This window comes from Nyctereutes procyonoides, unplaced genomic scaffold (genome assembly GCF_905146905.1).
Source record: "Nyctereutes procyonoides isolate TBG_1078 unplaced genomic scaffold, NYPRO_anot_genome, whole genome shotgun sequence".
In the NCBI taxonomy this organism is placed as follows: domain Eukaryota; kingdom Metazoa; phylum Chordata; class Mammalia; order Carnivora; family Canidae; genus Nyctereutes; species Nyctereutes procyonoides.
In genome coordinates this window covers 55,035,225-55,179,403 of record NW_026575126.1, presented here as the reverse complement: position 1 = coordinate 55,179,403, position 144,179 = coordinate 55,035,225, and the positions used below count along the sequence as shown (strand labels likewise).

Sequence of the window (144,179 nt, the reverse complement as noted above, 5' to 3'; positions counted from 1 at the left end):
AATACAAAGTTAGTTCCCCCCCCCCCCAAGCTAATTCAGTATGTGGAATATTGAGAACTTGCAGAAGGCAGACCACTGTGCTAGGCTCTGCAGGGAGGAACAGACAGGGGGATCAAGATACAGCACCTGCATTCTTTATGTATGTAATTTTTTTAACATGAATTATCCCATGAGATAAATATATATATTTTTAAAGATTTATTTATTTGTTTGTTTGAGGGGAGGAGGGGCAGATGGGAGAAAGAGACAGAGAGAGAGAGAGAGAGAGAGAGAGAATCTCAAGCAGACTCCATGCTAAGCTGAGATCATGACCTGAGCCAAAATCAAGTCTGGTATTAACTGACTGAGCCCCCCAGGCACCCCAAGATAAATATTTTTATAACAAATTCGTTTTTAACTTTTCATTGGAAATAATTTTCAGATTCACAGTAAAGTTGAAAAAATGGTATAGAGTTCCTATGGACCCGTCATACACCTTCCCTTAATATTGATACCTTAGGTAATCCTAGTCTAGTTTTCAAAACCAGGAAATGAACATTAGTGCAGTTCTGCTAAGCAAACTGCAGGTCTTACTCAAATTTCGCCAATATTCCCCCCTCCCCTGGTGCCTTTTCTCTGTTCCAGGATCCTGCATTGCATTTAGTAGTTATGTTTCTTTTTTTTTTTTTTAATGATTTTATTTATTTATTTATGAGGAACACACACAGAGAGAGGCAGAGACATAGGCAGAGGGAGAAGCTGGCTCCTTACAAGGATCTCGATGTGGGACTTGATCCCAGGACCCCGGGATCACGAACTGAGCCAAAGGCAGACATTCAATCATTGAGCCACCCAGACGTCCCAGTTGTTATGTTTCTTTTGTTTCTTGTCTTTCATAATCTTGACACTTTTGATGAGCACCTGTCATACGTTTTGTAGGATGTCTCTCAATCTGATTTTGTCTGATGTTGTCTCACGATTGAATTGAGGTTATGCATTTTTGGTGAGAATACCACAGAAGTGGTGTGTTCTTCTTAATGCATCCTACCCAGGGGGCTCATGATGTTACTGTCTCTTAGAATAACTTTCTTAAAAAAACAGGTAAGTTGACTAGCCTGATGTTCACAGACCAAGCAGAATCATGGACCATGTGAAAATGGTCTTGGAAGCAGGAGAGATTTATAGATGTTAGAAATGCAGGATTGAAATTAGGTAAGAGATCATGGTTGCTTTGGATTTAAGTTGTTATTTGAGTGAGGGTGTGACCTAAGCTAAGATCCTTCCAAGAGAAAATACAGAGCTTTAGGGTCACTGATTCAGTAGCAGAAGTAGCATTAGGAAGGCAGGGGGACACAGTGGGACTAAGGCTTCATCTGCAGGGGCAGCTGTACTCAACTGAGCTGGCTGTGGCTATAAAGGAATGTGAGCCTTGTGTGGCCTGATCTTGCAAGTTTTTTAGAACATTCGGTAATGTGGATTCCCATGTGAAATGGACTTTAAAAAATTATTTATTCATAAGAGAGAGAGACAGAGGCAGAGACACAGGCAGAGGGAGAAGCAGGCTCCATGCAGGGAGCCCAATGTGGGACTCGATCCCGGGACTCCAGGATCATGCCCTGGGCCGAACGCAGGCGCTAAACAGCTGAGCCACCCAGGGATCCCCTGGACTTATTTTTTAATTATTGTTTTCCCCCAGTTTTATTAAGATATAACTCACATGTAACATTGTGTAAGTTTAAAGTGTCAATGTAATGATTTTTTTTTGTGTGTGATGATTTTATATAGATATATATTGCAAAACAATTACCACGATAAGGTTAGTTAACATATCCATCATCTCCACATAATTATAATTGTGTATGTAGGGACGCCTGGGTGGCTCAGCAGTTGAGTGTCTGCCTTCGGCTCAGAGTGTGATCCTGGAGTCCCAGGATCGAGTCTCACATCGGGCTCTCTGCATGGAGCCTGCTTCTCCCTCTGCCTATGTCTCTGCCTCTCTCTCTGTGTCTCCCATGAATAAATACATAAAATCTTTTTAAAAATTGTGTATGTAGTGAGAACATTTAAGATCTACTCTCTCAGCAATTTTCAAGTATGTAATACTCCGTGGTTAACTAGTCACCAACCTGAATGAATATTAGCTCCCCAGAGCTTGTCCATCTAACTGGAAGTTTGTACTCTTTGACCAATAGCCCCCATTTCCCCCACCCCCAACTCCTAGCAACCACCTTTCTACTCCCTATTTCTATGACTTTGCTTTTATTTTAGATTCCACATAAAATGGAGATCATACTGTATTTGTTTTTCTGATTTATTTCACTAAACATAATGCCCTGAGGCTACATCCATGTTGTCACAAATGACAAGATTTCCTTCTTTTTTTGGCTGAATAATATTCCAGTGTATATGTGTGTGTGTATGTGTGTGTGTGTGAGAGAGAGAGAGAGAGAGAGAGAGAGAGAGAGAGAGAGAGAAAGAGAGTTGGAGAGAGAGGAAGAGAGTTTCTTTATCTGTTCATCTGTTGACAGACACTTAGGTCATTTCTGTATTTTGCTATTGTAAATAGTTCTGTGAGGAAACTGGGGGTGCAGATACCTCTTCGAAATAGTGATTTCATTTCCTTCGGATGCATACCCAGATATGGAGTTGCTGGATCATATGGTAGCTCTATTTTTAATTTTTTGAGGAACTTCCATTCTGTTTTCCACAGTGGCTTCCATCAATTTACATTCCCACCAACAACAGTCTGGAGTTCTGTTTTGTCAAACCTTGCCAGCATTTGTTATTTCTTGTCTTTTTAAAAAATTTTATTTATTTAATCTCTACACCCAAAGTGGGGCTCAAGAATGGCACGTTCCACTGACTGAGCCAGACAGGTGCCCCTCTCTCTTGTTGTTTTGATACCAGCCATTCTAACAGATGTGAGGTGATATCTCACTGTGTTTTTGACTTGTGTTTCCCTGATGATTAATGATGGTGAACATTTTTGCATGTGCCTATTGGCCATTTGTATGTCTTCTTTGGAAAAATGTCTATTCAGATCCTCTGCCCATTTTTCCTTTTCTTTTACTTTCTTTCTTTCTTTTTCTTTTTCTTTCTTTCTTTCTTTTTTTTTTTTTTGCTATTAAGTTGTATGTTCTTTACATATATTTTGGACATTAACCCTTATCTGATATATGGTTTGCAAATATTTTTTCTCATTGTGTAGGATGTTGCCTCTTTATTCTGTTGATTGTTTCTTTTGTTGTATAGAAATGTTTTCGTTTGATGTAAATGTTGCAGATGAATTAATTCAAAAACAGTAAGGGCAACCCTTTATGGGCCAAGCAAAACATGTCTTTTTGCTGGGTGTGGTTCACATACCACCTCTGGGCAAGAAGAGCAGAAAGCTGAGAGATTATTATATTTGAGGTAGAGGAGGAGAAAAGTCAGCCCCCCAAAGTTAGAAGTCTTGGCCTGATGGCTGATGTAGCAGGGAAGGGCAGCACCCCAGAGACTGATTGCAGGGTAAGGAAGTAGAATAAGGTAGGGATGTCAACACTACTGAAAACTGCTGAATGGCAAACTGTGTGGCAGAGACTGTCAGAAGCCTACTCCTTCTCCTTAGTAACAAAATTCAATTTTCTCTTGTAGATAATCTCTTGGCCATGTGATTAACTGAGTGACTACTGAGATGCAAGAGGAAATAGGTAGGGTTTCCAGAAAGTCTCCTTAAAAAGTAAGGGATGCATGCTTCTTTCCTCCTATCCTTCCTCTGGTTGCCTAGAATATGGATGTAATGGCTAAGCACAAGCAGCCATCCTGGACCATGAAGTGACTAAGGATAATGGAACATTAGGAGGCTGGGTCGCTGATAACCAAGGAGTTATCAGAGCAATCCGGGACTCCTCTTTTCAAGACCTCTTACTTTTGCAAGAGAAAGATAAATCTCCATTTTGCCCAAGTCACTGATATTTTGAGTCTTTTGTTGCATGCATCTTGAGCAAGGAATGAGGAAAGGTCATTTGGAGAAGATAGTAGTTTCCATCTAAGGTTAAATCAGTATTTCTCAAAATGGGCCATATGCCACCAGACATCAAGGCCACCCAGAGTGGCTATGCGTGTCCTAGGGGACCACCCCAGATCTTCTAAATCACCCTCTCTGGAGGTAGATCCCAGAAACTACATGGAAACTTGTCTCCTAGTGGTTTTATACATATTAGAATTTGTGACCTAGAAGAAAGTGTATATATAGGGAAGGAGGAAGGAAGTAGAGTATTAACCATTTGCCTAAATCCAGTTTTCCTGAAGTGGAAGGTTATTATATGCTGCCCTCCTTGTGGGAGAGTTATATATCCCTGCCCTGTTAAGCTCAAGCAAAACAATGAGATTTGCTTCTGTCAATCATATGTGAGCAGAAGTGACATGTGTCACTTCTAAGCAGAACCTATTAACATTAACACACGGTTTACCACATTTCAGTAATATTCCAGGTGAGGGCTGTATTATCAGCCTGGGTCCTAGGATGAACATGATATGGAGTGTAGCTGCACTCAATGTGTACTGGAAATATGGAGTGACTGAGAAATAACCTTCTCTATGTTAAGCCACTGAGAGTGGAGGGTTTTACTGCAGCAGAACCTAACCCATTCTGACCGGCAGCAGCAATTTATCTATTGACCATTCACCTAGCTGACTCTATATATCAATCTAAGGCCATTTTCTTCCATTGGCCTAAGGAAATTTTTTACTTAATTTTTTTATTTCTTTGAAACATTGTCTAAATTTGTACTGTTTCATTCATTTTTGTTAAGGATTATTTATTTATTCATGAGAGACACAGAGAAACAGAGAGGTAGAGACGCAGGCAGTGGGAGAAGGCTCCATGCAGGAAGCCCAACATGGGACTCGATCCCAGGTCTCCGGGATCACACTGAAGGGGGCTGAAGGGGGTTCTAAACCGCCGAGCCACGCAGGCTGCCCTGTTTCATTCTTTTGGATGTCTTTTCTCTCTTCTGTCTCCTGAATAACCTTTCTTTAATGTATGTTTCTCCCCCAAAATATTCTCAGACCTGCTGCATTTTGTATAGGATTTACCAAATTCATTCCTTTTGATTATTTTTGCCTCCTTCTTGAATTTTGTTTTGTTTTGTACCGTGCATGCCTGAGTATATTTTACAAGCTAAAACCAAATTAATATGTAGCTGGCATTCTCACCTGTTTAAGAAGGCATTGCCTTTTGACAGCAAGGATGAAGACATGAGATAGAGGGGTTCAGAATTGTATTGAATTCCACTCTATTTTATTTTTCAAGAGCCTTAATTCATAAAGGAATTCTGGGATTATGAGACACAATGATACATATAACATTACCTCCAAATGTATTTGTTACTAAATCATAAAATTTTACAGGAAAGGCTCCAGACAAGCTAGCAAAAAAAATCACTAATGAATTTGAACATTCATTCATTCAACAAATATTTATTGAGTGCCTCAAATCTACCAGGGGTACAGCAGGGATAAGATGGGTGGCTGTCTTCGTGGAAGGCAGAGAGGCAGGGTTTAGGGCCAGTAGCACGACTGAGCAATTTAATTCATCCTGCCTCCCTGGAGCCTCAGTTTTTCTATCTGTAAAATGAGGATGATCATAATTCACACAGTCATATAAGAAATGGATGAGCTCATGACACAGGGTTGGCAGAGAGCAAATGCTTAAGAATTGGTGGCTTTCTTGGCATTAGACAGATGGCTTAGAGGAAGCAGGGACCATGAACAGAGGTTGTTTTTCTAGAGGAAAGTGTGATGGTGGAGAAAGAAAGGTGGTAGGGGGCTGAGGGAAAGGCTCAGGACACGCAAGGATGTTTCCCAGCAGAGAGAGAATGGAAAAATACTGAAGACTCAAGAAAAGTGAGACAATAGGTAGAATCAAGCCTTGGAAAACCCAGGCTGGTGTGGAATTCAGGGCTTGGGGAGAAAAGTTAGATTGAACCCATGAGGTAGGATGCTCTGCAGAGGCAGTAGTGAGCCTCAGGACTAGAGTGTAAAGGTGCTCCTGAGGCAGGGAGGCAGAAGCTGAAGGGCTCATTGGTCTCTGTAAGGGAGAGGACACTGATGTGGCAGCTTGAAGCGGTTGGGAAGGTTGGCAAAGTAAGGGTAGCTCTGGCCTGATCCCTTCCCTCTGGTTCTTCCTGTGGGGTCAACAGGTACCGAGAGACCTATGGGATGATGCTGGCCAGAAACACTCTCTTCTTCCTTGGCTTTTTAAGAGATTGCCTTCCTCCCTAGCCCCCTAAAATTTCATTTTTAAAGAACTCACATGATTTCTAAACTGAGAAGCATGACTTATTTTTTTGTTTTGCCCCAGGCTTCCTAGGAACCTAAAAGCAGGCAGGCTGTCACTCTGTCCCCAGAGTGCCTGTGCAGGAGGAGAATCTGGTCAGCTCCCCATCACTCAGCCCTTTGATGATTTGCCATTTGCCCTTTGTTTGAGAAAGGCCAAATGAGTTAACCTGGCTTACAAGGCCCATGGTGACCTGGCCCCACTTCCTCACCTGCTATACCTCACCTCACTTCCTCTCCAGAAGTGCCTCAGATTTTCCTATGCAGAAGGCAAGGCTCCTGTCCCCAAGCTATAACAAGCTTTTACAGTGGCGTAAAACCTTACAACACTTTGCCTAAGATTGAGACCACTTCAGTTGTCCATCTCAAAGAACGGAGGTAGTGGGACCAAAATTAGAAGGCATGCATTCATTGGCTTCTCTCATTTTCTGCTCCAGCTATATAGGAAACCTAGCTGGGTTGCTCTAGTAACTAACTGATGAGAGAGATTTTGTGCCATACTGATGCTCACCCCTGGGCCTTTGTCCATGCCATTCCCTCTGCCTGGAACATATTTCTCCACCCTTCTTAGCCTGGGTAATTTCTGCTCATCCTTGGGATTGTAATTTGAATGGCCCTGGCTCCAGCAGCCTTTCTGGCTTCCCTCCCCTTTCAACTATGCGTCCATCCTCATTACAATTGCCTGCTTAACCGTCTGTCTCCTTCACTAGACTGTAGGAATGTTGTGTCCCTGGGCCTGCAGCCCAATTCTGTGCTCTTGGCACAGAGCATAAATCAATACACACTTGCAGAATGACTCACCCAATGAAGGAAGGAATGAATGAATTCAGTGGTTGCCCAAAAGAAACAGTGACCAACTCTACCTGCAGGTGGAGGTAGTTGAACAGGCAGATGGGAGTGGGAAGGGCATTTAGGAGCTGGAAGGTGGGAGGAGGAGACAGCCTGGGTTGCTGGGAGTGGTTTCTTACCCCTCATTGCCAAGGTACACCCCAAGGTCTTCCCCTTTGTGGCTGGTAAACCATGTTCTACTTAAGGGCTGCCTTTCGAGGTTGAAGTTGATTTATTTTGGAATGTGGGTGAGGTCCAGAGTTGACAGCCAAGAAAGAATTCTTGAGACATCTTTGGTGGTAAAAAGGTGGTTTTATTAAAGTGGGGGTACAGGACCCATGGGCAGAAAAAGCTGTTGCACTGGGGTTTTAAGGGGTGACTGACTATATACTTGGGAGTGTGTGTGTGGGGGGACCCAGGTAAAAGGAAGGTTTTCAAAAAACTTTTTTTTTAAGATTTTATTTATTCATGAGACACACACACACACATACAGAGAGAGAGAGAGAGAGAGAGAGAGAGAGAGAGAGGCACAGACACAGGCAGAGGGAGAAGCAGGCTCCACGCAGGGAGCCTGACATGGGGACTCAATCCCTGGACTCCAGAATCACGCCCTGGGCCCTGGGCCGAAGGCAGGCACTTAACTGCTGAGCCACCCAGGGATTCTCTCAAAAGAACTTTTGTATGCTAAAGAGGACATACAAGATATTAGAGACCTTGCCATTGTCAAGTTAAGGTTATATTTCCCTCTAGTAAAGCATTAACATTAAGACAGTTGGAAGTTTCCTTCTGGAAGTTAGGTTATTGATAAGAATGCTTTTTTTCTTGTAAATCACTAAGATGTTTTGTAAACTGAGCAAGATTCATGTCTTGCTGGACTGTGATCTCTATTAGTTAACCATTTGTTTTTCCTTCCCTTAGCTTTAGGGCAGCCAGGAGTGCCTGAGGAATGTCACACCTATCCCACCTGGGAGTGTGTGTGTGTGTGTGGGGGGGAATTGGGGGGTGTCAGCTTGGGTTTTGCCCTCAGCTTTCCTTCTGTGCCCTCATTAAAGTGATAGTCTTATTCAAAATATGGGTGCTGAGCAGTCACCCAGTGATGAAATCAAGACCATCCGCTTTGGAGTTGGACTTTCCAAGTTTCAATCCAGGCTTTGCAGCTTGCTGGTTGTGAGGTCTGGAGCAAGTCACTTAACTTCCTCTGAGCCTCGGGTTTTTCCTGACAAATGGGCATTATGATAATAGCACCCACGCCCTTTTGGAGATGCTAAAAGTGGCAGGGGAAGCGGAGCGCTCAGGGGTGCCACGCACGCAGCAGGGCGCAGGCACTTGGGGATGATCAGTCGAAGAGGTGGGAGTTAGTCGGGTTCGGGGGCGCATCAGGCTCCCCTCCAGCTCACCCAGCCGGGCGCACAGGCGCTAAGCTCCTGCAGCCTCTCCCGTAGGCGAATACGAGGAGGGGCAGCAGAGGTTCCGGGGTATCCAGCCCGACTGGGGGCTTGATGGGAGGCTTGTGGGCACGCGGCTTCTGCTGCTCCCCCCTCCTCCGGTGAAGGCAGCGCTGCGGCTCACAAAGTGGCCCTTTAAATGGTTTTTATAGCGGCATAAAAGTGCCAGCAGGCTGCCGGCTGGGTCCCTCCCGTGACCTCCGAGCTGGTGGTAAATTGCCTCTCCTGGCAGAGGCGGCTGTGGGCAGCGCTGGGATCAATAGCCGAGCCTGGCTTGCAGGGGCCGCTGGCCGGTGCAGCTCTGGACTGATTGCGGGCCCTGCAGCGGGGTGTGGGGTCAAGGAGGTGGACAGGCAGGGCTGCAGCCAGGCCACCGCGAGGCCCCATCCTGCCTGGGAGGCTGGGGTCCCTGGGTGCTAGGAATCCTGGGGTCAGAGGGAGTGTGTTGGGGGGTGGGGCGGGCAGAGAAGGCACTGGATCCTGGGTGTTAAGGGAGGCTGTATAGCCTGAGCCGGAAGCACCTGGCACTGTCCCCTTCCAGCGGGGGGGTGGGGGGGGGCGGGGGGGGGCATGCAGGCGCTGGTGTCAAATTAGGAGGCTGTCATAATAAGATAGTGATTGCAGACACCAGCCCTGGCAACAAGTTTGGGTGTGCGATTCCGCCTTTGTCTCTGTGACCTTGAGGAAGTGACTTCACTTCCAACCTCCCCTTCTTATCTGCAAAATGGAATTAGGAGGTAGCCCTCTGCAAGTTGATGTGCTCTCACAGGTTTGGCACATACAGTTCATGTCCAGCCTGCTGTGATCTGGATGCTTGTGCCCCCACCCCATTCATATATTGAAGGCGGCTACCCAAGGTGGTGGTATTAGGAAGTGGGGCCTTGGGGGTGGGGGGAGACCTCTCCATGGGATTAGGGTCCTCATGAAAGAGGCCCTAGAGTGCTCCCCCTCTCCTTCCAGCATGTGAAGACATAGTAAGAAAGGGGCTTGTCTGTGAAACAGGAGGAGAGCTCTCACCAGACACCAGATCTGACCGTGTCTTGATCTTAAACTTTCCAGCCTCCAGAGAGAAATAAACTTCTGTTGTTTATAAGCTCCCTCAGTTTATGGTATTTTTGTTATAGCAGCTGAAGGGACAAAGACACAGTCTTATGGCCCTGCAGATATGACTAATCGTTGGCTGCAGTCTTCACCTAAGCGTGGATAGCCTCAGCCTTTGCTCTAAGAACTGCCTAATCAGAGTTGGGCTCAGGATGAAAGCTAGGGCCCATCACCGACCTTGGGCCTTGGCAGACCAGGGGCCTCAAGCCACATCACAGTTACACCCTCTTACTCTCACCTAAGAATGAATAGCCCTGCACTTATTACCCATAAGCATGTGCCAGTTTTCACTACACTAGAGAAGTTTGTGTCAGCCAGTGTGTTTACACGTAAATGTAATATCTCTCAGACATAATTTAGAGGTAGATAAAGTACCTGAGGACATTTCATCTGCAGAATCTAATGAACTTCATCAGATACTTAAATGGAAACTTTGGTGTATCATTTGCCTGTTAGGACCTATCATGAAGTTGTAATAGCTCATCAGATTTTGGAAATTGGATGAGAAAATGTATGTAAAGTACTTGGCACAGTACCTCGAATGTGGCGTGTGCTCAGTAAAAGTTAGCTAGCACTAATATTAAGATATCAGGGACTGCAAGCCATGGGGTGTGAGCATATATCAGTGTTTAGTTAGGATTAGGTTCTGCTGCATAGGTAGAAACTACTCTGTTTGATGAGACCATGCCCATATCTGACCCACTTCCCTTCCAATTCCACCCTCCTAGCCACACGGGGTTTTCTTGAGAGCACAGCTAAGAAACTACTTTCATGTGAATCCCCTTGTTTTGAGGCCTGCTTGTGGGGAACCCATTCTAGGATAACTACTAACACTCACTGATATTGGGACCAGTCAGGTTCTAAGCCAGTTCAACTGATCAGAACTCAGTAGCAATCTTATCCCTGCTGGTCATGCTCACATCAATAGCAGCTAACATTTGTAACAGTTACTACAACAATTGCTTGACATATTTGGACTGATTCAATCTTCAGAGTAACTCTATGAAGTGGATAGATACTCTTATTATTCATATTTGCAAGTGAAGAATCTGAGAACCAGAGAGGCCAAGTGACTTGCCCACAGCTAGTAAGTGGTAGAGCCTGAGTTTAGATCTAGGCAATTTGGCTCTTAGAGTTTGGGTCTTAACAGTACACTCTAGTCAATCATTACAAGGGACTCAGGAGAACTCAGGCAAGGGATGTAAGATAGGGGACTGGAATGTTCAGGATGGCTTCTTTGTACACAAATAGGTACCTGGACTGAGAAGGCTGAAAAAGCTAGATGTTAGCTGGCACCCCTGCTCCCCTGCCCATCTCTTTTTGTCTCTCTGCCTCTCTCTCTTTTCACTCGAACTCTACTTCTGGCTAGCTTGGGTTTCTTCATAGCATGGAAGTTTCCAGGTAATCTGACTTCTTACATGGGCTTTGGCTTCCACCCAAGTGTGTAGCCAGAGGCTATTCACCCCCTTAAAGGCTAGACCAGGGGCACCTGGGTGGCTCAGTGGTTGAGTGTCTTGCCTTTGGCTCAGGTCGTGATCCCAGGGTCCTATACTGAGTCCCGCATTAGGCTCCTCACGGGGAACCTACTTCTCCCTCTGCCTATGTCTCTGCCTCTCTTTGTGTCTTTCATGAATAAATAAATAAAATCTTAAAAAAAAAAGAAGGCTAGACCTGTCACAGCATCATTTCTGCCAAATTCCACTGATCAAGTCAGTCACGGGCCAAACCAGCTTGAAGGGAAAAGGGAAAAGACACCATCTTTCAGCTGGAGGGGTGGCCAAGGATTTACTTTACCACAGGCTATGATGTAAGAAAGATATAAAGTTTTATTGTTAAGTTACTAGGATGTTGGGATTGTTTGTTACAGCAGTTGGCCTCTACCGACAAATACACCCTGTCATAACTTAAGTGTAGGGGCTCATTTACATCTTTTGTCCTATAGAAAGGAGTCCCTTTTACAAGGAGCATCTAGTAAATGAAGCAAAATTGAGAGAATTGAAGACACTGTACATGGAATAATTTCTAATTCTTATGAAGACCTCCTTTTTTTCTGATCTTCCAACTCCTTCACATGGAAGGAAAATAAGTTCAAGTGAGAGATATAGGGACTCATATTTGTTTTTTTTGTTTTTTTTTTTTTTAAATTTATTTTTTTTTTTATTTTTATTTATTTATGATAGTCACACACAGAGAGAGAGAGAGAGAGGCAGAGACACAGGCAGAGGGAGAAGCAGGCTCCATGCACTGGGAGCCCGATGTGGGATTCGATCCCGGGTCTCCAGGATCGCGCCCTGGGCCAAAGGCAGGCGCTAAACCGCTGTACCACCCAGGGATCCCGGGACTCATATTTGGTTCAAAGAAAGATTTTATTAAGGAAATCAAGCTGGTAGTCAAAATACCTATAACCAGACTGTCTTGGAAGTAATGAGCTTCCCATCACTGAGAGGTGTTTGAGCTGAGGCTGGTGTCACTGGATATTGGAGGAAGATCCCAGTCATCATTGCTCTCATCCCCAAGATGAGTTATATTCAAACCTTGTGAGATCCCAGTTTGGTGGGAAGCTTTCCTATCCTAGAAGACCTGGTTAGGAATCTAAGTTCTACAGCATAGTAAGCAGGTAACTAAGGAAAATGAGCCTTCATCTTTCTAGGAAGTTCCAAGGCCAGGTATTAAGAAACTGGTCCTTGGCATTTGATAGGAATAATGTATTTTGTGAAAGTCTTGTGTGGTCCACTGTGAATTTCTCTAGAAAAGGAACAATACCTTAAACATACTTTGTTCCATCCTTCCTATCCCTCATCCCCAACATCCAGTGCTTCAGCATGACCTCCCATCCCTAGCTCCAAAATACACCCTGCATGGGTCAATTTCTTGTCATCTCTCCTGCTTCCACCTTGGTCTAGGCCACCATCATTTCCTGCCTATAGTATTATACCAGTCACCAAACTGGCTTGGCCAGGTATGTGTTCATCTCTCCTCCTACAATCCATTCTGTACATTTGAGGCTGAGAGATCATTTTGACGTGAATCATGTACACTCCTGACTAAAACTCTCCAATGGTTTCTCATGGTGATTACAATAGAGTCACAATTCCTGCTATGACTAGAGGCTTTATAGGTTGGGATTTCTTATTTCATTGACTTTGTCTTGAAAACAACTTAAGCTCAGCCATACTGACTTTCTTCCAGTTATTCACACATCCAACACAATCCTACTTGCTTCTCCCCCTTCACAGAATGCTATTCTCTCTCATCATCTTATTGTCATACTTATCCTGCTCAAGGTCACCTCATTAAGGTACCTTTTCTGATCAGCCTGTGTAAGATAGAGACCCCTGGGGCGCCTGAATGGCTCAGTTTGTTGGGCATCTGACTTCTGATTTCGGCTTAAGTCATGATCTTGGTGTCTTGGGATCAAGCCCTATTGGGCTCTATACTCGGCATGGAGTCTGCCTGGGATTCTCTCTCTGTCCTTCCCCCTGCTCACGCTCTCTCTCTCTTTCTCTCTCTCTCTAAAATAAATAAATAAAATATTTAAAAAAAGATAGAGACCTGCATCATTTCCCACCACCCTACACTGCCTTAATTTTCTTTCTGTCATCAATTTATCTTCCTAGTTATTTTTTTATCTTATGTCTTCTTCCATAAAATGTTATTTCCACTAGATGCCTGGGTGATCTTGCCTTCGTGTTAGAGCCTAGAACAGTGGCTGGCACAAAGTGAGCACTCAAGAAGTATTAGTGAAATGCATGAGAAAATGAACAAATATTTGGTGCTCCCTCAGCCTTTAGCTCAGAGCAGGCAACCACTGACTTTGTTGAGGGACTGAATGGACTCCGAGATTGGCTGTGGCTTCAAGTTGTTGCTTATGTTATGAGCCTATATTTCAGTACATGCAGCATGGTGATTTTATTCTTCAGAGGGGTCTTCAAAATCCAAGAGAGAATGATGTAGGAAAGAAACTACGGGGTAGGGTCAGCCCTGGGGTTCCCTGGGGGGAGCTGCCCAACTCTATCCTGAGCTTCCAGAGATTTCTCCACCTGCCTCCTCCCTGGAGCACCTTGCACACTCTCTCATGAACATCTGATCCAGCAAAGAGATGGTGGGAAAGTCAGTATCTTCAAGGCTTGGTTAAAACACCATCCACACTCTGAGTGTGTTGGCATGGCCCTGAAAGGACAGATTGTCTGAGTGGATATAACATGTAGTCAAGAATTTCTTAAGTGCTGGTGTCCGGATAATATTGCGAGACATGAATTTGTATTTCCTCTCTTTTCCTTTCTCCCATGCAGGCAGGTGGCAGGCCTGGTGTTTGATTGTTTCGGGGGAGGAATGTGTCAGGGCTGAAGGCAGAAGTATCCCTCGAGATTTCTGTTGTTGTTGCTGAAAGCCTAAACATGTTGAGGATAGGTTTGTGGGAGGAGGTAGACTGGCTTGGGAGATTCAGAAAGGAGAGAGACGAAAAAACAGAGAGATATCCCCTGGGCTGGGGGAGGGGAGGAAGGCCAGTAAGGCCCCAGAACAGTGGGAAGGCAGAAAAACCCCAGGGAGAAATGGTTCTGTGATGTGTCCGTGGACATAGAATAGACCATAGGGGACCTGCCATGTATCCTGTGTCCCACTCCTGGGGTGGAAACAGCACAGAACGGAAGGCATCACACAGGGGTAACTGATGATTGATGATCTCGGGCCCCAGGCCTTGGTACTGCATAAAACCCCAGATCCTTGACAGTGTGGCCTGGGCTGAGCCGAGGGGGCCCCTGAGAAACCAGGATAGAGGTTCCCGAGAGCACCTGGAGCCTTGGAATGGGGAATTAGGCTGGTTATTGAAAAGAGAGAGATGTGACCGTTGGTATACCCCTGACTTTTGAGACAGGGATTTATATACACTCTGTATTTATTATTGATGGGCTGATTGCTGAGTGAGAGAGGAAATGACGGATGGGCACCGTGACCGCATTTCTAGTTGCCTGAGGGGGTGGCTGAGTCTGTACTTGGTTTCCAGCATGTCCTTGAGGAGTTCTAGAGCAGCTGCTTCCCCTGGGCTTCTGTATTCACAGTTAAGGAAGTAATCCATGCCTAATGATGCCATAAGCACCATCACACCTTCTTTGTGTAAATAATGTCTGATAAAATGAGGTGTGAGCCTGCTGTTGCAAAGAACACTTAGCTGTTAAATGCTTTCCTTTCCACTCCATTGGCTTTCCCTATTTATAGCTATTCCAGCAGAGCATTTGTGTCATATTTGTTTTCCTGCCAGCTGCTGGTTTCCTCATCTTCATTCTGAAGGGAAACCCACAGGTACCTCCCCAGGACCACCCAGTGCCCATAGCACTGGCTTCTGCTTGGGTCAGGTGTTAACAGACAAAATGCAAGGTGACTCTCTGGACTTGGGCCAGAAGCTTCTTTTCCAGCTGAGGCAGTAAGAGTTTTTTGATCTGGGTGTAGCTGCTGGTGTAGAACCCTGCAGAGTTGAGGGGCCTGTCCTGGGAGCACAATACTGAAGAGCCTGAACATGAGGAAGCTTTTTGTCTTGAAAAGAGGATGTATGGTGGGGAAGTACAGCTGATGTAAGGACTCCAGTGACTTCTAAGGAGGATGGTGAAAGACGAATACTGAAAGTAACATTAATACTATTAGTAATACTGGTCGTTAATCTTTATTGAGCTGTTTGCTATGTACTGAGCACTGTACTAAGAACTTAAATACATTCCCATTTAACCTCATCCCAGCCCCACGAGGTAGGTCTTGAGTAGGCAGTATTGATCAGAGGGGAATCCGCTTACAGGAGGAGATAAGATATTGCGGCTGGTGAGTAGAAGTAAAATGAATTATGTGGTACATTTGGGAGAAACCATAGAGGTCAACTACGTGTTGTCTGAAGAAAGACAAAGTGAGGAACTAAAAGCACAAGAAGCTGTGGAGTGCTTTTTGTGCTCTAACCCCAAAAGTGGATTTTAACCAAGTGGAATTTAGGTTTCAGGGAAGACTGAATCCACACTGGCCCTACTTCCGGTTGCCCCGATAATAGGACTCTCACTTTAGGATAATAACATTATAATGAGAAAACGCAGATGAAATAAGCAGTAATAAGAGAAAGAGCTGTGTGCGGCCCAGTGAGTGCCACCTTGGGGAAGATAGACCATAGATGAATGCAGGAGGGAAAACATTTGTGCCATATACAAAAGTTACCTGGAGAGAACTGGGCATGGCACAGATCTTTGGTTTATCCCATGGACTTTGGTGAAAAATGGAAGGGATAGTAAATCATGCAGTTACTTATCTACATTGGCTTCCTTTTCTGCCAGTGGCTTTCCCTACTTATACCTGCCCAGAGAAGTGTCTTCCTGGGAAATGGTGAAAGATTGTCTTCATGGCACTTGATCGCCATCGAGTCCATGGCTCTGTACTTGGCTTTGGACACTGGGGTCATGGCTGACCTGGGATCTCAGGGGACAGCACAGAGTTAGCCTTTGTATTTGCAGGCAGGTAGGCTCAGGGCCACCACCAGACAGTGGTTTTGACAATCTGCTGTTTAGATTTTTCTTCCTGTCCTTACTACCAGAGGGTTGGGCATGTACCAATGGAGTAATGGGAATTCACCAAGGGGTCAGAAGTTCTGGCTACTGATGTTACTGTATAAATGAGGAAACTGAGGCTCAGAAAGCCTGAGTAATTCAACATGTGCCAGAGCTGGGGTTAGAACCTACCTGTTTCTGACTCTAGTCTAAGCACATCATTCCCTTTGGCCTCTTAGGCCCCTTCTTAAACTTTAAGAGACCAAAGTGGGGCAAAGAGGATATAATGGTTTGATTATTTAAAAAAAAATGGTCATAGTCCTTTCCTTTTCTGAATCTTTTTGCCCTGCAAGGTGCCTATCAGGAGGCACTTCACTCTGGAGACTGGGCTGGACTTGTTACTCACTATGGAAGTGATGGTGTGTCAGCTCTGAGCCCAGGCCTCAGGGGGCTCTTGTAGGCTCCCACTCATCTATTGGAACCCAGTCATTGCCATGTGAAGTATCCCAGGCTGGCATGCTGGAGGACAGGAAGCCCCATGGGGCAGGGCTGAGGATCCCAGCTGACTGCACATGCAGATCAGCCAGCGATGGCCTCAGAGCAACAGAACAGCTCAGCCAACCCAGGGACTCGGGCAACAATAAATGCTTACTGTTTGATACCCCTGAAGTTCTATGATTATTTGTTACCCAGCCCTACTGGGGTGATAGATAACAAACACAGAAGGCTGTGGAGACTCCACCCTGGAAAGATGCCCAATAGAATATCAGACAACAGGATGGCGAAGTAGATTTGGTGAGTCACAAGGCCTCTAGGAATCTGAAACCCTATGAGGATTCTGCACTCAGAGATGGATAGAAAAAAATAGATATTATGCAATACCATCCTCAGGGATGCTGCCCTTGGAGAAAGAAAGGAAACCAACATTCTGCACCAAGTAGTCTGGATTCACTGTTCCATTTTGTCCTCACAGCTACCCCTAAGGATGTCATTTCACAGCCAGGGAGGGGAGGGGGCATGCTTAAGGTCACAGGGCAAAGAAGTGACAGAATGGGGATTCTCATGCAATCTGAAGGACCCCAAAGACCGCCCTCTTCTCCATCATTGTGTTTGCCACCTAGTCACAGAGCACATATTTATTATGTGGGCCGTGCGCTCAGCCCAGAATTTCCTGGTTGAAGGGAAGGTAGTCTCTGCCTTGAGAGAATTAGAAGTGCATGGGAAGTAAGGTGCTGTAGGTGCCATGAGTCCAGTCTATTCAGAGTGTGGTTCCTTCCCAATAGAGAAACGCTGGGTTAGAGGGTTGTGGATTCAGGTAATGACTAATGAATGCATGATGGTTTCCAGTAACTTAATGCCTTTGCCTCCCCACCTTACTTCTCATCCTGACATGGGCTTGGGATTTGGACCCTGGTTGTGGATTTAAGGCAAGACTGAATGCAGGACTACTATTTTACTAGGTTCTGGATTTGACAGGGTTCTAGAATGGGTTATGGAGAAGGCTCTAGGGTTCTACTTAGATTGGACTTTGGCTTATGTCCAAACTGCCCTGGGAATTGTAGCATCCTTGCTTACCTTTGATTTTGGCTAGGCTTGGAACTAAGTTTTGTGCTCCATTAAGTTCTGTACTTGGCTTTGGACACTGGGGTCTTGGTTAAATTGGAGTCTTAAATAGATAAGGCAGGGGAGTCTGGGACTGCCACTGGATAGTTCTTTCTTTCTTTTGCTCAAACAGCCCCTAACATCTCATCTCCCAGGAGTCTTCCTCATCCTCATTGGAAGAAGGCCATACTTTGTCCCTCACCCAGGAGTTGCCACATAAAAGCATGCTGTGCATGATTCTTCAACCTATTTGCTACTTCCCCAAACAACTATACCACTTCCCTGATACTTGCTATTGGTGAGTCCCATGTTAATCTGTGTCCCAGAATCCAGAGCAGGAGAACTCTAAGGATAGATTCTGACCATAAAATGCCAAGGCAGTCTTTCTAAGAGCCTGCAGTCAATGGATCACCTTCTGAATGGGCTGGGCTGCCAGGCTGAGAGTTGAGCCAACCTGAGGACCTGGGATACTTTCTGGGCTGGGTTTTTTTTGGGGGGGTGAGGTGGGGCAAGGGCATCCAAACAGAAATGAGTGCCTTATTTCTGCCGGGTCCAGGCCAGTGGGTGGCTGTGTACCTCTGCTCAGTAAAAAGCCACAGGACCAGAAACAAGTTTACAGAAGTAAATTTTAAGATTCTAGGCAGGAGAAGACAAGCACTGACAAAGATGGGGCCACAGCTGGAAGCCACATTGAGAGAAGAGAGGGGAGCCAGGAGATGGGAAATTTAATAATCACATTAAAAAATTAAACACCAGGCCCCAGTAGTTGTCGCTTTCCATCCGCTGAGATTCACAACACTTGACATCCAATTATAATTGTGGGTTCCTATAAAACAGCCCATTAACTGCAACTATAAATTATTATTGCTTATATGGAGTAGGCTGCTGGCTTAGTAGCTGATAGTGAAGATTATGGAAATTATTAACAAGCAACCATGTCTGTTTGAGTCCTCTTGCTCTGCGCAAGATGTATGAACCTGGAGGAACAAAGACAGCTGCCTGGGAGTTTGGAACTGCGTGTTCCGCCACAACATACCGCTGCCTTTGTATCTGATGGAAGGAGGGCTTCTTTCTCTGTGCTCCTCAAATTTCCATCTGGTCACCTTCCACAGCAAGGAGCCTACATGGTTGTGCCTGAGGATCTGAAATACAAATACGTGCATGCATGTACACCCCCACGCCCCCACTCACATGCACATGTGCATGTGTGTGCACGCACACACACACACACACACACACTCACTGGGTAACTCCTGCCAACCACTGTATCTCTGAAGGAGGAAGCAAGGAGACACTTGCAAAAATTCTTTAAGGGTATATCCCATTCTTTTCTCAAGCCCTGAGTGAGCAATTCTGTTTTCCTCATTTCTCTTATCCAGGCCAGTGGGCAAGGATTCTTTCCATTCCCAGCAAAGCTGGAGTGATCAGCCCTGTTGGGAATTTTCTGTCCTTCTGTCTGGTCCTTTTACACTTTCCAGGAATTCTCCAGAGCTTCTGAATTTATTGGTAGTAGCTTTCTCTCTTTCTCAGGGTTACCAAGATTTTTGCTTTGTAATATTTCAGTGGTATTTGAGGAGAGAATAGAGGTAAACACGTAGGCTAAATTCATTCTCTAGAAACCAGAACTTGTCCATTGGATTTTAAAATTGGGTAGGTTGGGACGCCTGGGGGGGGTCAGTGGTTGAGTGTCTGCCTTTGGCCCAGGGCATGATCCTGGAGTCCTGGGATCGAGTCCCACATCAGGCTGCCTGCATGGGGCCTGTTTCTCCCTCTGCCTGTGTCTCTGCCTCCCTCTCTGTGTGTCTCTCATGAAGAAATAAGCTTCTAAAAATCTTTAAAAAAATAAAATTGGGTAGTTTTTTTTAACAGCATGAAGAATAATATTAGTGACTGCTTTGCCAAACATTGGATGTGTATCATTACATTAATCTTGAGAATTCTGTGAGATAGGGACTATCATTACCAGCCCTATTTACAGATGAAGAAACTGAGACACAAAGAGGTCAAGCTCACACAGCTGATAAATGGCAGAGCCAAAATTCGAACTGGGGTTGTCTAAATCCAAAGCCTGTCCTTTGAACCTAGCCCAAGCTTTCTTTTGGCTAAAAATAGTATTTCTTAATTACTGTCTTTTTATAAAATGTAGTATCTTGTCAAATCTCAAGAAAAGATGAAATAGGAATAATCATAAAAAGCTTTCTCATTTTTCCTGGCTTAGGTCTAACACAGTCTTTACTTAAATTCCTGAATCTTCTATTGGTGGCGCCCCCCCTCAGCCTCACAGCCCCCTGCCCCCTGTCATTTTTTCTCCTTGGGCATCTTTACAGAAGGAGAGCTTCCTGTCCAATTCTGGGTTTAAAAAAATAGATCTGTCAGAGAGCCTGTGGGTCCTTATTCGATCTTTTTGTATCAGACAAAAGGGAGATGGGGAAGCTTGTATTTTTGTAGTTATCTTTTGCTAGATTGGGGTTTTGGTTGCCTGCAACGAGTAGGAAGTGAGTTTCCGGGGGAGTCAGCACTGTAGGAGGGAAGTTTCCTGCCGGGCAAAGCAGTTTCCTTTCTGAGTTTATTTTGGCAGCAGAAGTTAGTAGGGCACCGTCCTTCCCTCTAAGTGCTCTCATTAGGAGCTCGCTGCAGAAATGCTTCCATGTGGCTTGGCATGCTGTCTGGGGGAATCGCCAGGACCAGCAGCTCCATGGGCCCATGTCCTACGCCCCGTGTCCTGCTCCATCCCTGTCACTCTGCACTGGGAATTCTTTGTGGAAAACAAACATTAGGCTTGCTGCCTGGCAAGCCTCCCTGTTTGCCAATGTTGATGAAAGTCTCCCTACCCCATACCACCTACCCTTTTTATTTATTTTTCTGTGGCCATTTCAACTGAGATTTGTGAAGGAGAGGAATTAAGAACACACGCTTACATAATTATAATAAAAATGCAAATTTAGAATTTCCTTTTTAACAAGAAAAGGGACTGAATGGATAAATACCCAAAGGTATATCTGGCTAGTGGAATTATGGGTGATTTTTATCCTTTTCTTTGCAGTCTTCTTATCTCAGTTGGGTATCTATTGCTTTTACTTAATACTTTTTTTTGTCTTTTAATTTCAAAATTTCAAACATACAGGGAATAATATAACAGACATCCAGGTACCTACCACAGGCGTTTAACAAATGTTACATTTGCCCTCTTGGTTGCAAATCCTCTTTTTTTTTTTTTTTTTTTTTTTTTTAGAGCCTCTATTCTTTTTATAATCAAAGGCTTCCATACTCAAAGTTAGTTCAGGGACCCTGTAAAGTCCTCCTGGAAATAATGAGTTTCTTGACAGTGAAACAGGAAGCTAACACTGTTAATGGGAGGCCAGGTAGGTAACCTGGCTGCCCAGGGCCCCAAACCAGACTTGAGGGCACTCGTCTTATTGCCACAGCCCTCGAGAGGGAAGATGGGTGGGTATGCACAGCCTGGGAGCCTGGGAGCCAATTCCAGACTCTAGTGTCATCCATTCCCTGCCTTCCAGACCTCTGAGAGCCTTGCTACTCAAAGTGGAGTCCACAGATTGGTAGTATCCCTTGGCAGCTTTTTAATCTTTTCTGAGAGGGGAGGAGAAAATCCTTTAGTACTGTCTCTTTAAAGCAGCTTTATTAAAGTGTAATTGTATACAAAAAGCCCCACAAGCCCCATGCATGTTTAATGTATACAGTTTGATGAGTTTGAACGTATGCATATACCCCCGATATAAGCACCACAAGCAAGATCCCAGACAGCCAACACCTCCCAGAGTTTTCTTGTGTCCCTTTGTGATTTTAAAAAATATACTATTTAACATGAGACCTACACTTTTAACAATATTTTAAATCCACAATATGATATTGTTAACCATAGGCACTATGCTGTATAGCGCAGATCTCCAGAACTTACTCATTTTGCATAACTGCAGTTTTATACTCACTGAATAACAACTCCCCATTTCTCCATCACCACCCCCTCACCTCCACCCCCACCCCCACCCCCAGGCAGCTTTTTAGAAACACAGAAATGCACCATGCTTCTCACACATTAACATGCATATGAATCACCTGGGGATCTTGATAAAATGTACATTCTGATCCTGCAGATCTGGATTGGGGGCCTGAGAGGCTGCATTTCTGACATGCTCCCAAAAGGCTGATGATGCAGGTCTGCAGCCACACTCTGGGTAGCAAGGTCTCAGAGGACTTTGCATTGCCCCAAGCTGAAGGAGGACACCCTTAGTTATATGTGGCTGGAATCTGTTCTCATTGTCCCAGCCAATCTTGTACTGGCTTTTAAATCTTTTGAACATCACCCTGCTCCTGTAGAGAACATTTGACCACTAGAATGCTTTATTTAGACTTTGCTCTCAGTTTTGAGTGCCCCAATTATTACAATTATCACTAACTCTTTGAATAGAGTCCATCAGGATAAACCCAAAGTATAATCTATTCTGGCTAGAAAAAAGGGATACATTTCTATAACTTCCCAATCATTGTCCATTTTTGGTGTATCCCAAAGTGAGAGGAATGTTTTATTGGTGCATGAGAGGATTTTAGGTAGTATATTGATCATTTCTTTAGAATGTTAGTATTTGTTGGGATTGGGGGAAGTAATAAGTTTTGGGGATCCAACCCTATCCTTTCCATCTGAATTCTGAATCAACTAGGAAAAAAGACAACAGCACAAGGTGGGTGGGAGATTACAGTGGCATCCTTATGAGAAAGGCTAGACTGAAGCCTCACAAATACCCTCTCACGTCGCCCCCTCGCTGACACCTGGGGCAGCACACCTGAGGGAAAGAATAAGGAACAGACCCAATAATGTTGGCAGATTATTGCCTTACTCCAGTCCAGCTGTACAGGGAAGGAGGAGACAAAAACTAGGATTTTTTTTTATATTAGCCCTACCAGTCAGGACATTTGGACCGATGACTATGCCCACCAACCAGGTAAATTCTTGCCACATTTGGCTGGTCAGAGAAGAAATGTTCGACAAGATTCTAGGGCTGTTTCATGAAAAATCTTTTCTTTGAAACTAGAGGAATGGGGACAAAGACATCCTCTCATAATGATAGTATGCTTTTGTATTTTAATTAATTCGGGCTAGTGGGACTGATGTGATCCGTGAATGATAGAAATGTGAAGTTTCCTTTTAGAATAAACATAATAAGTAAATAAAAAGGAGATGAGTAAAGGAAAAAGATTAAGGTAATGATAGCACAGGTACTATGTGGGTATGACAAACATTGTAAAGATGGTGCTCAGATGTCTAAAGTTTGGGAAATGCTGGTCAAAATAATATTCCTTGAAATCTCAATGTCATATTTCGTCTTTACAAACTGCAGATCAGGGTCACTTGTTCTAATGTGCTCTGTGAGGGACAAGCAGCTTTAGTTCACTTGTTTGACCATTGATCATGGTTTGATTCTGTTTCACTCAATAGAGAACGTTTAGAACGAATAAACTAAGTCCCTTGATATATTATTGGCTTTGATTTCATGTATATAAATCATTTATGGTTCAAGTCATATGATCTTAATAGTATTGATCCAAAGCTTTTAATTCCCTCTCTCTGTTTCTCTCTCATTTTTCTAAATTCACTGAGAGAATCAGAGTGGTGGGTAGGATAGCAAATTCTGTTTTTTTTTTTTTTTAAATGGCATAAAATGAGACTGTCCTTCAACAATTTGACACAGTTTCTAAGTGAACTAGAAACATTTCCTGGCAAACAGGGAGACCAGTATCCTTTTATCCATTGGATGGCAAGGTTATATTCACAGGTGCCAGGAGACAACATGAGATAGTCAAACTGGTTGTCTAAATGGTGCCAGGTAGAGTTAGCTAAATGTGAATTATTCCAAAAAGAAAACCTTCATTTGGAAAAAAAATCTTGGCATCCAAGTGGGAAACATTAAATTACCTACTCAAAAAGTTCATTCACTTAGTTACCTGGGGGCCATTTTGCTGCCGAATTTTCCAGAAAGGTTAATTGCTAACACTTGTGCTCAAAATTGAAAGTAGTCTCCCAAATATACTTATGTAAGGGATGACAGCTTCCCTCTGCTAAAAAATTCCCTCAGAAAAGATAGAGTCATCTTATATTTGAGTCCTTAGAAAGTCTCCTTAGTAAAGGATTTTCTTTAAATTATTTAATTTTGAACTATGAAATATTGTTTGTACATTCTGAGGCGGATTCAGTGCTAATTTGTGATGTTTATGTAGGTCGCTGGATGGACTTGGTACCAGAGAAGGCATAAAAATTTAATAGAGATCTAGTCATTCTTTGTGATATGAAATTAAGGGCAAGTGTCAGATGTAATCAAGCCATTGGAAGGTTGTACAAAGTGAGATATTAGATGATTATGTTGATGGAATCATGATACCATCACCCCTTCCCAACCAATGACGGAAAAGTTAACGGTCCTAATATCCTGAGAATGGGTGTATGGGGTAGGGAGAAAATCCCCCTGGTGCCAAACAGTGGGACTCGATAGACAAGTGTGGCAGACAACTGTTTGATTAACTCAAGGCCCTGATTGCAAAGATTAATGAGTAGAATTTGAATAATGTAATTTCATGAGCTATAAGACTGGGGAAAGCAGTCTTTTAAGTCCGTGTATTTTTCCAGGTGATTCCATTTTATTTTTTATTTTTTATTTTTTGCTGATGCCATTTTAAATACATCTGAATAACTAAAGTAAATGAGACATTACAGGTAGCTAGCTAGCTATTGCCTCTAAATTTCTAAAAATTTTATATTAGTTTGAACCGAATGAAATTGCCATTTTTGCAGGTCAAAATTGCAGTTTCACATGGTTCAACTTCATAAACTCAAGTTGACAAAACACTTTACAAAACTATCATTGGAAAATGGTGGGTCACTTAATATGCAAGCATCTATGCCAGTGAGACCTTGGGACTTTCTAACTACAGAGTTCAAGGTTAGGGCCATGATGATATTTCAGAGACTCAATAGGTCATTTGTTGAATTTTGTAATTAATGGATGACCATTTAGGGACACAAACTCTTGGCTCTGTTAGCTGTTCCACCAGTAATCCTCCTTTTAGAATAATCAAGCTTTTAGTTGTCATTATTATAAATTATACTTTTTGTTCACTATTTGCCCAGTTTCTTTAGTAGAAGTTCTTTCACATGACATTGTAGAATACTTGTCTTTTGTGTGCACACTAGGGACATCAGTGGTGAATCCTTTGCCTACAGCTAATGCCAAAACCAAATGGTTAACGTTCTAGGAGAGATATGGTAATAATTATTCCCTCAGAATTCTCCAGACTTTATCCCTGTATCAATTCAGACCAGTCATTATTTGCAAATCTGCATGATACCACCTTTGTCTCCCATAGAATCCCTTTAGTAGACCCATAAATCCGTTTTCTTACTATTTCTCTTTACCATTATTTTATGTAAGGAAGACAGGTGGTTATCCCTGGAATTCCTGTAAAAGTAATTATCAAGGATACATTATGTTGACAAGCAGCTCCTATGTCAAGATCTCTCCCAGGAAACTGATTTTTTCTGCTTTGAGGTCACATCATTAGATCACATGAAGCACATTACCCATCAATTTCATCTTTGGCTTGACTCATATGAAACTCAGAGCGACGTTTGAACTCAACACAGAACCTTTATCATATACTTAGACGTGATGTCATATATACAAGTACATTGTGTATCACACACATTTCTAGATAGGATGCTCTTTTCTTCTTGGTGGTCTACTGTTTGATCTGGATTTTTTTTAAAGATTTTATTTATTTATTCCTGAGAGACACAGATAGAGAGGCAGAGACATAGGCAGAGGATGAAACTGGCTCCCTGTGGGGACCCCTGATGCAGAACTTGATCCCAGGACCCCAGGATCACGCCCTGAGCTGAAGGCAGAGGCTCAACCACTGAGCCACCCAGGTGCCCCTTGATCTGGAATTTTATGTTGATTCCTGCTGCTACTCTGCTCTCTGGATGTCGGTTTTGTTCCCAAGGGTAGGCTTGGATCAAACCCACACCCCTCTCTTGCCCTTTTTTGCCCCAAACCAAAACCAGGATTTATGCCCAGTTTCTTCCTATTATCTCCATTTCTCAGGTATTAATATACTTCAACCATGCTAGCTAAAAGTTGACACATAGCTGTTCCTCATTCCCAGACCTGACCATTTTTGTTGATGTCAGGTGTTTTCCAAAAGACAACTTACATTTCAGTGCTGCAGTGCAAGTCTCTTCTTCATAAACTCAAGGAATCTGGAGCTAGAAGTTACAGATTTGAGTCCTGTCTGTGTGACCTTAGACAAATTGCTTTAAAAAATTCTCTGGGGGGCAGCCTGGGTGACTCAGCGGTTTAACGCCACCTTCAGTCCAGTGTGATCCTGGAGTCTCGGGATCAAGTCGCACGTCGGGCTCCCTGCATGGACCCTGTTTCTCCCTCTGCCTGTGTCTCTGCCTCTCTGTGTCTCTCTGAGTCTCTCATGATTAAATAATAAAAATAAAATCTTAAAAAAAAAATCTCTGGGCCTTAATTTTGTCCTTTTGCAAAATGGCAATAAAAATCTTAGTTCTTTCTTTTTAAAAATATTTTATTTAAATTCAGTTTGCTAACATATAGCTTAACACCCCCCCCCCCTTTTTTAAATCTTGGTTGTTTCAAAGAGAAAATGCCATTAAGTATGTGAAACCAGTTTATAGATCATGTCATCATTATTCAAAGGCAGGAGAAAGGCTAAAGTCCTGCTTAATACCTTTGTTTCCTGGATACTTGGCCTCTGCTTTTTTATCTTTGTGTCTCTGTGTTACTCTGGATCCTCTTTGCTCTGTCCCTACCCAAGGGCTCTGAACAGCTGCAGCCTCTGGAGAGATGCTTGTAAATCCACCAGGAGGGCCCAGCACTGAACTCCATCAGGACCAGGTTTATCTGGATCATGTGGGCTGCAGGGCCCATGCTACGCAGTGATACAAATGCCCCAGCGTGGAAGGAGGGCCAGGTCAGGGGTTGAGGAGCAGGTGCAGCCAAGCTATAAATGCATCCTTTTCTCCAGGCCTTAGAGAGGAACAGAGACCTTCCTAGGAACCTGAGGGCAGGACCCAAGGCCTACCAGCCTCTGGCAAGCCAGCCCCACTGCTGCATTGAGCATCTGTCAATCAGACGGATTCCTGCAGACAGGCTCCCAGCTGGGGTGTGCTGGGTGGGCCGTGCCCACAAAGCAGGTGTCAGTCAGCCAGGATCCAGTGAGTCATGTAAAGTCAATTGCGTGCCAATCGGATGTGGGTCAGCCAGACAAGTCAGGCACACAGGCTTTTCTCCGGTCCTTTAAGGTCCACGGAAGTAAAATAAATGTCCACCACACACATGCCTGTTGTGTGCATTTCCCCCAAACACCCTGCCGAGCGAGGAAGGGGCACAAACCATGTGCCCCCAGCAACAAGCAAGAGGAAGGATGATGTGGGAATAAAGAAGCCCTTCTGTCCTCCCCTGCTTTTCTCTTGCAGTTTCCATTCATGTTCTGATCCTTTCCTCAGCAGTCTGAGTGTGTATCTGGGAGATGGAGATGCCTAGTGGTGGGGGGGCACGTGAAGACACTGCCTCTTACTCAGACATGGGGTTCTGAAGTCTCAAGGCAAAGTCACCTTGAGAAATGCCCTCAATCCAGCACTGCCACTTTGCCCTCCCATCACTGCTGTGGATTTTTGTTCATTTACCCAGTGGGGCATCTGAGGAAGTAGTTGGCTTTCATTAGGGGCCAGGGAGGATGAAAACCATAAGCAATCGTTGACATTAGAATCACAATCACTGAAGCAAAATGCTTGCGCTGTGACAGGGATGCAGGACTGGAGGGGTAAGAGGGTCCCTGGCAACTTCTCGTGGTCACCGAAGTACATGTTCATGGAGCAAAGAACTGCTCACGCTATTTGAACTACCCCTCTCCTCTCACTGACAGAATAAAATTGAATTTAGGTGAATTGAGGGTTGGTATGACGTGACTCCTTTGCTCAGATGAAATGCAATCTGACTCGTTGTGGAGGTGTTGGAAATCTGCTCGGCCCAGTGCCCGGAGCTCAGGGTCCATCCAGGCACACAAGTGCATAACAAGTCCAGGGTCTGTGTGACTCATTCTCTCAGGTGTTTTCTGGCGAGGGAGGCAGGGAGATGAGAGATGATCCACTGGTGTGCCAGAGCTGGCTGGAACTGACTCCTGGGTACAGAGAGTGCAGCCTCTGGAGAGAGAAGACTTCACATCCGTAGCTTGAAATTGCCTGAGGTTGGCTGCCTTTGCACCAGGGAAATTGGTAAATGATGCAAATCAGACGTCTCCTCCCTCCACTCCCTCAGCCAGTTTACTAGCTGAGGATGAGGGCAGGGAGAATGAGATGAGGGATGAGTCCTGGAGGCATGCGCCCTGAGAAGTCAAATGGAGGCGATGGGAAGACGAATACAGGATCTCATATTGGGAGATACTAGAAGATGCTTGTTTTGGAGATGGTTGGAAAATATTGGGAAGCTAAGAGACAGCTTTTTCTAACAGTTGGGAGTTTTACTGTAACTGATTATGAATTGCACCCACTCTCTTCCTTAGTCTCAAAATCTTGGGTTGTCAAGGAGAGGATGTGTTCTGCTGAGAGACTGTATTTTCTGGCTTCCCTTTCAGCTAAAGGTGGTCAATGAGATAGAATTTACTGGTAGAATTTTTGGGCAATCTCAAATAAGGTTGACTTGGCTAGGAGGAGTATTTTTCCGACTTCTTTCTTTTCCTCTTCCTTCTAACTGGAACATTGAGGTGGGAGCTGGTGCACCAGCATCGATCTTGGGCCATGATGATGAAAATGATGGACTAAGGATCATGTGGCAGAGCGGAGGAGCCTAAGTCCTTGATAACAAAGTGGAGCTGCTGTCCTAGCCCTAGCCTGACCAGCTCCAGATTTCTTTAAATGACCTCTTTGAGAGAATAAATCCCTAATTTGTTGAAGCAGCTGTTATTGGTCAAAAGCAGTTAGGGATATAATTTTTTTAAAGATTTTTTTTTTATTAGAGAGAGAGAGAGAGAGAGAGAGGCAGAGACATAGGCAGAGAGAGAAGCAGGCTCCATGCAGGGAGCCTGATCTAGGACTCAATCTGGGACTCCAGGATCATGCCCTGGACCTAAGACAGGCACTAAACCGCTGAGCCACCCAGGTGTCCCAATTTCTAAATGACACATTCTTACTTCCATTTCACATTAGAAAGTGAAATAAAGTTTGTTCTAAGTTTGTTTTGGGAGCTGAGGTAAATAAGCTTTTTAATTTTTTTTTAAAGTGATAAAAGCAATATATCTTCTTATTTATCAGGAAGCCAAGTTTATCAAGAGCCCAGTTCATTGTCAAAGTGGGAGGAGCCCCATTGGGGCACCTATTTATCCATCTGATTTTATTCTTCAGATTTCCAGTGCTGGGCTCTGGGAAGTAGGGGGAGAAGACAAAGAGATTACAGATGTTCCCCATGGAAAGACTCTAAGTTGACTACTGGTCCATCATATCTGGAAAAAGAGTGGATCTGGATTTCTACTCTTCATATCTGGTAGGCAGGTGTGAAGTTCACTCTGAATTGGTTGAAAAAGCTGACAGTAGCCTTGGAACTAGGGTGTGACAGAGATGGGTTCAATCCAGTGACCAGAATGTAGCCCATGGCTTTTATTCCTTGGTCACAGTTGACCCCACCTAGAAAAACTTGCCCCGGGGGCATTTCACACCGATGTAGAACACTCTTCTCCAAAAGATGAATTCCTCGTCATCCTTTTAGGCTTGGCTCTATTACCACCTCCACCAGGAAAGTCCCTGCTCTTTTCCCCTAGTCATGCAGTTTCAGATGATTACATTATGCAGTAATTATTTGTTTACGTAACTCTCATCCTCATTTGTCTGGGAACTCCACAGGGGGTCAGAGAGGAAGGTTAAGACAACTATGCATCCTCTGCGCCTGGCTAAGTCTGCGTAAGGTGTTCACTAAATTAGGCGGAATGAATGAAATCCCATCAATTCATTTTTGTATACTTCATCTGGTAGGGTTGCCATCAAATTTGAGGAATGGTCCACATTATTCCGTTCTTGTTCCTGGGAGATATAACATGATTATACCCATGGTATCTAATGAAAAAGTTGAACTTTATCCAAGAGGCCATGAGACTTGTTATAAGGGGAGAAGGAGCAGGAGGGATCTCCATGCTCTCCTTCATAGAGTCTGCTGATTCCACCTTCAGTTCCTGCATTGGCTTCGATTATTGTACTTGTCTTACTCTCTTAGGCATCTCTTGTGTGTATTGCTCCAGGATGGCATCCAGACAATAGCAATCAAGCCTGTGGCACCCTCATAGTCTAGGGAGTGGGAAACAGAAGCATAAGGAGCATAAAATAGCTTTCCTGAAGTCCCAGAGTCAGAGAGTAGTGAACTACAGATAAAACTAGGATTTCTGGGGATCCCTGGGTGGCGCAGCGGTTTGGCGCCTGCCTTTGGCCCAGGGCGCGATCCTGGAGACCCAGGATCGAATCCCACATTGGGCTCCCAGTGCATGGAGCCTGCTTCTCCCTCTGCCTGTGTCTCTGCCTCTCTCTCTCTCTGTGACTAAAATAAATAAATAAATAAATAAATAAATAAATAATTAAAAAAACTAGGGTTCCTTTTTTTTTTTTTTTTTAAGTTTTTAACTTAATCTCTATAGCCAACATGGGACTTGAACCCACGACTGGAGATCAAGAATCACATGCTCTTCTGACTGAGTAAGCCAGGCGCCCCAGGCAGCCTGTCCTCTTAACCACCATACTGAAATCTTGCATTTACTACGCTTTGAAATAGTACTTGTTTCATAGGGTTAAAATATGTAAAACACAACAGCTGCCACACCAAAAGCATTCAGTAAATGTTGGCTGTCCTTACTCCTGACCCTTCTTTTGCAAACACTCGGTAAATACTTGAATAGTTTTGAGTGTTAATAAGTGTGAATGAGCACATAGGAAAGAGACAGACACACACATGACCATGCATCCACAGAGACACATGCATGCACATACCAGAGAGAGCAAATGTGATGTGTGGGCTACCACTCAGCACCAGGACACTAGGAGGGACAGAGGAGCTCCTCGAAGACAGGGCAGGCAGGCAACAGAATCAAAAGTATGTTGGATGTCTCGGTGCTAATTCCAGCAGCATTCAGGGCCCAGGGATCCCAATGAATGGGAGGAATAGTGGTTAGGGCTGCCATGCATGGTTGTGCCATCTGTGCCCTACACAAAAATGACAGTTGGGGTTGGGGAGAGTAGGGGCTGAGAGCTGTGTGCATCCCAAAGGGGCACGCTTTTCACATTTATCTGCCAAGGGGAATAACTTTTCCAAACCCCACAACAGCGCTGTATAAGCTAATAATGACAATAAAGATCCCAAAGACCAAAGAGATCCCAGGAAGAAGATAGCCCTTAGGGACAGAATTGATTCTCGGGGTTGAGCAATAGTCAAAAAAGCTGATGTTTAGGGAACAGAGCCCCATTGACTCTAATTATGAAGTACCTATGGTATGTTGGGCGCTCTGCTGAAGGAGATGGATACGGACTGCACTTTCATGGAGCTTAAAGACCCAAGAGGGAGGCAGATGTCAGACAAGGAAACTAATATGTGGGATCCCTGGGTGGCGCAGCGGTTTGGCGCCTGCCTTTGGCCCAGGGCGCGATCCTGGAGACCCGGGATCGAATCCCACATCAGGCTCCCGGTGCATGGAGCCTGCTTCTCCCTCTGCCTGTGTCTCTGCCTCTCTCTCTCTCTCTCTCTCTTATCATAAAATAAATATAAATTAAAAAAAAAGAAACTAATATGTAATGTCAGCCAGTGGTTAGGGCTATAATGGAAGGAAAACAGAATGAAAGATTGACAGTGACAGAGGAGAGGGAGAGCAATTCTGGGTAGGTGTTTGAGTGGAGAACGGGATGATGGGAAGGGGCCTGCCATGATATCTTGAAGATCAGCCCTAGTATTGGGGTCCAGGGTAAGATCTAAACAATAGATAGCAAATGGTTGGAATGGAAGAAAGGCTACCTAAGGAGAAGTGACTTCTACCCAAAGGGATGTGAGAAAGTAGTCCTGCTACCCTTGCACAACCCCAGGGGGCACCATTTGTACAATGAAGAAGAATGTTATGGCCTCAGACAGAGGTGACTTGTTCTGCCTATGTCCCCTTCCCTCCCAGGAGACCGAATGTTCAAATGGATAACAGCCAGGCTAAATATGACAACGGAACTCTGACCGACAATTTCTGGAGCAGAATGATCAGGACTTGGTGAGTGGCTGCCAGTGCTCCTATTTTTACGTCCTTGCTTCCAACTCAGGACCAATCAGAGAAAAATCACTTATTTCTGCAAACCAACTATGTAGGAGGCCCTACTTCTAGTTCACCTGTCTCCGGCTTCCCCTGGCCACAGCTTCCCATCAGGGCGCCCCTGAAGCCTCCCCAAAGCAAGACCCTTTGCTATGGCAAGCTCTGTGTCAGAAGGCTCTGTTCTCTTTCTCGGGTCTTCATGGATTTCTAGGCTCCCTTTCTGCTGAGTAGGGATGCAGATATGGGGTGAATCGTGAGCACTAGAATGCAAGGAGCCTGGCGGACTGTGGACTTGCCATTCACCCTGGACTGTTAGAAACACACACACACACACACACACACACACACACACACAGGCACCCCTCCCCCCAGAGGAGGCTTTTTGGTCTCAGATTGAACAAACTTCATCTATTTAAACTGTACTAATTTGGAACTTGTGCAAGTGTGCCCTGGAGCATCCTGGATACATTTGCACTGGATTAAAAACCAGAGTTTGCTGAGCAGATTCATGTACACCAGATTTTACTCATTTAAACTGGGATTTTTGAGTTACTTTAGCCTCTTTCATTTGCATACAATGATTGATATGCTAATTATAATAGACTCTGACCTGTGCATTAGTACTTAGAGCACAGTTAAGACTAACCGTCCCAGGGAGGCCTGGGAATGCTTGTAATGGGGAGGAATAAAGTTGTACTGGGACACACAAAATTCTGAATTCTTGTCAACTTTGACTGGATTCCCCCAGTCGGGAGAAACAAGCAAATCTTACTCTTTCTTGGGTGTTTTGTGTCCCCAATGTAAGTCTGTCTCTCTTTGGATACAGCTTTGGCCACCATGTGGCCCAGGATCACAGGACACCACTTTTGGATGGGGGATGTATCAGGATGATTCATTAATGTCCACATACATCCAACCCACCCTTCTTCTGCTCCCTGGATATTCAGGGCCCCGACTTCTCCATGGTGACAGCTCCCACTGGCCTCCATGTCACTTCTCTAAGGGGAAGCACAGAGGGAGTGGACTTCCAGAACTGGCTTCTCAGTACCATGGTCTCAGTCACCTGATGATCTGTAAGATGCTTGGGACAGGAAGATAGGCCACGACACAGAACTAATGTCTTAGGCTTTTTCATCCTCCAGTCTTCTAAGTCAGACTCTCATTTTCAGGAACTTTGCACCACACCTGACAGAGCAGACAAAGACCAAGTGGCCCCTGGAGTTTCGGCGATCCTTTTCAACTTAGCTGTGAATACCATAGAGCTTTCTGGGAATCTTGACCTAGAAGTGCAGTTCTTTGGAACATTCCTGTCCATGCTCCCAGGCATCCAACATCCATCCACCCACTCACACATTGACCTGTCAAACATTTGCTGTGCCTATTGTATGTTAGCAAGATACAATCTTGATCTTCAAGGAGCCATGGTCTACAGTGAAATGGACATACAAATAATGCTAATCCAGCATGAGAAAAACTGTAATTGAGCTGTGTGCAAACTACTGGGTGAATGAAGAAGAGTGAGCAGATAACTCAGCTTGACTGGGGATGGCTTCACAAGTATCAAGCAGGTGACGCTTGAGTGAAGTCATATGGAGGCTTCCATTAGCTGGAGACATGGGGTGGGGATAGAGGGTAGGGAGGGGAAGCATTCCAGGCAAAGGCAGTAGGAACTTAAAACAGTTAAGAAAAGGCACATAGTTCTGTGAGGCTGGAACAGAGGATGAGGGAAGGGAAGATCCCAGAAACTGTAGTAGAGGTTGTCTTGCTGGAGGATTTGGTCTTTATTCTGAGGTTAGAGTACATGCACCCAAAGCAGCGTCGTGAACTCACATGCCAACAGGGGCCAGGCAGATGATGTCAATCAGTGAGGTGGGCCAGGTGGGGACTGGAAGACCCAGGAGCACAGGCTTCATCCAAAGGTGGCAACTGATTATTGCCATGCTAGAATGCAGGCTCAGGGTAGCCAAGTTCCCATTAATAAATGGAAATCCATATTTTTATATGAACACTCCCAAGTTTTAAATGTTGGGAATTACTTCAAAACATCATGCTGGCCAAGCATAAACATCTGACGTCCTATCAGTCCCTAGGCTTTTAGTTTGCCACTTCAGATATAGCTTAAGCAGAGAGCTGTCACAGTCAGACTTCTGTTTCAGTGTCCCCACAGATCTCTAAATGTTTCTGCAGCAGCCTCTGCCAGCAAGAACCTCTTTTCCCCATCTTCACCTCCTTGCTTGCCTATGTGGTTTTTGCATCCTTCACTGCCCTCCTAAGACTACACCTATCCCTGACTGCCCTCCGGGACCACACTTATGTCTCACTGCCCTCCCAAGACCACGCCCACCCCTCACTGCCCTCCCAGACCATCTTCAGCACTAACCCCCATCTTGCATAGGAGGAGCTGGATGAATGAGCCATGCTCCAGGCCCAGCTTATAGAGAAGAGCCCAGCATTAAGGACACGAGAGAGCCATATTTATTTCACATGGACAAGCATGATTCCTTTGCATGCTGAACATGAAAGCTCGCGTGAGGAAAGTACCCGTAACAGCAGAATTAATGTGCTTTTGTCCATAGGGAGCAGGGAGGGTCACAAAGTGGTTTTCAAAGACAGTTACCCTTCAAGCAGAGTTGAGACCCCAGGCTTTGAAATCTCTGGTTTATTTCATCATCAAAGGGTCTGTCTCCCAGGCGCTGCCAGGGGTGCTTCTGGCTCTGCAATGTCTCGATGAGCTGCTAAGGTCAGGAGGAAGAAGATGGTCTCCTATCCTACCACCCAGGGTGGCTAGGGAGGGTGAAGCTCAGAGGGGAGGTACATGCCACTAGGAATTAGCAAGTCCACTCCTGGGTGGACAGTGACAGGGACAGACTGCTGTGTTCACAGCAACAGAACCATCACCACTTATAATATCTAGCATAATCAGAAGATCCGCTCTTCTTAAAGCAATTTCCCAAGGCCTCTTATAGGCTGAAAGGAAATAATTCAGAATTGACTGGACGTGCCAGAAGCAAGTCAACTTAGCCTAGACAGACTGGGGAGAGCTAGTGGCAGGGACCCCCCCTGGTCTCATGGCCTTAGCTGGGCTTCCTAGTGCCAGGATGATGGAACCCGAGATGGGAAAGGGGGCTGGAGCCTAGGTTTGGTTTGCTGGGGCAAGAGGATCACAGGTTCTAGGGGCAAACCTCATGGAAGAGACAAGCAGAAGAGCCCTTGCATCTCGGTAGCTCACTCCCACCTGAAGTCCTGTCCAACAGTTTCATAAAATTTAATATTATAAGGTCTATAAAATTCCCGGAGCTGGTCTATCACTTCAGGATCGATCTGTACATGAGTTCTGCCTTTCGATTTGCCCAGGCACCGAGGCAGGAGGCTCGATTCTGTTTTTCTCAAGCAAGGGAATCCTTTGGTCTTGTTGAAATAGAAGTGCTTGTCTGTGATGAACCTCTTGATGCCCAGAAAGTCCTGGACCCGGCCCATCTCGCCTGCCGGGTCGGTGATGAGCCGCTCACCGCTGACAAAGTGGATCTGAGCCAGAGGGAAGTACTGCAGCCAGCTCTCCAGGTGCAGAGCGTACATGCCGATGCGGATGGCGTTCCACGACACGTCCACCTGGCCCAGCGTGCGGTTGCGGAAGGAGAGGCCCTCGAAGGTGGGGATGTCCGGCTTCTTGGAGAGCGTCTGTGTGTAATCCGAGATGGCTCGGGTCACAGGGTTCCGCACGACCACAATCAGCTTGGTGTCTCGGGACATGTTGAAGATGCGTCGAGGGGCCTCCTGAGTGACGAAATAGCTGGGTGTCTTCTCCAGGGTGATCTGGCTCTCAAGCGTCCGTGGCATCAGACTCCTGTAGGATAGAAGCAGCACATCATCAGACAGGGTCCGGGGATGGGGGGTGGGCCAGGGAGACCATTTCCCTATACCCAGCTCCCTAGCGGAGCCCCCTCTCTCCTCGGTGACATCTGAGCTCCACCTGCATTCACCGGGTGAGGAACCTACTTTGGGAACTAGGCTTCCGACAAGCTTGACTTTTTATAGTATCGTATTGTCGACATAATCACTACCCTGCATTAGATCTCCAGTGAGGAACCCACTTCAACTCGTGGTAGTTGTTTAAAAAAAATCTTTAACGAGTTTAAGAGGCAAACAACCTAAATGTTCATCAGTAAGGGTTAAATAAACGGTGGAATAGCCAATGAATAGAAACTGGTCTATCTGTGTGTACACAAAGGGAATGATTTCGAAGATACAGCATTAAATGAGAAAAGACAAGATACAGCATATTCACCTCAGGAAGGATAGGCAAGAGACCAATGAAAATGGTTGCTTTTGGGGAGGTGTTGTGAGGTGGGTCACAGTTGAGGTCAGGGATAAATGAGAATTTCTTTTATTGTATAACTTTTTATGCTGCTTAAAATTTTTAATGTGTTTACTACATATTCAAAAAAATACAAAAGGAAGCCACGGAACATTCTTCTGGCAAAAGAGATTTCTCCCAACATATTAAGAAAGTCTTTTTTGGGGAGGGGGAAGGCTTGTTTTGTAGGAATAGCAAGTGATTTTATTTATTTATTCATTCATTCATCCATTTATTTATTTATTTGCAAGTGTCTTAGAAAGGAGTTCTGATGTCGTTTTCTGCTGGAACACATCTGAGATACATCCTCAGTATAAGCCTGAAATAGCGCAGAACTCCAGGCTGGAAACCAGGTAATGCAACCTCTTGCTCCCTTACTTTTTAATTTCCTGGTTCTGCTTGAGACTTTCAGGGATGATGGTGGGGAAGCTCTGAAGTCTCCTTCCCCGATGTGTCTCCTTCAGGCTTTGATGGAGGGGAAGAGTCCTTGGCTCCCAGTTGCTACTTCTCTCTGAAGGTTGTTATGCACTTTAGACCACCCAAGGTATTTTAAAAAAAAATGCAGACGTCTGGGGCCCATCCTAGACCAACTGATTAGAAATATATGGGGTGGGTACTTTTTAAAAAAATCTCCTCAGGTGGTTCCAATGTGGAGGCAGCATTGAGAACCCCTACTAGGTTATTGTTTCCCCACTGTGACTCCCCTCTCCCCAAAGCATTCTCTTCACCTTCCTCTAGAGCATACATTCCCATTTTTTTCCACATTCCCATCATCCACTGCATCTAACAGCCCCGCTTCATGGCTCTTTACCCCAAATCTCCACTTTCTCTTTCCTTTCTCTTTCCTTTAGTGTGATGATCATGTGCTCTCCTCCTCATGGCCATACTTTGGGTCTTGTCCTTGGAATTACCCTAATTCTGAAACAGCTCGCTCTGAAATTCCACTCTAGGACTGTGGAGTGGGTCGAATGGTGACCTTTCTGAAAAATATGTCCACTCAGCACCTGTGAATATGACCTTACTTGGGAAAAGGGTCTTTGCAGATGTAAGTTAGTTGAGGACCTCTAGATGAAATCCGGGTGGGCCCTAATCCAACGAGCAGCAGCCTTACAGGGGACAAACAGGGGAGAAGAGACAGAGAGACAATGTGAAGATGAAGGCAGAGCGTGGGGTGTTAGATGTACAAACCGAGAAATGCCAAGGACTGCTGGCAACCACCAGAAGAAGCAGTGGCTCTAAGCCACCCAGTTTGTGGTCACTTGTTTATGGCAGCCCCAGGAAACGAATACAGACTATAACCTTCTTTCTTTCCACCTCGATTTAACAGTCTCAAGTCCCTTATATGCTTGATCTTCAAATTCATCTATGAATCTCTTGATTTCACGTTCCTCCATGCCTGCTCTTGACCTATGAATAACCACTGCAGTGGCGCCATGGTCATGGTCATGAGCATCCTCCTCCTCATCCATTTCCTTGCAGTATGTGTTCTCTCCTTCTCTAGCAATGCGTCCTTCCAACCTTCCATCCTCTCCCATTCTCTCCTGGACTGACAAACAGCAGCAGAGAGAACCACAGACACCGACAGCTAGATCCTTGATATTAGTTTCAGTGGAACTCTCAAACACTGCTCAGTAATTATTTGTATTTGTCTCTCTAGGCCCCCCACATGGCTCTTCCTAATAAGTGCTCCACATTCTCACCAGGAGCCCCCATCTCTACTCCCCCCCCCCCCATGTATCAGTTCTTCTACTCTCCTCTCTCACCTTTAGTCTGTTACCTGCACCCATTCTGGGTCCCTCCCACTGGTCTCGGAGGACACAGTGGGCTCACCTGTCCCCCTGTGCTCTCAGATCCCTTCCCCTGGTGCCTCTCCTGAAAACCTGCACATTATCCCTTGGAACCTGCAAATTCACGGTGTACCTGACAGGCTGACACAACTGGTATCTTGCTTCTTCCAGGCTCAAGGTCTATCACAGACCCTTGCAAGTTGAAAGTTTAGTTTGTTTTTTTAAGATTTTGTTATTTGAGAAAGAGTGAGTGAGCACATGCAGGGGGAGAAGGGCAGAGGGAGAGGGAGAAGTAGACTCCCTGCTGAGCAGGGAGCCCAGCTTGGGGGCTTGATCCCAGAACCCTGGGATCATGACCCGAGCTGAAGGTAGATGCTTAACTGACTGAGCCACCCATGTGCCCCTGAAAGTTTAATATTTATTAATACTGAGTAGGCCCATTCTTTTTTAAAAATAGGATATCATTATTAGCAATCACAAGTACACATGAATAGAATTCTTTGGCTGGATTTTCTTAGAAATGTGCCTATATTATATTATGACTCTGGCACACACTGTAATTAGGTGTTACCCTTAAGGACAGGAGCAGATGACTTTGTATAGATGTGACAGTGCCTTGAAAGTTAAGGATTTTCAAACTCTATGGGGGTGACTGATATAAAGGTTTTCCCTAACACAAAAAGTTGACTTGACAAGCTACTAAGCAGATTTTCTGCACTACCCTTTAACACATTAAAGAATACCCAAGAGAGAAAGTTGTGGGTAAGGTATTCCCAAGCTTATCTGAGTAAGGGTAGATACTTTTGCCAGAAGCACCAAGGAACATCTCTCTGTTACCAGTTTGGAAAATTTTGACCAGTTCCAATGATTTCCAGGGTAGCACATCATTCCCCCCGCTGTGCATGAAAGGGAAGTCCCATTCTTCCAATTCCTAACTGGCATATTAGCTGCAAAACCAAGTTACACATACTAAGACACTCACACCAGACTGGAAACCTCGCACAAACGTCAGCATGCCAGGAGTCAAATGGCTCCTGCGCACTGCACATTTTCCCCGTCCCTTACGTATGTGTTCCCCATCAGATCATCAGGATAGAGTTCTGGAGGCCTGTGTGATGATCATGTGCAAGGAGACTCCATATACACCTTGTTGCTCTGCACACAGGCAGGTGTTGGGAGCATTGGATTTTCCCTTGAGATTCATTTTCCCTCTTCATGTCATCGTTGAAATTTTGCTTACCTGCTTCCAGCTGCTAATGGCTGAACTCTTCACTCTTGGCTTTGGCCTCCTTTCTTTACCATGTAGCTCTGAAAAAATTCCTGGAAGAATGGTCTGACATCCCCGGTCCGGACTCACTCACCTCCCATCTGTTATGGTAAACCTGCTCGGCAGCAATTTTCCCTACATCTGGCCACAGCCCCCAGATTTCTCTTTGAGGAACTACCGCTCCCGCTTTGGATAAAATCTTGGCAGGCCAAGGGGTGGCTGAGTGGCTGACGTGAAGACAGTGCCAACTGTGTCGTAAAGACTGGAAACTGCTGGACTGGGGCCCCCAGCCAGGCTGCCTCCTGAAGAGCCTCCTTACTATGCTCTCCTACCAATCCCTTTGGCTGTCTTCATTCTCAGCCTTTCTTTTTTTTTAGATGTATTTATTTGAGAGAGAGAGAGAGCACGGGCGCATGCAAGTGCATGCATGTGCAAGTGGGGGGAGGGGCAGAGGGAGAAAGAGAAAATTTTTTTTAATTAAAAATTTATTTTTTATTGGTGTTCAATTTGCCAACATATAGAATAACACCCAGTGCTCATCCCATCAAGTGCCCCCCTCAGTGCCCATTACCCCCACCCCCCGCCCTCTCCCCTTCTACCACCCCTAGTTCATTTCCCAGAGTTAGGAGTCTCTTATGTTCTGTTTCCCTCCCTGATATTTCCCACTCATTTGGAGAAAGAGAATCTTTTTTTTTTTTAATATTTTACTTATTCATTCATGAGAGACACACACACAGAGAGAGAGGCAGAGGCAGAGGCAGAGGGAGAAGCAGGCTCCATGCAGGGAGCCCAACGTGGGACTCGATCCCGGGTCTCCAGGGTCACGCCCTGGGCTGAAGGCAGCGCTAAACCACTGAGCCACCAGGGCTGCCCGGAGAAAGAGAATCTTAAGCAGAGTCCCTGCTGAGCGTGGAGCCCACCACGGGGCTAGATCCCACGACCCTGAGGATCACAACCCGAGCCAAATTCAAGAGTTGGGTGTTTAACCGACTGAGCCCTGGTGTCTTCATTCTTGTCCTTCCTGACACCTGGTTCTTCCACCTTCCTCTGTGTTCTCTGAGTCCCCACATGTCCTTCCAATGAAGTATTACCAGTTTAAGTTGGTGAGCATTGGTTTCTGTTGTTTGCATCCCGAGAATTCAAATTTTATCTCTTGCAACCTGGCTTCCTCTATGTGGAAGCCCTGCTCACCCCACTGGATTACAAACTCCATGAGGGCAGGGCAGGGAACCATTCTGGGTCTTCCCATTTCCCCTATTCCACATGATCTCCCTGGGTGACCTCACTCCTCCCCCAGCCTTTAACTGCCCCCAAGGAGCTGCTGACTGACCAGTCTAACTGCAGATCCAACGAGCCCATGCTCTAGACTGGAATGCCCAACTGTCTGTGGGCTGGACACTGTACCTCAACAACCGACCTCCCATTTTCCTTTCCCAAACTCCCTTCTCTCTTTTGCCTGTTCTTGCAGATGATATCACCACGAATCCACTCACAAAGCAGAAACCCTCATTCTTGACTCCTTCTCATACCTAACATCTTTCATTCCAGTAAGTTCTCAAGCAGCCCCCTCCTCTCCCAGCCGGCTCGCATAGCCTCGAACTCTTACCATCTATTTCTCTCTTATTTCCATGCTTCTACTCTCTCCTCCCTTTGTCTGTTCTGCATCCTGTGTCTGCCAGGGAAATCTTTCTAAAGCAAATTCAATCTTGTCAACCATCAACTATTCTTTTGAATAGAGCCCATATTCCCTGACTCGGTACTCAAGGCCACTGCCTTACCTTTCCAGAATTAATCTCTTGCCACTTCCTGGCAACTCGATGCTCATGTCATGCTGAATATAAAATCCACTCCTCAAACACATCCTGCTCTGTCATGTGTTTTGCAACTTGCTGAGTTTTTTGTTTTTGTTAAGACTCTGGGTCATCTTTCTTGTCTCTCTCACCCTGGAGAACGTTGACTCATTTTTCCAAGTCCAAGCCAAAAGTCACACCGTCTGTGAACCCTTTTTTGTAACTGCATGGCATCTGGTCCATTCAATTACCAGCACCCTCATCCCATCATGCAGAACTTATGAGATATGCATTCACTTATATCAACATACTGTCAGCCACTTGAGCAGGTTTCTTGTGCATTTTTGCCTTCCTAGCACAATACCCAGTATACCACAGGTGCTCAATAAATGGGTCAAAGATCCTGTGTCAAAGGCAAGTGCCTACTGAGAGGTTATCTTAAGTCCTCAAAAGTTACCAATGTTTGTTCAGGAAGCCCAGCCTTTTCTCGGCATTCTGGCCTGGGGCAGAAGAAGATTTCAGCAGACAGTCCTGGGGAGTTGGGAACATGGTGCCATTTTTAAGATTTTTATCACGGCTACAGGTACTTAGGCTCAGGCGATGGGACGCCCAAGCTCTGCTTCAACCAAACCTCCACATAAAAGAAAGCAAAATGAGACATAAGAAGGAACATATTTTGTGCCCTGTTTTGCTGCCTACATGCTGTCCTTCACCCAAGGCTCCTGAGGTGTTGAGGGGGGACTGGGCTGTGATCACTTTGCAGTGTGAATGGGGGTGGGGAGGGGAGTTGGGGTGAGCAAAGTCATGCTGCCCACTGGGGCCATCTGCAGGGCTTTGGGGGATAGTTCAATGGCCGGGCCCTACACCAGACACTATTTAAATTAGTCTGAAAGTGGGGCCAGGACTCCTACAATTTTAAAGCTCCTCAGTTGATCCCAGTGGGTCCCCAGGGCCAGGAACCTGTTGCAGACGGCATGTTCCTTCAGCCACTTAACTTTTAACACAATTGTTCATGGGTATCAGCTGGGGTGCCCACCAGAGAAATGGAATCCCAGGCCCCTCCCCTGTACATTCAGATCAAGTGGTCTGGAGGGCAGGCACCTATATTTTTAACAAGCTCCCCCATGATTCTTACCATCAGAAAAGCTTGGGAGGAGCTGCCTTAATAAAATGTACTCTCATAAGTAATGTGATCATGCTCATTACTGTCTAATACTGATTGATTTGTCTGTTCATGTCTCTGACCGTCCCCAGCCCCAACCACAGACTCCAAGTTCCAAGACAACAGGGTTAGTGTCTGTCTTGTTCACTGGTCTCAGACTAGCACTTAGTAGTGTTGAAGGGAAAAACAAAGTCAGGGATTTACTCTGGGAAGAGTGAGGAAGAAGCTATTTGTGTGCCTCTTCCGCGCGACAGAAGTCTCTACTCTTCTCTTCTTCCTGAGGGAAAAATCACGGACTTCCTGAGGACCCTCCCCAAAAAAGAAAAAAAGAAAATCTAAGTATGCTCTTGCCAGCTTGAGGCTCTCTGAAAAATATATTTTTTTACCTACCTGGTGGGGCAGTGGCCACTCCCTGGGCCCCCACTGTCCCCACAAAGGACATCTTAGGTGCACCAGCATATGGGAGCCTAGCTGAGCAGAGCCTCCCTGGGGACTTACAGAGCCAGCACACCTCTGATTATTACCAATAAATAAGGTTCTCTGGAAGATTTCATTTTCTACTAAATCTATACACTCCATGTATGTGTTCTGAAAGGCCTGGCTGCCAGGGGACTTTGGTGATTTATTAGCTCCTAACTGGGCAACTAGGCTCCTTGAAAATCATTGGCAGTCTCCGGAGGGATAATTAAGAGCAAAATAGAGGGGAAAAAGGCTTTATTGCAAGAAACTGGTTCTTAAAATGAAACTGCTAACCCCCTGCATGCTGAGCCAAGTGCAGGCGCAGCACCTGTGGCCGTTTATCCTCACCTGGTGGAGAGGAGAAAGGAGGACCACTTCCTTCCAGGTCCACAGCCCTGAATCCTTACACTTATGTGACCCTGCAGCTAAACATGAAGTCCCAGCTTGAACTCCATCAACAATTTCTCATTGCTCACAGGATAAAGCCACCCCGGGCTCTGGCCAGACTGGATGATTCAGGGTTCTCTCCACAAGACTGTATTTCATGCTAAGGGATCTTTCACATGTGTGCCCTTTAGGTGAAGTGCTCTGTAGCCTGTCAAGGCAAAACTTCAGCTCTTAGCTCATCATCACCTCTACCAGGGAGCCTTCCCTGCTCCCCTTCTTTCCTCCTTCCTGGAGGACTTAGGCATTTGTTACCCTTGTGATTCCATGGTGCCCCATAGTGTACGGTAGGGATCATGACTGTTACATCTCTACATCAACAATGCTTATCCTATGTCTGGTAGGCACGCATGTATTCATTCATTAAACCAGCATTCATGAAGCACCTACTGTGTGCCAGGGATACAAAGATAAGCAGAGTGTAGCCTCTGTCCTCAAGGAGTTAACAGCCTTGTGGAAACAGGAGTGGGGGGGGGGTGTCCTCATTTCCCAGTGTGAGGGTCAGGACCTGAGCCTGGCTTCCTACAAGGGCTGGGGGTTTCTTCCATCTGACGAGAGGGGCAATGCCTAAATGCAGTTTCCCCCATAGGTCATCAAGGTGCTGGACAGCTGGCTTTCTCAAATAACACTTGTAAATAGCTGGCAGCCCAGCCCAGCCTGCCTGGTGTCCCAGTGGTGTGGTTGTCCCCCAACTGGCAGGGCTGCACTCATCCCTGCCCCATAAGAGAAGAAGCTGATGGAGATGTAGGGGCAGAGTCCCTCCCCTGGAGCATAAGCCAGTGTGTCCAGGCTCTGGCATGTCCCTGGGGGCAATGTCAGAAAACAGTAACCCCACGCCTGCCTCTTCTACTGAGACCCATGGTGTGCAAGTTTACCCAGTACAGCCTGACTATTCTCTCTTCCAAACCTTGTGCATTATGGAATTTGTCCTGGGCCCTGCTGTGTGACAGAGACCAGAAAGGGACCCTCCTTGGGTGAGATATCCATACAGAGATGTTTGGGGGCAGTGGACTACTCTAGTGGTTGGTGGGGAGTACGGGATTTGAATCAAAGAGACCCCTGCTAACCACAGAAATGGGCACATAGTTTATTTCACTGAGCATAACGTGTCCCAGGTTCATCGGTGCTATCACTGGTGGCAGGGTTTCCTTTTTTTTTTTTAATGGCTGAGAGAAATAAGCCAGACACAGAAAGACAAATACTATACGATTTCACTTAAACGTGGAATCCCTATGTTGAACTTACAGAACTGGGGAGTAGGGTAGTGGTTGCTAGGGGAGGGTGGGAGAGGGCAATAGGGAGATGTTAGTGAAAGGGTACAAGCTTCCAGTTCTAAGATGAATAAGTCCCAGGGATCTAATTGTAGCATGGTGACTCTAGTTAACAATACTCCATTGTATACTTGAAATTTGCTAAGAGAGTAGATCTTAAGTCTCATTGCTCATGCACATGGTAACTATATAAGGTGATGGGTATGTTAATTAACTTGACTGTGGTAATCATTTCACAATGTATGCGTGTATGAAATCATCACATTCTCTATCTTTTTTTGAAAAGAAAGCAACAAATGTGCAGCATGCATCGGCCGTAGCCGTGGTCTGCTGAGAGCTGAATGTTTATATCCTCCCTCAAATTCATACTTTGAAGCCCGACCTGCACCACCGCCCACCCCCGCACTCCATGTGACCGACCATCTTTGGAGAGGGGGCTGTGGGAGGTGATGAGGTCTTGAGAGTGAAGTCCTCACAAATGGGCTTAGTGCTATTATAAGGATAAAAGCAAGAGAGTTGATCTCCCCCACCACAGCAAGATCCAGCAAGAAGCTGTCTGCAAACCAGGAAGAGAGCTCTCACCAGGAACCAACCTGACCGGCAATCTGATTTTGGACTTCCAGCCTCTGGAGCCGAGAGAAGTAAATGCCTGTTGTTGAAGCTCCGCCACCCCACCATGGTAGTGTTGTGATAGTAGCCGGGGCTGACAGAGATGTGGGTCACCGATGCCCTGGACATAAGCTAGTGCCTGTGGCACAGTGGCCAGTGGGGGGGGGGGGGTGGGGGGGGTGGTGGTGGTGCTGCTGCGAGGTTCTCAGTTCTATGGGAGAACTGCCTCCCTCAGTCTCCACGTGAACTCCAGGAGGCCACCAGCCTCACTATTCCTGCTTGCAGGCAGAGGAAATTGGGGCACTGAAAACACACGTCATCGCCAAAGCAACAGCAAGATGCAGAATCTGGACTCAAGTGTGACTCTAACACTAGAAGAAAACGTGAGAATGTAAAATTAATCTTGGCATGAGGACAGCCTTTCTAAGCATGAGACAAAAATCATGAAGTAAGAAACTGAAAAGTTAGGCTATGTGAAAAATGGAAGTCTCCGGGATGGAAAAAAAACCCACCATAAATAGAATATAGGGAAAATGACCCCTTGGAAACCTATCTGCAGCATGTGAGACTGAGAAACGAAAGGATGACTTCACATATGTTGCTTCGAAGTTCTTGAAAATTAGTAAGAAAAAGAGAACAAGCCAGTAGAATAAAGGCACACAGGCCCCGAGAAGAGTTAATAGTAAAGGAGCTTGGATTAAAAGAAATACATGAAAAGATACTCCATCTCTCGCAAAGTTATAGAAATGCAAATTAAAACCACGATGAGATAGTATCCACCTTAAACGCTGAAAAAATACATTTAAAAAATGATAACAGTTATTGCTGGCAATGGTGTGTTGAACTAGTAAGCACTCTCCCATATCAGGAGGAGTGTCAATGGGTGCAGCAGGAGGGCAATTAGGATCTCCCCAAATGTAAAATGCACCCTTTATTTATTTATATTTAAAGATTTTATTTATTTATTCATGACACACACACACACACACACACACAGAGGCAGAGACACAGGCAGAGGGAGAAGCCAGCTCCATGCAGGGAGCCCGATGTGGGACTCGATCCCGGGACCCCAGGATCATGCCCTGGGCCGAAGGCAGGTGCTTAACCACTGAGCCACCCAGGGATCCCTTAAAATGCACCCTTTAATCCAGCAATTCCACTTCTGGAAATTTATTTGTCCAGGCAGGTCACATGACCTGTGTGCAGGGGTGTTCGTTGCAGCCTCTGGGGCAGAGATGGGGAGGCCTGACCAGACTCCTGCTCTCACCTCCAGAGTAGAGCTGTTGGTAGAGGGCAGCCACCCAGCCAACGACCACACTTCCAGCACCCACCACATCCACGCGGGGTGCTGTGCCTGGTTCTTGCCACATCAGTGAGTAGAAGCGCAGTGTTAACCTGCAGCCAAGGTGCTTACGTAGCACTGTCACGTCCGTCCACCGGCTGAATGCAGAGGACTCTGGAGGCCCCAGGAGAGGGATGGACAGTAGTGTAGAGTGGGACTTTATTCCCACCTTTCCCTTTCTGCACCCAGTGGCTTTTTCTTTGCCCTTAACTATGTATTCCTCGTAGTTATAAAAAGCCAGCTAATAATAATAATGAAAAAAAAACCGATGTTAAGAAGTCTCCATTGATAACAGTTTGGGAAGAAGATGGCCTGTATGGAAGCAGTTTCCTGGAGTGAGGGGGAGGAAGTGTGTTTGGAGGAGCCGAGGTGTGGGTGGGAAGCAAGGCAATGTTCAGCTCCCCTCTCAAGAAGCTTGGCTCTTGAGAAAGGGGGGAGGGTGACCGTGGGTGTGGGATGAATGGTTTTTGCTGCTGCGTGTACAGCTTGGCAAGTTTCCAGGCAACTGGACCTCCATTTCTCAGGCCCCACCTGTGGCCTGCGTGGCCTGACCATGGGGACACTACAGGGCGACTTCTGGGGCCAGCTGCGGATTCCCACCCTCTTTCTCAGACTGGGCTTGGCTCCTTCCCCACACTTTAGCCTACCCTCCCCCTCTCCCCTGGGAGTTGGCCCCTTAAATCAGTGCTTTTCACACATTCCTGCGCATCTGAACCTCCTGGGGGTGGGGTGTCTGGCTGGAACGCAGATTCCGATTGGTTCAGTCTAGGGAGGGGGCCTGAGACTCTGCAGTGTGACCAGCTCTGCAGGGAGGCTGACCTGCGGGTGCAGGACCGCGGTGTGAGCAGCAAGGTCTCACAGGAGTCCTGGTGATACTGGCACAAAGGAAACACTCAGTGAATGCTCACTGAATTCAGGGGAATTAGCTAATTCTGCTTATTTAGTTAGTTTTTATTGAGATGTTTGTTAACTGACACACATTAGTTTCAAGTGTGCAACGTGACTGGCTGTCCCCATATATTACAGGACGATCACCACGGTAAGACTAGTTAGTATCCATCACTACACAGTGACACATTTTTTTTTCTCCTGATGAGAATTTCTAAGATCTAGTCTCTTAGCAACTTTCAAATATACCATATTATTAACTGTAGTCACCATGCTGTGAATAGTTCAAGTCTTTTTGATTTTTAAAAAGCGAATCCTCCGTCCCTTCACCCTCTCCTGCCACAGTCCTAGAGCTCTTCTTTTCTCCCCGAAGTTCTTGAAATAAAGCTTGGTGGCTCCTCACATTCATCCTCCACTTGTCCCATGTGCCACCCCCCCTCACCCTGTGAGGTGTCGCTCTGTGACTACACCCCCAAATGGCAGTCCCAGTTCCATCCTGGTCTTGTCACACTTCCCCGTGGCATCAGAGGCGCCCACTCCCTACTTCGTGAGAAATGTGTTTTTTCTTGGCTTTGGGAACATCTTTTGGTCTTCTTCTCCATGCATATTTATTTTCCCTCAACTTGCCATCTATCTCCTCGTGTCTCACTTAATGACCCCACTACCCGCCAGCTGCCCCAGCAACCTGGCAACTAATCCAACTGGTAACCCCACACCGGGTCTCATCTGACACTGGCCCCAGCCAGCCCAGGAGCGTGCAGCTTCCCCTTCCGGGGTCAGGGCTGCAGGGAGCAGCTCCGCGCTTCTCTCCAGCTCGGCCCTGGCTTCTAGTACCATCCTGAGCCTGCTCGCTCTTGTGTGACCCTCCCCAGTGATGCCAGCATCCAGGAAGCAAGACAGTACCTGGCGGCCACCAAGTGGTAGTAAGGCTACCAGTGATGGTGCCAAGTGGTGGCTTAGGGGATCTTCACCCCCCTCCCAGTCTCCCAAAGACAATTTTTGTGAAAAGAGGTGGAGGAAGGAAGGGTGGGCTGGGGAAGGCAAGAACACCCCTGAAGGGCATCTGACACTGGCAGACTGGCTCCGTTACAAATGCCCAACTGCCAGCAGACAAAGAGGGCCTCGGCACAGGTAGCAATTCCAGCACATTCGTCTGGCCAAGCCACACTCCCGTTCCACACGACTATTTCAAACCTTTCCCACTCTCTGCCAATGATCAAAGCCTGCCCTTTCCCACCCCTCTCTGCTGCCGAGCTCACCTCCTACTCCACAGAAAACTAAAGAAGCCCTTAGGATGGAATGTTCTCACTATCCCGCTGCCAAATACAGAAGGTCTGCGCCATGACCAGCCACAGGCTGAGGCTGGAGGCGGTCGGCCCGGTGGCCTTCTGATGCCCCTGTGTCCCCATCTCCACCTCCCAGTGTCTCCTGCCTACAGGAGTCTCCACCCTCCACCTGTGCCCTCCTGTGCTGGGATCCACTCCAAGGACCTGTCACTCCCTCCCAGTTCTGAATGCTCCCCAGGCATCTGTGGACTCCCCAGCCAATGATCGGATGAGTCCGAGAGTTTTTGTTATTTTTTAACACCAAGCTTTACAATCTCACACTCCAGAGTCCCTGGGGCTACTAAGTTTTGCAGGGAGGAGTTGCAAGGCTGCCCCACTTGCTACAGCGTAACAGTGTCCCCTAGTGGGAGGTGATCCAACTGCAGCTGTTGGGAGTGAACACCCACTGCCTGCCCCTCGCAATTCTCCCCTTGCAGGCGCGGAGAAATTAGGCACAGACAGGAGTCTTTACCACCTTGTCTCCAGCACATGCAAGTGTATCAGAATACATTAAGCTCCAAGGTTGCAAAGAGTTAGCTGGGGCTGGCTTTCCGATCGTGCAGGGAGTAAGGAAAGCAGGGGACAGTGGTGCTGGGAAGTCAGCTGCTGGAGTATCATCCAGGCCTCTGATGCGCCCAACCCCACATGTAGGATTACTGAGTCAACAACACTTCTGCAGGGTCCAAGGCCTGCCCAAACTGTACAAACCTGGATTCTTGTCCAGGCTATGGTGTAGACAGTCCAGCTCTGTACTTCAGATCTGGAAAGCATTCAGGATGCCCCTGTACATTAAGCTAGCAGATGCTCTTGAATCCCCTAATCCTACCTTTTCCGGTCTCCAGGCCTTTGCTCTTCTTCCTGCCTGGGCCACTTTCCCTGCTCTTCCCATGGCTTAGTCCTTCTCTCCTCTGGTCTCTGTTTACCTGTCACCCACCACTCCCACTCTCGGATATCTAAACCCCATGGTTTATTTCCTGCAAAGCTCTAAGCAGGATCTGCAATCATCTTGCTTATCTGGTTGTAGATCTAATGCCTTTCTCCCCAGTTGGTTTGCAAACCCCATCAGGGAAGGACAGTGTCATCCCTGCTGACTGCGCTATCTTTGGTCCTTCTCACTGTGCCGTCCTGTTAGAAGCCAAAAGACAATGACTCACACTGGCTTGAATGTAGAACATGGGAAGGAATCAATGGTTGGATTGAGAAGACCTGAGCTCCTTGAGGAGATCCAGCAGGCCAAGCTCTTCTATAGAAAGGGCTTCCCAAAGTACAGTCACGTCTCATCTGTTGTGTGCAAGCGATTCATGGACGGAGCTTACGTGTGTTTATTTTAATGTATTTTAGAAAACTGGAACTAGGACATCTCCTTTATTTCACAGATTTCATTGCTGAGGCGGAGGCTTAAATATGTAGTGAAGGCAGAAAATGTGAACTGATCTAAAGATGAATGTTAAGTAAGTAATAGTACAAATGGCACATGAATATGGAAAAAAGATCCTTTAATGACTGGTCTGGGAAACTCTGGCTCAAAGCAATGTTGGTAGGGGCCAAAGGGAATCCAAGGCGGAGTAATGTGAACCTACACTCATTCAACAAACAATTATTAAGCACCCACTGTTTGCTAGCCACTGTGCTAAGTGCTGAGGTATGGCTCTAAATAAATCAGATATACTATGGGGGCACCTGGGTGGCTCAGTGGTTGAGTGTCTGCCTTTGGCTCAGGTTGTGACCCTGGTGTCTTGGGATCAAGTCCTGCATCAGGCTCCCCACAGGGAGCCCACTTCTCTCTCTACCTATGTCTCGGCCTCTTTCTCTGTCTCTCATGAATAAATAAATACAATATTTTTTAAAAAAACCAGATGCAGTATGAAGCCTCTGGTCTGGTGGAATTGATGATGGACAAATAAGTAAGTATAGAATTACAATGTGGGGTGAAGGAAAAGAAGAGCAAGCTTAACAAGGGAATTGTGTGGCCAGAGAAACCCAGGGTGGGGGTGGGGGACATCTGAGCAGAAGGTCAAGAGATGAGTATAGGTTTGGACAAAAAGACCAAGAAAGACAGGAGAAGGCAAGAGGATAAGAAACAATGGGCATGGATGAGGTAAGCTGGTACTGCAGAGAAGCTAAAAATGCATTAGCAAATGACACTGGTAGCAGGGAAGAGCAGAGCTAGTGGCACAGAAAATTAAAATCAGAACACGGCTGAGCCTGATCTTGAGCTTCTCAAGGAATAGTCCACAAGACTGAACTGATGAGGGAGGAGGTGACATGGAAGACAGAACTGTCATAGGCAATTCACAGTCTGCAATGTTATTGAAGAGGAAATCTAAAACAAACTGGGCAGAGCAATAGGCCAGATTTCACCAAGGAGGTATTTCACCAAGGAGATAAAGGATGGCTATGTGGGCAGATCAAAGGCCAACTGAGTCCTAACAAAAGAAAACCCACATCCAGGTATGCATCTATCTATCCATCCATCCATCCGCCCACCCTTCCATCATCCATCCATTCATCCATCTACCCATCCACCCATCCATCATCCATCATCCATCCATCCATCCATCCACCCACCCACCCAGCCATCATCTATCTATACACACACAGATCAGAACAAACATTTTACTACAAAAAAGTTGCAAAAGTTATTTAAGTATTATAAGTACCCAAAATGGATAAAGCAAACAAAAATGAATTTTCTACAAAATCAAGCCAGGCGAGTACTTTGCAGCAGCATCAAATGCTAGAAAAGCACAGATTATCATTCACAGAGTTTTGAAAAAAAATTGTGATTCTCAGTACTTAGCCAATTTGCTTGTGAAGGCAAAAGAAAAGCATTACAAGATGTGCAACAGCTTTAAAAGCATTCCACCTTGCTCTCCAGAAAGTTCCTTGAAAATGAAAGCAATGATCTACGTGATGGTGAGAAAGAATTCGAGAATGGGGAAGTTGTGCATAAACGGGCAATGACTGGGAACAAGGGGGAGGTCCAGACAGCGAACAAATTCAGCTTGTAATATCACAATTTTCCTTTAAAAATATAAAAAAATCATTCATACTTCCATCAAGTTAAAAATTAGTTATTTGATAAATCAAACCCAACATCCCAGATTAAATTAACAAAGAAGCTGGTGACAGAGGAAGAAGGGGAGAGGGGCAGAGTGAAAGTGTATGAGGCTCTCTCCCAAAGGGCACTGCCTACCCGTTTGCTCTATTAGAGCAGAGTAAAATGAAAATTACAAACAGAACAAGTATCTTCCCAAACACTGGAAAATAAAAAGAGCAAAGAAAATGCAGCTCATATAACAAAGGAGATGGGAAAGGAAAGCCAGGAAAAAAAATAGCCAAAATTGTAGAGCAAGATGACAGAAATGTACAAGTAGGAATGATTGCGGTAATATTAAAAATTACTGAAAATAGGCTAAACACTATAATTTTTAAAAAGATAACAATAAAGATTTCTCATTCAAAAATGAAACCTAGTCATTTTTGTGTTTATAGGACCACCCCAGGACCCAAAGACAGAAACATTTTATATGAAAATGGAGAGGTTCAGATACATCAGGAAGATGCCAGTCTAAAGAAAGCCAGACTTTCTTTGGTATTAATACCAGAAAAAGTAGGATCCAAGGCAGAGACATTAAATGAGACAAAGTGGATAATTTAATATCAATAAAGGGCCCAAGTCACAGCAGAATTTCTATATAACATGGTGGATCAAACACAGTGTTTATCTCCACTCTCTCTTGGGTCACCTCTAAATTCATTATTAATGGATACAAAAAATATAAAGTCAACATATTAAGAGACAGGGTGAGGAGTTGGTGGCAGACAGCAAATAGAGACATGGTTTTGGAAGAAGGGAGGCTGACGTGTGAGGGGTCCTGGAAGAGAGAGCCAAAACATCAGTGGCTGCGGGATGGGGAGGTCGCTAATGGGAAGAAAGGGATTCTCGCTACAGAATTTTCTGGAATTGGAGCAGAGAGCCGGGTGGGGTGAGAGGCACAGGCAAATGTATAGTCAGTGTCAGAGATCTCTAGAAGCTGCAGCTACATTGCAGAGCTTGCCCCCAACCCTAGAGCCAGGCCATGGCCCTGCTCCTATTAGGGAAAGGGGGGGTTATGTTTTGGAGCTGCTGAGCCAGGTGGCCCCCAGACTCTGGCCCAGTGGAGTGGGCCTGCCTGCTGGCAGGCCCATCTACCCCAGGCTGAAAAGGGGAAGCTCCCTGCCCAGTCAAGGTTTCAGTAGTATCTACCAAAGCATAATTTATTAAAAGAAAAGCTGTCACGTCCCATTGAGATCCATTATCATCACATCTAATACGAAATCATAATTCAGTGCAGAAATAGGTCAGAAGAAAAAAACGATCATCTCAACAGATTCCAGAAAGGCACTTAGTAAATTCAACATCCATTGCTAATCAAGAAAAAAATAATCTTAAGAAACCAGGAAGGCTGCCTCTAACATGAAAAAAGAACAACCATCTCAAACCCATAGGCACTAGCAGATTGAAGGATGAAATAATACCAACAGCTAGCATTTATTGAGTGCCACGGGGCAGGTATGGCTCAAAGTGCTTTCACATGTATTATCTCATTTAAACTTCATCCCAGCATCACCAGGTAGGTATTTGTATTAGTCTTATTATTCACATAAAGAACTTTAGCATAGAGAAGTAACCTGCCCAAAGGCCCAAGGTACTGACTGGTGAAGCCAGGATATACCCCAAGCATTTCGACTCTAGTGACTCCATGCTGGTAACCTACAGGCTACAAGTCTCATTAAAGTTAGGCAAGGCAAAGATGCCTCCTAACACAATTAATATTTAATACTGTTCTATAATTTATAGACAGTTCAATTAAAACTTTAATAAATGGAGAGATGGGAAGTCATAACATTAGAAAGACATCCATTCTTCTCAAATTAATCTATAAATCAAATGTAATAGCAATCTAAATCCCAAGAGGATTTTAAAAATTGAATTTGACATTACAATTACAGAGTTTCTTTTGGATGAATAAATTAAAGATAAGAGCTAATGCATCGTGCTGGAAGGAAGAAGAATCATGGGCGGGAAACTACAATGTCACAAAATATATATTATGAAGCTGTAGTAATTAAAACAGTGTGGTTCTAGCTTGGGAATAGGCAAGTGGATGAACAGAATCAGAAATCAGAAATAAGCACACCTACATAAAAAGCACATAGTAAAAGTGGCATTTTAAGTCAGCTGGGAAATCATGGCTCATTGGGACTTTGTTGGGGGCAATTAGAAAATTGTGGAAAAAATGGAATCAAGTTTCCTCATTATTATACCTACACCAATGTGAATTCAAAACACATGAAGTAATTCAAAGTGAAAAAACAGTGGAGTAAAGTTTTAAAGTATCACTAAATATGTATATATTCTTGAGAATCGGGAAAGCTTTAGACTCATAATACCAAAGGAAGAAAGCAAAGAAAAAGACTTTAATATAACTGCATAAAATTTTAAAGTTTTGGGAGACCCCCCCAAAAAATCACCATAAGGGGAAATAAAATGCAAAAGAACAAACTTTGTTTTCTATATAATAAATATTTTATATCTGTAATAAATAGAGTTTTATAAATCAGTAAATACCCCACCAACAAACTGAGGAGAAGACACAATTACTGAAAGAAAATATAAAATTGGAAAAATATTAAAAAAATTCATCAGGTATCAAAGAAACACAAATTAAATCCAAAGAAGACAGCATTCTGACCTATCACAAAATTGAGAATTATTTAGTGTTATCCATGGTGTACAGAAACCTGGTAGGTTTTGCAAATAAGTTTTATTTTTGTAGAAGGCACTCTTTAGAATTTGTTGTGTTGGAATGTTAAGATATCTGCAGGCAGATATATATTTTAAAGACATGCAACATAGAATTATCCATTTAATGTGGTAAAATATAATATTAGAAACAACATAAATATACACAATACTGCACTAATTAAGTGATGGTACATGCATTTAATGAAATGCTTTGCTATGATTATATATAATGTTTCAGAAAATAAGACATGGGGAAAATGATGGTTCTAAACTGGTTTAAAAAAAAAGTCAGAAAACACTACATACACACGATAGCTGGTCTCTGTGTGTGTGCAAGTACGTATACCTGGATATCCAAAGGAAGGACATAGTTACCCCCATGATATTCTGATATCTTCTACTTCTCCTAACTACATGTAAAAGTATAGGACCTGCTGTTCATGATGACTTTTCCTGAAAGATGTGTAGAACAGCCTGTTCTTTGTTTGACAGTCATACAAGATCCTTTCCCACTTTGCTCCTGAAGCATTTACAAATTTTAAATAGGAAATGCAGTATGGACAGAGAGTCCATCTCAGCCAAATAACTTATAACAGCAACCTAAAAAGGAAAGAAGGTGCACATGCATAGAATATACTGGATGATACAGAAGAATAGGAGGGTAGGCCTCTAGGAAGGAAAACTGGAGGGCTAGGGGCTGGGAGGAAACTCGTTTTCCATGACATATCCTTTTTGCATCCTTTGACCTTTTTTTTTTTTTGTCAAATGCATTTTTTTCTTTTCTTTCTCTCTCTTTCTTTCTTTCTCCTTCCTCCCTCCTTCCCTCCCTCCTTTCTCTTTCTCTTTCTTTCTTTCTTTCTTTCTTTCTTTCTTTCTTTCTTTCTTTCTTTCTTTCTTTCTCTCTTTCTCTTTCTTTCTCTTTCTCTCTCTCTTTCTTTCTTTCTTGACTGTGTGCAAGTAGAAGGGGCAGAGTAGGAGAGAGAATCCTAGGCCGGCTCCACTCCCAGCACGACCCCGGGATCATGACCTGAGCCAAAATCAAGAGTCAGATGCTTAACCAGCTGAGCTACCCAGGTGCCCCTCGAATTCATTTTTTTTTTTCAAATGAAGAGTACAGAAGAGGAAACATATAGGCTTTGGAGCCAGGCACATCTAAGTTCGAATCTCTGTCTTGCCACTCACTCATGTGTGGCCTTGGGCAAGTCACTAACCTCTCTCTGAGTCTCAGTTTCCCCACTAAAGGGGGAAAAAAGAAAAGTCTTGCAGGACTGTGTGAAGGACTGATGACATATGGAAATTTCCCAGTGTGCTCGCTGGCACCTAGTAGGCGCTTGTTAGTTGTAGTTATTATGATTAATCTTGTACCTGCCGGAGACTGTAGGGAGAGCCGGACAGATTCTCAGCAGAATCTAATTATCCATGCTGGAACAAAGCCAGGATACCTGAGTCTTGCAAAAACATGCTGTTGAATGTTCAATCAAGATATGTAAGTACACACAGCCGCAGAACATACCCAGTGCTTTCCCCCAGGGCTGGGGAAGTAAAATGCATTTTACCATGGCACATCTGCTCGTTTTTTAAAATTCCACAACTAATTAACCAGAATCCTCATCAGCAATCTCCTTGTGGATTAACTAAACATGTCAGCAAACCCTGGCCCTTTTCTGTTAAACACAGGCGATTTCTTCTACCCACTAGTGCCTCCAGCAAGATGCTGAATGCTTGGGGAGTTGAACAGAAAACAAAATCCAACTTTCACTTAACCCACTGAAAGGCATTCCTCATGCTGCAGGTCAGTATGCTGGGTCTTTAAAATGAGGAAGGCATGCTAACTTAGCAGTAACCCCACAGACTCTGGGGTCTGATGTGACTTATTGACCACCCCTTACCGGAGAAGTTGCTGGTAAGTTACTTGACCCTCTCTAAGCCTCAAATTTTTTCTCATCTGTGAAATGGGGCCAATTATGGTGCTTACCTCATAGGATTACTCTATTAGTTAAGGGTAAAGATGGCTTAGAATTAAATGTATACAATTAAATTGGTGGTGCTTGGCAAGGCCTCAAAAAAAAAAAAAGTTAACAGGCAAATGTGCTTTTGCATTAGAAGACCCAAAGGGAGGATGATGTCCTCATGAGTGCAATGGAAAGAAAAATGTATGATGTACACATAATCTTTGTGTAGAAAGATGTATGGATGTATGTAGCTCCACTCTCTTTAAGGAACCAGAAAAAATTGTTGCAAAGAACAACACATTGTCCTCGGTGTTAAGTTTATAAATTATTTGCTTATTAAGTATCTCCAAGACAAAAAGTGAGGAAAACTGTTTAAAGGTGTGATTCTGTTATAATCAAAGCCATATCCCAAAACTAATGTAATACTGTGTGTCCACTATATTTCAACAAAAAACAAAAACACATTTTCCATGGTTTCAAGGGAAAAAAAATACAGCAATGCTCCTTTAAGAAGAAAATCCCTTTAGAAAACCCTAAAGTCTGGTGATTATTGTGATTATCTAATGGGATCTCTAATATATCAACATTATTCAAGGGATGTGCTATCATATAAATGTGATTGTTATTTAACTCTACATACTTTTTAGAAAAGTAATTTTCTGATTAGTAAGGAGGTCAAAGGAGAGATGTCAGAAGCTTTTTTTTCCCCTTTCTGATTGTACAACATGGTCTTGAGGAAGATATGGTTGTTTTTTCTTTTTAATAGTGGAAGAAAGTAGCCACTATTTAACTGCTATGCCTTCAAATCAAACTTAGAAATAGTCACTGCTACAAAGGCAGTTCTTTAGTCTGTTTTATTTTTAAAGAAATATTTTTTCTTAAAGATTTTATTTATTTATTCGTAAGAGAGAAAGAGAGCGGCAGTGACATAGGCTGAGGGAGAAGCAGGCTTCCTGCAAAGGGCCTAATGTGGGACTCGATCCCCAGCTCCAGGACCATGCTCTGAACCAAAGGCAGACGCTCAACTGCCGAGCCACTCAGGCGTCCCAAGAAATATTTTTGTCAAAAATCCATTATTCCCCAACTGAGAGCCTTTTGCCTAAGATCAAGAAAAAGACAAGTATGTTCACTCTTACCAGTTCTATTCAACATAGTACTGAAAGTCCTAGCCACAGCAATCAGACAATAGAAAGAAATAAAAAGCATCCAAATTGGTAAGGGAGAAGTAAAATTTTTACTATTTGCAGATGACATGATACTATATATAGAAAACCCAAAAGACTCCACCAAAAAACTGCTAGAACTGATAAATGAATTCAGGAAAGTCACAGGATACAAAATCAGTCTACAGAAATCTGTTGCATTTCTATACACCAATACTGAAGCAGGAGGAGGAGAAATGAACAATCCCATTTACAACTGTGTTAAAAATAATAATTACTTATGAATAAACACAGCCCAAGAGGTGGAAGACCTGTACTCTGAAAGCTATAAAACACTGATGAAAGAAATTAAAGAGGACACAAAGAAATAGAAAGCATTCCCCATGCTCGTGGATTGGAAGAACAAATATTGTTAAAATGCCTATACTACCCATAGCAATCTACATAGTTAATGCAATCCCTATCAAAATACCAAAGGCATTTTTCACAGAGCTAGAGCAAATAATCCTAAAATTTGTATGGAACCACAAAAGACCCTCAAATAGCCAAAGTAATCTTGAAAAAGCAAAGCAAAGCAGGAGGCATCACAATTCCAGGCTTCAAATTATATATTACGAATGTACAGTAACCAAAACAGTGTGGTACTGGCACAAAAACAGACACATAGATCAACAGAACAGAAAACCCAGAAATAGACCCACAATTATATAGTCAATTAATCTTCAACAAGGCAGGAAAGAATATCCAACGGAAAAAAGATAGTTTCTTCAACAAATGGATGTTGGGAAAACTGGACAGCCACATGTAAAACAATGAAACTGACCACTCTCTTACACTATACACAAAAATAAATTCAAAATGGACTGAAAGCATAACTATCTTAGAAGCGAGCACAGGCAGTAGTTTCTCTGACACTGGCTGCAGCAACATTCTTCTAGATATGTCTCCTGAGGCAAAGGGAAATAAAAGCAAAAATAAACTACTGGGACTACATCGAAATAAAAAGTTTCTGTACAGCAAAGGTAACAATCGACCAAACTAAAAACCTACTGAATGGGAGAAGATATTTGCAAATGACATATCCAATAAAGGGTTAGTATCCAAAATCCATAAAGAAATGATTCAAGGGCACCAGGGTGGCTCAGTTGGCTAAGCACCTGACTCTTGACTTCAGCTCAGGTCATGATCTCAGGGTTGTGGGTTGTGAGATGGAGCCCCACACTGGGCTCCATACTGGGTGTGGAGCCTGTTTAAAATTCTTCCTCTCAATGCTCTGCATCACTTGCCATCAGGGAAATACAAATCAAAACCACAATGAGATACCACCTCACACCAGTGAGAATGGGGAAAATTAACAAGGCAGGAAACCACAAATGTTGGAGAGGATGTGGAGAAAGGGGAACCCTGTTGCACTGTTGGTGGGAATGTGAAATGGTGCGGCCACTCTGGAAAACTGTGTGGAGGTTCCTCAAAGAGTTAAAAATAGACCTGCCCTACGACCCAGCAATTGCACTGTTGGGAATTTACCCCAAAGATACAGATGCAGTGAAACACCAGGACACCTGCACCCCGATGTTTATAGCAGCAATGTCCACAATAGCCAGACTGTGGAAGGAGCCTCGGTGTCCATCGGAAGATGAATGAATAAAGAAGATGTGGTCTGTGTATACAATGGAATATTACTCAGCCATTAGAAGCGAAAAATACCCACCATTTGCTTCGACGTGGATGGACCTGGAGGGTATTTTTTTTTTTTGGACCTGGAGGGTATTATGCTGAGTGAAATGAGTCAATTGGAGAAGGACAAACATTATATGGTCTCATTCATTTGGGGAATATAAAAAAATAGTGAAAGGGAATAAAGGGGAAAGGAGAAAAAATGAGTGGGAAATATCAGAAAGGGAGACAGAACATGAAAGACTCTCATGCACTGTTGGTGGAAATGCGAACTGGTGTAGTCACTCTGGACAACAGTATGCAGGTGCCTCAAAAAGTTAAAAATAGAACTACCCTCTTATCCAGCAATTGTGCTACTGGTTATCTACCCCCCCAAAAGACAAAAACACGAATTCAAAAGGACACATGCACCCATATGTTTATAGCAGCATTGGTCAATAGCTATATTATGGAGGCAGCCCAAGTGTTAATCAACAGATGGATAAAGAAGATGTGTTACATATATGTATATGTATATACACACACACACACACACACACACGGGAATACTGGTCAGCCATAAAAAGAATAAAACCTTGGCATCTGCAACAACACGGATAGAACTAGAGAGTATTATGCTAAATGAAATCAGTCAGAGAAAGACAAATACCATATGATCTCACTCATACGTGGAATTTAAGAAACAAAACAAATGAGCAAAGGAAAGAGAGAGTGAGACAAATCAAGAAACAAACTCTTAACTACAGAGAACAAACTGATGGTGACCAGAGGGGAGGTGGGAAGGGAGTGATGAGTGAAACTGGTGATGGGGATTAAAGAGGGCACTTGCTGTGATGAGCACTGGATGATGTATGAAGTGTTGAATCACTATACTGTACCCTTGAAAATAACATAACATAACATAACATTCCAGTTAAGTACACTGGAATTAAAACAAAAACTTAATATTTAAAAAGTCCGTATTTCCTAGGAAAAGGGTAGAGGCAATTCCCCAATCCCAGGTTTTACCCTCACTTTCTGAGTTGTGGTAAACAAAACCAACAAAACATAAACGGGTTGAATGTAAAGCATGACCCCAAGGAAAAGTGTTTCAGTGCAGTAAATGCTCAGGCCTGAGTGGCAGTCCGGTGTCTCCCACTTTGAAGTTGAGGCACATGGAGCAAGTCACGACAGCTCTGAGACTCAGTTTCCACACATACGAAATGGAGAAAGTCATGTTGAAATGCATAATTTTATGCGTCAGTTTGACTGGGGTGTGGGAGGCCCAACTAGCTGGTTAAACATTATTTCTGGGGGTGTCTGTGAGCGTGCTTTTGGAGGAGATTAGCATTTGAATAGAGTAAATCCTGAGTAAAGAGATCTGCTTCATCCCATCTGGAATAAAAAGGCAAAGGAAGGGTCAATTCACTTTCTGTTCTTGAGCTGGGAGGTCCGGTTTTTCCTGCCTTCCGACCTTGGGGCTCCAGGTTCTCGGGCCTTCAGACTCGACTGAATTTATCACCAGCTTCCCTGGTTCTCCATTTTGCAGACAGCAGATTGTGGGACTTCTCAGCCTCCATCACCGCGTGAGCCAATTCCTATAATAAATCTCTTCTTATATATAATCTATATATATCCTATTGGTTCTGTTTCTCTGGAGAACCCTGACAAATACAATTTCTTGCAGGGCTTCTGTGAGGATTAAATAAAATGTATATAAAATGTTAGTGCAGTGCCCTGCATGCAAACAATATAATAATGTTCTGCTCAGCCTCCCTTTCTATTTGTTATCATTGCCACTATGTTTGATTTTGGCTGTAAATCTATCACCCAGATTTTTAAGTCAGCTTGTTCTCTGAGCTTCCTCCTTTGTCTGTTTTTAGAAATGTGTGTGTGTGTGTGTGTGTGTGTGTATCTCCAGATTTTTGTATTCGTGTTGTTATTTGTATTTTGTGACTGTTGTGTATTTGTATATTGTCTTTGTATTGTTTTTCAGGTAGACGTATCTATGTGTGTCTAGAGTGTAAAGAAAAATGGGTTGATCTTGATTTTCATGATGCAACAGTTATTTAAGTTTTTTTAAAAATATATTTTATTTATCTGAGAGAAAGAGATCATGAGCAGAGGGGTGGAGAAGAGGGAGAGGCAGACTCCCCACTGAGCAAGAAGCCCAATGCAGGGCTCAATCCCAGGACCCTGGGATCATGACTTGAGCTTTCAAGCAATTTCAACTCCTTCCTTCAATAGTCATTGAGAAGCTCATTTGCCGGTGCCAGGCGCTGTCCTTGGTGCTGAGAGCAAATTTTTTGCCTGAATTAAGGGGCTCATGATCTAGTGGGGGAGACAAATAGCTACAGGATGAGACATGCTGAAGGTGAACACACACTCAATGTGCAATGAGAGCAAGTGAGGAGGTGACACTTTACTCCAGAGAGTGCAAGAGTGAGAAGACTTCTCCTAGAGAAGATGTTGAACTTGAAGAGTAAGTAAGAATGTGCCCAGTGTGCTTGGGTGGCTCAGTTGCTAAGCATCTGCCTTCAGTACAGGTCAGGATCTCTCTGGGATCAAGTCCTGCATCAGGCTCCTTGCTCAGGGGGAGTCTGCTTCTCCCTCTTCCTCTGCCCCTCCTCTCTGCTCATGCACATGCTCTCTTTCTCAAATAAATAAAATCTTTAAAAAAAAAGTGCCCAATGGGCAAGGGAAGGGAAAGCATCAAATGCAAGCAGAGTATGTGAGCAGCATATAGCATTCTAGGGCAAGAACGAAAGGTGAGTATGATGCAGTGGGTGGAAGTAAGGTGGAAAATTCAGGTAGGGGCCAAACACAGGAGTGCCTTTCACGGCATCCTTTGGAGTCTGATCTTTCTGTGGTAGTTGATGGGTAGCCACTGTAGGAGTGACAGCACAACTGTACCACAATCAGATTCATACTTTAAAATGGGGCCCAAAAATGCCTACAGGGGCCAAACAGATGACATATTAAGAAACCCTTTGGGTTGGTTCTTGGGGAACTAGAGAGCCTATGTCCCACCTTAATGAGGCAGCTACTCCTTGTTTGCAGGAATTGCTGCCATGTAGACTTGAGTATGGAAATGTGAATTTCATATGAAAAATAGCTCAATATTCAGATGCTGGTATCCAATGACTTTGAAAAAACCACCAAATAGACCAAGAAAATCATATGTAGAGTGTGATGATGGCTCAAGACATCCAAAATGCAACCCCTGATGGCAGTGTGGAAGGGGCAGACAAGGAGGGAAAGAGACATGTTTGTAAGCTCTCTTAATGCAGTAGGAATGATGAAGGCTTGAAGTTACCATATGGTTGGAGAGGGAGCATTAGGCATGTGTGTGGAAAGTCTAGTCTACAGTGACTCTCCAGCTTCTGACTCAAATGGCTAAGGGAGGAAAACTGGCACTTTCCAAGTTAGGGAATGTGAGAGGATAAATAGGGTAAGGAGCAGCAGGAGGAGATGATCAGTTCAGGTTTTTAATGACTGGGTTTGAGATACTGAGGAGATCAATTTACAGTAGGTTCTGGGAAAGTCAAGCCAACAGAGCAGAAGAGATCTGGAAGGTTGGATCTGAAAGGTGCAGCCTGGAGGAGGCGTCTGAAGGGGTAGGTGTCGAGGGGCGCCTCCAGAAACAGACTGTGAGTGATGAGAGAACCATGGTAAGCAAAGAAGCTAAATAGGCTGCCTCGAGAAGTCCTCTGGCAGAGGACTTTGAAGAACAGGATGAGAAAAGAAGAGAACCAGAAACATGCGACTGCTGGTTGCCTCCTAAAGCCTATTACCTCCTTTCCCCATGGTATTTAGAGCCTCTCATTTCAGCTGCAAACGTGCCCACCAAGGTAAAGACTACACTTCACAGCCTTCCTGTGGCTGAGTGTGGCCAATGTATCTAAACCAATCAGTGTGAGCAGATGTGATGTGTGTAGCATCTACATGTGCCCACACCACACCCCTGCACCTGTGCCTCGCTTCCCAGGGAGCCACCTTGGACTGGGGGGGTAAGAACAACACTGCAGGGACAGTGGAGCAACGAGGCTGAAGGGGTGTGAGTCCCTGGCTGACGTGGAAGAGATAGATGATCATGCCGGCCTTACGCTGTCTCCCCACACTGGTAAGTAAGAGAGGCATAAACTTCTACCTTGATCCAGCCAGTATTAATTTGGCTATGCCTATATTTTAACTAACTCTCTGGGGGAGTGGAAGCCAAGGGAAAATAGAGTTTCCAGAAGGAGCAAGATGGTCAGTGGTGTCTAATGCTGTAAATGAGCCAAAGAAGTCCTTGAAAAGTAGCCTTGTGTTTATGAGATCATGGGTGGTCTCAGCAAGAAAGGAGTGTAAGCACATGGGGCAGCTGGTCAGCTCTGAATAAGAAAGGAGATGAGCCATGGCTTTAGGTGGCGTCTAGGTCCGATTTCTGCACCCCGCCCCCAGAAAGTGTCACGGAGACAAGGACTTGAGTGCAAGAAAAGCAATATTGAATGTAATAAGGGGATATATCCTGGAAGGTGGGATGAGGAGACACTGGAGACCAGGAGAAGGAGGTGAGGACAGAAAGTGCTATCAAGCCAGCCAGGCTGCGCAACTGCAGCACGATCCTGCTAGGAACTCTGGGAGATGGTACAGGATACAGCCCAGAGCTGTCCCAATGGAAGAACAAGAGAGCCGGAGTATCTATCCACCGAGTCTCCGTCTGTTATCGATTGAGTGCTGTCTCCGGGGCTGAGAACTCGCCAGCACTTTGATTGCCCTTCCGAGGCCACGCACGCTCCTGCTGAAGCACAGCCTGCAGCGCGTGAGGGTGATGACCAAGCCGTCTGCTCCCGGCGCACACGGAAACAGGTGGGTGGGTGTGAGGGAGCAGGGTCACCTGCTAAGCCACGGCACCAGACTTCCAGCAGACTTTAGATTCTGAAATGACCGCGGGGGGATGGTTGTGGGAGGCCACAAGGCGTGTGTGCACATGTGGGTGTGCACATACACACACACACACACTCAGAAATGCTAGGGACTCTGATGAAATCTGTGACTCAGAATTCAAAAGTGGAATCAATGATCTCACATGAATAGCTTTAAAATGTTAGGTTATAAACCAGCACAAAATACTGGGGGCAAAGGTCTCCTTGGTTTCTTGAATTTGGATTTTTGTCGTTGTTTTTTAAATCTAGGAAAGCAGAAGCCACTTTCAGGGCCAACTACTTCATGCTGTGAGAGAGCTTTCCCGCCCGAGGGTGCCCAGCCAGGGGGGATGCTGGGGGGACATCCAGTCACCACGCTGTGATGCACCACATGTGTCTGGGCTCAGCAGGGCTAGTGCCGCTGTCTCTTCTGCAGGAGGCTGGTGCTGGCCCCGTGCTACATACAAGGGACCTGCATCCACCCAGGTCAGGGCCAAACGTGGATCTCCAAGGGTGGGTCATCCAGGCCCTGTGCCCAGTGGAGTGATATGAACACCCCCTTACCTTATAGCTCCCCCTCCCCAAGTTACACCTGCTAAGAAAGGTGTTCGGCCTATTAGTATTGGAGAGAGAAAAGGAAAGCTATATTTCACTTTATTTATTGCTCGAAAGCATCTGTTACTTTGCTGTGATTTGCAGGGAAACTTGGCATCTCATATTCATAAACAGGCCGCTTTGGGTTTAATTGTGCAGCTAACTTGGAACTATCAAGTAGGCTGTGTGGTGGCCTGGAAAGGTTTTTGAAGGAGAAGCCTCAAGGGCTCCCTTTCTTAGAAGATAGTGTATGTGCTAAGTGCACCTCTGGAAAGGATGTGCAGTCAGCTGTCAGTCTTGGGGTGCAAGGGAGCCTGGGCCCCCCCACAAGTCACAAGAAGGTGGCTGATCCCTCATGACCTGACCCTCACAGAGAGCTCAGCTAAGGTCAGGGACAGTCTGCTGAAGTCTCTGACTCCCTGCCTTTTGGCATCCAATGTCCAGCGACCGTGTGCCTGGCCTTCTGTGTCGCACCCAAGACCTGGTCTGTTCCTGACACACCACAGTGAGGTGGATGCTGTTCCTCCAGGGAAAGGTCCCTACCTTATCCCCAGGAGAGGAGCATCTCTGGTAAAAATCCAGGACAAAATGGGATCCGCAGGGACGTACAGTGAGGCCACTCTAGTAGGATGTAAGGGCAAGGGCCCCAAGTTCAAACGATCTGTTCTTCCTGGGGTTTTCTTTGCTTCTGTGATTTCTGCCTCTGGGGCCTGTGGGTTCGTTGGCCTTGTGTGTGGGGGGGGCTTCTTCCAAATTGGAGGCTTCAGGAAACAAGGTGAGAAGACTTTCTTCTTCCAACCCACTGCTCACAAAACCTTAAGTGACAGGCGCAGCAATAGGGGGTTGGGTGGTGGCGGTGTATTGTGGAAGAGCCAGAAGCACAGCAGCTTGGAGCTGAAGAGGTCTCCGGCAACAAGGAATGACGGTCAGGGTGGGATCGATGCTGCTTGGCCTTTCCCAGGGGACAGCACTGACAGCAGATCTTTTTTCCTCTGTTCTACAGATGGAAGAACTGAGGCTGGAGGAATTACCCGAGGGCATCCAGCTTGGAGGTGGCGGAGGTTTGAGCCATCCCCGTCTGATCCAGAGCCTGCCCTGGAGGGCAACTTCGTGGGGCCTGTCTTAGGGTCCAGGGAGAAGATCTGGGTGTGAGTCTCCTTCTGTGGTGGAGTCCTGTGCCCAGAGCCACAGAGACTCCTGCCAAAACTGGCATCCTCTTGGAAAAGCACAGTGAATGAAGCCTCCGCTTTTCCTTCCATCTTGGCAGGAGCTCCAGTTTGGAGTCAGATGGACCTGCACTGGAAGCTCAGCTCACACACTTACTAGTGTGGCCTCAGGCACATGACTGAACTTCTCTGTTCCTTGGTTTCTTATCTATAAAATCGATGATAATAGTAATACTTCATAGGGTTGCTGCAGGATTAAGTGAGATAATACAGTGAGATAAATCAGATCATGTGAAGTCCCTAGAATGATCCCTGACACATAATAAGCACTCTGTAAGTGTCTGATGTCCCAAGTAACATTTAGATGGTGACATTTGGGTTCAGTACGGCTCAACTTCTTTCTTGACCCTGTTTCCCCTTCTTTCTCTGTGACTTGCCTAGAATTGGAGTCCTGTCCCACCTGCACCAGAACCCACCTCTTCTGGTTTCTAGAGGCCAGTCTGCAACCCTCTGGCTTTTCTCTACTAGACCCAGAAGAGAATGAGGCAGGTCCGGGTCCTCTCGGTGACTGGCTAGGTGATGCCTTGATTTCTCCTGTAGGCTGGCCCCAAATTCAGAACTAAGGAGTGATGTGTAGTTGTAGAATGCCTAATTTTGACCTTGGGTTCAAGATGCATTCTGCAATCTAGCTTGAGCAGAACACAAATAGAACTTACATTTTCAAAAAAAAATTACATTTTATTCCACTAAATTTAGTTTCGAACCAGGAAATGAGGGAGGGCGGTGTGATTAACTGCTAACCTCAAATCTCAACAGAAGGGAAAGTTCAACTAGCATCTATGATTTTATCTTTAAACCAAAAACAACAACAAAAACCCAGTTGTTACTCCAGCCACTCCAGGGACTTTCTAAAAGAGCTCACTTCCTTTTTTTTTTTTTTTTTGCTAATGCACCTATGATTCCTTCAATTTCCCATCCCATCCATCTTCCACAACATGGCGAGCCTTCCAGCAAACAGGTCTTCCATGTAATATACTTCTATCACAGAACTCTTGTTTGAGCAAAATTGCTCCTATTTCTTCAACTCTTGCCCATTGGACCAGTTGTTTCATTGTGTGTGTGTGTGTGTGTGTGTGTGTCCCCGTCCTCTGGCCTCTCCAATTTATCTGCCTCACCCTTAAGGGTATGAAATCCTGTGAGCTGCTAGGCTAATGCTCAGGGCAGCAATTTCCTGATACTGTGAAGCTGAGAAATGGTCTCTGGCTTTTTTTTTTTTTTTTAAGGTTTCATTTACTTATTTTAAAAATAGGGAGAGCATGTAAGCGGGGAGAGGAGCAGAGGGAGAGGAACTAGCACAGAGCCCAACGAGGGACTTGATTCCATGACCCTGAGATCACAACATAAACCGAAACCAAGAGTTAAATGCTTAACCAACTGAGCCCCCCAGGAGCCCCTTGGAGCTTCTTTACTATCATTTCCTTTCGTCCCATGACTCTCAGAGAAGGAAGCACAAATGGTCAATGTGTCCGGGAGGTGGCATCTGTTTACAGTTTATAATATTCTGCAAGCACCATATAGTGATTCAAATTCACCCCAAATGGAGCATATGGTTAGCAGGGATGTTGCTATGGTCTGGGAATCTGAACACAGCTAAGTTCACCTGCCTCCCTGATCCCCAAGACTCTCTTTGGAAATCCCACATATGCTGTGTTTTTCTTGAAAGTGAAGTCAGAAATAGAGATGTTCATGTGGAATTTCTCAATTATAAAATTTTGGCAAGTGTTCTTAAACAACATCAGTAGCCACAGAAAAACACGATGAGGATTAAGTCAGATGGGTCCCCTGATGCTGGAGTGTCCTGGCTGCCAGCTTACCACCTGTGTGCCCAGGCGACTGGCACTTTCTTTTTCTTCCTTTTCCTTGTCTTTTTTTTTTTTTTTTTTAGTTTTTTAGAGAATGAGCAAGCACAAACATGAGTGGGGGTGAATGGCAGAGGGAGAGGGAGACTCTCAAGCAGACTCCCTGCTGAGTGGGGACCCTGAGATCATGACCTAAGGCAAAATCAACGGTTGGACGCTCAAGTGACTGAGCCACCCAGGCGCCCCAACACTTTCCTCTTGTCTTACCAGCTGTCTGCTAAGGACCCCTGAAATGCCAGTAACTTGAGAAGATGCTGGGAGCAGAGAAGCACACAAAGGACCTGCAGTTCTTGCCACTGTGATCTGCAAAGAACTAGATTAGGCTAAGAACCTAGGGCGTAAGTCTCTGAGATGCTATAAAGTGTCTTCTCCAGCTTCCCAAGGTCACTGGAAACTTGTCTGTCCCCATTTTGCTGAGAAGTTAGGATTGTGCCGTAGAAGTCACCTAACCCTATGTAAACCTTCGTTCCCACTCCAGTCAAAAAAAGCTCTACTTCCTCTCAACTCAATTCCTTTGCTTCTCACACTCTCCTATGGCTGGACATGCATTGTGGAATGTTCTTTAGGGCACAGAGGGGGCTGGTGACCAAGGGGGAGATGGGGAGACAGAGAAAGGGGGTAAAGAGAGCACAAGAGGCAGGACCTGAGAGCAGCCTTCAGAGCTTACAACGTTCATGAAGGTTCCACACCTCCTCCCGACAGCACCGTCTGCACTTCCTACGGAGAGGCAGAGATGGTCCCGGGTTCAGGCCTCAGCTGCCTGGGGCTCGCGGGGCTGCACACGGTCCCGGCTCCCCCTCGCCCCCTGGCTCACCTGGGCCCTGGCTGCCGGGCACGGTTTCCCTCCCGGGCCGCCAGCCCCAAGCCCCATCGGTGGGGCCTGGCTCCGGGGGAGCCCCACGGTTTGGTGGCCGAAGAGGACAGTGACCGCTCACCCCCCTGGGGCGCCCAGGAGAGACGGGACGAAGAATGCGGCGGCGGCGCTGCTCCCCCCAGATTAACTTCCCAACTGCCTCATGAAGCCGGGGCCAGCTCGCCAGGCCCGCGCCTTGACGGCAGACCCCGGGGGGCATCGACAGGCAGAGGGTGCCCCCCCACCTGCCTGCGTCCCCCCAAGGGCCCGGCGCTGACACGCAGGACACCCGGCAAGACCGTATTCAGCGAGGGGAGTGCAATCGCCTCCCGCCCAGGGGCTCAGTGGCATCTGCAAGGCTGGGCGGGGGGGCCGGGCCCCGAGGCTCCTGGAGGGGTCCACAAGGCACTGAAGGCCCGCAGTCTGCTGGAATCCACAGATCGTCACGCTGGCTTTTGCTCAGAAAGCAGGGGCAGAGTTCGGGGCTGTCTAGACACGAACCCTGGGTCGGTAATGACACAGTACTAATGTTGCGGGTGTAGACAGAGCCCAGACAATCTGTGGAGAGATGGTCTTGACACTGGCTGGTGAAGGCAGGTGCTCCGCATGTGAAGACGGAGTACAAAGTGGCTGACTGAATTTTTCACTCCCCCGCCCCCCAAGGTGGTTGGAGGGATACACGGATGGGGCTTTGGGCAAATGCCAGGAGACTGCACCCTCCCCCTTACTTCTGTGAATTTGTCTCCACTTGTTTGCCCTCTCTCTCTCCCTTCATTCCAGCCTCATGGGCTATCTTGCAGTGGAACACACCAGGCACACGTCTACCCCAGGGCCTTTGCACTTGATGATCTCTGTGCGTGGAAAGTTCTTTCCTCGGATCTCCAAGCCGACCACCTTATCTAGAAATGTAACACTCCTCCCGCTGCGCTCCTTATCCTCATTTCTTGTTTTACTTTTCTTCGCATCACTTGCCACTTTCTAGTGACTCCACAGTTTCCTTGTGTCTATTGTTTGAGTCACGTTGCGCTGCTGCTTACTATCCTTCATCTCTTCCCCGTGGCTTAAGGGCCTCTCCACGGTGGGATAATTTCCGGGGGGGGGGGGGCATCAATTAACACAGAGTCACAGACCAGAAAGGCGATTCCCTTTCCAACCTTTCCTGCTTAGCCAAGGACGAAGTCACAGTTTGGTGTTAGTGTGTCTCTAATACCTGTCATTCTGCATTTTTAATGAAGAGAGAGCGCGTCTCAGGCCCCGAGCCTGCAGCAGGCAGCACCATCTAACCAGACGTGAACAACATCATTTTGGTTTTGTTATATTTATTTTTTCGACAAAAGATCCCAGTTTCCCTTCAGCACAGCAATAAAGAGCTTACTTGCTAAATAATTTAAGTAGAAAGCCCAAATGCCTGACAGAGAAAAATGAACAAGGGGTTCCATGCACGACAGAAGTTGAAGAGATGGTCCTGCCTAGGAGCAATTCTAAGTATCCTCATGCGGCGCCCCCTGCCCTTCGAGAGCTGGTATTTGCTTCTGTCCCGCAGGTTCTCTCCTTCACAAACCTTAGACTCCGGAAATTGAGGAGGATTTAACGTCCCCCCTCCCCGTGTGGTTCCCACACCCCTGCCCAGAAGGGGCGTTCCCAGCATTGCTCTCTGAGCGACCCCCTGCTCCTGCCTCAGAGCTCAGCGTCAGCCTCACCTCCTCCGAGAAGCCCCTTGCTAACCCTCTGTGCACATGACACAGGCGTCCTTCCGCTCTCTGCCTCCCATGCACCTTGCTTACCCCACACTGTTGCACCGATTACACCACTTACACCACGCTGACTCGTGTAGACAGCAGTTCCTCGAGGGCAGAGGCGTCCTATTCCTCTTCCTGCCCAGCGTGCCCAGCACAGGGCCTGGCACGTACCAGATCCTGCGTGAACATCGAGGGAGACACCGTCTCCCAGATACTCTGCAGGTCAAGCCAACAGCCTGGTGCTCCGGGGTTAGGGACAGATCAGAAGTGCAATCCAAGCTGACACTGGCCCACACTGTCTTCAGGGTAAGTCATGACCGTGGGACACCCTTGGGGCTTCAGATCCCCTCCCCGTGCAAGTGAGACTCCCAGGCCGTCACAAAGGGACAAGCATCCTCCCCATACGTGTCGCCTGGCCAACCGGAAGTGTTAGAGGGGACCTCCGCTTCCCTGCCGTTCTAGCCGGGTGGAAAGGCCTCAGCATGACTAACCCCTGTCACTCTCCACGGTGACTTTAACCGGCCGGCAAGTTTGGGAGAAGGAGCCAAGGACATGGTGGTCAGCAACCCACCCTGAGCCCAGCCGGAACCGGCTACCCCACCTAGGATGCAGCTGGCCCTGCTCTGGGGCTGCCGGCCGGGGACACCTGCAGTCACGCCACGATGCTGGTGAGAAGCCAGGTAAGTCTAGCAGGACAGCAGCGGCTCTCCTGACCACCCTCTCCGGCCACCTCCACCAGCGACGGGGCCCACATTTCCATGTCCTGTACTCTGATGCTTGACTCCACTGGTTCATAACTTGGTCTTACATACCCCCCCCCCCAATCCCAACAGGTATAAAGTCTTGGAAATCCACAGAGGCCAGAGGTCACAGGTGCAGGCAAAGTACCCTACCCGGGCCTGAGTTGTCTCCCAGGGGAACTGGCGATCAGCACCCAACTGGAGGTGCTGTCGGAAGACCTAGTACCCAATGCCAAAGCTCCAGAGTCCCAACCCCTCCGAGGAGTGTGAGTTGTGGGAGAACCACACCACGGCATGAACCCACCCTTCCTGGGATCACTCATTCCCCCTTCCTGCTTTCATCTTTCCCAGCTGGCCCGCCAACCTATTGTGGCGATCTCGGTCACCCAAGCCTGGCGTCCCAGTGCGGGGATCAAGGGTGCCTGAGTCAGATAAGACAAGCTAGGGCTTGATCCTCCTCCCCTCCGCTTACTGCTGGCTGACCGCCACAAGTGACTTCCTCTCCTGGTGCCTCAGTTCCCCTTTCTTTAAAGCGGCACCACCAATAATACCAACTCCCAGGGCATGTGCTCGGCACGGTGCCTGGTGCACAACAAACGCCACCCATGGTGGCTGCTTTTGTGACTCGCCCATCTGGGCCTGTTTCTGCAGCCCTGGCCTCCAACGCCCTGTGCTGTTTGTGATTTGGGACTGACACTCCTACTCCGGCTGCACTGTATCACCCAGCCCTGGGGGCGGGGGGCACACACAGGATACAGCCCACACCGCCTCCCTGTAGGGCCGAAGCATAGGCAGGTCCCAGGCTGTCCAGATACTGGCAGAGTTCTCAGGGGGAGAAACCCTGGGGAGTCTCTTCTGGGGATCTTGGGGACTCAGGACACGGCTCCCTTGGGGGCTGGCTGAGGGGGAGTAGAAGGCAGAGATCGGAGGAGAAGCGCGAGATCCGGCACTGGGCTAGCCTCTTGGGCCACCAGGGACAATGGGTCCTGGTGCTTGTCCTGACTGGCCTGGGTTCTGGCCCCAACAGCTGCCGCTGCTAGTTCTCAACAAGGACGTTTGCAGTAAATAACGCCTTTTCCCAGACAGCATATGGCCTTGGCAGAGTTAGGCATGCGGGGGGCCCAGACTCACAGCCGTGCAGGCTCACTGCCTAAGCTGCTCTAAGTCAGGCCACGCTGGCAGCGCGGCCTGGGCCCCTGGAACAGGTGTCTCTGTGCACCAGGCTTGAGCGGAGCATGGGCCCTGCTGGGAGGCTGGCGGAGATGGGGCTCTGGGGAAGAGTGCTCACCTTTAGGATTTCTACTTAACAGAAGCTGAGGGGGTCATTATCCAGCTTCACTTATGGTCAAGGTGGGGTCAACTGTCTACACAACTGGCTATGATGAACTCCTCTTCCTGCATCAACGTCCTCTGGGAGAACCCTCTCACGGGCCCCTGAACTTGGCCACCTGACCTCCTCTTGCCACAGGACAGTAGCAAATATGACACCTGCAGACACTTCAAAAGCTCTAGTGCATCAGGGCTTGTCTTCTTGAGGCTCCCGGAACCCCACGGCCACCAGGGAGTGCGCCCAGGCCAACCAGTGGGAGGGTGGGAGACCACATGGAGATGGGCCCCCATCATCTCAGGGGTCCTGGGCCAAGCCCCACACACCAGCCAGCCCCAGTCACCCTACCAGCTGGCCATGGATGCCTGAGCGAGCCCAGCCAAACGCAGGTGAGCTTGGCCCAGGCCAGAAGAACGCCCAGGTAAGCTCCGGCCCAAATGCCAACCTGCAGAGCCACCCAACTTAATCAACTGCCATTGTTTTAAGCCACTAATTCTGGAATTGTACAATAAAGCGTGTGGATATGACGTCAGAGATTGCCAGAGGAGAGCCACACACAGACACATATCTGTTCGGAACATCTCTGAATGGTCATTTATAAAATCTAAACAACAAAGGGAGTGATTAGGTATTCAAAACTCTCTGTACCGGGGATGAAAGGCCCTGTCCCACTGCTGTCTCTTTTCCAGTCTAAGTTCTCTGTCACCCAAAAGTTTTAGTTGGCTATAAGGAGAAGTCAAGGGCAAAGGATCCCAGAAGCTTAAAAATGAAATAAGTCTTAACAAACATCTAAGTGTCTGCTCTGGGCCAGGCTCTGAATGTAGTGTTTTAACCTTTCCTTTCTCAGTTTTTTCCCCTCTACCACCACCCCAACCCCGACCTCAACCCCCCATTAATAACCCATGGCATGGAGCCTGCTTCTGTGGGTTCGAAACCTAGGCCCGGAGCTCTAGCACTGCTGTCCCTTGGGGTCGAGGAGCCAGGGTTTGAAATCTGCTCTGCTAACTCACAGTTCAGTGTGTTCACAACTACAGGATTTCTGTTCCGGCGAGTTCCTGTCCACCACTACTCACATGCCCAGTCCTTTTCTGAGCACTTTACATGAATAAAATAACCCTTAACTCTAACCCCAGTGCGTGGAACTACTGTGGTCACCACCTGACAGATGAGGGAACAAAGGCACAGAGAGGGTAAGAAATCTGTGTGTGGTCACCAACGGTGAGGCATGCTCGAGCCAGGGCTTGCCACAGGGGCCTTCTGCCTCGAGAGCCCATTGTAGCCAGACTGTTCAATGTTAGGGACTGGAAGTCATTGTAGAAATAGCTCCTTTTCATCTGCCTCTTGGAAGCTAACACTAAGGTCCCAGGTCCCAGGCTAACACTAAGGTCCCATGCAAAGTCCATGCTTTGGATTCTTTGAGATGAATTTGGGAGAATCCTGTGTTCTGGGATCCAGAGCTATCCCTTCTTGTGCCCTCAAGGGAGCAGCCCAACACCTGGTGGTGGGCGCCGGAGTGGCCAGTTCAGACGCCCACAAGAGCCGCACAGGTAACAGGTGAGCGGGCTGGGCCAGGTGGGGTGGCGGCTGCACGCCTCGCCTGAAGAGGAAATCCTTTCTCCCTATTTTTGTCAGAAAGCAAAAATACGGGTTCACCGTTGCCCTATTTCCCCATTTTCCAAGACAAGCCAGAACTTTAATATTTCCATGTGCTAATTTTAAGTTGGCACCCAGTAGAAAAAAAAATCTTTTTTTCCCTCAAAATACCCTGTGAGCCAAACAAAATTTCTCTGGGCCAAATATTGCCCAAGAGCGGCATTTGCTACATTTGGTATAGGAGATAAAACTCAGGGTAAATGACAATAAAAATCAGAATGAGTTTAAGGGGGAACTTATCTTCTGGAAAATAAGTCTGGAATAATCATCTTTAGGGTCGATATGAGAAGTGAAGGGTGGATTATTAAATAGTCTTTCACTCGGGTTTATCTCCAGGGCCTGCCACTTGACATCCTAATACTCAGCTGACAAATCACACGGCTGTCCCCCTTCTGTGTAGAGAGCAGATTTACAAGCCAAGTTCTGAAATTTTCATCTTGGAGTGTCTGCTGTGCTGCCGGTCTCTGGGTATCTCCGGTACACAGATCTCGTTTCCGTCAACAATAAACAGACCGTCTGGAGAAGCACAAGGCACCATCTGTAATCATTCCAATGGCACCCAAAGAAATGTCTGCAGCCCTGCTCCATTCCCCACAGGGCCATTCCGGGCCCAACTGCACCTCCCAGGTGAGCCTCCCCTGGCCCTGGAATGGGGTTCTGGTCCCCTGCCAACATCAGAGTCAGACACCCGGGTTTCTAGCCCACGAGGTGCCACCAACAGTGGCTGCTCTCAGCACAGGAGCCTGGCTAGCTTTCCCGGGACTTTGCTTCCAAAGGATCCTGGACCAGGTTCCTTGCTTCATCAAATATTTATTGAGCATCTACATGTGCGAGGCACTGTTCCAGAATCCAGAAGCACCCCTGAACAAAAGAGACACAAATCCTTTGCCTTTATGGGCATTGTATTGTTGTGGGAAGATGAGCAGCACACAGGGCGAATTCACAAAATTTATGGCATGGGAGATGCCAAGGAGAAAAAATAAAGCAGGAACAGGGAAGGTGAAGGGTCAGGGAGGTTAAAATTTACCAAGGGGGTTCAAGGAAGGCTTTCCTCAGAGAGGGTGTTTGGGGGGAGACCTGAAGGAAGTGAGGGAGGGGGGACGAGGCTCTTGGAGGAGCAAGCGTTCCAGGCGGGGCCGGAGCCCCCGATGATGATGGGGTGCAGGCCAGGCACAGGGTGCCCAGAACGGGAACAGAAATGGGCAGGAGAGATAGGAGAGACCAAGTGGAAGAGGTCATCGAAGGACTTGGATGTTTACTCTGAAGGGAACCAGAAGCAGAGGAGTCATCTGATGGGACTTGTGTCATAACAGATCTCACAAGGCTGCGGCGCTGGGGACAGAGGGGAGGAAGGGGCAGAGGCAAGAACCGGGAGGCTGCTGACAGCCATTCACCAAAGGGACGACGGTGGCGTGTCGAGAGTGGGCGAGTAGCAATCCGACGGTGGGACAACCAAATCCCCAAAGCCTCAGCTCTCCCACCTACCGCAGCTTACTGAGGATTCCTGGTGGGATCTGGAGGGCGGGGGATGGATTCTGTTTTGTGGTTGGTATATACCCGGGAGGGGGTCAGCCTAGGCGGCACACCCCAGGGGCTGGAAACTGCAGATGGCGCAGTGCAAATTCCATGGAAGCCACTTACCCCCTAGCGCCCTGGGCCCCCCTCTCCCTGAGCCTGAGCATCCTTACCTGCAAACACAGGGGTGTTAGTAACCGTACCCTCCTTTAATTGTGAGAATTTAAGACTATGTTCGCAAAAGACTTCATAGTGAGTATTCAATATATGGTAGCTATTTTTTATCCAATTTTCTGAAGGCACCGGTGACCCAAATAAGGTGGAGACTTCAAGGCTTCACACCTTCAACCTAAGCTGCACCATGGGTGATGACAAATGGTTCCTTCTGCTCCCCGGGCCCAAATGAAAAGCAGGTTGGGGGGCGCCTGGGTGGCTCAGTTGGTTAAGCGTCCAACTCTGGGTTTCGGCTCAGGTCACGATCTCAGGGTCCTGAGATCGAGCCCCATGTTGGCCTCTGTGCTCAGCGGGGAGTCCGCTTGAGATTCTCTCCCTTCCCAACCCCCTCCCCCCGCTCATGCTTGTTCTCTAAGAGAAATCAATCTTTAAAAAAATAATAAATAAAAGCAGGTTGAAGATCTGGGGATGGGGTGCAGGCCTACTCTATAGTTGTCAATCAGGAAAGCGAGTGTTGGGTGGGCGAAGCAGATTGCAATAACCTACCCAAGCTTATGGAGCTAGAAAGTGACAGAGCTGGGCTTGAACCCGTGGCTGTGTGGTGCTAAAGCCACGTCTTTACCACGCTGCCCCCTCAATGGGATGGAAGACTCCAGCTCAAAGATTCGTGCAGTGGGGCTGGTGAGGAGCCCTTCGAGCCAGCCCTGCCTCGAAGGGCTCATTTTACAGAGACCTCCTTCTCTGGCTCCACCAGGCTTCCTTCTGTTCTTTGAACCGCACAAATCCTATAGCTGCACGTCACCCTGTTAAACACCTGTCAGGAAAATGCTAATTTCATTGCAGGTCCCATGGCTGTTCAGACGATCACAAACAGGTCCATCAAAAATCCTCAAGGGACAGCACTTAGGAGAGACTCCCCCTGTAGGCTCGACTGCTGCAGCCTCTTACAACTGCTGCTTCATTAATGGGCCATCTCCATACTTGTTAATGTCTAATTACTGACACTAACGGGCCCATGTATTTTAAAAATGAAATTATGGGTTTTATTCATTTAGGAATTGCTGAGTAAATCTGGCAAGGGACATCAAGCACCGGTGGTTAAACAGACACCCCCAGCTCAGGAGACCCCAGGATGCTGTGGCAGCAAAATTCACTCCAGAAAGAAACAAATCAATGCCCGGACTTGTAAGCCGGAGCACGGCCGTGGATGAATTCATCTGTAGATGAACAGCAGTCCTGGGCAGGGCCCGGGCTCAGCAATGGATCTGAGACTTAACTGCTAGTGACTTTAAAATATTTCCTGACTTGGCATTCTCTGGCTGATTTACATGGAAATAATGCATCGGATAAGCAGAAAGGGGGAAAAATGAAGATCCTGTGTAATCCCACCAAGCAGAGATAAACACTATTAACAGTGTGGTGTACATTCCTCCAGACTTTTCATGTTTCTCTTTGGGTGATTTTGTGCATGCAGAGTATTTTCAAAATGCAAACAGAATCACACTAAATGAATGTGGCGTTCCCATGACTTTTTAAAACTTGGTAACACACACTGGATAATATTCCTTTATTAAAGTTTGCATTCAGGGACCTCATCCCCAGAAACAGTTGCGTAGTATTCTCTAACAATCTCCTAGCCTGGATATTTAATATTCAAACAAAACTTACAAAACAACTTTGAGGTGAAATACGTATCTACTCTTTCTTCCCTTGACGCTATCTTCGAAAAGCAGAACTTCTGGGTGTCACTGAGTCTAAGGCTTTTCAACAAACGGCCAAATTCCCTTCTAGAACAGTTACACTAAGTGACACTAAACCAGCCCTGCAAGAAATATTAAAAGGGACACTTTGAGTGGAAAGGAGAGACCAAAAGTGACAGTATGAAGGTAGGAAATAAAAAAAAAGCAGTAAAAATGAATATCTCTGTTAAAAGAAATCAAGGATTTCACAAAATAATATTCAAAAAGGCACTGCAAGAGGACAGTTCTCATGTTTCCCAACCGCACAGGTGAAAAAAAATGTTATTATTTCACTTCATTCTTCTCAGGACTATGGAGTGGAGCGTTTTCCTTTCACTTGTAAATTGTCCATCTGGTTTTCAGCTTTTACGCATTGTATGTTGTGAACACCATTATCCATGTTACCTTCCACTTTACCTTTATGATTTCTTTTTTAGTGTACAAATGTCTTTATATCTCTACATAGCCCAATTTCTTGGCCTTTTCCTTTACATTTTCTGTCGAGTGTCACGCTTTGAAATTTTCCACCATTCCATAACTATAAAGCGGTTTTATTTTTAAATCTAAATCTGTAATCACCTTGAGACATTTTGATTCACGTGAAGGAAGATTTGTTTTCCAAATGGCTAGCCAGTTGTTCCAGCACCGGTTGTTGAATAAATCTTTCCCACTGACTCAAATGCCACCATATCATATGTTAAATTCAAAATTTTTAATGGATTATCTCTTCTATTCCACTGATCTTTCTTTTATAGCAGTACTATTCTTTTCATTATTACAAACTTCTATTTTATTTATTGTTGTTGTTTTTCTAAGTAGATTCCATGCCCAATATGGGGCTTAAGCTCATGACCCTGAGATCAAGAGCTGCATGCTCTACAGATTGAGCTAGCCAGGTGCTCCAAGAAACTTGTATTTTAATAAATACATGGGAATCTTATTCCCCATGTTAACAATTTTCTTTCTTTCTTTTTTTTTAAAGATCTTATTTATTCATGAGAGACACACAGAGAGAGGCAGAGACATAGGCAGAGGGAGAAGTGATATAGGACTCAATCCCAGGGCCCCGGGATCACGACCTGAGTCGAAGGCAGACGCTCAACCACTGAGCCACCAAGGCATCCCAACAATTTTCTGCCGTATTCTCATTGATCTCCAGATGAGCCTTAAAAGTCAGTTTTTTTTTTCTTAAAGTTTTTCATTGGGGTTTCCATTTCACTGAATAAAAGGAATACATTAAGGGGAAATGACACATCCAGGTACATTCCGCACTGTCCACTTATATAGGCTTTCTGTTTACGTCATCCAGTAAAGTTCTTTTGCAGATTCTTCCTGCATATTTAAGTATTTAACATTTTTGTTTCTGTTGTAAACAACCCTGCCCACATACACAGTGCACATCATATTACTGAACTGGTTATTCTGTGTGTGTGTGTGTCCCCTTTGCCAAACTTGCTAAGCTTTCTTATTCATTCTAGTAGACTGCCAGTTGGTTCTCTTTGGTTTTGTGGGCACACAATACTATCATCCTCTAATTCATGAAAAAAAAATGTGACTTCTTTTTAGGATTTGCATCTATTTTCTCTTTTTTCTTTTCTTATTGCATTGGTGATTCCTTCCAGAACAACACTAAGTTACCACAGTCATTCCAGTGTTGTTCTGGGCTTTAAACATCATGTAGGGAGCAAATCAGATAAATAAAAAAGGGTATCTTCCAGTCCTAATCTAGTATTTTGGTTTTAGAAATGACCACTGACTTCCAGCAATGCCTAACTTAAAAGTCATCCAATTCTGCATTTTTTTCTTCCTTTGATTCACCGAAGTGCCTTGGTTGTATTAGCAGGCATCCCAATGACAAGCCATCCTTAGCATTCTTGGAAGAAATATTACTTGGCTACAACACAGTCTCTCTAAATTCTCTAGATACATATTTCTTTCTATTTGCGCCTGTGTCATTTGGGTTTTCTGCATCTGTATTCAGAGTCTGGTATCAGGGCAATCCAGTTCACTTGCTAGTAAAATAAACAGGGAAGTATGTTTTTCATACATATGTCTGGAACAGCATAAATAATCTGGTTCCCTGAAGATCTCACTGAATTCATACATCAGATATTTTTGGTCTAGCAGCTTTTTGGGGACATTATTTTCAAATATATCCATGGTTATCAGTATATTTTCAGTTTTTCTATATCTTCTTGAGTCAATTTTATAAGCAGACCTTTTTCTTAAATGACATTTTACCTAATAAGTGCAATATATATATTTAAAATCTGTTTTGTCTAACATCGTGTATTTGAGGGTTTTTTTTCCTTCCTTGATTTACCTATCAAGAGATCCATCCTGCCTTTAAAAAAAAAAGCACACTTAAAAAAAAAAGCACACTTGAAGGGTGCCTGGTGGTACAGTCAATTGGGTGTACAGCTCTTGGTTTTGGCTCAGGTTGTGAGATTGAGCCCCACGTCTGGTTCAGTGCTAAGCATGGAGTCTGCTTGAGTTTCTCTCTCTCTCTGCACCTCTTGCTTTTGTGTGCTCTCGTTCTCTAAAATAAATAAATTAATTAAAAAAAAAGGCAGCCTGGGGTTATTTATTAACTATAGTATCTTGGGGCCATGGTCCTGGAAAAAGTAGTAAATGTGTGATTTATATGTACCCAGTCACTACAATATATACATCCCAGGTTGACATTTCCCCTTCTATGAGAAGCCCCTTCACCCCCAAGACTGGCCCCCTGTGGCCACGTTTGGACTGAATAGCCTGTCCACCCTCATCTGGACTGGACCAGCTGCAGACATTTGGTTCAGGCTACGGCATTTGAACAAACCATCTCTCTGAGGAACTTGGAACTGAGAATCAGAGATGCTAACTCATGCTTGCAATTTGCTCCAACAGGTAACTGCTGGTTTGGTTTCTGGCTACAGTCCCTCATCAGGTCCTGCCCTCATCAGGTCCTACCATATTTCCTATACTACATTCCAGGAAATATCCCTACAATTTTATAATAAATCCCCTTTTCTGCTTTACCTGATTTGAATAAGGGCCTTCTCCTGTACACCTCTTAGAAAGATCCTCACGAGAGCTTAGCAAAACTCTGCTCTTCTTGGTTTGAATGGACCAAACTGGCCTTAGCCCAGACGCCTAGATTCCTCTGCACACAACCTCAATAATGGCACATGCCCCAGGCTCTGCCTCTCTCTGCGGGGCCCCTTGCCTTCATCTCCCCATGTGACCCCTCAAGATGTGTCATGTACTCCCTCTAGGACCTGTGAGTCATTAACTTCTCTATTTCAATTTCTCTTGTGGTCTTTTGTTGAACCTCCTCACCATCTGGCACCCTGTGCTCCACTTAACAAATGTTAATTTAGCAAAGTCTTAACACGTGGTCACATGAGCTCCATGATTAGGGGCTTTCAGATGGAGTGAGGAGCTCTGCCAAACTCAGCTCAGGAAAGAATAGTGGAGCCTGGTCATGGGTGCTGGGAGTTATGGAGGGTGAGAGGAGGGGATGGGAAGGGTATATGCCACTGAGCTTCTTGCATGGCCTGGAAAACTATGGGTTGTGCTAAAAATGAAATACAAACTAACACCAAAAGGGCTTTAAATGGGGAGAGAATTTTTGCCACCAAAGGGGAAGATGCAGACTCCGCCCGACCCGGGGGCTTAGATGATGTCCTCAGAGCTTGGACTCTCTGTTTTGTCTGTGTGGCAGGACCAGACATCCTATCGGCCCACCGGCCCCACTGGAAGAATGCAGGCATCCTAATGACTCTGGCAGGAAAAGTCCTGCAGCAGACACCACAGTTTATTTATTTTTCTAAAGAGTTTATTTATTTGAGAAAGAAAGAGAGAGTGAGAGAGCACAAGCTGCAGTGGGGAGGAGCAGAGGGAGAAGCAGAATCCCCGATGAGCACGGAGCCTGATGCAAGGGCTCAATCCCAGGACCCTGAGATCGCGACCTGAGCCAAAGGCAGACACTTAACCAATCAAGCCTCCCAGGTGTCCAGACGCTACGGTTTAGCTTGTATCGAGAACCAACTGCCACAACTGGGGGACGGACGTTCTTGGATGTGTGAGATAAGGAAGCGGGTGTGACGGCAGAGGTGCAGAGAGCACACCTGTGCCTAACAAAAAACTGGGGGGGGGGTACAGGGATCTTGGGATGCCTGTGAGAGGGAGGGGCCATTACCACATTATACACAGTTCACAGTCACGTCTGCCTTCATCTCGAGGCTCCAAAGGTTTTGTTGTTGTTGTTTTTACCCCAAGTGGAAGTATTACCTGTCAAGTTCAAGTTCACGGGAGCAGGAAGCTCCTGCCTGGGAATCCCGAGGGTAGGCTGACAGGGAGGTGGAACTTTTTTACTGGGCCACCCACACTGGCACTGCTGCCCACTGCATCCTGAAGGTGCCACGGGACAGCAAGCTCCCCGCTTTTACCAGGCTCAGGAGGAGAGCACGGAGACCTAACTAAACAGGTCTTCCTTGGCGTCTACCCATCTCTGAGCTGTGCTGGGTGCAAGGGATGCGGCGGGGAACGACGCTGTCCGGGCTCCCGCTCACCCGGGATGTCCCGGGAGCAATAAGCAGCAGCCAGGCCCCCCCAACCCCAGCTCCGGCGGCCTCCTGAGCTCCGACTCTGATCTGGCAGGACAGCGGCGGGGCCCCAGGTGTCCGAGTGACCCAGATCTACACCACATGGCCTGACAGCCCGAGGTCACCGGCCGGCTCAAACACTGCAGCAGCCAGGCAGGCCCGGGGACGCGGCAGGTGGGGGAGGTGGGAGGCTGTGGATGCGACCGCCGGGACTGCCAGAGTGACAGGTGCCTGCTTAGTTTGCCCTGAAAACCCTGTGGGGGGCAGCCCGGGGGGCTCAGCCGTTTAGTGCCTGCCTTCAGCCCAGGGTGTGATGCTGGGGTCCCGGGATCGAGTCCCACATCAGGCTCCCTGCATGGAGCCTGCTTCTCCCTCTGCCTGGGTCTCTGCTTCTCTCTCTCTCTCTCTCTCTCTCTCTCTCTCTCTCTGTGTGTCTATCTCTCATGAATAAATAAATTTTTAAAAAATCTTAAAAAAACCACCCTGTGGGAGGCCAAAGCACTTCAACAAATCCACAGGCTCCAGCCAGCTCCACGATCTCTCTTCGAAGAAATGACGAGAAGGCTGCCCCGTGCATGAGGCACCCACACTGGTCGCCTTTAGATCCCGAGACAAGAACACCCGACGGGCCCGCTACTCTGTTCATTCAGGCGTTTATTCTACAAATGCTCACTGAGCACCCCCAGGGCGGGCTGCCGTGCTGGGCATGAGGGCCATGGTGGCAGGGGAACCCCACTGCCTCTGAGCACCCGATTTGGAGGTGCGGCGGCCAAGCAGTGGAAACCGAACAAGTGGGAGCAACGTGCTACGAAGAAGAGAAACAGGAGCGGGGAGCCTACTGCGGACAGGAGAGACCTCTTTGATGGGTACCCTAGGCCCAGCTTTGAAGATGATGGGGGAGCGGAGCACTCTAGAAGCAGGGGTGAAGGCGCTGAGGCAGGAACACAGGTCAGCGGTTTCAAGAAACACAGGGATTCCAGGGGGCCGAGGGGTGGGCCGGCGGGGTGCGGGAGGCCAGGCTGCAGACCAAGATCTGAGAGGCCGACACGTGAGGTCTGGACTTCATTAGTCCCACTGTCTCCCAGGAGGAGGCTTCCCGCCCAGCTCGGGATTAAAACTTAATCAGGGATCAGATGATGGTGCAGGTGCCCGCCTAGGAGAGACGACCCAGGCCGGTTCTGGGGCTGCAGGTCCTCTGGCAACCCTGTCACCTCACCGGCCACCCCCAGACGTTCTGGGGCACAGCCCAGCCTCTGGGCATCTCGGAAACAAGAACCCCCTGCCCAGCAGGTACAGCGTCCACGCTGTTTGCACCAGCAGCCAATGGGGTTGGGTCACCTGTTCCACCGCCGCAGGCCACGAGCACAGACAAGGTGGTGACCGGTGTCCGACGAGGCCAAACAAGGAGCCCCTACGTCCAAACCCTGAGACGAGACTGGCCGTCTCATCCGTTCCCTCGGCCAGTGACTGGGAACCTGCGATAAGCCAGGAATGGCTGTACGAGGCAGGGATGACAGCAGTGACCAAGGAGAGCCCACGCCTGCCAAGAGGGGGAGAGTGTGTCCCCCCACACACACACTGCAAATTAGGCAGCAGGAAGCGATCACAGCTCTGAGGGAAAAAAGCAGGGCAGTGGGCTGGGGATTTTGGCGAGTATGGCAGGGTGGCTGCAATTAGGGGGAGAACCTCACTCCCACTGAAGCAGAGGGGCCAGTAAACAGGGGAGCAGGACCCACGGCTGTCCTGGGGGACAGGAATCCAGCCAAGCGCAAGGGCCAAGGTTCCGAGGCTGTGTCCCTGACCTGGTGCCAGGGGAACAATTATGTGCTAGATGTCGGGGTGGCAGGATGGAGCTGGGGTGCACATCATCGCGGCTCCAAGTCCAGGTCCCCCTCATCCCTCTCACCACCTGCCCCAAGGCTACCTCTTTGTCAGGTCCCGCCTACCGCTGGAAATTAAGATTTTAGGTTTACTTCGGGGCACCAGGGAGGCTCAGTTGGTTAGGTGTCTGCCTTTGGCTCAGGTCATGATCCCGGGGGTCCTGGGATCAAGTCCCGCATTAGGCTCCTTGCTCAGCGGGGAGCCTGGTTCTCCCTCTGCCCCTCCCCCTGCTCTTTCTCTCTCATTCATAAATAAATAAATAAATAAATAAATAAATAAATAAATAAATACATAAATAACAAATAAATTCGTTAAAAAACATACGTTAGGTTTACTTCAGCTATAGATTGCTGCAATTTTCCATCGGGACAGGCAGAGGGAATTTCGAAGGCCGCGGTGGACACTTCCCCTGAGAAGCCAATGCTGGCAGGAGGTGACCTCCCGGCCCGCTCTGGCTCAGAACCGAGACAAGAAGGTGAGCACGCTGGATTCCTGACACCAGCCCAGAAGGGAGACGGGCCAAGTCTGGCAGCGGCTACACCCGACAGGAGAAGGAGTAGTAAAGTTTTAATTCAATTACATTTTCAGCAAATACTAACAGAGCACGTACTGAATTCAGTTGTTCTGGGCTTCTGCAAATTTGTGAGTCCCCAACATCCTCTCCCAAATTCCTGGAGGCAGTTTGCACTGTTTGCAAACAAGAACGGGAACCTCGAGTATCGCAAAATACTTCATACCCGTCTCTCACGTGAAGGCTCGGCTCTCTCCAAGGCATGGCTAACATCTGACCGGGAAGATTGGGAGGGGAGACAGGATCAGAAAACATGAACTGAGTGGTTTTATTGTATTTCTCATCAGGAGACTTTGAGTTTTATTATGTTGATTATTGATGACAAATTCATCAACATATCCCAGAGAAGGCCAGCGGGGTAGGCTTTTCCCTCCCTTTACGATGCAGAAACAGGCTCAGAGAGGTAACGGGACTCGTCTAAGGTCACACAGTACAAAGCAGGGACTTGAACCCGGGCTGACTGCACATTTCCTGTTCTTACTGATCGGGTTTCCTTGCTAAATTGGCTACCTCCCTAGAATAGCTCACTCCTCAAATAGAAGAAACCAGTTCCAAAATAGGTCTTCCTAGAATTATATCCGTAATAATAGAGTAATCTAATTATCCCGTACTTCATGATCTGAGAATATAAAACACCTCGGTTATCTCAGCAGCTGAATTTTCTGGTTTAAAGACAAGTGCCGTCCATACCACAAATGTGTGTTTATGAATCCGCCTCCGCAGCCTGTGAGCTGCTCAAGAGGGCCAAGGTAGGTGTGATCCTTTTACCTCTGGTGTAGAGCACTGCGCCCTGCATGTTGCAGATGTCAGGGAAGGTCTGTAAAATGAATGAATGAGCAGCAAGAGAAAAGCCAGCCTACTTGATGGTCCCTTCCATCTCTCCTTCAGCTCCCCTCCAACGCACCGAGTGCCTTATTAATTATGGATGGGAATGGAGGCTCTGAAACAGAAGCCGATGTGGGTATAATCACACCCTGTGTTTGCATGATCATAAGTAGATTATTAAAAATGGATAAGGCAGCCATAATTGGGCTCCAGCCTACCAGAAATCTTAGAGGAAGCAGATGGAGCATTTGGGCATTTTCTGTGCTTTAATCTAAACCAGCAGAAAAAAAAATTGATTGGAAGATGGTCTTTCACATTCCATTATTGATGTGCAGGCTATCATTAGCAAACAGGTAAGAGCTTTCCCCAGCCCAGAATCAGAGACATGGGGATTTTATTTAGAGAGAGTTAAACTTTGTTCTGTTTGTCGGGCTCTTTTGAGAGTTTGGGCATTTGGCCAAAGTTGTAAGTGAATTTTTCCCCAAACACATTTCCCTTTCATTTTGAAATGGGCCTGGAAAGGAAATGATATTAACGCATTTTCAACTGTTTATGCTTTAAAATCATCTCGAATACTCATCAAGAGGCTTTGGTGGGAATACCAAGGGGGAGCTTTCTTAAAGGGAAATGATCCGGTGTAATGAACGTGCGGAAAGACACAGGAAGTGTCTTGTGAAGCAATGTTCCTATTTTCTCATGTGAAACTCAGGACTGTGAATACACATGATTTACAAGCAAAACACATGTAAATAATCAAGGAAGACCGTTTACTGAGTGCTTATTCCATCGTGGGCATAGAGCCCAACACGGGGCTTGAACCCATGACCCTAAGATCAAGACCTGAGCTGAGATCAACAGTTGGACACTAATTGACTGAGCCACTCAGGCACCCTGAGTGCTTATAGTATCTTATGAAGCAAGTATTATGTCCACTTTACAAAAGAGAAAATAAAGGTTTAAGGTCAAGTGACAAAGGCAAAATCTGAACCTAGCCCTGTCTGAATCCATATCACATCATCATCCACATTTGTTATACAAATGGGAGTCATTACAATTAATATTATTTTGTCTCTAGACTTAGCAATAGGAAATATCACAAAGTTATGGATGTAAGACCAAACAGAATCTTATTTTTAAATATTCAGGTGTTAGTGGTGCCTGTGTGGCTCAGTTGGTTAAGTGTCTGACTTCAGCTCAGGTCATGATCTTGGGGTCCTGAAATCAAGCCTCACATTGGGCTCTCTGCTCAGCAGGGAGTCTGCTTTGTCCTTGGCCCCTCCACCACCAGCTCATGCTCTCTCTCCCTCTAAAATAAATAAAATCTTAAAAAAATTAATAAACATCCGGGTGTTACTTAGCCTCTCTGAGCCTCTCTTCCTTACCATAAAATGAGGTGACAGTAATACATATCTGGGCTTTGTAAAATTTTAAGGATTAAATGACATACTGTATCTAAAACAGTCAGGGAAGTGCCTTGGACAAGATGTGACATATGAGCATTGAAGGTCATTGAAACTGAAATTAGGTAGCATTCGTTGAAATGTTATTCTTACAATCAAATGATATCTCCAGGCATCAAATCTGAGGGGCAGGAAGGCCTTCAGAAATTACTCAGCCCTGCTCCCTCCTATAAAGGCCCAGCAGAGAGATGGGACATACTCAAGGCAGAGAGAAAAATCAAGATTGCCACTTCCTGGGTGCTCGGAAGGAATTTTCAGCTTGATGATGTATCAGCTACCATGTGGAGGCAGACAAGGGCCTTTCCTGCTCTTCCAAAGCCTAATCTACTAGTCCCAGAATGGACTTTCCAGCAGTCTCTGCCACCAGAAATGCTAAGAGGTAAGGAATGGGGAAAGTATGGTTTCTTAGCAAGGGTATATGTTTTGAGGCTAAGCATGGGGGCACCGGAGAAGAACCATCGTATATTAGCAATAAGATTTCTATTTCTGAGAAATGACACAAGAGTGAGGACTTACATGCTTAAATATGCAAAAACAAGCTAGAGAAACTGCATCAAGCCTGTTGGCTCAGGAGAAGGAAGCGTGGCCTACGAAGAGAACCACTGAGTAACAGCACCTTAAGAGGCCTGCTCTTTGATACCAGCCTCTAAGGTACCTTTATGCAGTTAGCAAAAGACCCCCCATCTGATACTTCCACCTGTTAGAAAATTAAAGAGATACAAATCTAGAAGGTCTACGATCTGACTTGGCCTCCCTGAAATGTGGCATGGTTGCATAGTGCACAACCTGCCCGACTGTACAGATCAGCCCTGTTGGGCCTGTTCACAACTTGCCACTCTGTGGGAACAGGGCAGTTTCATGGAATTTAGCGGCGAAGTATTCTACAATGGACATCCATTGTTTGTGCCACTACCATCCGTTCATCCTTCTTGTAGTAATGGTATCTCAACATTTCTTTCTTTTTTTTTTTAAGATTTTATTTATTAATCCATGAGAGAGACTGAGAGAGGCAGAGACACAGGCAGAGGGAGGAGAAGCAGGCTCCATGCAGGAGCCCAACGTGGGACTCGATCCCGGAACTCCTGAGACAAAGGCAGATGCTCACCCGCTGAGCCATCCAGGCACCCCATGCCTCAACATTCCTTCTTGGGATCTGGATGTGGCAGATTCCAATCCCTGCTTGACAAGTGGACATACAACCCTTGCCTAAACCAGGCAGCACATCCCATGCCCCGGATGCGACGAGCAGTTCAAAGATGAGCATATGACCCAATCAGAGCCAATGAGTCTACAAGTAGACTTTTCCTGAAAATGCTGGGAAACAGAAAATATTCCTTCTGTATTTGGAATTGGGAAGATATAAGGGCTGAAGCCATATGGGCATCATGCTGTCATAAGGAACCTAAGGCTGAAGGGGAGCGAGGGATGGAGGGAGACAGACAGACACTTGACACATTGTTTCAGATACCCCTGAACCCAGCCATACCTGAGGCCCCAAAGACTACTGAAGGCTTCAGTTACATGAGATAATAAATTCTCTTTTGCTAAAGCCAGCCTGTTACATTTATGTCTTTCACGCACACAAGATTCCTAAACTTCACTCAAAACCCTCCCGTGTGGGCTCTGAACACGGACACTTAGGCTATCTGAAACATGCCATGATACCCTTGTCGAATGTGAAGTCACGGTCCAGGGCTGGGATGCTCTGTGGCCTTATCTCCCTTCTCTTTTCTCCTAGGATGTTCAGTCCCTGCACTTGCAAAAACCTCTAGCTCAGGATCCATGGGGCCGAATTACTAGAAAAACCTACCGGCCTCTATGTGGGAGGAAATCCCAGACCTGGATAGAACACTCATCAACTAAAAAATAATAAAAAGAGGGTGCCTGGCTGGCTCAGGCAGTGGAGGATGGGACTCTTAATCTCAGTGTGGTGAGTTTGAGCCCCACAGTGGGCAGAGAAGTTACATTAAAAATTATTTTTAATAAAAAAATAATAAAAAGGAAAAAAGGACCATGAAGCCTATGAGATCTGTCATAAAATGGGCAGAAAAAACATGCTTTTGAAAATGATTTTCTGCAGGAAATGGAAGCAAATTCCAAACACATTTACTTTGTACTTTCAATAAAATTAAAGAAAATGGGGGATCCCTGGGTGGCTCAGTGGTTTAGCGCCTGCCTTGGGCCCAGGGCGTGATCCTGGAGTCCCGGGATCGAGTCCCACATCGCTGCGTGGAGCCTGCTTCTCCCTCTGCCTGTGTCTCTGCCTCTTTCTCTCCAGGTCTCTCATGAATAAATAAATAAAATCTTTAAAAAAATTAAAGAAAATGCAGACATCATGAATCAAAAACATGGATGAGATTTAAAAAAGAGATGAAAATGGTTATGGTTTCGAAGCAGAAAGGAATTCAACTATTTAACACAACACATTTGGTCCAGTAACAGTTAGCAATGCAGAGTTGCAATTCGCTGGCTAAAAGGCCAAACTTGAGAAATTTCACCAGGATTCAGAGGCGGTCGTGGTGAGGGATGGGAATTGCTGGAAGCGGTGGGGCACACAGAAAATGTGTATCTGTGAACGAGATACTAAAACAAATGTAGCAGGAGCAGTATCTGATACAAGAAACAAATTTCCTGAATTAAAGAAAATCCAAATCCGTGCTTTAAAAGAGTACAAATTGTATCACGGAAAAAAAGGAAATTCATAAAGAGACTCCAAACACTAGACATCCATCCCGATAAAGTTCTCACTTCAAGGCAGAGAACTCGACAAATACTCAGGGGAAGAGCTTCCCGACGAAGAAAAAGAGTCAGCTTGTGGCATCAGATAGAAGGCAATGTCAAGGTTTAAGGGTTCTGGAAGCCTGCGACCCCTGGACTCTCCACACACAGAGCCAGGCTGTCATTCCCGTGTGCAGCGAGAGGACAGTCTCTCAGCTACGGAAGGCCCAGAATGTTCCACACTCACATTCTACACTGCTGAACTAATATTCCAGCCTGTCATCAGCTGATTCAAAATACAATTCCAAGGCCGCGTGTGTCTGTGCTTATAAACAAAAAGTTGGATGAAATGGATGTTTTTCTAGGAAAAGGTAAATCATCAAAATTGACTCAAGAAGAGAGTCAACAGGCTTTTTTTTTTTTTTTTTTTTTTTAAGAGTCAACAGGCTCACACCAATAAGCACACCAGGCTTCTTGCTCCACCAGCCAGCCAGCCTCAGAGGAGGCCTGGTCCCCGTGGATTTTTATTTGCTTTGGCTGCCAGTGCTGGGGAGATGCCTTCCACGGAGCCCTCCTGCACGGGGCAGCCTTCCAGTCTGGGAGGGAGCCCAACCACCACCTGCTTCAGGAATCTCTGCCTACCTGTGGCCCTCCCTCCTCCCCTGCGCACGGGGACCGTGAGGCTGCCTTCCATGGTGGTACCTCCGGACCAAGCTCACCGCTACCACTGTAGCAGAAATCCCTTCAAGTTTCTACCAAACAGGTAAAGCTATTCCTAGAAAGGTATCCCAGACCAAAGCAGACTTTCCTCCTATTATGTTGACTATTTTCATGGGAGGACAGAGGAAAGCGGGGGGGGGGGGATTGATTTGGGTGCCCGTCTTCTTCAGAAGTCCCAAATTCACCCTTTTACCCAATCATGGCCTCCTGAAATAGCAGTGAGGGAAATGTAACCAAATCTTTTCTCTTCCCTGTGGAAGAAGCTACGGAGAATCATTCAAACACAGGGACGTAAAGAAGCCAGACGCAAATGAGCAAATACTACATGCCACATTGTATGATTCGGGCGATGTGAAGTCTGAGAACAGACAAAATTAATCTTGGGTGACAGAAGACAGAATAGTGATTACCTCTGGGGGTGGTGGTGGTGATTGCCTGGAAAGGGACACAAAGGGACTTTCTCAGGTGATGGAATGTTCTAGATCTTGATCTGAGTCATGGTTACACTGGTGCATACAGATATAAAAACTGATCAAGCCATGTCCTCGGGTTTGGTGCATTTTACTGTATGCAAATTATACCTCAATTTTAAAAAACATCCTTCAAAGTGGGTGGAAATGGAAAAGGTAAGCTGGTATAAAATAGAACTGCTTGTTCGGTAGGTTTAAAAAAAAAAAGCTTCTTTCTTTTTGTGCAGATTAGTCAGAACCCGATCCTTTTCTCAGTTTGGGAACCAAACTACATGAAAAGATCCTGCGGGATGTGGGGATTTTATAAAGGACCAAAAAGAACAATTTTCATCTTTTCTGAGAAAAGTCTGGAATGAATGAGGCTCCTCGGAGAGGCGAGTCACCACCGAACGCACGGAGTCGTCAGGGCTGGGGGGGCCAGCCTCAAATGAGGAGAGGAAAGGCTGAGCTTTCCTGCAGGAGGAAACAAGCAGTAATACCCAGCTGGAGAAAATTCTTCAGACAAATTGAACGTGACAGAGAGGGGAAGGGGCAGGCTGGGCCAGGCAGAGAGTCAGGCTTCAGGAGCCAACAAGAGGGTAACGTCAGGCTTGAGGGAGGAATCTCTGGGGCCCCCGGGGGTGCCTTCCTTCCCAAGGGGGTCTGAGAACTGGTAAGAATGCAAGCTGCTGTGCTTGGTCACCCTGGCCTGGGGGATATGGCCGGGCACCAGTCTCAGGAAAGAGTCACATAGGAGCTTGGGTCCTAAAACGTGGTTCCCTCGTTTGCCATCCTATCTGCCACTTGTTACCAATAAGCTGCATTAAAGGCCTCCCTCCAGGGTGCCTGGGGGGGCTCAGTCCATTAAGCGTCTGCCTTTAGCTCAGGTCATGATCCTGGGGTCCTGGGATCAAGCCCCACATGGGCTCCCTGCTCAGTGGGGAGTCTGCTTCTCTCTCTCCCTCTGCCCCGCCCCCTGCTCGCGCTTTCTTTCTCTCTCCCTCTCTCATAAATAAACAAATAATAAATAGGGCATCCCTGGTGGCGCAGTGGTTTAGCGCCGCCTGTGTCCGGGGTGTGATCCTGGAGACCCTGGATGGAGTCCACGTCGGGCTTCCTGTATGTAGCCCGCTTCTCCCTCTGCCTGTGTCTCTGCCTCTCCTCTCTCTCTCTCTCTCTCTGAATAAATAAATCTTTAAAAAAATAATAAATAAATAAATAAATAAATAAATAAATAAATAAATAAATAAATAAATAAATAAAATCTTTAAAAATTTTAAAAACTCCCCCCAAATCAGGTTTCAAATAACTGTCAATTACTTTTGCTCACGTGTCTCTAGATGGGCTGGAAGTTTGCTCATCTAGCCCAACCTCAGCACTGCTGACAGTGGCGCCCAGAGAATTTTCTGTCATGGGGGGCTGTCCTGTGCATGGCAGGATGTTTAGTGGCATCCCTGACCACAGAGGCCCACTAGGTGCCCAGGGCACCCCCCCTCCTAGTTGTGACAACCAGAAATGTCCCCAGACATTGTCAAATATCCCCCAGTGGGCTTTCCACTCACTTTCAGTGGAGAACCATGGCCCCAGGCTGAGCAGGGGCTGGGCTCACCTGGGCTTGGGTCCAGGTGGGCACCGCATGTCTCCCATCCTTCTAGGACCAGCTGGCTACCTGGAGCATGGTCTTGTAATGACTGCAGAAGCACAAGTGAGTGAGTCCAATGACACAAGCACCTTGCAAAATCTTTGATCATGTGGCATCGGCGCCAACAACCCTCCAAGCAAAGCATGGCACATGGCCAAGGCCAACACCGAGGAAGGAAGCATACTCTGCCACCATGGTGGGGTGAGGCAAGTGAATGCTTATGCAGTAATAATACAAACTCTCCCAGCCATCAACACCATCACTGGCTTGAAATTATACTAGTCTAGAAAGTTCTGTACTTATATCTCAAATTACCCTAGAGGACACACGGAGGGAATGTGATACAACCAGCAGGGAGGGGGAAACTCCTAGGAGTCAGGAGAAGCCGGATTATATCTGAGAGCCTCCTCCTTCAGGAGGATGAATTTTCATCTGTATTCTTACATCCATGTACAACAGCTGGACCGGTCCAAGGAGGAGACAGCTGGGTTGCCACAGAGAACAAAAAAATGGATGTGGAGCCAGAATACCCGAGTTCTCATCCTGGCTTTGCCATTTGCTACGTGTTTGATCTTGTGCTGGCCTCTGGACTCCACGATGCCTTTGGTTTCCTCATCTGTAAAATGGAGCTACATTCGTTTCGACCCAACAAAGCTGATGCTGGGGGGCGGGGTTTACATGACATAATGTGGGTAAAAAGCACGTGGCTGACATTGCAAGATGACTCCATCAATTCCTTCTCTCCCTGCACACGGGCTCTAACACCCCTGTCCTTGAATCTAGACTGGCCTCAGTGATGGGCTTGCCTGATAGGACACAGCAGAGGGGATGTTCTGGGACTTCTGAGACCAAGTCATGAGGAGTCCTGCAGCTTCCACGTGGACCTCTTGAAATGCTTGCTCTTGAGATGCTTCTTCTCAGAGCCCAGCTGCCATGCTGCCAGAAGCCCAAGCCATGTGGAGAGGCCATATGTGGTCACTCCGGCTGGCAGCCCCAGCTGAAGCCCCAGCCGACTGCCAGCACCAACGGCCAGCCATGTGAGAGAGCTGGACGTTCATCCCTGCAGAACCTGCAGATGATCACGGCACCAGCTGACATTTACTGCAACCGTATGCAAGATGCTATGCAAGAACCACCTGGCTGAGCCCCATTAGCCCCAAGGAACCAGGAGAGGTAATAATAAACTACTGGTTTAAGCGACCATGGGAGATTGTTTGTTACACAGCAAAGATAACCGAAATAGTGTCATGCCCTAATAAAGTATCATTTTAGGGCTCTATCACCATATACACCTAGGGGAAGCATCCCACGCATTCGGCATTATCACAGTTATGATACCAAACAGCTGTGCTTTGTGCCACTCAGAAGATACTGTCTGTTATTCTGATAATACAGGATCTTGATTTTGCTTTGGAGGAACCACACTATCCCTGCATGTGATCCAGGACAAGGTTCCCATATGGAGTTGCCAGTTTTAGCAAATAAAACTACAGCATATCCAGTCAAATTTGAACTTCCGATAAATGACAAATTTTTAGCGTAAGTATGTTCCCTGTAATATTTGGGGCTTCCTTATACCAAAGATATTTTTTGTTATCTGAAATTCAGAGTTAACTGGGGATCCTGTATTTTATTTTGTGGGAGCAACCCTAGTCTTACACCCAACCCCAGAAGTGGGGGTGATCTACACTAAGCTGACAGTGCACTGTATTGCCCTAGCTATGGTTATCACGTCGGTGTGGCTGAATTACTTAATCCAGGGCGATGAGAGAGAGACTCCCAGGATTTGTGTGGGAACTATTTGAGGGGACCCTGTCTCTCTTGTGGAGTTGGGTGCTGTGATGATGTGAAGCTTAGAACTGCCAGAACCCGAGGATGGAGATAACCCAAAGGGAGCAGATCTAAAAGATGGGAGCATCATGTGCCCTGGATCAAGCCTCTCCTGAAGCTGCTCCCAGACAGAAACATTAAGAGCCAGCGCACACTACTGAGCACATTCCCCTCCCGCTTCCAGAAGCCTCCATGAGCTGGGTGTCTGCGTGATCATGATGAGCAGAGGTCCCCTGCTGATCTCGATCACTAGCATGAGCAAGAAACAAGCCTCTGCCATGCTAAGCCACTGACACACCGGGGCTGTGCGTAACTACAGCGCAGCCGGGCCTCCTCAGTCTGTCTACATGGACTTAGACAATACGACGGGTGGTTTCCCGCAGACAGAAGGTAAGCCGTAGTACTTCCGTGTGGCAACATTTTAGTCAAAGGCTTTTTCCTCCTTCATTTACACGGAGTCTCTGGGTGGGCTGGGTGATCTTAAAGAGAGGGAGCACTAGACTATTTTAAAGAGGTAAGTGTGTATGTCTGCGAGCTCCTGCTGGCAGCGGTGAAGTCGCGCGGGTGGACGAGTGAGAACCAGGGAGTGAAAATCTCTGCTAAACCTGCTATTTCGGGCCCATAGCATGCTTGGCGGCCCTCGGGGCGTTTCAACACACCAGGCTGGAAGTTCAGTCCCGTTTCCTAGATGAGAAAAACAAGGCAGGGAGAGGCAAGAACGCCCGCCCCAACCGCACGGTTTCATTGTCCCAAATCTGCAGGATTTAAAACGTTCAATGTGTGAACGCTTTTACAGATTCTCAGGTTGAATGCAAGATTTTAGAAAGCAGCTGGATAATTTTATAGCGCGTATAACCTGCTGCTAGGATGAATGCAATCAATCTAAAGGCCTCAGAAAATCACCACCGTCCACGGGAGAGTGTCAGGATTTCTACACTGTGCAGCAGGCGTGGGGATAATCACCCAGCCCCGCGTCGAGTTCTGGTCTAACAGACAGCAGAGAACAAAAGGGAGGGAGAGGTCCACCTGGAGTCCTTCGCTCCAAGACCAGCAGGGAGGAAGGAGAGTGAGAAGTCCGAGTCCCCAAGATGGAATGCAGAGGGAGACACAGCGCTGGGGAGGGACGTGGTGGAGGTGTGTGGATTCCACGACCACACTCGGAAGCAAGCCTAAGGCTTTAAAACAAAAAAAAGGCGGTGCATAAGTTGTTTTAGCTGGACCTAAAGCCACCATCTTTGGCTCTCTCTTTGGTAAATATCAGAGTTCATTTCTGTCCACGAATTCTTTTTTTTTTAAAGATTTTATTCATTTATTTGAAAGAGAGAGAGAGAGAGAGAGAGAGAGAGAGATCATGCAGGAGAGAGGCAGAGGGAGAAGCAGACTCCCCGCTGAGCAGAGAGCCTGATGTGGGGCTCGATCCCAGGACCCTGAGATCAAGACCTGAATCGAAATCACATGCTTAACTGACTGAGCCCCCCAGGTGCTCCCTGTCCACGAATTCTTGATAGGCCCTCTACAATGTGCAAAGGCGTATGGGAGGCATAACCAAAAAGAGGACGCTTTACTTATTTACAGAGTATCTGCTATAGGTTCTGTACTGGGAAAAACAGCGTACACTTCCTCACTGAGCCCTGGTAACAACACTCAGAGGTCTTTTCATCCTTGTTTTCCAACTGAGGAAATCGAAAGAGGGTGTGACCTTGGCCAAGGTCAGAGGGTCTGCAGAAGAGGCCCACCTGACCCCCAGATCCATGGTCTCTCGGCCACATCTTGCTGCAGCCGTGTAACAAAGAACAAGACACAAGTGCGGCATTTAAAGAGCTTATCAAGGGAGCGGGGGTTTGGGGGGAGAAGATGCATAAAATAAGAATTACAGGATTCCAGAAAACACGTGAGGCTGGCCTGATCAGGAAAGAATTCACGGAGAAAATGAGACTCCCAACTGAACAAATGTTCATTTCTTTCTTCTTCTTCATCTTTTTCTTTCTTTCTTTTTTTTTTTTTTAAACATCGTGTGTTGAGAGTTAATCATGCTCCTTGCTCTATGGCTTATCATCACCGTTGGTCTGTGCATGGTCCTTTTCTTACCTATTTATTAATAATGTATTCACCTCTGTTCTCATTCTCCTCTGCCACAGGCAATCCATTCTCATATATTTAATGTGTATCTTTTTCCTTGAGTATGTTCTTGCAAAATGTATATTGTTTTGCATGTGGGTTTTTAAAAATTTACATAAATGGTATTGTGCTAAAAATCCCATTCCTTTTTCCTGCATTTGTCACTTGGCACTATACTTTTAGGTCTATTTGTGCTGCTTTGTGCTCATCTACTCTGCTGAGCCCGAGCACCGCAGGGGCCTCTGTGCCAGGGACCCCCCACCTTTGCCTCCCACCCCACTTTCTCAGGCCAGACACTGCAAAGGATGGTAGCCACCTCCCTACCACCGTTATCATGTCACTGTGACTTTCTTTGTACATGTCTTTTACGAAGCTCTGTGAGAGTGTCTTTAGGCTCTCTGCCCAGGAGTGGAACTCTGGAGTTTGACAGGTTTCATTTGGCAGTAATGTCAGACTGCTCTGCGGAGTGACATCCGTCTGCCTTCCCGGCAGGGATCCAGGAGATTCCTCATATCCCCATGTCCATGCCACCATGTAGCGGTATTCTAATTTTTGCTAGTCTAATAGGTGTGAAATGACATCGTGAATTGTTTTAATTTTGAGATCTCCTATGACAAATGAGTTCACAGAATGCATACAGATTTTTTGCCTACTATGTGCTTGGCACGGTGGGGATAGGAAATAAGGCCGTGACATGTCTGGATCTCACTGAGCTTACATGAAGGCACCGGGTAAGGTCAAGCATATAATAAGGGAAGCGCTAAAGGCGGGAGGACAGGGCTTGCACTGAGATTTACAGGGGACACCACTGTCTACAGCCAAAAATAACATATTAGCAGATGTTGACTGGTCCTCTTGCCCCAGTGTGGCAACCAGTCTGAATAGTCTACTCATGTCTATCCATCCTCAAGTGGCATCAGACCAGAAGGATCTTTTGTTAACGAGAAGAAAACTCAATTTCAAGAGACTGGGACTTTACCAAAAGCTGATTTGCTTTAACACAAAAGCCTTCTCTTCATTGTTCTGCTATGTTTCTTATTGAAAGCAAATGGAGCCACAACTAATGAGACATCACGAGGCCCCATAGCAAAGTAGTCTGAGCCAACGTGAACTTCCCTTTCAAGAGAAAGATATTACAATAACAAACACATAGGTGAGTTCACAGAAAAGAAAGGGAAACCCCTGAATGCCAGAAATGAAGAGAACACTGATGGTCAGAGTGTGCCACGGTGGCCCAGAGAAAGAAGAGATCACAAATGGGCTTTAGTTGAGGAGTTATTATGTCTGGAAAAGGACTGAAGGTGTGACCCTAAACTCATGTGAGATTACCTAGAACCGAGACCCCACGCAGAGATGGGAATCTTGGAGATCCCATTGTTGGGATTGAACACTGGACAAAGTCTCCCCATTGGCCCAGGAGAACTGCCTGGAACTCTGTCTCCACTCAGGGCTCTGGGAGGAAAACCTAAGTGTCAGGACACTAAAACCCTGACCCTGTGCTGTGTTTAGGACACAAGAATCCCAAAGCAAGAAATTAACACAAAAGTTTGTGCCAGTGGGGTGGGAGCAAATGCAAAGTCACTCAGAAGAAACACTTCACACCCAGGACACATAGCACTCACACGGCAAAAACAACCCTGGCTAAGATGAGCTCACAATTCAAAAATTACAAAACATGCCAGGAAATGATCCATTGCCACGGAAACTAGAAATATGACAAAAAGGAAGTGGATCTTCCAAAGAACTTAAGATAATAAAGCAATTTATTTTTTAAAGAGTTTTAAATTTATTCATTTTAGAGAGACAGAGTGAGTGAGCGAGAGCATGGTGAGGAGGGGAGTAGAGGGAGAAGCAGACTCCCTGCTGAGGCAGGGAGCCTGACACAGGGCTCGATCCCAGGACCCTGGATCATGACCTGAGCGGAAGGTAGACGCTTAACCAACTGACGTGCCCAGGCACCCTGATAATAATATAGCAATTTATAAGGAACCATAAAATAAATATTCTCTAAAGCTGAGGTGATACCCCAATTAAAAATAAATTGAAAGCTTTTGAAGTACAAAATAGGGCGTTAAATAAATAAACCTTTAATATAATTGAAGAGATCGGAAGAAGAAAAAGAGAACACAAAGGAAAAAAGTGCACGTTATAGGGGAGGAAAAAAAACCCAGGCAAATCCAAGTTTTGGCAAAAGTTCTAGCCTTCCAAATAGAGCCTCTTTCTTGCTAAGAATGGATACTCTCAAACAAATGAAAAATACAAAGGAAATTTTCTATAGTTCAGCACAGAGAGCCTAAGAGAGCCTAAAGAAGGAACACGGGAGAATGTGAAGTGCCAGCACATATTCACCAGCAGGTGCAACACGTGTCTCAGGGGAGGTCCCCAAAGGAGGAAGGAGAGAATGTGGAAGTGAAAGCCCTCAGAGAGATGATGGCTGAGGATTTTCCAGACCTGACAAGAAGGCATTAAACCCTCAGGTTTAGGAAACAAAACGTGTCCTGAGATAGCAGAAAAGCAACCAGAGATCCCAGACCTGCTGCTTCCTTCCAGAAGAGTGATGAGTAGATTCAGAGCAGATTTCTCCATGACAGCAAGGAATTTCAGAAGATGCTGGGATTATGCCTTCCAGGATCTGTGGGAGAAACAGCCACTGACCTAGAATTCTGTACTGCTAACTATTAATCAAAGATGAAGACAAAATAAAGACATTTTCGGGGGCTGGGGGAAGATACTGGCAACACGGTGGCTACAGGGCCTACTCTGGGGGACAGCAATACAACTCAGAAGGAGAAGAGAAGATGTCTACACAGCTATTTACTCTTTCAAGGAGGCAGTAAAAGAATAAAAGAGTAAAAAGAGTTTTTCCCCCTTTCACCTAAAGATCAGATATGCACCCCCTGCTGGGGCTGTAACTGAAATCCTACATGCTACCTGGTCGCGGACGTGGGGTGGTGACAACACCCTGTACATGAGGTTCCTGGATTCTTTGGGAAGAAGGTGCAATCCCGACACGTCCTAAGATGGTTTTGGTAAAATCGTACGGATGACACCTACAAGGCTCCGAGCAGGAGAACTTGGAGAGTTGTGGAAGCAGAGGCGGCAGGGAGGCTTCAGAGCCCCCTATGGCTTGGAGCAGCGGAGGAAAGGGGAGTGGGGCCTCTGGATAATCCTGCCATCTGCTCCAGAACCATGTTCCTCTCCCCTGGCGGCGTGAGGCAGGTCACGGAGGGAGCGCTAACTATGTCACCGTCCCCAGCACGCAGCTGGATGACAGCATCGCTACCTCCCGCTGCAGCCAGCCACTCGCCCTCACCTCTTAAATGCACCCTGACACCATCAAAGAATTCCTATTTCACAAGCTCCTTTGGGTAATTGCAAAAGCAGGCGGCATCGCTGAAATAATGAAGTTTCTTTGCCAAGCAAAGAATATGCAGACCAGGCTGGAGGTGACCTCCCTGACACGTGTACAGTGGAAATGATGTGGCATGAATTCCACTTAGGGAGTCTTGGGAAAATCTTGTGTTCTTTGACACAAGGCCACTCTCCTTGGGCGAAGCTGCCTGTGGAATCTCTGATTCCATCTGCTCCTACTTGCCTTTCTAAGTCAGGTGCCCATCGCCATCAAAACCAAAAGTCAGGATCGATTTGATGTCAAAGATGACATGCGCACTGCACCACAATTCAGCTTCTGTGCCAGCAAACAACATTGGCAGCACTGGCACTGAAGCTGCCCTTTAAGCATACTTGAAGGTAGTGTCTTATGTTGCACAATTTGGGGTTCCTGCTGCCCCCAGAAGATGACCATTTACATTAAAAAGCCGAAGTAAAAAAAACATAGCTCTGCAAAGATCACACTCCTCCTGCACGCATTTGAAGGCAATCAACTTCCATTGCAATAAGATGAATCCTCTGCAAAATGTTATGGGTACAGATTTATAAATTTGAGGGGGATGGGAATATAGCTTTCGGCATGTTGTCAGAAATTTATGAGCAAAATGGAGCTAGAAGCATCCAAGGCATTAATTCTAACTAGCAGGAGTGGCAGGAGGCGGGGGGTGCATATCTGATCTTTGGGTGAAAGGGGGAAAAACTCTGTATCATCTTAAAAAAGAAAAAAAAACCCCAGCATTTAACGTGCTCCCCTGAGTTGAAGAAAAAGTGGAGTCGTGGCCACCCTGGGAAGGAAATTCCACGTAACTCACAGGAGCTACTTCTGCAGCTGCTTTTGTGCCAAAAAGAAAGCGGCGTGAGAAATGCTGCTCTAAGGTATGATTTCGTGTATCAAATGTGATTGACGGACCATTCAAAATTACAACTATTCTAAAGCCATAGGCAGAAAGGAACATTGTCGTGCTCCTCCTTCACCACGTACACTTTTGTTCTTTTCAGGAGCTCCTTCCAGATTTCCCCCGAGACGCTTTTTGCTCTTTCGTGCCTTTGCAGCCGTGAGCGCAACGGGCGCGTGGGGGGCACCTGCGAGCTCGGCTCGGCCCTGCCCCGCCAGGTGGCACAAATACTCATTCCTGCGACAAACCATTACTGATGTTACCTGGTGCCAGGCACTTTGCTAGGCACGGTGGACAGAGCCAGCGACACGGCTGTGTCGTTCTATGTGCAGCGAAGGAGGGCCTTCTACAGGGTGGCCCCGGGCAGTGCAGCGGGGCGGGGGGGGGGTGTCACCGAGATCATCACAGCTCACTGCACACATATGGGGTGACAGTGTCAGCTGCATGGAGCTGTGAGATAGGGGGCTGGGGTTCCTGGCTGGGCAGTGAAGAGCAGCGCTGGCCTGGGGGGCCAGCATCGCCACACCTGTTGAGCGCTACGGTAAGGACGCCAAGGCAGGGTTCCCCAGGAAAAAAGAGCATCCCTGGGCTCCTCTCCCCCTGCAAATGGCAACAGGGCACCCACCAGCTGACACGTGGACCCCCCCACCTGACCACCCACAAGAAGGAAGAACGGACTTTTTTCAGGGGCTGCCACTGTCCTTTGAACAAATTGCCTCCCCGTCTCTCAATCACGTTCCTGCCTTTCCTTATGACCCCTGGCCTTTCATAAAGGCAGCTCTAGGAGCTTCTGCTGCTCGGTTTCAGCAGCCGTGGACACCTAATCGATAGCTTTTCATAATGATTTTTCTCCCCAGCGAGGACTCTGGCCCGAAGTATTCAGCTTACAGCACACCTAGATTGAACTACACGAGGATGTCAAAGCAGCCAAAGAGGCAATTTACCGGTTATGATTTTTAAGGGCTCGTTCTATGGCTGCTGGAGGAGAGAGAAGCGTCTGCCAACTGTCAAAAATGCCTCTTTGATCCCCTGTTGTAGATACTGCCTCCGAAGGGTGATGCTCGGTGGGTTTGCTGGCAATGCATTCCAAAGGAATCCAACACGGATCATTCAAAATCCCGGGCCACGGAACATCGTATTTCGGAGTCCTGACTGTGATACATTTTTACTCAGAAAGATCCTAGAGCTGGAAGGATCCTTGAGTTTTCTCCAAATTTAGCCAATCATAGACAACCTCCACAATTCTGGCCATATTCTTGTATTAATGTTTACTTTATATTTCTTTTTAAAATCTACTTTTTTTTTTGCTTACATATGTCTCTGTCTTTAGTTTTTATCTAAAACTTTGTTAGAACCCTACATGGAAAACCAGTATGTCTTGCCACAGACAGGAGGCAACTGTAAAAACAAACACAGGGAAGAAAAGATTTAGTTTTAACTAGGCGGTCTTGGAGATGTGTTACAGGCCCTAAGACCTTCTCTTGATATAATCAGAAGAAAGGAATGAAAATTGAAAAGTTAAGTCATGTTCTCACTATGTGTCTTGATGTAGGTCACGTGAGTGCGTATCACCCTGAATCACCTTGAAGGTCACCCCAGACCACCCGGTTCAGGACATGTTCATCTCTCAGGGCACCCAAGTCCAGACTCACTCTATTAGCATTCTACTAAGGACACTCAAATCATTCACCCAAGGTCAAAGACAAGTTCATGAACTTACTGAACCTACAACACAGGTTTCTTGTTTTTTGGATGCCACTACTAGACTGAGATTTCCTTCCCTCATGGCACAGGACCCTGAGCACCACTTAAGATGACTCCTTAGAGGTCCTTAGATTCCCCAGCAGGGCTGAGCTGTGGCCAACATACTGCTGACCAGCTATCCCTAATCAGCCCTTCCTCCTTCCCTGTGCCCCTCCCTCTCCACAGTCCTGCTTCCAGGAATCACTACTGAAACTCCCTGCATTCTCGTTCTTGTCAGACATATGGAAAGTCAAGGGTGCCAACCTCATGCACTCCAGATAAGGTGCCAGTGTGCATCATGCTGGATAGAAACTCTGGATACAAGAGGGCAACTCCTGTCCCACTCAGCAAGGGCATACTGTCCTGGAGGGAGGGAGGGACGGAGGGAGGGAGGGAGGGAGAGAGAGAGAGAGAGAGAGAGAGAGAGAGAGAGAGAGAGAGAGAGAGAGCACTGAAAGCCCAGGGATGCAACAGAAGGAAGGAGAAGAGGCTGTTGGTCAGCAAGAGAACTAGACTGAAAAACTGCGCTCTGGTGAGAACCGCCACAGAGAAATCCAGTAGTTCCAGGAGGCAAAAGACGAGTACCATGCTGGTTTCAGGGAGAAAGGGCTGCTTGCACCTTCAACCTCCCCTACCTCACCTTCCTTCTGCTAGTGACAGAAACAGGAGATGGCTATGTCGGTGTTGGGATGCTTAACTCACATGCCAGGAGTTCCAAGGATTTTTTTTTTTACAAGGCATAATTAAGATGAGACCACAATAGCCAAGACATGGAAACAACTCAAGTGTCCATGGACAGGTGAATGAATAAGGAAGATGTGGTACATATATACCATGGGATCTTATTCAGTCATGAGAAAGGGGGAAATGGGTCACCTGTCTACTGCCACAGAGGAGAGAAAGATCACCAGATACATGGAAAGATAAGGTTCAAAAACCCAGCATGAGGAATGACAGTACATGTTTATCAAATCAGTTGAGCTGCAAGAAACAAAAGTAATGTCAGAAAACCGCCAACTGCATTCTCAACGGGACTCAAGAAAACATTGCATCCATGCATCCGTGGAGAGGGAACAATCTAGAGGCAATAATGGCTATAGAAGAATAACCAGTCTTGGTTAAAGTAAAAGCCAAGACTGGAGCTGGAACCCCAGATTCCACATGTTAAACTACGTATCAGTGAATAGAACAAGTCAAGAGAAACAGCAATCAGAGGTAAAGGAAGAAAGTCTCAGAAAAGGGGAGAACCAAAGAGGACAAATCTCTAAAATCAAATAATTTTTTTTTAGTCTTTTTAAAAAAGATTTTATTTATTTATTTGAGAGAGAGAGCAAGCAAGCACAAGCAGGGGTGGGGGAGGGGAGAGGGAGAAGCAGACTCCCCACTCAGCAGGGAGCCTGCCATGGGGCTGGATCCCAGGACCTTGAGATCATGATCTGAGCTGAAGGCAGATGCTTAACCATCTGAGCCACCCAGGTGCCCATTGAATAAGAATTTAATGGGGAATACAGATGAATAGATAAGGTGGATGCTACTGATCAGAAGGGCTAGTAAGTGGCGAGGTAAAGTCAGGAACACACCTGAACATATCCTGATTAAATGTTTTAATTTAAACAATAGAGAAAAATTATATATGAATCCAGGCAGGGCAGCCCGGGTGGCTCAGCAGTTTAGCACCGCCTTCAGCCCAGGGCCTGATCCTGGAGACCCAGGATCGAGTCCCAAGTCGGGCTCCCTGCATGGAGCCTGCTTTTCCCTCTGCCTGTGTCTCTGCCTCTGTCTCTCTCTGTGTCTCTCATGAATAAATACATAAAATCTTTAAAAAAGTACAGGGAGAGGAAAAATGAAATAGTTTGCAGAGGGGAAAAAAATGAATCCAGCTGACCTCAAACTTCTCCTCTGCCATATACACAGAAACACACATATAGATGCACAGACATAAACACACACACACACACAAATATAACAGGACCACATCTTCAGAGGTGTTTTTGAAAGATTTTATCTAAAATTTTTAATTCAGCCAGATTATCACTCATGCATGAGAAAAGCAGAAAGTCTCCAAATCTACAAGGGCTCAAATTAAAACAGGAACTGAAGAAAAATGTTTCTTTTCTTCATAAGATTTTGTCAACTGGTTGAGAGATAAGTAAGAATGAAGAACTAATGAGCCTGCGTGGCTCAGCGGTTTAGCACTGCCTTCAGCCCAGGGCGTGATCCTGGAGACCCGGGATCGAGTCCCATGTCGGGCTCCCTGTGTGGAGCCTGCTTCTCCCTCTGCCTGTGTCTCTCATGAATAAATAAATAAAATCTTAAAAAAAAAAAGAATGAAGAAGAAAGGTGAGGCTCACTACACATAAACACAGACTTCTGCTGTCACTACAGTTTCAAAGCTGAAGTGAGACATCAAATGTAGCATTTGTTTTTTTTTTAATTTTTTTCAAATGTAGCATTTGAAACAGAAGACACGTCATAAGGGAGGAGTTAGTCCCAATTACTAAGCAGCTTAGTCCTGGGCCATGGTGGCTGCCGCTGCCCATTCTCTGTGGCTCCTGGGGATGACCTTCCCTCACTTCTCGGCTAAGACTGTGGTTTTAGCTGTAGTGCCTTGTCTAACTCTTCCCGTACCTACACTTTGAGCATGTCCACAATTACCAGCAGACAGAGTCTGGGGAAAAGGCTTCCCCTGGCCGCCCAGGCCACCATGCTGAAAATTAGCTTGAAAACTGTTTTCAAGATCATGCTAAGAAAATATCTTTAAGATACACTGAGTGCTTTATGAGGGCTAAATATTAGATTTTATCTGCTTCTTCTGCAGCATCATAAAGATGCGTAAGCCCTTTGGGGAGTTTTAAAATCTTGTGGTTACATGCTCTTTCTCATTCCTAATTTTGCCTATTTGTGTTAGCTTTCTTTCCTCCTCCTTGATTAGATACCATTGACATTTATTTTTTTTTACATTTATTTATTCATGAAAGACACGCAGAGAGAGGCAGAGACACAGGTAGAGGGAGAAGCAGGCTCCCTGCGGGGAACCTGATGTGGGACTCAATCCCAGGACTCCAGGATCACACCCTGAGCTGAAGGCTCAACCACTGAACCACCCAGGCGTCCCTTTATTGATCTTTCAAAGGATCAGTTCTTGGGCTTATTTTTTTTAATTAATGTTACTGCTTTCATAAATTCATTTTCTGTTTTTATCATTCCAAAGGTCTCCTTTCCTTGTCTATTACATCATTCGACTCACTTTTTTGGGTGAAATCCTTAGTCAATTCATTTTTTTCGTGTCATAAAGAAGCCAAGTTGCTGCTGCACCCAGATTTGGCTACATCTGACTGGTTTCAGCAAATATTATACATATTATCATTACTTTCTACATATTGCACACCTGCAGTTTTGAAATCCTTCATTTACCTGAGCAATTGAGGGGTGCAATTTTAGCTCTCAAGGTTAGCCTTTTTGCGGTTTATAAGACGTGGCGATATAAACATATTATTTGGTAATACGGAGGAACGTAGAAGTCTCAGAGAGCCAAAGCAATCAAAATCGGTTGCTCCACTGCATGGGAATCAGAATGTTGGGAGATACACAGTGGGCTGCAGTTTTGATGATAAGCCTTATGATATTATTTAACTGTTTAGACGATGTAGGCATTATTTTGATAAATATTAAAATCACAAAAGCAAGTGGAGTGAAATACTGGGCAACCATAATATGGATGGTGTTGTGCGGGGGGTGGTAAAAAATATGGATGGTGTTGGGGCGCAGGAGAAGTTGGGAGTCCTGATGCTCTATTACTTTTCGCTAAGGCTTTGCTTGGTCAGATGTAAGGGCAAGCATTAAAAGCACAGATATAGCTTGTATAACTTCCACTCCAGTAGAGGGAAGAAAAGTAAGCTCCACTGATCCAATCGCAGAGTCAGGAGAGGGGAAAAAAAAGGAGGAAGGAAAATGAACAAAATAAATGATAGATCAAAGTCCAAATAGGCTGATAATCAGAACACACATAAACATGCTCTTATTGAAAGAGGATTATCAGACTGCAGAAAAATACATAAAAGCCAGCCAAATTCTATTCACCCAGAAACACATCTGAAATAAGATGGTGCTAAAAGTATGAAGTGAACCCAGAATGAACATCCTGAATCTCTCGCCATCTCTTTTTAAAAAGACAAAAATCTCTGGAAGTAAAAACTATTAGCCAAAATTTTCAGAAAATAAATACCAGTGGCCAGTAGACATGTCTAAATTTCTACCAAAACTTTTCAAATTAAAAGGAGATTATTTTCATGCATTACATTGGCAAAGATCATCAAATCGATTGCTGAAAATCAGCCATGACAAGGTTATAGGAGGAAAAGCCCTTTTCAGCTCTGCCAGTAGAGAGTAGAGATGCCTCTGCCATATTGTCATAGGGGTAGGGGAGGACTGCTAATTTGTATCAAAAACTTTTTTCTTTCAAGTATGCTTATTCTCAAGTCCAGAAATTTTTCTGTAAGAGATTTATCCTCAGGGGGAAGAAAATGGACAAGATGCTTGTGGCTGACATTTTTATTTTTAAATAATAAAACGTGGGGACAAGCTAAGTGTCTGTCAATAAGAGATATGATGAAATAAATAATGGTCTAACTAAAGGCATTTTATTTTTATTTATTTATTTATTTTTTAAAAGATTTATTTATTTATTATAGACATAGAGAGAGAGAGAGAGAGAGAGGCAGAGGGAGAAGCAGGCTCCACACAGGGAGCCCGACGCGGGACTTGATCCCAGGACTCCAGGATCGCACCCTGGGCCAAAGGCAGGCGCCAAACTGCTGAGCCACCCAGGGATCCCCTAACTAAAGACATTTTAAATGATTCTGTAGATCCATGCATATTGTCAGGGAAGGATATCCATGTTATATTTTTAAATGAAATCGCAAGTTATAAAATGATGTAAAATAATATATATGTATGCATAAAATGGTATAGATTTGTCTGGTGGGGTAAAAAACAGAATGCTAACAGTGGTTCCAACCATAAGTACCATTTGGGGGACTTTTAATCCTTTTATCAGTTTCCTTATTTTGTCATAATGCAGTTTCTATTTTAATTTTTCAAAGAATATACTCACACAGCTCAAAAAAATATAAAACGTGTGTAGTGACAATCTCCCTCTTACCCTGTCCCTAGCCACCCAACCAGTTTGTGTATCCTTTCAAAATTTATGTATGCACCAGGAAGAAAATTCTGATATATATTATCCCCCTCCATTTCACACAAAGTGTGTTTTTCACCTTGCTCTTTCTTCACCTGAACAATAGATCTTGAGAACTTCCCATGTCAGCGTGTATTTTTCTTTATCTGCTATGCTGAATTCCAGCATGTGGCTCTATCTTTATTAGCATGTTTTCTTCTTTACTTATAGATGAATTATAATCAGAAAAGCCTGAGTATTTGTATGCTGGGGACGTTGAGGCCGGCAGCAGATGTCAGACGTCTTGATATGTAGTATGATCATTTTTTTTGATCATTTTTTAAGATAGGTTAGTATGATTTGCTGAAGCTGACTCTAGAAGAGCCCAAACAGACCAGTAGCCATGGGAAAATTGTAAAGTTGAGAAAATAGAAGCAATCTTTTCCTCAGGGGCTGGCACAGAGGAAGGGATGCTGGATGGGTGGGCATCTCGAATGTGCACCTGCCCTCTGCTTCACTGTGGCTTATGCACAGACCACCCTTTGCCTCCTCCCTGTCACCCACATTCATTTACTCCCTGGTCATGCCCCCTACCCCCGTGCCCTCCTGCTGCAGCTATTCGGGCTCCAGAGTTAACTGCAGCCACTTCCATGAATCTAGTCACCACCCATGGGCTGGCAATGTGCACACTTTTGCCTCCAGCCCAGGTAGGTGGCTTCAGTACAACCATCCAAGTATCGTCTTAGCCACCTAAGGCAAAGAAACCCATTCAAACCAAGCCCAGGAGGAAGTGGGGTTCAGGGGAGGATGCAGGGGAGCCTGGTGGCTTCTGTGGCTGCTTTCTGTTATAGGCGTGGTCACTGTGTCTGATTTCTGTCACCACAGGAAGAGAGAACATGACTGGGTGCCCACCTTGGGCAGCAGCTGGGAAGTGAAGTCTTGCGGCATGGAGGGGCTCGGGGAGGCATGGGGTCTCTACCAAGTGCTGGACAGAGGGAAACTGGACACCTCCAACCTATGGTGCTCTTCCCCAGCTCTGGGGGTGCTCAGGCTGGACAGGGTGCACTTTGTCCCCGCTGGGTTGGTTGAAGGTGGAGGCTGGGGTGAGCAAGGGGATGCTTAGTTCAGTCCTTAGGTTTGTCTGGTGGTCAGGAGGTCAGACATGCTATCAGTACACTGTGAACTCTTTTGTTTGAGGGGGAATCCTCAATTCTTCTTCCAACTGTGGTTTGTGACCCATTTCTCCCCACGCTGAATGTCAGGACCGCAGGCAGGTCTGCTACCCACCAGCAGGCACTCTGATCATGAGATGCATCTGCCACTGCTGCTGCCCACAGTCCCGACCTGAGACCCTCAGGGGGAAACCTGGCTGGATGTCTGTGCCAGCCCCACTGTGGCCCCAGACCTCAATGGGAACGTCCCAAGCTTTGCTTCAGCTCGTCACATCGTTCAGGAAAGGGGAGGCTGGGCTGGGGGGGGACGGATTCTAATTCATAATCAGGGTGGAAGTGAGGAAGGTTGGTAAACTCCAAAAATGTGGGAACTATTGGCTTTTTGGTAATGAGGATTTGGGACCTGGGATGCCTAGTGGCAGCAGAGTTCCACAATCCCAGATGTTTTCTTTTTAAATCAAGTTTTGGTTTTTTTTTTTAATCTTTAAAAGTACTGTACAGTGAAATGGACTTTTGACTGGTGTTCAGCTCTAGGAATTTTAACACGTGTATAGATTCATGTGATCGCCACCACAATCAGGATACAGAACGACCCTATCACCCCCTAAAAAAAAATCTCCTTATCTGCTTCTTTACAATCATACCCTCCCCCTGCCCTAAACCCTGGCAACCACTGATTTGTTCTCTATCACTGTAGTTTTGACTGTTTGAGGATGTCATATAAATGGAATCATACAGTACCTAACCTTTCTTTCACTCGGCATAATGCCTTTGACATTCATCCAAGTCACAGTGTTTTTAAGGAGCAACAGATAAAGGTTTTACGCAGGTCGTTTAAACTGGAATTGTAAAGCAACTTTGGGTTGGCCCTCAGGTAATAGAGTAGCGAGAAGCTGCTGGAACTTACCAAACCGAGAGTCCAGATAAAATTATACAAAACCGATCCAGGGGGGAAAAGAAAAATCTAAAAATACAGCAGAGCTGGATCTTCTCTTCCAGATCTTCACGTCTCCATTTGCTTTTCCCATAATGCCCCATCAATTTGCAATTAAAATTGGAATCACAGCTTTTGAAACCACCCAGACTTGGTAATGTCAGCCAGTCCCTCCCAAGCTGTTGACGGACCATGACAAGCAAGTATGATAAAATAATACAGCGACATCAAAGCAAGAGGGATCTAAGTGGGCCGGCCAGTAGGTCCCTAAAGTGTGCGACGTGTACCACCAGCTGAAAAGGAAAAATGTAGGTGGCCCATGGCCATGACCCATGATGCCACTTTATCACATCACCAGAAAATAATGATCTTTCCTTTTTCTTTCTATTCAAATCTTCCTATTACCCCATGGAGAGAGTCTCAGGTGCTAACACATTGTTAATGCCTCTCTAATGGGCTCCATCCCCCATCCCTCTCCTCACCAGAAAGAATGAGACTGGGTCTCCGGCTCCAGCCGAGTGTGGCACAGACAACTCTACGGGCTGGAACTCAAGTGTGCTGTTTGGTTTCTACTGACTCTGTTTTTATGACAATTTTCTACTCAGGGCCAGTGGGGGATTCTCACATAGGTTGGTGACGTGAAGTTTCACGTTGAGGTAAATATGTTACAGCAAAAGTTATGAGTGGACTTTAAAGGTCATGTGATGTAAATGGAAGCTCTGTAGACACATCCCCAACTGTGAAGATGGTCTCCAAGTGACTGAAGGTCATGATGCGGTGTCAGATCTCAGAACCGTGGTGACCCTATGCCTGAGGAGGCCCATAGACAAGGCTGGCCCCAGGCGTGACAGAGCCAGCTCTTCCACCCATGGTTCATGTATCCAGGGTCTCAGTACTGACCATAGAGGTCCCAAGGACTTCTCTGCCCGTCACAGGTCTGCTTGGCTTGAAAGGGAACGGTGTCAACTCTGACACAACTGGTCCTCCTCAAGGGCGGCTGCCTCCTCGACTCCATCATGATCCCTCCCCCAGCCTCCTCTGCAGCCCCCATCCCAGTGTTTGTCATTCTGAAGGTGTCAACTCCTGGTGGAGGCTGAACAAAAATTCTTCCAGGCTGATCTCTAGGTCTACCCCTTGCCCATCCCTCTTAGCCTCTCCTTGCTAGCAAGATCCACTCTCCAAGCTAGACTTTTGTCTACACCCAACCACCGAGTCAGAGAGACAGGTACCTTTTGTGCAAGCCAGGTCCTCTGTAAAGCATGGACCGCTGAGCTGCTCTACCCTCCTATCCAGTTATGAAAGAAAAAAGAAGGATCAGAAGGCTGTAGAGTACTGAGCTGTTCTGAATGGCCCTGCGCACTGGGGGCCATGCCCAAGCTGCAATGGCAGTCTGGGGCAGGGGTGGCATCACAAACTCAAGATCCTCCAGGGACTCCAAGGACAACACACAAGAATGATAACAAGGGGTGCTGGGGATTGGAGGCTCCCTCCCTGGGGGCCAGTTCTAGAAGCACATGGGTTCCTCCAACCATAGGTCATCTTGGCTCTAGATTCTTCTCCTCTCTATTGGCGCAACTGATAAGACTCCAGTTTTCCTCCCCTTGAAAAGGTCAATGTTATGCCTCTTGTCTTCCAGGCATGCCCATCAGCTTAGTGACAGTCATACCTCCCCCGAGCATGATCCCGGAAGGGGGATCACAACAGGAATAAAATCTACCATGTAGATTCACTACAACTTGCACTGAGTCACTACAACCACCTAGTCCCATCTTGCATAGGAGAAAGCCATGCTTAGGAAGGTGGCAACTCACCCCAGAGCTAATGCAGGCCATAGGCAGGACACGCAGCAGTGGTGCCTGTTTCTACGACCCAGCCTGTCCAAGTCATGAAAGGACGGTTAGTTACAGGTAACATCCAGCCCCAAAACATGCTCGGTTTGGTCCACAGCTATTCTACAGAACTTATGAACCAGTAAGACACAATTATAAATTGAATTTTGCTTTTCTTTTTTAAAGATGCCACATTTTAAGTTTTGTTCTAAAAAAGAAGAAACCTAGAAGATCTGGCAATAAATCTGTTGAGATTAACTAGTGGCTGTCCCTTCTAAATGGGACGAGCACCCTCTCTGACTGGGACTTGTCTTATTGTCCTTTTTCTTTCCTGTCCCACAGCCAACGTCATTCACTCACGTGTGTGTGTCTACGGAGTCCCTGGAGGATGCCATCGTCACTCCAAACTGCTCCTCTGCAAGATGCAAGGTCTGGGCAGCTCAGTCACTGCCCCTGCTCACCATGCCATACTCATACCAGCTCAGAGCTCTCCATGCTTTTTACACACTTCCCTGGGCATCAGCCACCCGGAGAGGGTAGAGGTGCTCAGGGGTGCATGGTGGAGAGATGACCTTGCTTGCACACTTGTCCTCTGAATGATGTCCAAATCTGAGTTCCTATCAAAATGGCTTTGACATAAATACTTCCCAGAGTCATTTATGCCCATTTCCCTTGCTTCATCCTCGGCAGGAAATAACTGAATCAAGTCAAGTTCTCTCTCTCCTGGAGAAATGACAGATGGGCAGACAGCGATCCAGTCAAGGGGCTCCAGGACTTCTGGTTAAGGGAGACGTCTGTACTAGAAAGTATCAGACAGGAAGGGGGCCTCCAGTAGGGATTTTACCACCACGGAGCTTCGCAATGACTTAACTCATTTTTCATGGAATTAATAATTCAGATCCCCCATGGTTTCAGCCAGAAGTGGCCATAAACTGCAGACAGTTTAACCAACCACTTCTGAAAATGGGGATTGATCCTGGGAAATGCTACCTCCACTTTCAGCCATCTCGCTTGAGCAAAATGAAAGCTGTTAGGTGATTTCATATCTTCATTAAAACCATCAAAGCAGAAACACTGCAAAGAGGCTGCCAAAGCAGAGAACATTTTCCCATGCTCTGGCAGCTCCGGGGAGGTCGGGGAGATTCAGATCCCCATTATCTTGCGGAAAGGCACTACAGTGTTCAGTTCTGTTTGAAGGGACCCACACATGCAAGCCCCCTCAATCTAGCAATGCCATCAAGGCTGCTCCCTCGTCATGCATGTTGATGAGGCTGGAATGAGAATGAGAAACTGGAGGACACATATACACCAAGTGGCATGTACCTACTCTGGGGCAGAGCAAAGCCAATTTAACCTTCAAAGGATCTCAAGACGTTACTTAAGAATGCTGCATTTGCAAAAAGGGCCTCAGAGATCCCTAGAAAGAGGGACAATGCCATCTCCTACCTATTTGGAGGAGACTCTGAAGCCTCCAAACTACCACAGAACATGACTTTCCTGTCTTTGGTTAGTTCAAGGACAACTACAGATAGACATCTGGCCAGGCAAGCCAGGGGCTGTTATAGGAACAGTGTGAGGCTCAAGCCCCAGCCTGTCACTGGTCAGGGCCTGAAAGACAGCAAGCCCTTAATGGAGGTAGTCGGCAGCAAGCAGCACCACCACCGCCCTTGTCCCACCTCGGCCTTCCTTGACACCCCGCCCTCTCGCCTCGCCATGGCCAAATCCCTCAGCACATCCTGCATATGTACCTTCACACCGTATCTAGTGTCCAACACAGATGCCTTTGAGTAGGTGACATCTGAGCTGGAGCCTCCACAACAAGAAGCAGCCAGATCTAGGATAGGCAAATGCCAATGCACTAGAGCTGAGGTATCAGCTCCCCCCAGTGCCTCTCTAAGCCATGCTGGGTGGGGACCCCTCCCCTGTGATCCCACAGGGCTGAAGCATTCTCCCTCTCTGCTAGTCTTGCTACTGGACTTGTGTGCCCTTCTATTCTTTAAGGGAGAGATCTTATTTCCCATCTTCACATTTCCAGGGCTTGGCACTGGTATATAGTCTGTGCCTGGTATTTAGTCGGTGGTCAATAAATGTGCACAGGACTGAAATGAGAAGTGAAACTGTGGCATGAATGTACTTAGAAACAGCATCTCTAGACGCCCCCTGCCCCCAACTTCAGCCACCCCCTTTGAATATCCTATCTGCCCCCTGAGACCCAAATAACACACTGCCTCATCGACCAGGAAGCCTTCCAAAACTCTCCCAGTTGGATTTCATCTCCTTTTTGTGCTGCTACAGCTCTGCCTGGATCTCTACATGGTATCTGTCACCATCTGATTTTCCATGAACATCTCATAACCGCATCAAACCATGAAACCCCGTGGCAGGACCCATACCCTACTTATCTCTAGGCCCTCAGCATCTAGCTCAATACAGATTAATAATGACAGGTAACCCTTGTTGGACACCTTCTGATGCCAGAAATCTGAGCACCTGTGCATGTTATCACTCATTCGATCCTCACAGCAAGCTACCGGGGTGAGGAAACAGGATTCATCCCAGTATGCAGATGGAACTGAGCCAGAGAAGCCGCTGGCTGGTGGACACACACCTGGCAGGGGCTGGAAGTGAGAGTCCAACCTGTTCATTCTGATTCCAGAGGTGAGTTTTTAGCCACTGCATGGAAACCACATGCCTTAGTGCTTTTTGCCTCCTTAATCCCATTTTGAGGTCATCTCGCCCATGCCCTTTGAATCTGGGCTGTTCTCCCTTCTTCCAATGAGATGCTCCTTCTCATTCCCCCAGAGGAGCATGGCTCCCCCAAGAGCCAAGGCTGCAATGCCTTGCTCATCTCTCCACCAGCCTCGAGGTGCATGCGGGACTCCTTCACCCAGCTGTGAGAACTGAGATCGGGGGTGGTGGGGGGCTGAGTTTGCAGGAAGCCAACCACCTCTTCATCAGTGTTGGTGGCGATCTACCCACCTAAAGGCAAGCTCGGGGAGCCCTGCCATCACAGACACCCTCTAACCTGCTGCTGCTGGATATCCAGGGACAGTATGTCCCAGGGACAATTCTCCCCGTGGAGCTCCCTCTGCGGAGCTGAGAAAGCAAAAGCGTCATCTTGTCCTTAAACTAAGTTGGAGTCTCACATCATGCATCACAAAGTAGAAGAAAAGGGACTTTGCATCCTGAAAATTTAAAAAGACACCTTGTCTTGCATAAGCCTCAAAAAAAAAAAAAAAGGCTTGAGCCCAATTGCCCCAAGTTGCCATAAATTGTTGAGTCCCTAGTGGAAACAACTTATACATCTGAGTTTTGCAACACTGATGCCTGCAGATGTGTATGTAACGACCCACGTAGATCTGATCTGATAATTGTGGGGAAGAATGCGGTTTTTCCACCCGTGGGAACAGTGAAGAAACCAATGGCAACTTTGAGATGGTTTCGGTTTGGTTTTTTTTCCCCCCTTTAAATACATGCTATACCCTTTAGTCTGGGAAGCCTATTTCTTCTGAAGGCTAGGCTCCCTTGTAAATACTGCAAGTCAAAATACTTCTCCGAAAGTTCTTATTTGTTCTAAGTTTTCCTCTGGCTGTCTCTTCCAATCATTAACACATCAAAGGAATCTGAAAGGGAGAAACCTCTCGGGATTTATTTAGGGTGGATTTCCTGCAAATTCTAGCAGTGTTTCCCCAGATGGTTGTCGGCTGGATGGCTCATCTCAGTAATCTGGAGTACTCCACAGACCTGCTAAAGAGCACTGGGTAGTTGTGAATTATTATTAAGTTATGAATTATTTATTAAGTATCATTGACTATTTCTCATGGTGAGAAAATTTGTTACCTTTTACATCTTGCTTTCACTCCTTCTATTCACCTACACCAAGGAAAAAGGAAAGTCTCATGCTGAAATTAAGATTTCTTTAACTGGCTCTTACTAGCATCCCCTAGTACCCTCTTTTAGAGGGCAAGCCACAGGCTTGGAACATCCTAGCCACCTGAGGAAGCAAACTTCAATTGCACTATTTATTCTTATGTTTCCCTTCTAATTGTGGCAGGTGAGGCTGGTTTCCCACGTAGGGTGGTTTTGAAATCAAGTTGTTTTTTAAAAAAACATGTGTTTTCACTCTACCTGCCTATCGTGTCTTAGGTTTACAAACACATTAGCACATCTCTAGAAGGACATGTGATGGCTCTGGGAAGAGGAACTGCACACACAGAAACAGGGGTGGGGAGGACAGAATAATTTTCACGGGACATCCTTTGTCACTTCTGAAGTTTACATTAAGTTTCCAAAATATTCACACTGAAGACAAAAATAAGCCCAGTTCTTTATGAAAAAAATTACACTCTTTAAATGTGCTAACTTAAACAAAAATATTAAGAATGTAATAGCAGAGGCCATGCCAGAGTTTGGGAAACATCACGAAGGTGGTATAAGGATGTCTGAAGCTTGGAAAACGCTGCCCTCAGAGGATGGTAGGGAGAGGTCCCTGGTTCCTACCCCGAGCGGATGCACTAGGTTTCTTCCTCAGGGGAGCTGGTGGCCATGGGCACTGAGCCTCTGATTCCAAAGCTTTGGGAAGACACTCCCAGTGGACGTGCGCCCAGGAAGCCACATGTCGCCCAAGCCCCAGGCAACCGGATCAGTAGCCCTGGCCCGTGTGCCTTGGAAGATGCTCAGTTATACCCCCTTTCCCTCGGCCATTATCTTGCTGAGAAAGCCAACCCCCCCCCCCTCCATGAACACAGCACTGGGCCAACAGCCCAGCTGTGTGGCTTGACAGGCAGCAATTACCTCCGAAATGCTAAGTTATTTCCACTCACTAGTGGCTTTACTCACTCCGTCAAGCTGCCCGTGGACTACAAAAGCACCACGGCCCATGCCTGCAGCCCATGAGGAGAACAAAGTGGCAGCAAAGGCTGGCCTACAGCAGCCTGGCACTGAGCCTGGCCCATGGTAGGCGTTTGACAAATACACGGATTAACCTGTCCCGGGTTACCTCTGGAGGAGAGAGGGAGTCCCACAGGTTTAGATCAGGCTGCCACCTTTCCGACCCCTCCAGCCTGATTACCCGCTCCCCCTGCTGCCAAGCCCTCTGCGCACAGACAGCCTCCCCTCCAAGTCCTCCAGAGGTGGGGGGACCCTGATGGATAGAGAGCTGTGTGCTCCCACCTCCTCCCCACCCACTCTGTCACTCAGGCATTCAGGGCTGACTCACAGAGGTCTAAGCAAAGGGAAGAGAGTTGTTCTGCACTCTGACGCGGCAGATGTACGGTATCGTTAGCAAGCATGCAGGCAGTAGCACCTGTTGGGCACTGCCTCTGCCCTGAGCCTGTTAGGGATGCTCGGGATGCGCCTCCAAATATCCAGGCAGTCCAGCAGCCCAAGAAGAACATGTCTGCTATGGCATCTTATTATCTCCTTTTGGGAAATCAGATCACACTGTTTCTCATTTCAGGATGGACACTGGCAGGGAGATGGCATGGGTGACACAGATCTAAAATGGGTGCAGCTCCCTGAGCAATCAGAAGGGGCCCCTGGTGGCTGTAGAGACAGCAACCTGGGTGCTCCCTGCTGGGGCAGGGGATCTGCCACCTACTGTCGGGCTCTTTGGAAGATCCAAATGGGTCCCCACGGCAGAAGGCAGCTCTGGGGGACAGAGTTTCCACCCAACATGGAAGCATTACCTCACTGCATCTAAGATCCCATCAAATGTCAGATACCCCCACTTCAGGGATGTTAAAAATGCAGGAAGAGATGGGCTCTTAGAATCTTTGATAAATGATATTTTCACATCCCAAATAGTCTTAACAACGCGTGGCAGCTTGAAAAGCACTAGGGTTGTAGGGTCTTTTCCCCTTAAGTAGCCACATACCAGAGGCCTGCCTGGAGGATAGCATGTTCTAGGGTGAGCTCACCCACTGTCCCTGTAAGCTCTGGGGGTGGGGAGTGAAGCCAGCTCTTCAAAACATGTTTCTGAGCAATGACAGTTCAGCCTGCCCATCCTGAATGTTCCGAGGTGCCTGACAACCGTACACGTGCTAGAGCTAACTATTACATCTCCAGCGCGCTGCCAGGCTGACAGCAAGCACACGAAGGACGGAGGATTTATGGACTCAATGATTTCATTTAATCAGCATATGTGACATCCTCCTGGACTGAGGCAGGAAAACTCCTCTTAAGACCTGTGTCTGCACAGACGCTGTAATCGGGCCTGCAAGGGCACAGGTGTGGGTGTGCACGCGCATGATTCTGTGCACACCTGACCAGCATGAAGCAGCCCGTGTCAGGTGTTGCTCAGTTGGTTAAAGATGGCATAGACTTCTCCCTTTGGTCTTATTTCTTTCTAAAGTTTCGCTTTGCTATCAGAATTTGACTTCCTGATTCAAAGGGGCTGCAACCAGTGATAGACTGTATTCTTTGCTTTTGATTCCCTTTCTTACTTAGGCTGCTGTGTCCAGGGCACATGCTGTGTCTTCTCTGCCTCACACCCTCCCCACACCACCATCAATGCTGAACAAATAACCTGAGATGTGAAGCCTATAGTTTACAGAACAGGCTTATCTATCAAAATGTTGTCACCAGGGCACAGAGTCAACGATCATGTCTAAAATTGCCCATGGTGGCATTTCGATGCACTGAGAGAGGAGTCACATCCTCCTCACACCCTGCCCTCACCCCTCTGCCATCCCCAAAAACTAGCAAAACGGAGAACACTTCCGATGAAACTGAGCATCCCCGCCCCCAAACTAAAAACTACTAGACAATGTACAGTTTGTATTTCTCTATGAAAAGTGAAGACCCCAAGTAATTCTGACTCACATCCAACCCTTGCTAAATGAGAACATCCCAACTATGATCTTAGATTGGGAGCGGCCTCTTTGCATATTGTCTTACTGGAGTTTCACGAAGGTTGTAAAGCAGGTCAGACATCAGTTCCATGTTAAAGGTGAGAAAACGGACACCCAGAAATGTGATGCCACTTTTTTACTGATGCTGAAGAAAGCAAGCAAGAGAGGGAGGGAGGAAAAGAAGACCAAAAACGAAAAAAGCAAATTGAAGCAGAGCTGAAACTACAACTCAAGATCAGGATCCTACCTAGTTGATCATGGAACTACTGTCCTGGGAACTAATTCCTCAGCCCCATCTGGTTAACAGCAGCCGAGGCAAAACCCAGTAGTTCTAACACTAATAGTACTGACAGTGATCCAGAAGTGCTGGTAGAAGCAGCAGCCACAGTGGCAAAAGTAGTAACACGGCTGCCCCATCTTTACATACTACAGACTTTTTTCTTTTTTCTTTTTAAGATTCATTTGAGAGAGAGAGAGAACAAGAGATAAAGCGAGCTAGCATGCACACTGAGGGAGAAACAGACTCCCCACTGAACAGAGAGCCCCATGTGAGGCTCAATCCCAGGACCCTGAGATCACGATCTGACCCAAAGGCAGACACTTAACTGATTGAGCCACACAGGCGCCCCTCACACAGACTTTTCCAGGGCACTTTCCCACACAGTGTTTCATTCATTCTTCAAAACCACCTTCTGTGATGGTTGCTACAGGCCCTACTCTAGGAGGACCACAGTCTGCCAATCCCACAGCATCTGGACACCATCCCTGGTTCCCTCTTCAACCTACTGTGACTCTGCCGACCTGTCTAGACATCTAGTCGACCTCACCCTGCAGGCCCAGCTGCCTTTTAGGGAGCTAAACTGGGAGAGGACAACCAAGCCAGACACACGTAGGTGACAGAACTCAGAGAAACATCTAAGGGGAGGGATCCCAAAGCAGAGCGCTGAGCTCTCCTAGGGCGGCCAGAACTGGGCTGGTTCCCAGAAGGGGCTCGCGTGGAGACAAGGCAGGCACAGATTCCGGCTCCTGGTCTCTCCAGGTGTAAGCACTCCGCCTTCAGGCACTGTTTGTTTCCTCCTGGCTTCTCTCCATAGAAAGAAGGCTCTCCTTTGGGTTGAGGGTAACGTTGGATTTTTCTACTATCTCTGTTCTGGGGCCTCGGGACCCAGGAAGCTGTCCCCGGGGACTTGGCCATGGAGAGATTATAATGTGACCCACGGCCTGCTAGTCTGTCACTCTGAACTCCACCTCTGCAAAACAGTCTGCCACCATGGGTGCAAGGGCTCTTTGACCATGTCTACCCAGCAGACGCTGGCTCTATGGTGGCAAGCTGTGCAGAGCAACCACCAGCGCACTTGGCTGGAAACGCACACGCACACATGAGCGTGTGTATCTCTCTGGGATACAGCATGCCATTGACTTCTGGCTCACAACTTGCTCTGTGACCCCATTTAAGATGCTGTTTTGGGGCTACAGTTTTCACATCTGTGAAATGACACAGGCAGTGGGCAGAAAGAGGAGCATCCTATCACCTGCTGTCCAAACTCACAGAATTTGGGGATAAAGTGAGAACATGGGTTTTAAAGGATCACAAGAATCCCTGTCACTCCTGCAACGAATGCCTATTTCTTGAGTAGTAATAAAGGATAAAGCACATACAGAGAAATGTTCTGGAAACAGAACTGCCCTCCTAATGGGGCAGTACGACCTTAAGTAGAAATGGCAATCCACAACCAAACCCCTGGACTCTGAGAGTGTGGATCTGCGACGGAGAGAAGCACAAACCACACAGCCCTTTCCTGAGCTGTAGGCTCCCAGCCCTCCCGGGGAAGTGGTAAGATGGGGCAATCTGGTGCCAGACCTCTGGGCTAATCGTTCTAGAGACACAAAGGGTGATAGGGAGGGTAAACTCAGACCCTGGGAGGTAGGGTGGAGGGGAGAGAGAGAGAAGTGGAGCTGTCAGTGTGCTTGATGTTAAATAAAACCTACCAAGATTCAGCTGAGAATTTTAGCAGAATCCAAATGTGCTATAAAAGAAAAAAAAAAAGGCATGGCTCCCATCTCTAAGGTTCACAGCTAAGCTGGCTTAGAATCACACATGCCAAGGTTAAAAATAAAAAGCAGCCATCCCTGAATGACACAGGCTCTGCAAAGGAAGCCTGGGGTAAGTTGTTTGCTGGTGGACCCAGGAGACAGGAGGGAAGACGCTGGGTGTGGGGTATGGGGTTTACTGGAGGACACAATACCTAAAAGCTCAGAATTTTGCTATTTTGCACTTAAAAGGTACTTCGTACTGGCAAAGGGTTTCACAATAATCTTTCAGATTTTCCATCGAGGAAAGCCTGCTGTGCATTACCCCGTGACCATGGCTGACCCACACAGGGTTCTGCTGCCCCATGCGTTTGCCTCCCTCTCCCTGGGGTCTGGCTCTGACGCGGTCCTCGAATGCCCCGTACACCCAGACGGGATGCCTGTGAGTCACAGCTCGGGAAGCACCGGACCTACCGTTCTGTGTCACCCTATTCCATTCAGCCAACATAACGGTGCCAGGGCCACCAACAGGCTGGGTGTCTCCTGCTGGGCTCTACCGGAGACACAGTGTGTGTCTGCCTCCTAGGGACAGTGCGTGTCCCGTCCTTTGCCCCCACAACCATGAGCATTGCAGGTCAGGGCTAAGTGGCCCTGTTGTCCCCTTGCAAATCCAAGGGCCCCTTATTGTGAGCCCAGAGCGGTCCCCCCTTCTAATAAAGTTTTCATTTGTCCAATATGCTTACGACTTCTACTAACAGGTTTATTCTTATAAACATTTTCAAAAATCAGCTGTAGTTACTGTGTCAGCTACCATGTTACTCCTCCCCAGTTCTAGTACTATCAGACATTTCTAGAAGGTCTTCAAGGGGTCAGGTAAATGACGGGAATTCTGGGACCCACGTGTTATGGGGAGCACATACATTATTTCACTCTGGGGGATGCCCTGACTCAGCCCACATTTGGGCCAATCCTGCACCACACTGGGTCTAGGAGGCAGATGGGCATTGAACAGCAGAGGCTGTCACCTTCCAGAAGCTTCAGGCTATCCCCCTTCAGACACCACCAGCTTGGGGGCCTCTCATCCCTGTCAGTGCAGTGGAGGAGTGAACAGTCTATGATTGGCTGTCCCTAGGACCCAGGCCAGCCCTTATGTGAGGTGCCGGCTGTATCCCAAATTCCACATCCTGCCTGCTGGTTTAGAAGCACCACCTAGTGCAGGTGTCTTTTTTACACTTTGAAGGCACTTTAGGAAGACCTTGGAAGGTTTTCCTGCCCATTGTGATGGATTCTCGCGGAGTTTCAGGCATTTGCTCACGCTAAGTGACAGAGCAGGACTCAAATCCAGGGTTCCTTTCCACCACCCAAGACCACTAACTCAAAGTCAGAGCGACTGGGGGGGGGGTGTGCAGGGAGAGGTGGGTCTCAGCTCACGCAGAGCAGCAAATACCTGGAGCTGGGAATGACCCTCCAGAAGGGACCACCTTCATCCCCACACCTCTCTGGCCCGAGGCCTCACCCAGGCGCGCGCCCTGCCGCAAGGGGGCCCTATTCCAAGCTTCCCTTCTCAGGGTCCTTCAGATGCCTGGAAAGATCAGCGAAGGTCAGGGGAGCGCCCCCCTGGCCCCCGGCACCCTGCTCCACCCCAGAGGCTGGACAAGGAGGCAGCCCACCGGCTCGCCCGGAGGTTTGGCTAGAGACCCCCCTTGCGTTCCGGGGCCTCCAGAAACAGCTGCCCTTTGCAGTTCTAGAAAGCGCGTGGCCGTCTACACCATCCCTGGGAAGTTCAGCGGATTTACTCCGTGGAGTCCCCCCCACGTGTCAGCCTGAACCCACACAACCCGCAGGATTAAGGGGGAGAGACGACGCGGGAGGCGGCCCTAAGGATGCGCGCGACGGGGGAGGGGGGCGCGGCGCGCGGCGCGCGGGATGGGGCGCCCCCTCCTTACCTGTACCAGTCCAGCCCGCGGCCGTAGTTCCTGTCGAAGAAGTGGGGCTCGGTGCCCAAGGCCCGCACGTCCGGGTGCACGCGGATGAACTCCAGCACGGCCCGCGTGCCCCCCTTCTTCACGCCCACGATGAGGGCTTGGGGCAGCCGCTTGGTGCCCAGCCTGGCCGAGCCCGAGTGGTTGGCAGCCGGGAGGCGGGCGGCGGGCGCGCTGGGCGTGGGCCCCGGGGGATCGCAGGGGCGGGACTTCGGGAGAAGTTTCTGGCCGCCCGCGCCGGCCCCGCGCAGGCAGCGAGGCGCGCCGAGGAGGCGGCTCCGGCCCAGGTCGTCGCAGCAGCACAGGAGGCTGTAGCACAGGTAAGTGCAGGAGAGCGAGAGCGTGAAGGCGAAGAGCAGCCTGCGCGCCCTCCGCGGCTGAGCTGGCCCCGCGCGGCCCAGGACCCTATAGGCCATGGCTCCATGGGCCCGCGCCGGGGGTCATGGTTTCCGGGGGGCGCCGGCGGCGGAGCTGCTGGGGCCCTGCGGCCGCCTAGGGGGCAGGCGCGGCGCGGGCCCGGCCCCGCGGGGCGGGCGTGGGGGGCGCCGTCTTCTGCGGGCGCTGCCGGCCGGGGCGCGCACCATGCCCGGGGACCCCGGGCGCGGCGGCTCCTCGGGGCGCGGGCGGCTGCGCGCCCCGCATCTCCCCGTCCCGGGCCGCGGGGCTCCGGGCGGCGCTGCTCGGGTCTCACGTGCGCCGGCTCCGGAGCGCGCCCGAAGCCCGAAGCCCCATGCCCGGTCCCCGGAGCGCGGCGCCCCGAACGCTCGGTGGCGGCGCGGGCAGGCGGGCGGGCGGACCGGACGGTGGCGCTGGCGCTGGCCCCGCTCGGGCTCCTAGAGAAATGCCGAGCCGCGCGCGCTGCCGGCTCTATTTAAGGAGTCGCCTGACGTCAGCCGCGCGGGTCCCCCGAGCCCGCGCCCCGCCCTGGGACCTGGCCCGCCCCCTGCGCCCCCACTCCCCAGCCCCTCCCAGGGACGCGCCAGTCCGCGCGCTCCCCGCGCAGGCCGCTCCGTGACGAGCCCCCGCCGGCCTGGGCTGCCCAGGCACTTACGCCTGCCTCCCCACCACCCCCAGGGCTGGGAACCCCGGGCCGGGTTGCGCCAACACCCAGACCCGGGCGCAGACGCAAGCGCTCTGCACTGACCCACGCGCACGCACACACACACACAGGTGCACACGTACCCTGACCAGGACACACCCCCTCACCCCACATGGGCGTGGAAACACTGCCAGGGACGCTCCCCTGTCCCCCTCATCTCCGCCTCACCAGGCACACGCAGCCTGGAATCGGACATCGTGCCGTGTGCGCACACACGCGCGGGACTGGGACACACGCGCTAGACGGGGATGGGTGGAGGAGCCGAGCGTGAGTGAGATTCCGTGACTATTCGCGGAGCTCCCTAGCCCCCCGCGCGCTGACTCATACCCAGGCGGCTCGCTGTGTCTCGCACCCACGAAGCGTGCGCCCCCCACCCCGCTGTCACCCCACCGTTCCTGGGACGCGGCGGGAGAGTGAGCCGCAAGGGAGCGGACTCCGCGCGGCTGGTTCCCCTCTCAGCGGCCGCCCCCTAGCGGCGGGCCGCTCCCCGGGGTCCAGGATGCTGCAGACTTCCCCCAGGGGCGCGGGCGGAGCAGAGGGGGACGACTTATCCAGGAGTAGCTCCACGCCCAATGATTCCCCAGTAATCGCCCACAGTGACCATGCCCAGAACAGGCATGTGTGACCGACGCCAGTGCTGCCCTGAGTGGCCACACTGGTGGATCAGAACAGATCTACGTGACCGTGGCCAAGAACGCAGCTCATTTGTCGCCCCACAGCGGAGCCGAATCCCTGTGCCCAGATGTTCAGCAAGTGCTACCCCCACAGACTGAGGGACCACCATCCCCTCTACCGTCCCCCCGCCCCCCAAACTAAACATCCTTCTTCAGGGAATAACCTGATCAGGCTCTGTGGACCTTAGCCCAAGTCAGGGAGTATTTTGTCCCCCAACCAGGCCCATCCTAGAATCTACCACAGATCATAGCTACCAACTTTGTTTTGAGCCCTCCACACATTAACTCAATTATTTCAACCATAGCCTATGAGTTTGTTACCTACCATTACCCCCACATCACCTCCCTTCCTTAATTCTCATAGAAGCTTACACTTATTGAGTGCTTGTTTGGTGCCAGTCCTGTGCCTATCACTTGCCATGCACTCCCACCTTATTCTTGGGAGATATGTACTCCTTTATGATCCCTGATTTACAGAGTGAGAGTAAGGCTTAATGAACATGTGTTCATTAATTAATTAATTAATTAATTAATTAATTAATCGGTAATCAACAGGGCTGGGGTTAACCCGACTCCAGGATTCAAGCTCTTAATGACAATGCTTTGCAATTCCCTCTCTTCCTTTGATCATTCCTGACAGCACTCCATCCTAGGCTCCTCTCCCAGGTGTGAACTAACACATCCATACTCATTACTTCTAAAATCTGACATCTGGAACCAATGAGGAATTCCAGGTGTAGGTTGAAAAGTCCACCAGGATGCTCACCTCCCTTCTGTAAACTCTGCCTTTAGTAATGCTGCCTCCGACTCCATCATCTTTTTCTTGTAGCTACATCACACCGCTGACATCTCAAGCTCACAGCCAAGTTACATCTCTGAGTGTCCCTTATAAGTGCAGCCGGTTAAGGCATAGCTACCCCATACTGTGCTTGTAACAGTGGGCTTTTTGGACCCAACATGTGATGTAGGTCCTTACACGTCTGACCTGATTAAATTTTATCTGGTCTCATCAGTTGCTGCTCCAGTTTTTAACAAGTGTCTACTTGAATCTTGAATCGCAATGCAGCTTTCATTTATTCAAAAAGAAAACATAGGAAGATTGAATTCCAGCAGCTTGACCCTTGATTCCAGGTGTACCTTGGGCAAATGGATTGACCTTTCTGAGCCTCGGTCTTCTCAGCTGTAAAATGGGGAGGTAGGATTAGCTACAGAAACCTCCTGGGGTTCCGATGTTGTACGAATCTATGACTACATTATTCAAGGCATGAACCACTCTGTTGGCATTATGTCATCTCCGCATTTGATTACAATTTAATTAATTCTTCATTCACGTTTTTAATAATAAAGTCAAAACAAATATGTTGGAAGGAGCTCTAATATAGACCCTTGGCAGTTTTTCACATTGGGAACCTGTTATTTCTGCACTTCACTGTTAGAATTACAAGGTTTAATGTGGATTAATCCACTCTGACAAGAACTTTTTCCTAGCAAAAAAAAAAAAATGAATGTAGTTATTTCTCATCACTCTCCAGTTGGCTCAATTTAAAAATTATTTTTATCTTTGAATTCGTAAGCTGTGAAATGCCTGGGTATTCCAGACCATCAGAGCCAGGCAGATTTGCCTCTTCAAATTTCTAACCAGAGTAGTGACCGTGATTTGGATAGAGTTTTTCTGGAGTTAGACAGTGGACGTGCCTGCTCATCATCCCCCACCCCTCTCTCTCTCTCTCTTTTTTTGTTTTTTCCAGAAGTACCACGGTTCTCCTTTGAGAGCATGAGGAAGGATAATGCACAGACGAGAACTGGAATCCTTCAAATTCAGACACTGTCCTAAGATCCGGCTACTTTTCTCCATCTTTATTTCTCTTTGGACCTTGTTTATTTTCTTCACATTCCTGCCTTTTTACTGCCTTTACTTATAAACCAGGACAGAGGGACGTCTAGGTGGCTCAGGGGTTAAGTGTCTGCCTTTGTCTCAGGTTCTGATCCCTGGGTCCCAGGATCGAGTCCCACACTGGGCTCCCCATAGGGAGCCTGCTTCTCCCTCTGCCTATGTCTCTGTCTCTCTCTCTGTCTCTCATGAATAAATAAATAAAATCATTAAAAATAAATAAATAAATAAACCAGGAAGGGCTACTGAGTCGCAAGCCAAAGAAGCTGATTTTGGCTAATGGAAGCAAAAAGGATTTGGAATAGCTCACACAGAAAAAGAACTTAGTGGTCACTCACAGAATTAGGAAGGCAGGGGAACTGGGCCCGTAAACAGAATAGCAACCACAGGACACAGATCCTTCTCTTGCCTTCATTTTTGAGTCTTCTTTTGCTCTTTTGCACCAGCATTCTCCTGAATCTTCCTTTCCACTCTTACACCTTGCATTTAAGACTTTGAATTTGAAATTACAAAACAAGGAAATTTTCTTTCCTATAAGTCTTTGGACCTAATCAAGCCGTATTATTCAGTTGTATTTCGGGATAAGTTTCCATTCTGTCCCCCCAAGAGCCAAGTTTTGTAAAATGTGAGAAAATGTTAGAACAAGGGTGGTTCCTAAGAGGCAAAGGACCATGAAATGGATTCACATGGGCTTGCAGGTTGTGTGAGGTGCGGAGTTCACATCTGATCTGGAGGGTGGGCGTGAATAGTTTCCCTTCAGGAACAGATGGGAGTGAGGATGAGAGAAGGTTTTCCACGTGCTCTATTCTCTGGCTAAAATCAGGGGGTGAAAGTTCAAGGGACCAGATACTGCCTGTAGAAGGGGATCAACTCTGGAAGGCCAGGAATGGTGGTTGATTTTAAGTACTTTGTAAGTTTCCAAACCTTCTGTGGTCTCCATGTTGGTTTACTTGTGCAGTTGGCAGTAATCATCATCATCATCATCATCATAGGCACGATGTATTGAGCACCAGTCACTGGGCTAGGCATTCATTTAGATGCAGTACTTAATTTAATCCTCGCAAAAAAAACCAGTAAGATAGGGCTTGTTACCATCCATATCTTACAAATATGGAAACCATCACATGGTTGATTTTTCCATGTTCTCCCAGCTGCTGCAGGCTCAAGAGTGTGGAAACCAGTGCAAAAGAAAAGCATGAGTGGGGCACCTGGGTGGCTCGGTCGGTTAAGCATCTGACTCTTGATTTTGGCTCAGGTCATGATCTCAGGGTCATGAGATCCAGCCCTGAGTCAGGCTCTGTGCTCAGCTGGGAGTGTGCTTGAGGTTCCCTCTCTCCTTCTCCCTCTTCCCCTCCTGCTAGGCACACAGGCTCTCCCCTCTTAAATAAATCTTTTTAAAAAAATCATGAATGGGGAGACTGATCAGCTTCACCCATGGCCTTACCTGGGGTCAGAACTGTTACATGCCCCCACCTCCCATCCTGCGTTCTGTAACCCACAGGATCTTCTGCTCACCTTATCTTACCATCTTGGCTTCTTAATGTGACTGTAAACGCCTCAGGGGCCAAGGACTAAACAGCTAGTTCCAAATCAGCCTGGTACTTAGAATCTGGGCTGCGTATTCATGTTGGGACTCGCTTGGATTCTTCATCTCCTTTCTCCTCCTTGATGGACCACTGAACCACTAACTATTGCCCTGTTACAGCTTTCAAGAAAGAATTAATATTTCATTTCAAAATTTATCCAAAGTGGATTATTTGTAATGTTGGGGAAGATACTAACCTGTTCACTTGTACAATAATGTGGTAGAGCTGACCCAGAGTACCTGGTGACACTCCCTTTCGTCTCCTTGTCTTTAACCAAATGGAGGCAGATGAGAATGTCACTATTGGTAATCCCCAATTTATTCATTTCTGAGATACATATCTTAGTGGTATAAGAAGAGTATTTTTTTTTTTAAAAGTACCTAGCTACAGAGGACAACTTAGAGACATATATCTGTTGGCTTGTATTGAGTTTTGTTTCCCTTCAACATTATTATTATAGACTATATTATCCTGAATATAGAAACAAGTGAAAATCCTGAGAAGCAAAAAAAGGCCCTAAATTATAATACTCAGAAATAACCATCACTAATGTTTTTTACATCCTTCCAAATTATACATCTGTTTGTTAATTTGAGTCAGCTCTTATCTACCCTTTTGTAAAATGCTTTTTTACTTGACAATATTGAGAATTTATATCATTAAATACAGACCTAGGTAGGTCTAGTACTTTCAGAAAGAGAAAATAGCTTGCTTGCTTTCTAAGAATGGGGTAAGCTTGTAGCTACTATGAATGGAGAGAACCTAACATGCATGTGAACTAACTCAATATGTAAGTAAGCAGAGTGAAAGGGAAAGACTGAGTCCCAGTAATAGTGTTTGACTGCCTGGATCCAGCTTTGCCTGAAGCTGTCTCTTCATAGTGGTTAGGAGTACAATGTCTGAAAGCAGGCTGCCTGAGTTCAAATCCTGGCTCTGTGACTGAGATTAAACAAGATTATAAATGTAATGTGCTTAGAACAGGGCTTGCTAACAGTAAGCCCTCAGTAAACATTAGCCATTATTATACCGCAAACTTTGTGATTACATCCATCCATAAATTCTTTTTTATTTAGTTATTTTGATTCATAGAGATACGTACTTTTCAACTAGGTCTGCACCTTTCAACCTACTTAAAAATTTTTTATCAACCATTCAGACTATGCTCAGCAGAGTTGCTTAAGATTCTTTCTCTCCTTCTGCTCCTCCACACCCCACCGTGCTCTCCCTCTCTCTCAAATAAATCTTTTTTAAAAAATTTATCAGCAATAAAATAAAATCAACCTGTGTTCTCAGTAATTACCTGAGACCCTTCCTGTTTTGGATCCAACTTACCTTCCTGATTCTTTAAATGCTTTTAGGGGGATCCCTGGGTGGCGCAGCGGTTTGGCGCCTGCCTTTGGCCCGGGGCGCGATCCTGGAGACCCGGGATCGAATCCCACGTCAGGCTCCCAGTGCATGGAGCCTGCTTCTCCCTCTGCCTGTGTCTCTGCCTCTCTCTCTCTCTCTCTCTCTCTCTCTCTCTGTGTGTGTGTGTGTGTGTGACTATCATAAATAAAAAAAAATGCTTTTAGGGAAGTAACCACATATCCACCCTGGACCTAGCTCACGGCAAGTGTTCAGTAAATGCTTGTTAGATAAATAGGCAATATCCCCGAAGACCCCTTTACCTGAAGGACAACAATTTTAGCCTGAGGACCTCGCACAACTTCTCTTAAAGGACTGAATTTTCTGTTCATTGATCACCCCCTCATGCCCCCTCTGCACAGATAAACATGATACTTAGTCACTTTTTGCTTATACCATCTATTCCTTTGACCCTCTCTCACTGTGCTAAATTTTCTGGTTAGAATCAACTCTCTACCCACTCAGAGCCCAGTGCCTGCACCCACACAGCTGAACACAGCAAATGCACAAGCATGATGACTAGTCTCACTTAAAATTCATCATTTCTAATCTCAAGTGGACCCTTCACATTTCCTGGCAATCATGCTGCAATTTCCCTCATCCATTCATTCTGAGTCCTCCTATATAACTATTTGGTTCCTTCTCTCCTCTTCTCAAACCTCAAATAGCTCCTCCCCATCCTGATTATCTGATGGCCTTGCTTCCTCCATACTTCACTGGCTAATAGAAGCAACTGGAAGAGAGCTTTTACTGCCACCTCTACCCACCTCCCTAGCTATGTTCATATACTTTATTTTCTCTCTCAGGAACAGGAGTTCACAGTGCCTGTTTCTTGATCAGGCCAGCTCCTCCGTTTGTGTGCTAGATCCAGGCTGCGTCTGTCTGCTCAAGGACAGGGCTCCAGCAAGCCTTCCTTTCTTCTCCCTCATTTTCAGTGTCCCCTCTCCACTGGGTCCTTTTCATCAGCGTATCAACGAAATGATCTCTCTCCTATCTTAAAAAGAAGAGAGGGAAGCAACCCTGTCTTGACCTCACCTCTCCAACTGGAACACCATTTATATCCCTCTCTGTAGCTCAGCTCCTCAAGAGTGGGCTCTACTCATTGACTCCCCCCTCTCTCCATCCCCTCACTCTGAGCTCATCCCAGTCAGGCTGATGCTCCCACCTCTCTTCTAAGCTGTTCTTCTTGAGGTCGCCAGTGACATCCACTGTGCGAAACTCAAGCCAGCCCTTCATCTTAGTGGGCCCTGAGTTACGCACAGCCTTTGGCACAGCCAACACCCTTTTCTTCCTGAAACTCTTTGTTCACCAGGATTGGAAGATGCTGCATTCTTGTGGTGTTTTTCTCACTTCTGCTTCTCCTGGGTTTCTCTTGATGGCTTCTTTTTACCTTCATGACCTCTCACTTGGAGTACCCCAGGGATCAGTCCTTGAACATGATCTCTTTACTGTCAACCTTCCTTTAGTGACATCATTGGTCCCGTGGTGTCATATATACCCCGTGTATACTACTGCATCTCAAACTGATAGCTCCTTTCCCTGGAATGGCTACTGAGACACCTCTGCCTGGAGGGCAAACAGGCATCTCCACCTACACATGTCACACACCAAACTCTATTTCCCTAAAACCTGCTGTCATTATCATCTAAATAAATGAGTGCTCTGTGTTGGAGACGTTCGTTCTTTCAGAATTCCTCTGTCACACAGAATGTCACAGTGTCACATTCCATTGTCACACTGTACTGCCTACAATACCACTGCGTCTAAAGGAAGGAAAGTATTCATCTACAAGGACAAAGGAAGTGAGGACACAACAGCTAATGAGGAATTAAAATAAAAACCTGGAAGTGCTACCTGGCACTGCAGAGATGAGAGAGTTGAAGTGAACTTAGGAACTGGAAACAGTGCCCAAGAGGATCGTCAAAAAAGCTCAGTACTAGGAGGCATCAGGTGCTGCAGAAAGTGGGGGATGAGGTGCTGGGCTGGGCAGCTAGCATCCTGGATGCTGAGTGCCATCCCACTCTGGAAACCAGTGCAGCCCACACTGGAGTCACTTGTTCTATAGAAGACCTGACTCAGATGAGCTCCAGGTGGGGAGATCTCAGAGTGTAGAAGGAGAATGGTGCTGGTATGAACTGGGGGGTATTTACTCCTGGGTCCCCTGCCAGAGTCTCCGGATTTTTTTCCTCATTTTGGAATGAGGCCAGTTCTGAGACTCCTCATTGCTTGAGAATAGTGGGAGGGGGAGGGGGCAGGGACAGAGTAGAGAATGATTTGGGCAGTTGGCAGTTTTATTTTGGGTTTACGATCTCCAAACAATTCATACCAGGTTGATAATTCTTTAGCTCCTGGGGTGGATCCTCCCTCTGGATGAGCTGAGAAGCCACAGAGGGCTTTCAACAGAAGGATCCCTCTCATTGAGACTTTAGGAAGACCAGGTGGAGGCTATGTTGAGCAGTGGCTGGTCAGGAAAAGAGAGAACACTCTAGGTATTTCAAACAAATTATTTAATACAGGGGATTGGTTCTAAACGTGCTGGAAGGGGGGAATCCCTGGGTGGCTCAGCAGTTTAGTGCCTGCCTTCGGCCCAGGGCGTAATCCTGGAGTCCCAGGATCAAGTCCCGCATTGGACTCCCTGCATGGAGCCCGCTTCTCCCTCTGCCTGTGTCTCGCCTCTCTTTCTCTCTCTCTCTCTCTCTCTCTCTCTCTCTCTCTCTCTCTCTCTGTCTCTCTGTCTCTTGTGAATAAATAAATAAAATCTTAAAAAAAATGTGCTGGAAGGGTGGGTGGCGGAAAAAAAGGAAGGATGGAGTTACTGAGAAATTAGTAAGTGCAGGAGCCACTCCCACCCAGGCTGGGGAAACAAAAGGGAAAATGCCAACTTTCCTGAATTTATTTTTGTATATAATCTGAGGTAGCACTCTGATGTTTTCCAATTAGATAGGCAAATGTCTGAAATTAATTACTGAATAGTTCTTTCATCCCTTGTAGATACAAAATACTATGTTTCCCGTGGCAGCTGGGTGGTTCAGTCGGTTGAGTGTCCGACTCTTGATTTCAGCTCAGGGTCATGAGATCAAACTCCACATTAGGCTTGGTGCACAGTGAGGAGTCTGCTGGAGATTATCTCCCTCTCTCTCTGCTCCTCTCCCTCCTCACATGCTCACTGTCTCTCTCCCTCTCTCTCTCTTAAATAAATAAAATCTTTTTAAAAATACTATGTTTCCCTTGTGTGGACTCTCTTTTTGGTTCCATATATCTATTTGTCAGTATTTGCAAACAATACTGTCCTAATATGCATTAAAATGCTATTCAAGCAGGAATCAAAGAATAGAATGCTTTTGAAAATAAAAATAAGAAAAAAAAAGAAAATAAAAATAAGAATGATACACAGTTGACCCCGGAACAATACAAGGAGCTAGGGGTACCAATCCCTCATGTAGTCAAAAATCTATGTATAACTTTTGACTCCCCCCAGAACTTAACAACTAATAACCTACTGTTGACTGCAAGCCTTTCCAATAATATAGTCGATGAACAGATATTTTATGTTATATGTATTCTATACTGTATTCTTATAATAAAGTAAGCCAGAGAAAAGAAAATGATATTAAGACCATAAGGAAGACAAAATACATTCACAGTACTGGACTTTTTTCATTAAAAAAAATCCACCTGGGGATCCCTGGGTGGCGCAGCGGTTTGGCGCCTGCCTTTGGCCCAGGGCGCGATCCTGGAGACCCGGGATCGAATCCCACATCGGGCTCCCGGTGCATGGAGCCTGCTTCTCCCTCTGCCTGTGTCTCTGCCTCTCTCTCTCTCTGTGACTATCATAAATAAATAAAAATTAAAAAAAAATTTAAAAAAAATCCACCTGTAAGTGGACCCGCATACTTCAAACTCATGTTATTCAAGGTCAACTGTACTTTTTTGGAAGATCTTAAAGTAAATGATAAAGTGGCAGTATTAAAACTGTGGTATTAGTTCAAGACAGTTCAGACAGAACGAGCAGTAGGGCAAAAGAGAAAACTCACAACCGGGCACTTGTGTTCAACATGTGATGGAATTGCTATTTGGGTGTTGAAATTAGGGAAATTTCTTTGCCAAAGAAATTCCAGGTGAATCAGAGTATTTAATGTTGGAAAGTAGGACATAAAGTAATTACCAGAACAATTTAAAATAAAACTTGATATACCTAAAAGTAGTGAAAGTTACCACAGAGGATGAGACTGGGAAATTTAGCTACATACACAATTTCCACTTACATGCCTAAAAGTGTCAAATAAAATTAAATGCACCAAGAAAAATATTGGTCATATATATGACATACAAGCCCTACCATAATACATATTAATATATCATCTATTATTAACATCGGATAAAAAGAGTCTTTAAAAATCAGTAAAAAATGAACACTGCAATGGAAAAACAATCAAAGCCCATGAATAGCCACTTCAGAAAAGAAATACAAGTGACCCATATACAAATGGAACTAATGAACATTAAAGAAGTACAAAATAAAATATTAGAGTTAATTTCCAACCAAGATGGCCAATAATCTGAATTATTGAAACTTTAGGAAGTATCCATACCTTTGTAATCAGAGTAGGAATTTATCCCAAGGAAACAGATTATGGATACATACAGAGGTTTGCACATAAGGTGATTGGGTCATTAGTTTTTTTATTAATATTAGAAGCAATCTGAAAACTGCACTCGTTATTTTGCTTAAATAAATCATGGTCTCTTGCTCTCTCAGTGCCAATCCTATCTCCACCCCAATTCAGAGTGTACTAGGATGGGGTAGGAGGTCACAGATGACAGAAGGAGCAAGATTGGCATCCCCCATGTGTGTCTGAACTTGGCCCCTGAATGATCTAGCCTGTTGGCTCTCGGCCCGGCTGCACATGAGAATCACCTGGGGTGTTTTTTAAAAAATTGCTTATATTCAGCCCCACCAACTGGTCCTGGGTGAGGTCTAGGCCTGGTATTATTTTTAAAGCTCCCTAGGTGATTCTAGTGTGCAGCCAGGGTCAAGAACCATTGCTAACCAGCACTCCCTTTAAGTTGATTAATTGCATAGGCTATTGACCAAAGCTGGAACTAAACAGCTTCCAGAAGCCCCAGGGAAGCCAAACCATTGCTTGAGCCTGGCCGATCGCAAGTGGGCAGCGGCCAACCTCATGCCCCAAGAGACTGGCCTCCCCGGCCTTGCTACAGCCCGGCCAGCCAAGTGTCTGTGAGATTTAATACCAAAGAGGTCACGGGTGACCTTGACAAGCACACTTACTGGCGAGGGATTCTTGACTGTTCTGTGACAAACTGCCATAACAAAGCTACACACCAGTTCGTCTTTCCATTTTTAGCCTCTTTATTATCTCCATCTGTTGGTGGAGATGCGGCGGCAAACACACGGAGTGTGAGCTGCAGCGTTATCTGGTATCATATAAATAAGGACCGCCAAACTCCTACAGCCTCCCACTTAGGGTGGGGGCTAATGCTTGCTCTGTGGGTCCCTCCTTCTGTCCCTTCCCCTCCACCTCTATAACATGTTTGCTGTTTACACTCCATTTCACACAAACAACTTTCTAGCACTTCCTTGCTTATCCAGTGATGGCCTGAGGCTTAGCCGCAGACCTTGAAAATGCTTATTTTCATCAGTGACTGCCTTTTCCCTAATCCCTCCCCCAGCCCTATCTCTGCCTCCAGACCGACCCTAACCTCTGTCTCATGATACTGGGAGCTCCAAGGACCATCACTCCTTTCAGATCATTTATTAACATACAGAGGAGGTGAGGTCTAGAATCCCTCCCCCTTTTAAGTACACGATGAGTGAATAAAAGGGAAGGGGAAGAGGTGTGGATTGTATTTATTGGAGTTCTTTAATTTTCTGTGTCCTGTGCACTGTGTTCAGATTCCTTAGAGACCGCAGGGAATTGAGCATATTCCAGGGCAGTGTGCCTTGAATTTTAGTCATTGACAGGGCACCACCTTGACTTCTGCACTACCTGTGTACCAACAACAGGATTACTTCTAGAACATGTCTTTATGTCATTCCTCTTTTTATACTTAGATATTTTTTAAATTGAGCCTGAGTAGTATTTCCTAGTGTGGATGTCTCCATTTCTTTAATCATTCACCCACTGAAGGACCTTTGGGGTTTCCAATTTTGCCAATTGTAAGTAGAGCTGATGTGAACTTTTCATGTAAGGATTTTTACATGGACATATGTTTTCACTTCTCTGGGATAAATGCCCAAGAGCTGAATTTCTAGATCCAATGGTGCTTGCGTCTTGACTTTCTAAGACACCGCCAAACTGGTTTCCAGACTAGCCAGCCATACTGCCTTATGCTATGTGAGCGATCCAGTTTCTCTGCATCCTTTCCAGCATTTGGTGGTGTTAGTATTTTTTACTTTAGCCATTCTGCTCCATGCCTTGTGGTCCTTTGTGGGTTTTTTCTTATGTCTCCCTGATAGCTCATCACGGTGAACATCTTTCCATGGGCTTGTTTTCCCATCTGCATATCCTATTGAGGGAAAAGTCTTTCTTTTCATGTCTTTTGCTCATCCTCTAGTTTTTCGTTTGTTTACTGCTGAGTCTTGAGAATCCTATTTGTTGGGTATGTACCTGGTGGTTTGCACATCTTGCTGCCTGAGCACCCCCCCAACCCTTCCACATGCCGTCCCCAATCTGCAGCTTGTATTTTCATCCTTTTCACCATTCCTTTGCAACACAGAAGTTCTTAATTCGATGAGGTCAAATTCTATCCTTTACTTTACAGATTGTAAAATGCTTTTGGTGTCCAGTCTCAGAACTCTTTGGCTGTAGATCTGGAAGATTTTTCTCTCAAGCTTGATTTTTTTTCCCTACAAGTCTTATAGGTTTACATTTTATATTTTATGTTGAAGATCTGTTTTCAATTAATTTTTGTTTATAATATGAGGCTTTAGGTCAAGGTTCAGATTTTCCCTAGATTTTGTGTATAAGTACTACTATAAATATGTTATTATGCAAATGAGTTGTATCATATCTTACGTCCTGTTCTATAGCCTCCTTTTCCCACAGAGCCCTGTATGGTGGACACCTTCACACACCTACTAAATGTATTCATTTTTATCTGTGTGATAGTTTCTAATGAACATCTAATAAGTCATTGCACTGCTGTATCATGCTTTATTAAGGCAGGCATATTTTATTTGTTTTTTGTTTTTTTTTAATTTTTTATTTATTTATGATAGTCACAGAGAGAGGGAGAGAGAGGCAGAGACACAGCAGCAGAGGGAGAAGCAGGCTCCATGCACCGGAAGCCCGATGTGGGATTCGATCCCAGGTCTCCAGGATCGCGCCCTGGGCCAAAGGCAGGCGCCAAACCGCTGCGCCACCCAGGGATCCCAAGGCAGGCATATTTTAAAGCCTTCTTACATCGTTCTAATATCCATTTAATAGAATTCTTTCTAGCTTAAAGCAGGCAGTGTCAGTATCTGTTGCTTTAAGCTAAAAACACACAAGCATGTAAAAGGCTTTCCAAGAGGTTATTTAAGCAAACATCATGTGTCCAACATGTTGGGAAGTGTGCTAGAACCTCAAAAACAGTTCTCTACTTGAATCCCTTCAGGCCCCAGTATTAGGACTGAATCTGAGAATCTTGCAGCTTCCAGCTTACCCTCCTCTTTGTGTCTGTTAGAATACACACAAACCCATGGTCATCATGCCCTTCATATATATTTCCAGTGTGTATTTGCAGGTTTACGTAGACTTTTTTTTTTTTAAGGGACCTGAGTCAGTGCCAAGGTTGAGGCTGGAGCTTTAGAGGTCATCCACCTCGCTCAGTGGTTCTCTGGGAGCACGTACCAGCCTCATCTGGCAAGATTTTTCTATTTGTGCCTGCTCAGCCCTTACCTGACCTTTCTAGATTATACTCTTCTGGGATGGGACTTGGACCTGTGTGCTTGGGGAAACCCATCAGGTTATTCTCTTCCACAATGAGAGTGAAGAACCCCTGCTGTGGTCCAGTTTTGCTCCCTTTCAAGTATTCCAAAGTAGGGATTTCTTCATAAACACTATCTTGATCAGGTCGTGATCCCAGGATACTGGGGTCAAGCCCCATATCGAGCTCCCTGCTCAGCGGGAGCTGAGGGAGCAGTTCTCCCCTCTGCCCCTCACCCTGCTCATGCTTTCTCTCTTACTGCCCTCTTTCTCTCAAATAAATAAGTAAAATCTTAAAAAAAAAAACCTCTCTTAATTGACTACCACCAGAAATATGGAGTTCACTCCAAAAACAGGGCATTCAACTATTCAAATTATTTGACCACAGTTAAGTTTTCTGTACTGGGTATGAGTATACTTGTCTCACAACTTCTACCCACAGATTATTGTTTCATGATAAAGTCGTGGTTCTTGCCCTTGACTACACCTTGAAAGCACTTTGGGGAGCTGTGAGGGACTGTGCTGCCTGAGTCCCACCTCCAGAGAGTCTGCAGTATTGGTCTGGGGCACAGCACTAGTACAGGGGGCAGGGCGCAGTTCGCAAAGCTCCCCAGGTGATTTGAAAGCAAAGTCAAAGTTGAGAACCAGTTGATGAAAGGCACCAGGGGTCGTAAATGAAAATGCCTACATTGGCCAGGCAGGTAATGACATAGGGACTGTGAATCTTCCAGAAGGGACCTCAGCTACGCAGCTCTAGGCAACTGTTGCTGTGCACGAAGGTGAGCCCAGTGATATCAGGTGTAGGGATTTTTTTTTTTTTTAAGAAAGGGCTAGAATTCCAGATCTTTATGTGAAATCCCAGGATTCTTAAATATTAGCAATTGATATAAAAAGAAAACCACCCGCAGGCCAGATCCAACCAGGAGGTTTGGGCCTCTACTCTAAAACATTCCAGTACAGGAATTCCTTCTGAGGTTTCTCAAGCTCAGCAGAATCACGAATCAGGCTGGCTGATTATTTGTTCTCGGGGCTGGCCTGTGCACCATAGGATGTTTAGAAGCATCCCTGGCCTGTACTTACAGGATGCCAGTTGCAGTTCTGCCTCCTCCCACTGGTGATAATCAATGTTTCTCTCTCGTGGGGGCCAGAAGTGCCCCTGAGAATCACTTTCCTGAAACAATGCTGGTTGATTGCCTCCAGGGATGAGGGACTCACTCTATTGTTTGCTGGGTCTAATTTGCCCTCGCTGTAACCTGCGTCCATGAGTTACAGTTCCCTTTTCCAGCGCCACACGAAAGCACGCCTTCCAAATTTTCAAGTTGCCTCCTGTGCCCCCCCTGCCAGGTCTTCTGTCCTACCTGCTAAATTCCCAGATTTGTTTCCTGCCTCACGAGGCACGTTTTCCAGACTGTTTGCCCTCTGCCAAATGCCCTCCAGGTTTCTGATGTCTCTCATAAAATGCGGTGCCGACTTGAACACAACATTCCAGGTGCGGCCTGACCAGCGAGGCCAGCATAGGAGCTATTTCCTGCCTTGCTCTGAACATTGTGCTTCTATTAATGCATCTTTGGATCACATTAGTTGTTTTTCTGGCAACCACATCCCACTGTTGACTCAGACTGAGCTTGTGGTCAATTAAAACCCACAACTCTTGCTCAGGCTGCTCTGAGGCCAGTTTTACTCCATCCTGTACTGCTGCATTTGTGTGTGTGTGTGTGTGTGTGTGTGTGTGTGTGCATGCTCACGCATGCGCACGTGCATGCATGTATGCACACAAGTATGCAATTTAACCTCATTTTAGTATATTGCATTTACCGCTGTTGAATTCCATCTCCTTGGTTTCAGTATATCATCCTAGTACACTAAATATTTTGAATCCATATTCATCATTCCACGGAAGAGCTGTTATGCCAAATTTTCTGTCATTCACAAGTTATTAGCTTGGCAGCCCTCCTGGGTCCTCATTTAAGTCATTGTTAGAAATGTTGTCCAGGGCAGTCTGGACAGGAGTACTTAGAAATTCCTGAGACAGCTTTCCTCCCACATGACACAGACTCAGTAAGATTTCAGCATCCCACCCCTCAGTCTACATTCCTGCCATTTAGCTACAGGATATTGGAAGGAAATTTATCCTGTTAAAACTGAGATACAATATTATTCAGCCTTTAAAAGAAAAGAGATCTGATACACAGCCACATGAATGAACCTCGAGGACATTACCAGTCACCAAAAGACAAACACTATGTGATTCCTCATAGAATCAAGGGAATGGTCAAGTTCACAGAGACAGAATGTGGAATGGTGATTGCCAGGGCCTGGGACAAGAGGGGACCTTTGAGTTATTGTTTCAAGGGTACCATTTCAATTTGAGAAGATGAAAAAGTTCTGGAGATGGATGGTGGTGATAGCTGCAGAGCAGTGTGTGAATATACACTGAAATATACACTGAAGTGGTTAAAATTATAAATTTTATGTTCTGTATATTTTACCACAATACAAAAAAATAAAAAAGATATATAGTAAAAAAAAAAATTGAGATATACAACCTGCCCAGAGTTTCCCGCACCTGAGGAATATTTTGTGGGGCTTCCAGAAGAGAAGGTAAAGTCATGTAGGCTGTTTGGAGTATTTAACAGGAAGCATGAAAATCTTGTTGGCAGCAGGGGAGCCAATAGCCCTCATGTTCCCCAAACTGTCCTACCTCTGGTAGAGGAGATGCTCGGAGACGATAAACCATTAGTTCACAGTCATCAGAAGATACCTCCCCACCCAACCTCCCTGGTGAAGGAACTCACTTGTGCGTACACACACACACAAAACCAAGCACATGGGTGTTCACTGGTCTGTGACCCTTCCGGTCAGGTCACAGATGAGGAGAGACTCCTCTACCCACCTGATAGGGCTCCCTCCATCAGAATAAAACTGTGAATTGTGGGGAATATGCCCAGAACGTAGATGGGAAACCTGGTTGCCAACCTTGGCTGGGGTGGAGGGGGGAGGTAGAAAAAGACTCATGGAATGAAGTGGGGGGTTGGGTTGACAGTTACATTCAGTCTGGGGACTCAACCTCACTTAATGGCTTAATGGGGCAAGATTCTCTTTACATACCTGTGTTGTTCTTTAAATTTCACTTTTAACAATTTCTTTTTTCAAGCCTGAAGACCATTTTCTTTGTTGGAAACAAAGTAAGACTGAGTTCTACTTTTAATCTGTCATCTGTTGGCACAACCCTGTCATTTATCTGCTTGCTTCAAATGTGCCCCCAAATCAATTTTTCTCATCCTTAACATTTTTGCAAGGCTTAGCTCTTTTTCTCTCCACAGTCTCCCTGAAACCATTCTTGTCCATGCTTAACAACTTTTATATTCATCTTTGGTTTTGTGCCTGCCTTTCCATTTTTTATATAGTGATCATTTTAAGATCAGGACTTGCCAGAGAATTCCCTGTGAGAACACTAGTTTCTTTAGGGCTCCACTCCCCCTCCCCACCCCACCCTTGCCCCACCATGGGAATTATATAGAAAATTATCAAACATCCTTTTATAGGAGTTCCATATATCCTGCCTTGCATTTTTTGGCCATGGGACTCTGGCCTATGAAAATGTCTCACAGTTAAGCCATGGGGTACAGTAACTCATTTGAGCTCCATAGCTGCCCTGTGAGTTAGGCAGGGCAGATATTAATATCCGCCCTTCTCAGCCAAGAAAGATGAATCTCAGGGAGATCGCATGAGGTTATAATTGAGACAAAGTTGGGGCACCAAGGTGGCTCAGTCCATTAAGCATCTGTCTTCGGTTCAGGTCATGATCTTAGGGTCCTGGGATCAAGCCCCACAATGGGCTCTCTGCTGAGCGGGGAGGCCGCTTCTCCCTCTCCCTCTGCTATTTCCCCTGCTTGTGCTCCCTGGCTCTATCTCTCTGACAAATAAATAAATTCTTTAAAAAAAAATTAGACAAAGTTCCAGATAAGTTGACTCCTAGTCATCAGCAACAACATTCAGCAACAGTATTGATTCAGCAACACACACCATAGGCCAGGCTCTGTTCTAGACTGTGGTGATATAAATAAAGGCAAACAAAACAAAACAATGGTCTCATGGGACTTGCATTGTAGTGGAGGACAAACTGTAAATAAGTAAACAAATATAGAGAGTATGCCAGGTGGTGATAAGAAAGGAAAGATGTTGCTTTATATTAGATCAGGGGATATATTTGAAGGACATGAAGGAAATGAGGGAGTCATGTGGATAAGTGGGGAAACAGAGAAAGAGTTTTTCATTTTTTAAAAATTAATTTATTCATGAGAGACACAAAGAGAGAGGCAGAGACATAGGCAGAGGGAGAAGCAGATTCCCCCTAGGGAACCTGAGGCAGGACTCGATCCCAGGACCCCAGGATCACGACTGGAGCCAAAGGCAGATGCTCAACCACTGAGCCACCCAGGTGTCCCAGAGAAAGAGTATTTCAGACAGTAGAAAGAGCCAGTGCAAAGGCCCTGAGGTTGGAATGTGTTTGGAGTCTTGAGCAATACACACGAAGCTAACGTGGTTTAGAGAGAGAGAGAGAGAGAGAAGCAAGAGATAACATCAGAGAGTCCAAATCATGCAGGATTTTGTGAGTTATTTTAAGATCTTTGGTTTTCACTCTGAGGAAAGCCACTGGATTTCCTAGAGAGTTGGATGTGGCATGTTAGAGAAAAAGAGGAGTCAGTGATAATTCAAGGTTTTGGAATTTGACAACTGAAAGTTCAGAGGTGCCATTAATTGGAATGGAAAAGATTGTGGAGGAAGCAAATGGGAGTGGGGAGCGTGGAGATCAAGAGTTCAATGTGGACGTGCCATGTATGGGAATAAAGAAGATCAAAAGAGGAGCAAATGGGGTTGGGGGCAGAGGAGGCTAAGGATATAGAAGCATTTTTTGATCATGATAGGAGTTCTAGAGGGTTCCTGGAAAGGTTTGAGAGAATGCTGTAGGAGATGCAGAGAAGTGTGGGGCTGAGAACATCATTCCAGACTCGTAGATACACTTTCTTCCTTGGTCACAGCATTTGGAGGTCTTAGCCTCTCAATCGTAATGAGTTCAAAGCATTGTTTTTAGCCTCAAAAGTGTGCCTCCACCCATGTTTCTCACTTGAGTAAATGGCAACCATCTTCCCAACACACACACCTGAAACCTGAAACCTTCTTCTGTCCTCCCCTTCTCCACCGCATCCCTAATGCAATCCACTGGCAAACCTTTTTATGTCATCCTCCTATAAGAGAGATCCTAAATCAACTACTTTTCTCCACTATCCTGTGCCAGTCCAGGCTTTCATCACTTCTTGCCCGGTGTATGCAGAACCCTCCTCATTCATATGCCCACCCCACCCATGACTGCTAGCCTGTTCTTCACACAGCAGGCTAGAGATGAATCTTTTTTAAAACATCCATCAAATCGGGATTCCTGCGTGGCTTAGTGGTGAGTGTCTGTCTTTGGCTCAGGTTGTGATCCCGGGGTCCTGGGATCCAGTCCCATATGGGGTTCCCCACAGGGGGCCTGCTTCTCCCTCTGCCTGTGTCTCTGCCCCTCTCTCTGTGTGTGTCTCTCATGAATAAACAAATAAAATCTTAAAAATGGAAAACAAAATAAACAAAAAATAAAACACCCATCAAATCATATCACTCCTTTGCTTAAAACTCTTGGGGAGTGGGGAGGAGTCCAGCTCTTAACTGCAAGTTTCAAAGTTCTGCATCTTTTCACGTGGAGATCTTTGCAATACCACTCCCTCTGCCAGGATCTCTGACATGCTTTTCTGTTGTCTTCATACCCAAAAAGCAACTTGGTATTCAATACCAAGGGAGTTAGAGCTTTCTTTCCTCCAAGTCATACAGGCACCGTTGAGTCTATTGCGGCATTTATTGCAGAAGTGGAGAGGTCTGAGCCACCTCTTTTAAATACACTATTTTGTTTTTCTCTTGTGTTTGTATTTGTTTTAAAGACTTTATTGATTTATTTGAGAGACAGAGAAAGCACAAGTGGGGTTAGGGACATAGGGAGAGAGGGACTGAGAATCCCAAGCAGACTATGTGCTGAGCATGGAGCCTGATGCGAGGCTCTATTCCAGGACCCTGAAACCATGACCTGGGCTGAAACGCTCGAGAGTTGGACACTTAACTAACTGAAGCACCCAGGTGCCCCTCGTGTTTGTTTTGGAAGATGATTATTTCCCTGCTTGGGTGCTTGCAACATAATTTCTTTACTTTCAAAACATAAGAGACATTTTTAGATTGTGTCTAGTGGCAATCTCCATCCATTAATTTTTTCCCCTAAAAAAATGAAGTTTTTCATTTAAGAACAGGACATTTTTGCTTATTATGTCTTTCATAATTCTATAGTCACCAACCTGCAATTTCCTTGCCCTCTTTTATATTTTACTTCTGCTAGCTATGGTTTTTCCAATGCTGGGGAAGAACACGTAACTCTTGTGAATCGAAACCCTTGGCCAGACCAACAGTGGCCTCCCACAACAATCACGGGATGCCTTTTGAGTGTCCGGCCTGACTTCCCTTATGGGGTAGTTGTAACAGAAGCACAAAAATGTCTACTAATGGGTGCTTGGCTGGCTCGGTGGGAAGAGCATGCAACTCTTGATCTCGGGGTCATGGGTTCAAGCACCACGTTGGCTAAAACTAAATAAACATTTTTTTAAAAGTCCATCCAGAGATACATATAGCCCCACCCTCAAGGAGCAGAGGAGCCAAGGGGATGTAGTCTGGAAACAGCAAATAAGATTAGAGGCAATATTCTGGCCTTGATGTCTTTGTCAGGTTCTGAGTAGAATAGATCAAAGTTTGTCTTTATTTCCACAGCCAAAAAAAAAAAAGGCCTCAGGCCAGAAAATGTCACTGCTAATTCGATTTTCTTCTTCTAATGTGTATGTCACTCAGCACCTTTTGATTTTGTGGCCATCTGTGGGCCGCTGTATTTTCTAATCCCATTAGAATGAATTTCATGTGGCCAGTTGCTTTGGTCTCTTAGAGGCACACAGGGGACCCTACGGATGGCCCCTCCACCTGGCAGGGAC

The 144,179-nt window shown here is 46.5% G+C and overlaps 1 protein-coding gene across 1 annotated transcript; it reads right to left on the bottom strand.

Annotated features, from left to right (window-relative positions):
* Positions 1-34,416: 34,416 nt before the first annotated feature.
* Positions 34,417-123,010, bottom strand: HS3ST2 (heparan sulfate-glucosamine 3-sulfotransferase 2). The gene is made up of 2 exons (XM_055339364.1): positions 122,501-123,010; positions 34,417-35,987 (listed from the first exon to the last, which is right to left on the bottom strand). Exons 1-2 carry the CDS (start codon positions 122,950-122,952, stop codon positions 35,369-35,371), a joined length of 1,071 nt encoding a protein of 356 aa, XP_055195339.1. The 5' UTR covers positions 122,953-123,010; the 3' UTR covers positions 34,417-35,368.
* Positions 123,011-144,179: the final 21,169 nt, after the last annotated feature.

Excerpts from the sequence above, each read along its gene's own strand:
- HS3ST2 (XM_055339364.1), bottom strand. The coding sequence starts at position 122,952 with ATGGCCTATAGGGTCCTGGGCCGCGCGGGGCCAGCTCAGCCGCGGAGG. Across the intron at positions 35,988-122,500 it reads CGCGGGCTGGACTGGTACAG|GAGTCTGATGCCACGGACGC; the intron begins GTAAGGAGGGGG and ends TCTATCCTACAG.